This window comes from Peromyscus maniculatus, chromosome 8 (assembly GCF_049852395.1).
Source record: "Peromyscus maniculatus bairdii isolate BWxNUB_F1_BW_parent chromosome 8, HU_Pman_BW_mat_3.1, whole genome shotgun sequence".
NCBI classification, from domain to species: domain Eukaryota; kingdom Metazoa; phylum Chordata; class Mammalia; order Rodentia; family Cricetidae; genus Peromyscus; species Peromyscus maniculatus.
In genome coordinates, this window is record NC_134859.1 from 14045820 (window position 1) to 14189103 (window position 143284).

A 143284-nucleotide genomic window follows, 5' to 3' on the forward strand; every position below is an offset into this window, starting at 1 on the left:
TTTGCCATACTGCTCATGCCTTTCAGATAATGTGGGCTCGGGGCTGCTACCTCCCAAATTCATGTTCCCAGGGAGGGTACATAGCCGTGTTTAGAAGGGAGTTACGAATCCCAAGAGAATCGGTCCTTAGACACAGTGACTAGCACTTCTAATTGACAATGAGCTGACAGAGGAGAGAAACCGAAGCCCTGAGATCCAGCAAAAGTCAGGTAATTTACCCAATTGGTTTTCCTGGAAACTAAGACTTTCTGTCAGGATTTTGCAATAAAACTAACTGAGGGACTCACACCCAGCTCCATAAAAGGCTTAATCACCTTGTTCAGCAACAGCTTTCTTCTTTCTAGGGAATTCACCATCTTTTAAATCTCCTTTATTTGATTAACATTAGAATCAACAATGGCTACCAAGTTAATAAGGACAATAGATTTTTTTTTTTGGCGGGGAGGGGGAGGGGAGTGTGTCTCAACGATAAGATTCCCAAGCTGTAAGTAGCAGATCATGCTTTTATGGTTTTATTTTCTTGGGGGAAAATTCCACAAAGACAGAATACATAGCTGTGTAAGGAGGGAGCACACTACAATAGGCAGCAGCTTGCCATAGTTGACCTTTCAGAGTTCTTCATCTGTCTATCCTCTTACGATGATTATTTAAAAGAACTATGAAGTCATTTCTTTGTGAAAAACAAATGACAGTCACTCCAGTCTATCTGTAAGGGATTCAGAGCCGGTGTGTAGGTGGGCGGTTTACAGAGGTTACCAAAACTTCTGGTAGTCCGGTAAGAGGCATTTGAAGCACAGGAAGTGAGGCAATGGCAGTTACTGAAAACCCTAGACGGATTCTGAAATAGGTTCAGTGTGCTCAGAACCCCACATCCCACCCAGTTGCAGCCCTCCTCACCACTTGATTTACAGGATTTTCCAATTCCAATGCTGTCTCCGCACACCTACTTAAACAATAGTTCTTCTTAAATAACCCCCCGACACACACACCTTTTCTTCCTGCTATTATCTGGAGGGAATTTCCAAAATACCTATTCAACCACGAAGCTCTGAGGTGAAGTTTCCTCCTCAAAGTAAAAGGGGGGTGGGGACAGACGGTAAGCTCTTCTTGTAAGTCAGTTTTATTCTGAAGCTGTGTCCTTCCTGTTCTTTTGATGCTAAGTTATCCGTGCTTTTGTAACACGCTGGTGCTAGTTCTATTTACTTTGTATTTTTGATGTCCTTGATTCAGAAAACGAATGTCACTCACTCTGTGCTGGCCACCCCACATTTGTATGCCTGTGTGTCCATTATTATGTGTGTATTTAAGTTCAATGGTCAATTAAAACTAAAAGTCCAGGGAGGCAGGCTGGGCTCACTTACCATCCCTGGTGGGTTTATTGGTGTGCCAGGCAGTCCTAACAAGACACCACTGTTGAGTATCTTGAGCAGCAGAAACAGCCCTTGGAGTTCCGGAGGCTGGAAAGTCCAGGCCAAGGGATGCAAAGCTTTGGCCTCCTTCCTGCTGTGTCCTCAAATGATCTTTACTCTGTGTGTGTGAACATTCCTGGGTTCCTCTCCGTACAAGGTACTGTTAAGAGGTGATGGGGTCCAATCTTAACACCTCTGTTTTAATGCACAAACATATCTTTAAAGTCACTCCAAATAGAGTCACGTTCTGAAGTGCTGGGGGCTATCATTCCAACACAGGAATCTGAGAGGGATAAAGTCTAGCCCAGCAGGTGGTAATGTGGCCTAGGAGGCAGCCATAACGGTGTAGAGAAAATAACAGAAGGACCAAATTCATAGATACATGATGAATTCTGTGGGTCTGCCATTTCCTGGCTATGGACCTTTGAGCAGGGCAGGAATTCAGCTGTGTGAGAATAAGCTGCTTTTTCTATGTAACTGGGATAATAGCTGCTTCAGAGCTGTCAGAGTTAAGCTCCTAACACAACACATGACACACAGTGAGCTCAAAGAACATCCATTGTCAATTCTTTAGTGTCTACTTACATTCTCCTACCTCAGAGTACCAAACAGAAGCAAGGCATCAAGTGGTTATGTTAAAAATACTAAGTGAGGGGAGTCTTGGCACAGGAAACTGTGTGAAACCACAGCACTGAGGAGGGCTGATTTGGGAAGGCTGTCTCTAGGAATCTGAAAGTTTATATCTAGCACACGGAGGATTAGGAAGCCTTAGAAAGGAAAGGATTGTTAGAGAGCAGCCAACCTGGGATCCCCAAATGCAAGGACAAATCTCACTAGTGATATGAAGGATGCTTGTATGAGACACATGGGCATCAAACAACATGTGCTCATGGTGAGTGACTCCTCTTGCAATTCTTTCCATCTTTCTGATTCCAGTCAGATGGAAGTCTGTTTGTGCTACTTTCCTGACCAATGGGAACCCATTTAAACAAAAACCAGGCTCTGAAGAGGCAAGCTCACCTAATGTAAAATACTGTCCCATTTTTGTTGCCTTTCCTCATCTAATGAACTCAACCTCAGACACATTCTACATTGTTAAACTGAAGGTAAACACAATTTAAAATGACCAACAGACTGTGCTGTGGCTTGTCAGGGAGGCACTGATTCAATAAGGCTCACCTGTAGTGTGTGAGCGGCCTGGGGAGAACAGAGTGTTGTCTGGCACCGGGTGCTGGAGACCTAAGGTCTCAGCAGGTCTAGGATAATAACCCACAACACCAGGTCAAATGCCTGGGCCAGTTCCTAAACTTGTAGTGGCAGGGATTCCTCTTGGAAGCAAGCAAAGATGGCTGGAATCCCAGCTTCTCCACTTGGCAAGAAACCACCATATCTGTCAGCTCTTCTGTATCCTACTCATCAGAAAAATTTATAAGAATGACACCAGCAAGCTGGACGGTGGTGGCAAATGCCTTTAATCTCAGCAGAGGCAGGAGAATCTCTGTGAGTTCAAGGCCAGAGTGGTCTACAAAGTGAGTTCCAGGACAGCCAGGGCTACACAGAGAAACCATCTTTCAGGAGAACAAAAAAAAAAAAAAAAAAAAAAAAAAAAAAAAAAAAAAAAAAAAAAAAAAAGGAAAAAAGCAAACTGTTATGAATGGGACAGTTACCACTCACCAAACACCTCTGATGAATTATTTCAGCCCTCAAAATATTATTCCAAGATAGTTTTTATTGCTCTATAAGATGGAGGAGGGGGTTTGGTCTCAGAATGGTTACACGTTTATCTGTATCTATGCAACTGAAGGAGTGGTCAAGTCCGCTTCAAAGCCAAACCGTCAGTCTAGAGTCTGCCCCTAGCTCCAGCACTGCACTGTGGAAAGAGAACACAAAATAAGTCGGCACCTAGGAAACAGAAAATGCCAAGGAGGCCTTGTTGGTCCTCTTAGGAGGAGTCACTTGCAGCTTAGAATCCAGGATCTTCCGTTGAGTTGCTTATTTAAGACTACAATTCCCAGAATGCCATAGGTGAAAGAAACTACCCAATCGGAATGCTATAGGCAGAGACGCTAGCCAATCATGTAGGCAGAGACGCTGGCCAATCAGGAAGCCTGTCCTGGTTTTCCCCGCCATCTCTCCACACCTAGCGTTGAGTTGGCTGGCTGTTGAGGGTCTCTCCGCACTGGGTCCGTTGAAGGTGACGAGGCTTTTATTTGTGGTGACCACTTGGAAAGGTGAGAGTTATTTGAAGCCATTCAGTCACCAGGCTAACTTCCGGGCTGCGGGGTGGGCGGAGAACCCGGAGGGTGGATGAGGGCCGTGGAAACTTCCAGGCTGCCTTAGGCCTGCCCTCGGCCGCTGAGCAGGGGTTAGGCAGGGGGAACGCGGTGACCCCCGGAGAGGAGCGGTCCTCGGGGGTGTGGGTGGGGCTCAGGAGGAAGGCTTCTGAGCAGAACCAGCCCAGGGTTGAGGGCTGGGACGGGCCCTGGGGGCAAGGGCGTTAGTGACGTCACGCCCCCCATGCCCGCCGTGTTGGCCTTGACGCTGTCTAGTCCTCAGGCACGGATCCTCTGTGCCCAGTTCAGCGTCATTTGAATAACGGTAAAGCTGAGCTGCCGCCAGCCCCGTGGGATTCGGGCGCCCTAAGCCCTCTGACACTGAGCGGGGCTCAGGGCACTCCTATTAGTTTCATGTTCAGGGTTTTTCATTATTCATTAAGTTTTACACTTTTTAAAACCGTGTTTCTTTTTTCCCCCTCAAACCAGAGTCCCGGGTTTGGCATGTCCAAGTGAGATTGTTATTGGCATTCTTGTTTTAATATTCAGGGGCTTAGAGGTGGGTGCAAAGTGTGTTCTATTATGTCTGGAAAAGAGTTTTTCCAGCTGCTGTAAAGGGAGTGAGGGAAAAATAGGATAAATGACTGGAATTCAGGAAAAGTCCAAAGACAAGGTCTAACTTGGAGGTTAGTTTAATTATCCTGCACAAGCAATGCTGAGGTGTAACTACCCAACTTTTACATGGGAGGCATTGCCTGGGCTAATTGTGGTTTATTTTTCCAAGTCGTTTTGCCAGGTTTGACTAAAAGGTTAGTATCTAGTGAGCCATTTCACTGTACACAGTCCTGGTTAGACATTTACTGTACTGTATATAGCACAACATGGTGGTTTATACATTTCAGACAACCAAGCGCTTATCCTTGTCAATAAATAATAAATATTTTAGTTTTAAAGAAATTACAAGTGGGCACTGTCATTCAAGAGTAAGAGACAATGAATAAACATAAAATTAGGAAATCTACACAATTGCTAAATTGTAAGGTAGTTTAGAAATGTTGAGGATTTCTGTAGAGGGGACTTGTTTCTATTGTAAGGGCCCCATCTTGTGGATGTGGTTTGATAAAGAAGAAACTTCACCCTAAGAATTCTATATGCAATTGTTTTCAAGTGCAATTCCATTTGAAACCTGGAAAAACAAAAAGTTGATGCTTCCCTAGCTTATAACCGGCCTAACCATTTAGAAAAGACAATGATTTTGGTTCTAAAATAACTATTTTTCTTTTATAAATTGCCTACCTTATTTTTAAAAATAATTTTTATAATTTTATTTTCAACTGTGTGTGTGTGTGCCATTTGTGCATGGGTGTCTGAAGAGGCCAGAAGAGGACATTGGATCCTCTGGAGCTAGAGTTATAGGCAGTTGTGGGAGACCAATGCCCACTGTGAGTGTTGAGAACTGAATTTAGGTCGAAGGAGCTCTAAGTGCTCTTGACTGCCCAGTCATCTCACCAGCCCCCCTCCCCACACGTAAATAGCTCTGACCTGTACATTGTTTCTGTTTCAGATGTTTAAGAATAATCATCACGACCACAAGCAAAAAGTGGAAGCCATGATTAAGAACATTAATACAATTTCTTTGGAGATGAAGAAGATGAAAGGTGAGGATAGAGTCAACAACATGTTTTCATGTCACTACTATAAAAGACATGTGAGAGCCAATGTGTGTTTCAGCTAGGGTAGTGTTCCCACTGCTTATAATTGTCCTGTTAAAAAGTGTCTACAGTATAATCTGAACTGTATTTTTGAAGGTACTAGGCCTGAATTCCTATTTCTGAAACCAATAAGTTATCTAATCTTTCTAAATTTACATACCTTTCCTTAAACACCATTACATGACTATATTCCATTCTACAAAATTCAGTGTCTTTATCCATGAATCCCTACTAAGCCCTACTATGCCAGATCAAGAATTAAAAGTTAGCTCTGTAAGTGAAGTGGTTTTCATTTTAAGTATATTCTTAGTGTAATAATAGATCTTAAAGGTCATGATGTTTAGTCAGTCATAGATACGGTCTCTTATTTTCTCCTAGCCATATACAATTTCTGTGATTATTTCTAGGGTACGCTCTCCTTGAGCCAGCATGCTGGAGAATTCTCTCATCAATTAACCCATTTCATTTTAGAAAGTTCCTCAGGGACTAGCTGAAGTCTGTACCTCTACTCTCTTCATCTGATGTTTGTAGATACTGTCTGTGTCACTTCTGAGACTGCCGCTGCAAGTACATAATACCGACCTTATGTGATGCACACCACGAGGAGAGAATCCAAAGTGAGGGCAGCCCTGAAATTAATCCGTCAGGAGCCAGCTTCTTTCCATCTTCCTGCTGTGCTGTGTATACTGCTACTCATCATCATTACACCTGAGGTGGCCGCACACAGACACTATTTCTGCCTCTTATATCTTTTTATAAGCCTTTATCCAGATAGCTCCAGCAGTTCTCCATTCTTTATAAAAATATGAAGGCCATGTAGCAATGATAGATGTCTTGCTCAGCTTGCACAAGGCTCTGAGTTCAATCTCTAGTACTGCAAAATAAAGAAATACCTTGGGAGAGGAGACTTGCCATAAGGGAATAGCCAAGGTCTGAATAGGGAGAAAAGCAATTTACTAACTAACATGATTTGAGGTGTCACGTTCCTGATGAAAAATGAGAAAAATAAAGCAAGTATAGTTAGGAGCAAGCCTGCCCCCCAAAAAGTGGGATGATGTACCTACAAAATTCAGCTGTGAAGAGGACCTATAGTAGTAAAACTGAAGGTTAAATAGTTGAGTTAGTAAAAGTATCTATCTATGTATGTACACACACACACACACACACACACACACACACACACACACACACACATATATATTCTTCAAGTATATTTGGAGGGGTGGGGAGTCAGTAAAAGAATGTTGTCTTTAGGAGCAATTGGCAGAAATCGAAAGAAAAAACATGTCTTTTGAGATACAGAGAGAAATACTAACATACTCACACCCACCCTGACTTAGTCTGCTTTCTATTGTTGTGATTAAACATCACGACCAAAAGCAACTTGGAAAGAGTTGATTCCACCTTACAGCTTATAGCCTATCATGAAGGGAAGTCAGGACAGAAACTCAAGCAGAGGCCACAGAGAAATGTGGCTCACTGGCTTGATTCTCTAGGCTTGCTCGTTTGCTTTCTAGACACCTGCCCAGGGATGGCACTGCCTACATCCACATCCTATCAACCAGGAAAATGCCCCCAAAGCCCGTGTCCAGGCCAGTCTGATCTAAGCACTTCCTCAATTGAAATCCCCTCTTCCTAGATACGACTGGTTTGTGTCAAGTCAACAAAGACCAATCGGCCACCACCAAAGGAGGGCAAACCACCACACACACATAAAACCAAAGAAAATGAGATTCAAGAAAAGTTGAAACCAGATGCCTGTTTTAGTAATGTCTTATGGGTGGCTCCTATTCTTTGCACTGTGTGTATATGTGAGTTAGCTAAGTTTAAGATATGTTTACACAATGTTGCAGTGTAGGAGGACATTTGAATAGATGGGTGGAGGGCCTTTCTAGTATACCCATGGTTTTCAGTCAGAATGGGTCACACCTCAGTAGCAGCTGATCATAAATATTGGAAGAACGTCATTAGAAATTAGGACTAGCTAGCTCCTTACAGCAGCAACAGTTGTTATGACACCAGTGGCATTCTGTCTTCTCCCTTGCACAGAACTCTCCCATATCCTGCTGTGTGACCTCAATCTCCATTTTGGTCAGCCCAAGAAGACTGAGGACCCCAAGGAAGCAGAAACAAGCCACCCATTTGAAGAGCCTGAGATACCGGATGTAGCCCTTGCCTCTATCAGTTTATCTGACTGATTTTTTTTTGTATTTGTTTTAAATTTCTGGTTTTGTTGACTTAAAAAATCTGGAAGAACTAAGTTTATTAGTATAACTTAAAACAATATAAAATTATAAATGAGCATAGCATCTGCTTGAAAGCTGTTTTTTGTTGTTGTTGTTGTTGTTTTATTTTTATTTTTTAATGTCTCAAAGGGAAACTGATTCCATTAATGCTAGAAGTCTGATGTCGGAAATTGACCTATCTGTGTTTGACGTGCTCGCCTTGTTCTCTGCTGTAGACAGACTTCCTCCAAGTGCTGGGTGGAAGATGGTAGTAGCAGAGCAGCAGACAGCTTGCCTTTGGGGGCCTGAAAAGAACTGGCTTTCTGTTCAGAGGGCTCCCTGAATAGCCTAACTTTTGTTAGGATGTTAATCCGTGAGCAGAGAGCTGAGCAATGGTGATAGGTCCAGCTGGGGTCGTAAGGCCCATGGTTCAGATAGGTAAGGCTGGCAGAAGACTAGAATTGGAAGTACCCAAAGAAACACACGTTGTGCTCCTCCTGAAAACGTGAGACTCCGGTGACTGTAGTCCCAGGAGTGTAACCCTTACCCTAAGAGACTCAAATACATTTCTGTCATGTCATCAACTTACTTTTCTTGTTTCTGTGAGCAAACACCTGGTAAAGAAGCGGCTTAAGGGCGGAAGGGTTGGTTTGGACTTAAACTTTGAGAGAGATGGTTGATCCTGACAGGGAGGAGAAAGTGGGCTGGGAGGCAGCTGGTCACACTGTATCCACCATTATGAAGCAGAAAGACAGATACTGTGCTCTGGACACTCAGCCCACATTCAGGGCGGGTCTTCCCTCCTCGGTTGGACCCCTCTGGAAGCCTCCTCACTGACACACCCTTAAGTGACCCTAAAATTCAGTGAAGTTTTGGTTGTGAGCCTAGCCTTCAGCACTCTGGAGGCAGAGGCAGATGGATCTCTATGAGTTCGAGGGCAGCCTGGTCTTCAGAGTGAGATCTACAACAGGCATAGGTACCAAAACTACACAGAGAAACCCTGTCTTGAGAAAATAAAATAAAAAAATCAGTTAAGTTGACATATTTAATCATCATAGCTACCAATGCTTTGAGATCTACCATGTCCTTAAATTTCATCACCTTTAGATGGAGAAATACCTGCAGTTTCCTGCTGCTCTCTCCCCAGAACCTACTCAGTGTTTTACACAGTACGGGTGCTGTAAATTCCTGTTGGACACCTGCTGAGGAAATGTAATTAATACAGTTTTCAGCTTTAGCATTCCCAAGTTCTGGGTCCTAAATTGAGAACTCCGGGCTTGTGAGGATGAGTTTTTGTAGAGCATTACTGTCATTTGTTAAGCATTTCTGCATTCTACTTATTCCTTAGCTTAGTGTATTAACCTGGTGACTTCTAAGGTCCCTTTAACTTATGAAAATAAAGGTATAGACTATTCTTTTCCACTTGAAAATTTTGTAGATCAGAGAAATCAAAACATTTGTCAATAAATGTCACACAGTGATGCTAGAAGTCCTGAAGGAATGGGATTAGAAGAACAAGGCATGTCAGTGTTCAGTGAATACTAGGTTATGGCTTGCTAAACATGAACAGAACTGCAAATTCTCCTCAGCCTACACTGATGTCTTGATAAAGCTTACAGTGGCAAGGGGAAATACTGTGAACTGAAAATTTATTTGCTGACAGTACCTATTGAACATCAGAGCTCAGCCTAGCCTGCCTTAAACATGTTCAGATCATACACTTTAGCCTGTGGTTGGGCTAAACACAATTGGGCCTAACACAAATTCTGTTTTGTCTTAAAATACTCAAGATATTATTTAATTTATTGAATTTCCATACCCCCCCAAAAAGGAAAAACAAAACAAAACACTTGCAACCAAAAAACTTGCAACACTGTAAAGTACTGGTGGGTACCCTGGTGGTCACATGGCTGACCAAGACTTTCATACCACCTGTTGCTAGCCCAGGAAAAGCAAAATTCACGTTGGCATACAGTTTGTACTTAACAAGCATCACCCCCATACCATATAGTTGAAAATGGTAAAGCAACATAAGCCAGAAAGCCAACTGTATGCTTCATTAAGTGTGATTTATAAACTGAAGGAGAGTTGAGGTGCTGCGAATGATTTATAAGTCAATCTGAGAAGGAAGAGACAGGAGTTTCACAGCACACTTGTGTTGATGACAGAAAAGCAGAGCTGAAGTTTGGATGAGTTTTTTCCAAAGGCCCCAGTGTTAGAGGCTTGCTCCTGAGCCAGGGCAACAGTCAGCAGTGGTGGGACCTTAGGAGGGAGAGCCCAGATGGAGTTAGGTCAGTAGGTGCATGCCCTTGAAGGAGACTACCAAATCTTCCTTTGCTTTTGCTTCCCAGCCACCATTTCAGTGTCCTGTATGAACCATCACAGGCCCAAAGGAACGGGAACAAGTGACCATACTGAGCAAAAGTCAAACTTTCTAAGTGAAAGTCAACTAATACAAGTTTTATCTAGTAGGGAGGTGGGCTAGAAGTGTGTGTGTGTGTGTGTGTGTGTGTGTGTGTGTGTGCAAAGCATTGCTCCATTGTCCCAGGAGATCTTCAACACTAGAGAATGCTTTTCAAGACGGGAGTGGAGGGGTACACTGTGGATGTAGATACAGGAGGCTGTGGTAGAGAAGCAACAGCCAGCGTGTTTGGCAGCAAAGCTGCATCACTGAATCTAAAACCGTTTTCTTACAGAATTTGTAGCTTACATTTACTTTAAAACCAAAATATAACAGCATGGAGCAAATAATAAAGTTGTTTTAAGGATCTGAAAGAGTAAAGCAAAAGATAACTTTAATTCCAGGAAGTTATCCCAACATGCATTTATCTCAAATAAAAAATACATGAAAATACTCCCTGCAAAACCAAATAAGAAAGAATGGGGTTATGTTTCTGGAGCCTCTTAAGTTATTGCTGCTCAGAAAGTTAATTTTAATTGTTTTAAGTTGTATAAAAAAACAGGTTGCCTTGGACTGACAAAGTTTCATTATAAAACATGTGAGATCAAAAACAATCAGTTTCAGTACTTCTTAAACTTGCCCCACATTATTTCTGTAGTATGTAAAGTACTGTATTTTGAGATGAATTGTTCAAAAATCTCATGTCTTGAGATGAAGTACTGCAATGCACTCTTAGGCTTCATATATGGGCATGATTACTTCTGCACTTTACAGACATCGAAGAAAATAAATAAATTATGGGATATTCAGCAATCTTCAAACTCTTTTTAAAGGAAAGGGCAAAACTCTGTGCCTGCATTGAGGGTTTGCTTTAGTCCTAAGTGTTTATCCACGTCCTAAGGCCGCTTGACCTTCCTGCATTGACAAGAGTCAGGAGACCGACTTGCTTGGCTAACTTGCTATGGACACCCCGCAGCGTATGTCAGCGTGCACTGGTATCTGGAGCCTCGGTTTTTTCCATCAATGAGCAACAGTGGCATTTTCCTGAAGTAGTCAATAATATCTGATACAGACAGAAAGTCCTGGAAAAGTCAAATAGGAAGATGAGTTATAACGTTGGAATGGACAATGCACATTTCATAATTATGTGGGTTTTTTTTTTTTCAATTCGAATCAGTTTGGGAAAATTGTGGGAAAAATAAAATTTGTCAAGTACTTTAGAGATTTTCTCATAGTCAACAAATTTTAAGAGATAACAATGTTAGGTTGGGCCAGCAAGATGACTCAGTAGTTAGAGGCCTGACGACCTGTAGTCAATCCCAAGGAACCACATGGAGGGAGGAGAGAACTTAATGCCTACGAGTTGTCCTCTGATCTCCACACATGTGCCATGGTGCACACAAAAATACAAGGTTTTTTTTGTTGTTGTTTTTTTAACTAAAACCTTTTAACCTCTGTAGTGACTCACCCATGGCTTGGTATTGGTCTCTGGTTTTCATTTATGCTTGGGTTTCTATATCCCCACATCTCTACAATCCAAACTCTTAGGAGGTCTCAGGAACCAGGAGGTCAGATGGGGGTCATTTCTGGAAGTGAAGCTTTAGCATTTACCGTTCCTTCCCTCTCACCTCCACACTCACCATGTGGGCTCAGTAGCCAAATCTTTGCATCTATAACCTAGAGCACTCAGTACAGTCAGTCCCACTCACCCCTCTAGATGTGACCAGAAGTTAAATTCTACCTAAACTGGATTGTGTAGTTGTTCCAAGACAAACTGTCCAGATACCTCCCTCTAAGGAAACATGTATTTTCATGTCAGACCAAGAGAAATCTTGGGAGGTGATATTCTGCCTTTGGTGATATTCTGCTTTGTTGACAGGGAACAGATGGCCTAAATGAGCAAAATCATGTTCTTTATACTCAGCATTGTCATTGATTTAAAGTATTTGTATTAAAATTATTAGTGAATTGTTCTCATTCTGTTAATGTTTCATTCAGCTGGTTTTCTTTGTGTATGCAAAAGTAGCCTAATGGTTGTTTTCACATCAAAGAGTTGACTTGTCCAAACAGGAAAATTTCTTTGGTAATATGGCCATCTTCACAGAGACAAAGGTCTCAGTTAGCAATAAATGCCCCAAGCATCCCAATAATCACTGTAGCAATAATTCTAGGTTTCTCTGCTTTCTTATATGGGATTTCAAATTAAATTTTTTGTTTTTTATTGATGTGTATATGTGTGCCTGCTTGTCTGTATGTGTACCATGTGCATGCAGGTACCCATGGAGGCCAGAAGAGGGCATCAGAGCCCCTGGAACTGGAGTTACAGGAGATTGTGAGCCACCCAATGTGTATCCTGGGAATAGAAAGAATGCCCCACCCCAGTCCTCTGCAAAAGTAGCAAGTACTCAATTTTTAAGCTATCTCCCCAGCCCCTGTGATGGTATTTTAAATAAAGTTTTATAGGCAAACCATAGTCTTACCTTGAAATTATATCAAAAGAAATCAAAATAGATGATATTGCCTTTGACACTTTATAAATATATTTTTAATTTATTTATTTATTTATTTATTTATTTATTTATTTATTTTAAAAGTTACACTTCAGGACCAGAAACAGAGCTCTGTGTTAGCACCTGACTGATGTGTACAAGACCCCAGGTTCAGTCCCAGGCACCACAGTGGGTTATGTCTATGATATTGGATTATTTAGAATGAAAATACAAGAAGACCCCTCTAGTGGAGTAAATAACTCAGAGTATTTGTCTTCTTTCCTTCAGTAAGTGGAGAGCTTCAGTAAAGTTGTTTAACAGTATCATTGTTATACTGCATGTGATTGCACAGCATTATTGCTATACACCATGTGTTTTAACTGCATCATTGCTATACAGCATGCAGTTTAACTGCATCATTGCTATACACCATGTGATTTAACAGCATGGTTGCTAGACAGCATGCAATTTAACTACATTGTTGCTATACACCATGTGTTTTAACTGCATGGTTGCTAGACAGCATGCAATTTAACTGCATAGTTGCTATACACCATGTGTTTTAACTGCATGGTTGCTAGACAGCATGCAATTTAACTGCATAGTTGCTATATAGCATGTGATTTAACTGCGTGGTTGCTATACAGCATAAATTTGGGGAAAGAGTGAAGCATGAAGTCCTTACCTCTTTTCCTCGAAGTCCAGTCCCCAACAAGTATACTTGACTTTCCTCCTGGTAACGGATCTGAATGTTGTAAACTTTGTCTTTGTACAACACCATGAGAACATATGGATTGTTTACTGTTTTCTTAGAACTATCTCTAACCAGGAAAGTGCCATCCTAGAAGAATAGGTGCTTGTTGTTAATGGGATCAGTGAAAGTCAGTCCTTGTTGCTTGTAAGAGACAAGCCTCTAGGGGCCTACAAAGCTGTCACTTGTCAATTGACATTGAGTTCTCCCCACAGCTGGGGACCCCAGGTACCCTGGATCTTTTGATTATTAAGAAAGACAACTGAGATTGCATCTGAAGTTTTCCAAGTTAACATATTTGGAGCTTTTTTGTTGTTGTTTGTTTTTGTTTGTGTTTGTGGAGACAGTGTTCCTCTGTGTAGCCCTGGCTGGCCTTGAACTCACAGAGATCTACCTGCCTCTGACTCCCGAGTGCTAGCATTAAAGGCATGTGTCACTACCACCTGCTTTTGAAGCTTCTTAGTATAAATCTTTTTCAGTAATAAAAACAATTAGTAGGTGAGTAAAGAGCCATAAGACATAAGGTGGCTCACTTACTATATACCTGTTCATATCTGTTAATTGTCTAAACTTCCCTTTGTATATCTTTACTCAGAATACACTTTTTGCCTATGAAGTGCACCTCCTTTACCCTACACATTTGTTGTATTTAGTTTTCACCCATTTCTCACCTGAACAAAAGAGAATGTGAACTTCCTGTGTTCTTGTCACCTTTTTCCCCAATACTTTATGAAATGTGATTTGTTCTGTACTTTAAATTATCATACAAGAATTATTGCAATGTAATAAGACATGACAAAGATCTAATATTAAAATAGAGCTAATTAGTAAAACTAATGTAAATCACTCTCTCCTCTATGTACTTAATTAGAATGGGTTTTAAATAGCCATCAATATGCAAGAACGATGTTCCTTTGTTCCTTTATTCGTACTTAATTGACCCAGTCAGAACATATCTGCTAAAGAAACCTCTCTGGACCAGTGAGTCACAGGCTTGGCTTGAATTCAGAGTCACCTGGGGAGTCTGAAGATTCCTTCAGCCCACCTTGCACTGCCACTTATTAAAACAATCTCCCCAAAACTCACAAACCTGGATTAAAAAACAAACAAAAACCCCAGATGACCAAATCTGCTGCTGAGACTGAAAATGGCTGCTGTAGCCTTTACAGTGTGAAAGATGAAGGGTCGTTCTCCCATCTCTGGTCAAGGGACTCAGGGCTAGGGGTCAGTACTGGACCTCGGTTAAGACTTTATAGCATTAAGATTTCTAGACATTTCTAGAAGACTTTGAAGATATGCCTTCAACATGGGTCTTTCCCGTGAATTTGAATGGTGACAGAGTGTTAAGAGGAAGATGAACTAGTAAGATGTCTGAAATGCATGATTCCTTTGACCAAAAAGAGACACATTCATTAACGAAACTGCCTAATATTTGCCAACTGACGTATAGTGATGGCTTGGAGGTAACAGTCTATGGATGCTAGTGGGTAGGATGGTAGTACTAATGGCTCTTAAAGGAACAGCACCTAGCAGCAGGAACAGCAGCTAGCTCATACTTGAGTCCCAGTGCATATCTATACCCTTTCCCTTCTCCTCTAACATTTATAACTGCATAAAAATAAACTGTAGGATGATACCTGGTTTATCTTCCTAAGAGCAGCTTCTGCCTCTGGTCGGGTAATATATGAGGCGTACCACTCTTCATCTAGTGAAGTCTGCAAATAAATTTTAAAAAGCACTGTAAGTTCTGTAGTTACATAAGCAAAGTGAAAAAAATGAAAAGGAAAAAAACCCTAATATTTCCCATAAATCACTCCTCAATTCTCTGTGCTTTGAAACATTTGTTTTCTTGACTTGAATCACTTAGATGGGGCTACATGGAAGGCATTTTGTGCAAACTGCTTCCTTATCATTTCACTGACTGCAAAAGGAAGGAGCCTCCCTTATATAATGGAAACTTTCATCTGGAAAGACAGAGATAGACGAACTTCTTCTGCTTATTATATAGTAGTAACATACTTAATGAAAAATTTGTTTTAATGGAGCAACTAGGAGACTTGCTTGTTCAAGGCTATAAACCAGGAAATAGATGAAAAAAAAAATGGGATTATTTTTCTCATTTCCTAATGCCCCTGGAAGACTGTGAAAGAACACTAAAGAAAACATTAGTTTTCATCTACATCTTCCCCTCAGTTTTTGGTTTATTTATTTTGGTGCTGTCAATCTAGGGAAGGGCTTCACCCAATGCTAGGCAAAGGTTTGACCACTGAGCTACACAGCTGTGCTCTTAATTAAGTGCAATAAACGAAACTAACAGCAGACACAAATACAGCAGAGGGGTTGATGAGCATTTCTTATGGTCCTTTGCTAGGGAGAATCTGGTCCCTTGGCTAGGGAGAAAGGCAAGAAATTAGAAACAGCTGTATTACCTCTTCATCCCCAGGAGATGGAGGCTGCGGCCTGTTTGGAACTGGCAAGGGTAAGTTTCTACCTTCATTTCTGAGAGGTGGTCTGTTGCTGAGACCTTTCAAAGCAAAATATTTTGGAAATTAATTTATTGTAGGTCATTGTTTTCTCATCTCATAGCACATCCATCACAGATGTTCCCATGGCAGTGGGGGCATTCATCTTTTCAAGGATATGAGGTTATAGGGAGCCTGCATGGGACTGACCTAGGCCCTCTGCATATGTTACAGTTGTGTGGGTTGGCCCTCTTGTGGGACTCCTAACAGCAGGAGCAGGGGCTGGCTCTGACTCTTACTGGTTTTTGGGACTCTCTTCCTCATACTAGGTCTTCTAGCCTTAATACGTGGGGAGATGCTTAGTCTTACTACAACTTGATATGCTGTGTTTTGTTGATATCCATTGGAAACCTGTCCTTTCCTAAACAGAAGTAGAGGAAGAATGGATTGGGGTGGGGTGGGGGGGACAAAGGGACAGGGTGGGGGAGGGGCTGGGAGGAGAGGAGGGAGGGGAACCAGCCAAGATGTAAAATAAATAAATTAATTAATTTTTAAAAAAAAGAATATGAGGTTGGACAAATAATTTCTTCCTCTTTCAAACCATGAGGGCTCTTTGGGCTGTGTTCCATACCATGCCAGTGGAACTTTGAGAAAAGACCCCGACATTTCAGTAAACCCCTAAACATGCATACAACATAGTGTGGCCTCATCTATAAAAACAGCCACATTGTTTGGCTATGGGCCTCAATAAGAACATGCAAAAAGCAGACCTTTCATAGATGCCTGCCATCACAGCACATGTGGACCAACAATGTGCGAGCGCACACATGGCAGCAGTGAGGAGACATTATGCCCTCGGTGTCTTCACAGAGCAAGAGGGAAGGCCTGGAGAAGAGTGTTGTTTCAGAGCCACTGTTGGCTGTGGTTTTTCAGTTTGTTTTGATTTTGCAGTCCCCCAAGATGGAGAACTGTTGGACTAGAGGGTGCCATCAATTGCTCACTTGCTTTAAAAATCATCCCAGTGCAGTCCTGTCTCACAGACCTTTGCTAGAACTAGACCAATAGCATCAATGTCCGGTGGGAACTTGCTAGAAATGCAAAGTCTCGGGTGACACCCAGCCCTTCTGAATTAGATCCACTTTGACATGATTCCCAGGCGTCTGTTCATACACTGAACATTGAGAACACTTACAGCAGACACTCAGTGGCAGCATCATTGGAAAAGGAAAGCCTCTGGACTCTCCCACTAAATCAGAAACTTTTGTTGTTTTTCTGAGGCATGAGCTCATGTAGCCCAGGGTGGCTGCAAACTTGCTCTTTAGCTTATTAAGATGGTCTTACACTTTATTTATTTATTTAGTCTTAGACTCTTAATCCACCTCCCATGGTGGAGATTACAAGTTTGAGCCACCATATCTGGTTTGATTCAGAATCTCTGGGGCTGGGTTCTTGTAATTTGTATTTTGAATATGCTTCCCAATTCACAACCTGAGAGCAGATTCATTGCTGAGACAAGGAAGTGAAGCACTGCTCTGAGCTCTTTATCAAACCATCAGGGACATAGCACTCGGTGGGAAGATGAGGGATTAAGGCATGCCTGCTGGTGGAGAGAGAGAGAGAGAGAGAGAGAGAGAGAGAGAGAGAGAGAGAGAGAGAGAGAGAGAGAGGGATTTTATGTAGTGTCTCATTCCAACAGCCCTTGGTACCTTGTAGACATGAAGAAGTCATATACTTTTAGGGAAAAGCCTTCGCCTAAAGGCTTTGAGACACATTATACTGTAACCATATGGACATATTGGTAGGCAGAGATCGTAAACATATACAAACCTTGAGAGAAGTATGGAGGCAGGGAGGCACTCTGCTGCAAGCCAATGTTACTGTAGAAACAGAAAAAGAACAAGCTTTAAGCTGGTTTGGCATGATGGGACCTGACTGGGGAGCTGGGTTGAAGACTGTAGATGCTTCTTGCTTTGTTATTGCTGTCCACCACACCTCCCTGGCATCATGGAAGAGGGAAGGGGGAAACTTATTTGATGTACTTTACTGATGTCCCAAGATGGACAAAGTCTAACAAGTTTCACAAACCAAAGGCAAACAACAATAAAAATAAAGCTCATAAACTAAATTTAAAAGTCACTTTTAAAATGGGGCTGTGGTTTGAGGTCTTTGAGTCTATAGAATGGCTAAGAAGGAAGACACACTAATCAGTGTGCATGCAAACAGTAAAATGCCAGGAGCTACTGGTCTGCAAGAAGAGGGTGGGGAGAGGGGGGAGAAAGTTCTGGGTGCTGCTGCATTGCATCTGAGATACATTTGCAAGGCTGGGATGGGAAAGGAAATCTGTGGAGGCCCTGGGATGCTATCTGTTCCCTCTATGCTATGATGCACTACCACCAGCCATTAGCCCACATAGTAAATGTCTGCTCTGCACACTTGATCTTCTTGGCAGTTTTCAAGAACAAAAGATGTATTAGAGCCATGTGTGAGATAATGCGCCCAATTGGACATAGCAGTAGAGAAAACCGGCTGGAGGAATGAACAGAAAGAAGGCATGAAGACCTCGGGGCAAAGGGAAGGCTTAAGAATTTCCCCCAGAGAGTTGGCAGAGGTGGATGGGCTGTGTTGGTGGTTCCATTTTCCACAGTATGTAGGGTGAGAAGTTGGGCTTCTTTTGAGTACTAAAGGGTTGGTGGACCAGCAGGCTAGAAGCCCTGGCGAGCAGCTTGAGGCAGTCCATTGGCTTGCCTGTGCAGGGATGATCTAGGTCTTGTTTGGTTCTTCTGGCCATGCCTTTGTTTCTGCATGGTCTTATTATGCCTGAGAAATTCTAGTTTTAGAGAAAACAATCCTTTTGAGGACAGCTCATGAGCATGGGTGCTTGGCCCCTGTCATGTGCAGGGCACATTCTCTGTTTCGCCATCCAAGATGAACGAGAGACTCCAAGAACTTCAGTTAACTGTGTTTCTTAATGATGTTTGTTTGTTTGAAATTAGCAAGTGAAAACACCCACCGTTTTCTGTCAACATGTCCATAGCTCGGGACAATCTTGAGACAAGTCAGCCTTCACTCCCCTCAAGCTCAGAAACTCTGAGAACAACTGGGCTTTCAGGTTGTCCTCCAAGCTCATTTCCCTTGTGAGGAAAGACAGTTCTGCCCAATGGCTCATTTCTTTCTTGCTCAAGCTACCCGGCATTTACCACAATGCTAAGCTGAACTGGTTAGTTGTAACTGTTAAATGTGACCCAGCCTAAGATCTCCTGGGAAGACAGTTTCAACTGAGGAATTATCTAGATCACATTGGCCTGTGGGTGGATCTGTGGGGAATTGTCTTGATGGTTACTTGGGGTAGGAGGATCCAGCCCACCGGAAGTACACTATTTCATGGGCTAGGACCTGGACTGTATATGAATGAAGAAAGCCAGCCAGGGAAAAAGCAGGCAGATAGCATGGATGCATTCATTTCTCCATGCTCTGGCCTGTGGATATGACGTGACTAGCTTCTTGAGTTCCCGTCTCAGCTTTCCTGCAGTGTTGGACTAGAACCTTAGGATGTAAAAGAAAACAAACCCTTTCTCTGCTATGTTGCTTTTTGTCAGAGAATTTGTCAAAGCGACAGACATGAAGCTAGAACACAAGCCCCAGACATTATGCTTAGTTAGAACTGAGGGACTCAGCCACCAACCTTTCTGAGAAGGCTCCCGGCCCGTGAGACAATGGGAATGTGTGCTTGGGGCTGGGCTTGGCAGATCTTGAAGGGAATGTGTTGGAGCTCATAGAAGGTAGTGATGGCTGGGGCAGAGGTCTTTGATGCACTGTGGGGGAAGAAGAGAAAAATGAATAGTCAGAATTCAAATCTGGGGACATTCAGAGTACCTCCCCAGCTTAAACCAAACCCAAACCCAAAACCAGGTGATATAGAGAGACAAAAATCCAAAAGTTCAGGTATAATTAGCAAATGGTAGGAAGATAACCTACCTCATATTTTTTTTCTAGATAATTCACCACCTTGGAATGCACTTAAAATTGTTGTTCTCTATAGTAGATTTTTCATTTTACTTTTAAACTACTTACTTGGCAGAAAATTGTTAATGGGAAACTTGTGAATTTCAGAGATGATTTATAATTTTTATTTTGTCATTTGCAAGCCAAAATCACATGCTATTTTGTTTATCCACAGTTACTGATTCTGTACCCATGTATGTAAGAGGGTATAAATATTAAAAACTTTTCTATCAAGACATATATGCAACTTTCTGCACAGTTGGGTGTTCTGAACACATGAACCTAAGTTTCCCTTGGTAAACCAACCAAGTGATTCCATTTTACTACAGCCATGAGGTGTAGCAATTGATATATGTCTGTTTATTTTGATTTGACATGTAGGGTTCCATACTCAATAATTCTATTTAAATGGCTGATCAGAAAAAATGAGAGAATAGAAGTTTTAATAAATGATAATAGATTATAAAAAAGATCTCTAGACATACCATCATCTTCATCCTGTAAGGGAAAAATAGTAAGAGATATTAACTTATCATCAAAGTAGCATCCATCAACACTAACCCTCTCTTTTGTGAGCTGTGGAGGTTTTCAAAGGAGAAGAGGCAGGTTGGAAACTTTTGTGTGAGATTTAGACTCTGCAACATCTTCCTGACCCCTTCCTCCATTCCTGACCCCCAGTCTCCTTGCTATTACCCTTGGGAATGAGACTGCCAAGAAGCCAGCTACCCAGGACCTCTCAGGGGGACAGGAGCAAGGCTATTCAGCCTGAGGAGCTCAGCAAAGCTGCAGACACTGGTATTTAACAGACTCTTTGGAGGTCTTGCTCTCATTACCTGACTTCAGATGAGAGCAGGGCAGATGGAGTCTCTCCTCCCCAGACCCTACACTGGTAGCCTCTGTGCCAAGCATTTATTAAATGACATTTCACACTTACAGTCTCTCTTCTGTCTGGTCCCCGTCCATGCCTGAAATGAATTAGATCACAGAAGTGAGCATCAAGAGTTTCAAAGAGCCATCCCCAGAAGATAATTTCAGTAAATTGCACAAGGAGAAATAAAACCCACTGAACCGTGGCCCAAGGGGAAGTTGCAAATGCCAGCAGAAATGCTGGGGAGGAGAGAAGGGAAATTTGGCCACAGGATGCTCTGTTATCATTGCAAGCTGAGCTAGGCAAACCTTTGTTCTTCAGAGCTACTGTAGCAAATAATTACATAATTATACATATATATATATATATATATATATATATGTTTAGTCAGCTTTTAGTAGCTATTAAATTTCACTGAGTAGATGTTTTTCCAAGCAAATAAAAACATTTTCAGTAATATTCTTCTTTGCTGAGGTTTTAAACCAGACACCACAGGGTCTGCCCTTCAAGTAATAAGAAAACAGTTGGCAAAGGTCCCTGTTCTGGGCTTTTCCAATAGGCCATTGACACAGAAGAAGTCAGCCCAACAGCTTTGACAATAGCTATCTAAGGGCCGCAGAGGCGTCTGCACTTCCTGGGAGAGGGGAAAGAAGCTAGGAAAGAGAAGAACAATTTGTTGAATAGCTAATGCCAGATGTTTCTCCTATCATCCTTCAGTTCTTCCCGTTTGGTTGAAAGTTTTGATATTTTAGCAAATATGATTGTTTTTCCTATATTTTGGTTTTGTTAAATAATGCATTAAAATGTTATGGAAGTCAACGACAGAGGATTTTCCTGGCACACCCTAGCCCTAGTCCTGACTAAATCCACTCAACAGCCAAGCCAGGGCGGTGGTTATGAATCTTGATAGACAGATGAGATAATGAACCTCACTGTTCCCTCCCCAAGTAGCCTGGCTGGCCCACAACAAACCCGGGTACACTTGTGTCGTTTGGTAAATAGACCATACATGATTTTATTAGAGCAGAGGTAAAGCTGCTAGAGCCAAGCTCGGTCTCCTGTGGTTGGGAAAGTGGTTGAGCAGTAAGAAGGAGACTAATGCTGGCCTAGAAACCCCCACCCAGTCCTTCTCTGCTCCCTCATGACAAAAAGCGACAAATACAGCATCCGTGCTGTTCAGGCTGCAGTCTGACAAAGGTAGAGAAAACCCAACAAAAACGAGACCCTGCTTCAGACAAGGTCTCCCACAGCAGCCACCCTGTAATCCCCACTAAGTACTTCTACTCGCTCCTCAGCTCGATTCCATTCTCTTCGCAGACCTCTCTACTTTTCATCTAACCAGCAAGGGAAGGTGTCCTCGCCCGCCCTCCCAAGTACTGGGAGTTCAAAGGCCCTCTGCAGGCGGAGCAGGATGATTACTTTGGAACCGGTGGCTTCTTGGCTGTTAAGGGTCCACTCCTTTCATTCCTTTCGTGTCTGTCCATGGCTGGTGGTAAAGGAGGCTTTTGTATCTTGGGTAAATGCTCCCCGAGAGTCCTGCTGAGTGTACAGAGAAAGGATTTATTTGTAAGAAACCACTTTAACTGGGCAGAGAGCTGCAGGGGAACTCTGGGGCTGGATTCAGTACAATAGAGGCTTACCTTCCCACGGGGGCTGAGGGCTGTAAGACATTAGAGAAGACATGTGAGGGTCCAGCACTCTCCAAAGAATAAGGACAAGACCAAAAAAATCAAAATGAAAACTAAAACGACAAACCAACCAGAAAAACAGCTTACCTTGTCAGAAAATGTTGGTTTCTTTCCTGGAAACAAGAGAGAGTAGAACATTCAATTGGGGACAAGTGTGAGGTTGAGAAACAGATTCTGATGAACACTATGTCTGGGTCTCTGGGGAAGACTGACTTCAAGCTGGGACTTCAGATCTTGAAGGATCTGTTGCAGAGCACCTGATCTTCTTGGCTTAAAAATACTGCCTGGCTTGTCCAAGTCACAGAGCTGTGTACATGCTAACGGGATGTGGGGGTCTGTGCTCCTTTTCATCCTGTGACTTAGTGTAACTGAGCATCAAATGGATTGATGTCTTCTTGGGATTTTACTTTTCTTTCATTGCTTAAGCATCTGTTGTCCAGCTTATTTTGATTTTTGAAGTAAACCTGTGTTTCATGAAGGAGTAATTTTCCTCCAAACACTTGGTATTATGTAAAGAACTCTATTTGGTTTCTGAAAAAATTAATTAACTTGGGAACAAGGGCTTTAAGAGATTGTCCTGGTGTACCAGAAACCATTTGAATAGTGATGATGATGGTCATTGTGGTGATGGTTATGGTGGTGGTGGTTATGGTGGTGATGGTTATGTGGTGGTGGTCATGGTGGTGGTGGTCATAGTGGTGGTGGTCATGGTGGTGGTGGTTATGGTGGTGGTGGTCATGGTGGTGGTGGTGGTGGTGGCAGTGACAGTGATTTTTGTTTGCTCACTTGTTTGATTTCTTTGAGAATAGATGGCAATGAGGCCAAGTATTTATACCCAAGGGCTCTTTAATGCCAAGGTATTCAAAACAACTTAGGTTATTGTATCTGAGACCCTGTGAGTTAGGTGGATCTTTTGTTTTTCTATGTGATAAAAACATTATTGAGGTTCTAACAGATCTAGAAGCAGGCCTGATAGTACCTGAGCATGTTGGATCTCAGTTTCCATGGCTATGAAGTCAGTGTAGGTTTTCTGTGAGGGTCAGGGACAGGATAGATGGGTAGGTACTGACAAATGCTGGCTAGCTCCTCTCTCTTCCTACCCTCCCATACTTAGCACCCAAAGGTGCATGCTTATGCCATCCACTTGGAATCACATATTCACAGCATCACATAAGAGTTCATGGTGGACCCAGGGAGATCTAAGAAAATTATCTGCTTTGAATAACTCACTGGCCAAGGGAAGAGCATTCTCATGACACACAAGAAGTTTAGGAAATATTTAGAGTTTGAGATTGAATACCTTCTTTAAAGTGATACCCCAAAAGTAAATTAACATTCTTTGGTCAGAATAGATTTTCCTTGTTCAGAAAGTATTTGAGTCATAAGAAACAAACAAACAAACCAAATAGCAATCTTTTAATATGCATATTCTCTGGGCATGTTAGGAGTTTTATGGTCAGAGTCTAAGCATTAGCAGAAGTTAGTTCCTCTGCAACATCTGGACAAGGATGCAATTCCAAAGTTAAACCTGTATCATCAGGAAATGCTATTTCTAAAATGTCTGCAAAAGTTGAAAAGTACTTAAAGGAGTAATTTGTGTGTCTGAAGATGAAATGTGAAGTATTCCAATTTCCTGATGCCCTCGCTTGTGGTAGTGAGAAGGCTTAGAGTTCAGGTCAAGTCTATCTATTTTGTTGTTGTTGTTTTCTGAGACAGGGTTTCTCTTTGGAACAGCCCTGGCTGTCTTGGAACTCACTCTGTAGACCAGGCTGGCCTCGAACTCACAGAGATCCACCTGCCTCTGCCTCCTGAGTGCTGGGATTAAAGGTGTGCACCACCACTGCCTGGCTCCTTTTTATATAATGTGTACAATTCTCTACAATGAACTCTAAACTCAGTGGATAGCACAGCTTCTCATGACTCAGCAGAGCTAACATGTGCATCAGGGAAATAACAGCAAGCTGAAGCTTCCAATCCAAGATCTCAAAGTCGTTTGGCCAACCGAGGAGAACACTATGGCCAAGAAAAGGCCAAGGCTTTGTTCAGAGTCCCACTGGGGAAGAGAAAGGATGGAGCTGAGACCTGGATTCTATTTCTACTCAGTTTAGATTCTTCCTGCCAAGATCTACTCAGTCTTTAGCAGGTCCAAAGCCCAGGTCCTCAGTATCATGTGCTAGGATGCAAAAAAGCACCCACTTCAAAGTCCGAAAGACGTGGTGTGAAAATCTTAACCCATCTATGCAAATTGAGCACATCATTCAACCTCTTTGAACTTGTTTCCTCATCTAAGAGGTGGGGCTGATAACAACCCCTCTTCGTTGGCTTGACCTAAGGATATAAAGTGCTTGACCCATACTAGATGTTCAATAAATGGTAGCTAAATTTCTGAGTTGAATTTAAAAAATGACTGTGTAAGGGTAGCTAGAATCAAGGTAGCTGGAATCATAATTATGAGAAAAGTCCATAGTGTTTCATCAACTGCACACATCCATGGCAAAGGGCAATTTTGACATCAGATGGTACTTAGAATTTTAGAAAACACTTTCTCCTAAGAGAACATCCTCCTGACCGTGAGACTGTGCCCTAAGCAAAAAACACCCTCTGGGTCAGCAGCTAAGAAGTAGCAGCCCAAACAGCTGATACCAGCTCTCCCAGAGCTCTGCCTCTCAGCCCATTTCCTCCCTGGTACCAGGATGCTTCCTTCTGTATCTTGGCCAAAGTACACACAGCTCACAGTCGTGGTGGAGCAGGCACAGCCCAGGGACTAAGAGCAGGGGATCCAGATCAGCTGACCTGGGTTTAGGTCTCTGTCTTCATCATGTGGTAGCTGAGTGATGTTGGGAAGTTACTGCTTTGTGCCTCAGTTTCTTTCTCTGTAAAATGAGGATGCTTCTCACAACAGCACAGTAGTAAAGTGGTATGGTGTGTATAAAAAAAGTGCACTTAGCTCACTATAAAAGTAGCCATTGTTTTCATGCATAAAATATGAGTAATACCAACCTAGTGTGAAGGGCTCTCGGTCGGGAGGCGCCAGTGAGCGGTCGAGGGGAGGTTTTGTGCTTCTGTCTATTGATGGAGGAGGCACTGGAGTGGAAAAGGCTGAGGTCAGTTAAAAGAAGAAAGCTACTGGCTGGGGATGGGGTAGGAGGGCCGGTGGGCAGAAGGCAACCCTATGCTTACACTTTGCTGGTTTGTGGTTTCGATTCCTGCTGGGTTCTTCATGGGTGGGTTGGGGTGGAGACAGTGGCTGCGTGAAATTAAAAAACAAACAAATAAACGTTTGGAAGCTTTCCCACATACCTCAGCAAGACTTGGTGGCATTGTCTCCCCAAGTCTATCTGGACCTGCTCCCCTTTCTCCATCGTCAGGTCTCCCGGCAGCTCTCCCCTCTGTCGGCTGAGCTGCCGAGGTCGCCTCCTCTGTGAGCTTCCTCACTCTCTCATGCTAAGGGCTTTCTGCACAGCAAAGGAGCATGCAGAAACTCCTGCCAAGGCCCCCAGGGGCTCCAGTCACATCGGAAATGAAACCCAAGCCCCATGTGAAGTCCTACATGAGATGCTCCTGCCCGCCTCTCTAAGGAGTTGTTATGCTCTTCTCTGATGCTCACAGGATCCCCACATAAGGGCCTCCTTGCAGTTCTCACCAAACCCAGAGCCCATACACACTCTCGAACATCTCTGTGGCTGTTTCCTCTGAGCGGGATGTTCTCTCTGCTTTCTGTCAGGTTGGTACCCTTGGTCACGTTACCTGGTTTTCTGCCTTCCTAACTACATATGCAAACCATTTCTACATCTATTTACTTGTTTATCATCAAAACTTCATGAAGGTTGGGGCATTCTGGGCTGTTCATATTCTTCCCCTGGCACAGAGAACACTGTTGTGTAGTAGCTGCCCAGTCAATATCTGTTAACGTGATGGGCAAATTCTGCCTCCCAGTGGAGGAGGTGAAATTCTCCAGACTTCAAAAACAAAATGCCCGTGTAGACACATGGGCTCCATGAGGCCCCTTTGCAAAAGTGCTATGCCAGCAGGCGGGGGCCGTCTATGAGAAGGAGGTCCTCACTACAGTGAGGACTCCATGTTTGCCAGGGCCCTCCTCTCCTTCTAATCTTCCCTTCTGGTCCTGACACTTGGACACTTGGCACAGTTGTTAATGTGTCCTGGCCACTTGGGGAAAGAGCACATCGCCAGATACTGACTCCTTTAGCTTTGTGTGAGCTCCATAGGAGCTGGACTGAATGCTGAAAGGAATTTCTCTCTGGCTTCACTGCATTGGAAGTTTTGTTGCCTGAAGGCGGTCATCCCTGAAGTTTTGGGATTTGGCCAGCAGGTGGCACAATACTGCGTGCAGGAGGGAGGCCTAGATTGGGAACCTAGGCAACACCACGAGATGCCGAACCAGACTCAGTTCTCCCACAGTTAAATAGATGAATATTGGAAGGGGAGTCCCCCATTAAACACACAGTTCATATTGTTTATGGTACCAAAAAATGCCAATAAACATTATGACATAAATAGAAACTGCTTATGTATCACCACAAAATCGGACCGCTGAGTGGAGCGTGCAGGCTTGCCTTTTCCCTGGCGTAACCGTTTCTTACAAACTTAGAATCAGGTAAAGATGTCTAGTTCCTTTTCTGTCTGCTAATGAAACAATTGCTGCGGATACAAAGTGGCCTGAAAGAAGGGGAGAAGGCTTACTGAGTGATTCCGGCCCGTCGTCGGCAGGGGAGGGAGGGCAGCCATTGGTCTCTGCGGGGGCACCGGAGGCTGCTGGGAGACCTTGCTGGTGGGAGGCCGGTCTGTGGAAACACAATGTTCAAGTGAGAGAAGAAATGAAAACTTGAAAGAGAGTGTTGTCTAAGTGCAGGGTTCTCTTGGAACATGCTGTGCCGACCCATGCAGCTTGAGGTGCCAAGAACACCTGATCTGGGCCCCCAGACCTCCACCAGCACCAGCATGAGTCCCAGCTACAGTCAGACCCAGCCTGGGTCCTACAGGAGGCGGGAAGTCCTCGATCCCTGTCTGTTCCACTTCCTGTCAATTGGTTTGACTCTTCAAACAGGTGATATCTGAGACACTGCCAACCACAAGGAATCTTCTACAGAATTACCCCAGCGAGTGTCTTCAGAATCAATTCTACATGTGTGGGTGTACAAATGTATACATGCATGGACACATGAGCCTGCATGCATATATATATAATGTGTGTATGTTCACAGGCATGTGCACACATGTGCACCTAGAAACACCTGTGTATGCTGACATTTATGCATGCACAGACACATGTGTGCATGCCTGCATGCATATGCTCACACCACACATGAACTTGCTTATCAGTGTTACATTAGCTGCTACCGCTCACGGGCCCCTTGTTCTGTAGCTTCCTTCCCTTTACAGAGGTTCTGGACTCACTCTCCTACTTCCTCCTTTTGCCGGTCTCCTCCCTTAAAGGGAGGAGCTGGCCCCCAACTCTGTTACCAAGCTAAATAGCACATGGTCTCACCTGAGACACTCACATTACTCCAACTGCCACAGAACTGCTCAAGAGCAGCTTGATGAGTTTGGGGTTTCTCACCTCTTTGGCTGGGAGAGGCCAGAGTAGAACTGTGAGGCATGAGCAGCAAGTGGCTGGGGGCCCCCTGGCATCTTGTGCTTTTCACTTTATCACACCTGTAGAAACCCTAACTGACTATGTTAGTTTTAGGAGGAATGTGGAGGGAGTCTGGTACTTGGGGTTGAAAAAAAAAATCCTGAGTGCTCTCCTGATCCACCCTTGTGTTAGCCCTAGGAAGAATGTCATTTCCCTTCCAGAAGGAATGGGCTCAGAGCAAGGGCAAGCCTGGTCTTCTCCACATCACAGGCCACCTTTCAGATCCTCCGATGTGTCATATTCCCTGGGACCTCAGGGCCTTTGCACGGCCATTTCAACTGCTTCAAATGTTCCTCCCTTAGCCCACTCAGCCTCATTTAACCAACTCTAACTCTTTCTCAATAGTTTATTTAATAACAGCCGAAGACTGTCACTCAAATGTCACATCCTGAGGGAGCAAACCCATTTATCATGGTGGCTAATGAAATAACACATGCAATTGTTTGGTGTGGCCTCACCCACTAGACTAAGAGTGCTGGAGGATGAGGTCTGTCTCGATCCCTCTGTCTTTGTGACAGACACCGAGAGACACTCACCACCTGGTTTCCCTTTTCTGCCCCACTCTCCTAGGTCTGAAACAGCTCTAATGATGGTTGAAGTTCCCTGCCCATTGGCTTTAGTGTTCGGTCCTTCAATACACCAAGTGAGGTGATGGAGTGGAGTCTGAAGCAGACGACAACACAGCCCCCAGGGTTTGACACATCGCTGCCCGGGTGCAGAGGAGGCCAAGTGTGGCTTTGTTTATTTTCTGTCCCCTCCTCTACTAGAAAGTAATTCCCACAAGACAAATGTGCATCTCCCTTCCTGGTAGCTTCCAGCACATGCTTCCTGGCTCACAAGAGGAGATGAGTAACATTTGTGACTTCGTGAAATAATGAACAAGTAAACAAGGAAGGATATATGGGTAGAGAGAAACAGGCAGATGAGGAACATCCTCAAAACAGTCTCATTGTAAAGGCAGGACCAACCCCTCCAAATACCTTCACATTTATTGTGACAGTCTGCAAATGTCACACAGCTGCCCTCTTTCTGGCAAGCCTTTGTCCTCTTCTGTCATTAGCCTGAGGAAGTGGCTAGAGGGGTAGATTCTTTGGTCTCAAGCCACCCAGTTTTTCAGAAGCTGAGCAAAAATCAGCACCCAGAGTAGCTCAATGGGCAGCTTGTTCCAGGGCTGCCAGGGCCAGCAGGCTGCAAAGAGGCTCTTACCGATGTACATGGAGTTGGTGTTGGGGAAAGGCTTGGCGGGAAGGATGGAGTTCTGCAGAGCCTCCTCATCATTGGAGGGTGGAGGCTCATAATCATCAATATCATTCACCAACACCTCTTCTTCCTCATTGGGGGACTCGTAGTCACCATCGTCCTCCCCTTCTGGATCATCCTCGTTGGGACTTTCATAGTCATCTTCTTCCTGTGAACACAGGGGATGAACAGCGCCGTTTGTACAGATGTCACAGGATGACGCTTTTACAGTGTGGATTCTGTGAGATCTCTGCCTAGGATCCCAGCATCCTCCAGGCAGATCTATCAAGAAGCAAACTATATAGTGGCCTCGGGACAGGATTGAAGACTAAGCTCCGCCTGAGCACAGGAGGGCTTAAGACAAACCTCCTCTGCAGGGATCCAGCTGCTGTGCTGAAGCACAGACTCGTCTGAGGAAACCTATTCTCTTGTTTATTTCTACAAAATAAATCTGTTGCATTCCTTTGTTTTTCCATAAAAAAATACTTTACTAAAACCCATTTTCTTTCAAATGAAATGCTTTCAGTTACTCAAATCCCAATAAGACAAGGGATATTCTCTCCATGAATATTTTTAAAGACCTAAAGAGACCAGAAAGACCTCTTAGACTTGGGCTGGGCAGCCTGGCCCCCAGATCTGCCTCTCCCCAGCAAAGGGGTTTGCACAAGTGCACCCTCCAGCAGGCTTCCTTGCTTTCTTTTCCATCACAGAGTTCTTAGCCCCCACCCGGCTTCATGCATGGTGACAATGTGTAGTTTGAGGTGAGGGGATGCACAATCCATCAGACTCTGAAAGGTAGTGTCAATGTGACCCTAACACTTCATTCTGGAACTCTTCCCTCTGTGTCACCAATGGTGACTTAAGTCCATGAGAAGAAAAGTTAGAGTAGCATAGATTTCTAGGAAAGATAGAAGAGAGGGTGGGATTGCTATGAGGCTTGGTCGTGGTGAGCAATGGTGTGGCCAGCAAGTTACAGCTCCACCTCCATATTCTTACAGGAAGCTTGGCTGTCACAATCGAGCTCACTCATTTGCTCACTGCCCGTGGTGGCTTCTATTCCACAGGAGCAGAGCTGAGGAGTAGAGGAGAAACCTCTGGGCTTCCAAAGCTGGAAATATTTACTGCCGGGCCTTTTCTGAGCCCTGAAATGGGATGTTTCAATGCCTTGTTGGAGGAGGGAGCTTGCTCCTTTTTCAGCATTATGACGATCAATGTAAAGCCACTCTGGCCATCACTATAAAGGTGATTTGCCCCAAACCATACTCACAAAGGATGACCAGCCACCATTGTCTTCTTCATGGCTTTCTGTGAAAGAGATAACACCACCATCAGCACCCGACAGAGTCAGAGCAGATCTCCCTCCCAGTATCCGTCACAGGCCTTTTTTCTTTCTTCTACATGCTTCAGGGCCAGCAACTGTTGTATTGAGTACAGTTTACCCTATCAGAACTCATTTAAATCGTGATGCAATGGCATTGAGAAGCCGAGGGATCCTTAAGAGATAATTAGGGACCTCATGAATGGATCAGTATCTTTCTCCAGAGACTGACTTGGGTCTCTCCAGACTAGAATAGGTGTCACAGAAGTCATCTGGGCCTGGAGACTAGATTACTTGTTACAGGCACACTCCTGGCATGTCACTTCTACACATGGCCCTTGCTAGTCTCATGCTTTCCCACATGATGCTATTCGTAATGAAGTTGAATTTAGCCAGAAGTTGAACTGAAGGCAGCACCATGCTCTCGGACCTCTAGAACTTTGAAATTAATAAATCTCTTTCCTTCATAAGTAACCAGCTTTAGGAGCAGTATTAAAACATACTAAGAGAGCAACTTACTATTGGCCATATTGTTTCTATCTGAAGAGTTCATTATACCAGAGAGCAGCAATGGTACCTAATCTTTCTTGTATGCATATAAAGTTACCCAGGTTGCTTTCATAGAGGAAGACCTGGAACCTTATTCATGGGGTTTCTTAGTCAACAGGACTGGGTAGGGTCCAGGAACCCAACTCGAGATGTTTTGTGCAATTGTACAATGGAAAACTGCTTGAAAGACTCAGAAATGAGACATGGCTCAGCTCAGGTGCTCAGAGCTTAGTCTAGGCTCTCCCACAGAGCAAGTAGAGGTCTGCACCGTACCTCTAGACTGGCATCCTTCCTCCTCTCAGTGGGAACCCAAACTCTTTTATGATGAAGACCTGGCTAGTAAGTTAATGAGTTGAGTCCCATGAAAGGTACTCAAGAAGGCCAGAACTGAAGCACGGTTCACCTCCTAGAGCAGCTGCCTCTTAGCCCCGGTACCTTTACCTGTCTCCTCCGGAAATCGCTGAACCTGGGTTCTGCAAAGGCAAACAACAGCATCAATAGCCTGTCCATCTAATGGCATCTCCTTTCCTCGGTCCAGTCCTCTGCACCAATGGCGATTATATCTCCCTGCCCAAGACTTGCCCCCTCATTGCTTGGCAACCAGAGTTGAGCTGTCCCTCAGTTTCTGGAGTCCACTAAAGCCACACTGGTGTCACAGTCTGTGACTCTTTAACAATCTAGGGAATGTTCTCCTGATGTTCTGGACCCAGGGGCAAAATGTTCATCGGGGAGAGGGAACTCCCTCCCCTCCTTCCGCACTCTCTTCCTGACCCCCGGGACAGAGGGGACCACCACAGGGGAAGCAGTAGGGGCAACACCCATGCTACAGATTCTTTTAAAGGCACATCTTGGGATTTTAATTCTTGAGTTCCATTGTAGCGGTGCCTAGGCTGGAGCTGCCTACTCACTTGCGTGTGAAAATGCTTCTTCTCTCTTCATTCTTGTTGATATCTTGACTTAACTTACTGAGAATCCTGCAAGAGAAAGACAGACATGAAGAGACAAAACAATCCCCTGCTAGCCTCCACCTCCCTGCTGCTCTCTGACCCACATGACTTCCAAGCACTAGGCCAAACTTGGCCAATCTTCTTCTTGTGTCCATTCTTTCCCCAAGCCAGCCTCACACCTTCAACTCCATTTCTTGCTCCCACCTGGCTGGACCTTGTCCCCTCTTTCCTCAGGACCTGACCCAGTACCAATCACTTCTTCTGTTCCCGTGAAGCCTTCCATCACCAGCTGACCTACACCTACTGAGCCTTCAAAATCTGGCTCTGAGCTCTCCTTAAAAACCGGTCAGTTTACACCTGCCTCCTCCCTGCTCTGAAGGTCTGGCGCCCTAGGATCTGCACACTGGAGCTGTATCACTTACTGATCTGTCATTCACACAGTGTGGTCCCTTGGTTGATCACTCACTGTGCAGACTTCTTGCTCACACATGTGATCAAACCATATGCTAGACCCAGAGGCCCATGTGTATTTCTTATCACAACCTCCAATGGGCTGTTATTCACCCTGTTATCTCCCGGAATTGTCCCTCTTTGCATCTGCTTAGTGACGTAGTATGATGGTCAATCTTGCTTATGTGATATGGTATGGAATAATCCATCTTCCTTAGCAGTTTAATTGGATTGAGAGACATCTAAGAGATTAGAACATCTCGGTGTGTCTGTGAACATGTTTCCAGAGATGATCAGATCAGGAGTGCTCTGACTTAAGTGGCAGTTTGATTCATTTGAGGCAGGACAGAAAAATGGGTAAATGATGGAGACATAGGAGAGGAGCCCCTCACCCAGGATCTACTCAGAGACTCTCTCCACCTTAAAGTCAAGAACTCCAGCACAGTTAACAACATTTGCTGCAAAAGCTGTGCATTTTATAGAGAGACATTTTATAGAGAGATATTTTAATAAGAATATAAAATAGCAACAGATCATGCTTAAGATCTATGTGTATATGACCTTTCTCCTATCCCAGCTAAAACCCTACAGTTTTCTAGGAATCTTACTAGACTCCACTGGCAGTGAAGGACATGTCTTTACCCCTTTGCACAATCTTGTGGCTCATAATTTATTTTTATAATATTGTAATCCCATGGAGCCATCCTATAAGCTCCCTTATCAAAAGAGACAGACTGGGTGGTGTCTGCTCTCTGCTGAAACTTGTGAGAAACCAAGTGAACTATATGGGGGCTGCTAAGACACTTGAGGCTGCTGTCCTTGAAGAAGCCCATGCCCACCTCCTCTGTGTGGCTTCTTCTCCCTCTGGGGGTGTCTCCTTCTAGGAACCCCTGTGTTTAAATCTATGTCAAACATTCTTTTCATTTTTTAATAAACTCCAACTCTGCTTCACACTGGCTCATCCTGAAATTCTTCTCTCCAGTGAAGTCAAAGATGGGTTTCACCTGAATGGAGGTCCCTGAAGGATAAGGGACTCTTCAGGACACTGGAGGCTGTCGTGGTTTGTGTCTCGAGCTGCGTAGGCACGGACACATTTATGTATTTGGATTTTGAGTAGACTGTTGGTAGGAAGTGGAACTACAGAAGTGAGGCGTGCAGGGTTGGAAGATGCTGGTTTCTAGAGGCTGGTACCCCAAGAGCATCTTAGACCTAGTGTTTTCTCCTGACTCTTTCTGTATTCTGGCTACCATGAAGTGAATGGATGGCTCTGCTCTTCCACACCCTTCCACGCTGACTCTGCCTCACCAGCAGGCCCAGAAGCCACAGAGCCAAAGAGCATGCTCTAAACCCCTAAAGCTATGAGCCAAAATAAACCTTCCTTTCAGTTGTCTTACTTGGGTTTTCTGTCACAGTGATGAACAACTAAATCACCCACGTGGATTTTTCTTTTTTTTTTTCTTTGTAAAGATCTATTTATTTATTTATTTGATGCATGAGTGCTCTATCTGCATGTACAACTTTATACCAGAAGAGGGTGTGGTGGTATTGTGTTCTCCCAAATATTATGTACCCTAATAAACTTAAATGGGGTCAGAGACAGAAGAGCCACAATATTAAACATAGAGGATAGGCAGTGGTAGCACATGCCTTTAATCTTAGCATCCCAGAGGCAGAGATCCATCTGTTCAAGGATACAGCCAAGCATGGTGACTCATGCCTTTAATCCCAGGGAGTGATGGTAGAAAGCAGAAAGGTATATAAAGCATGAGGACCAGAAACTAGAAGCATTTGGCTGGTTAAGCTTTCAGGCTTTGGAGCAGCACAGTTCAGCTGATATTCATTCTGGATGAGGACTCAGAGGTTTCCAGTCTGAGGGAACAGGACCAGCTGAGGAATTGGCAAGGTGAGATAGCTGTGGCTTGTTCTGCATCTGATCTACCAGCATTCACCCCAATAACTGGCCTCAGGTTTGATTTTATTAATAAGACTCTTTAAGATTCATGTTACAAGAGGGCATCAGATCCCACTATAGATGATTGTGAGCCACCATGTGGTTGCTGGGAATTGAACTTGGGACCTCTGGAAGAGCAGCCAGTGCTCTTAACTGCTGAGCCATCTCTCCAGCCCTGTCACTTGGATTTTTATAGAAACTTAGAAAAGCATCCCCAATAAAGGTACAGCTTGCAGAGGGAGAGACTCTTGAATCAGCCAACCCCCGAGGCCAAATTCTGGTCAAAATAACTGGCTATACCATATGCTCAGGTACATTCATACAGAACCAGCAAGTCCCTGAAACCCAGCACAGGGAGAGCCTTGGCTCCCAGGGCTGTATCTCAAGCAGGCCCTAGCAATCCTCAAAATTCCCCAACACGAGACTCCACATTGCAGATTCCAGCAGGGTCCTCCCTGGCAAGCAGACTCGGTGCTCTTTGGAGATTCTGTGACTGAAGGAACTTCAGAGATCATCCCAATTATATTTTGCAGGAGGTGGCAGAGGTTCAGACAAAAGAAGGGATAGTGTAGATTAATGATGAGGGCCACCTGTCTCCACAACACACACACACACACACACACACACACACACACACACACACACACACACACCAGCACAACAAAGTCACCCTCTCTAGTTTCCAACTCAGCACCCTTTCAGAGTCCCACAACCTTGTGCAATTCTCCCTGTGCTGTCTTCTTCCTGGGCACTCCTGAGCCTCTGCCTAGCTGTGAAAGTGATGTTCAGTCTGTGTCTCTTTTGCTGATTGGCAGCTCATGGGGACAGGTTGGTCTAGTGCTAACTTGTTAGACTAGCAAAGGCAGTCCTTAACAACCCTAACATTTTTCTCCTTCTTTACTCCCGGGGGCTCTCAGTACCCTCCTATCTCATCCAAGCGACAGGGGAGATGAATTTGAGGAGCCTAGAAACTCAGGAGTACAGACAAATAAGGCAATGGTAAGCCCTACATAATAATGTCATTGTTGGAACTTTAGACTTTAATCACCATCTAGAGCAGAGGTTCTCAACCTGTAGGTCAGGACCCCTTTGGGAGGTCAAATGATCTTTTCACTGGGCATATCAGAGATGTCCTGCATATCAGACATTTACGTTGCAATTCTTAACAGTAGCAACATTGCAGTTATGATGTAGCAACAAAAATAATTTTATGATTGGGGGCCACCACAACACAAGGAACTATATTAAAGGGTCAAAGCAGTAGGAAGACTGAGAACCACTGTTCTAGAGGGAGAGGTGCTTTAAAATGCAGGGGTGGGGGGGGGAGAGCACTTCCTAATTCTCTTTAAGTGCAGCATCAGGACGTTTGTGACATGACTATTGTCACATGTGACCCGGCAGTGGTTGTTTAAAACAGATAGCAGGCATGCTAAGGGTCTCTTACAGGACGGTCAGAGGAGAGTGCGTCCTGCCTCCTGCCAGGGTAGGTGGCAACAGCTACGGCAGCCACTCCTCTTCTGTCGCCTGCTTACTTAAGAACATGCGTCAATGGGCCTTCTAAGGGCCAGCAACTCTGCTGGGCACTCAATAGCAAACGCACCTGTGTTCTTGAACTTGGTGGGTTGTGGAGAGAAGCAGACAACGGGGCTGGGGAGATGGTTCAAGCAGTGTTTGCTGCACAAAGTGTGGGGACATGAGGTATAAGTTCAGTTGATCCCCACCCCCCACATCAAAGCCAGGGACGCTGCTGTGCATTTGTGATCCCAACACTGGAGGCAAAGGCAGGCAGATCCCTGGGCTTCACTGGGTAGCCAGCCGAGGCCCCAAATCACAAAGAAAGACCCTGTTCTAACAAGACAAGGGGGATTGCTCTTGAGGAATGAAAACTGAAGTTAACCTCTTGTCTGCACACACACACACACACACACACACACACACACACACACACACACACACACCTACATGCATATGCATACACACAAAAACAAGAAAAAATAATAACGTGTGTGTGTGTGTGTGTGTATGTGTGTGTGTGTGTGTGTGTGAGAGAGAGAGAGAGAGAGAGAGAGAGAGAGAGAGAGAGAGAGAGAGAGAGAGAGAGAGAACAATGAATGTTTATTTGAGACAGGGTCCCATTGTGTAGTCCAGGCTGGCCTGAAATTTGAAATCTTCCTGTTTCAGTCTCCCGAGGGGTGGGATTAAAGATGGATGCTATCACCTAGATAACGATGAATACTTAAGGGAGTAATATTCAAAGTAAGAAGGTACTATGTATGTTCATGTGATGGTGGTGAGAGCTTGGACAGGAGGACAATGAGGTTACAATTTAAAACTACCAGTGCTCAGCAGTTAGGTACCATTTCAGCAAGGGCGGAGCTGAGCCAGCACTCAATGCTCCCATCCCACAGAGCTTAGCTGGACTTTAACGGGCTCCCACATCCTTTGGCTCTTAAAAATGTCTCCCACTCTGTGCTGTGACATTTCTCACCAGTATCTGTAACAGCCAGGCTGGGGCTGCTGGGGCCCTAGCTGGAAAGGAAGGAAATGCTAAACCGCAGGCCCCACACAGAGCAGCGAAGAGCTGAGAGAGGGCTGGATGGCTCAGGCCGTCTGCAGGCAGCAAAGCTGGGCCTCCCAGAGTCCTGCTGCTGAGGAGAGGGCTTCTGAGAACACTTCCAAGTTGCTGGGACCCCTAGCGGGGGCGGGAGGGGGGCAGGCTGTTGAGTTGCTTTGCTAGCGGGAGGGCAGGGAAGCAAGCGGCTGCTACCACGGCACAGACCTACAAAGTTGCACCCCACCCCCAGTGGATCAAGTGACAGTGAATGGCAGAGATGACTCACTCTCACTCTCCCCACAAACCCCCAACCCTCTCTCCCCAACCAGGGAAGGAGGAAGAGAAGGCTAGGCATCCACACAGGAGTCTATTCTGCTTCCCCTCATCTGAGGGTGGTGCTGGCCCTGGGAAGGGACTGAGCCTCTAAAGGGAAGTCAAGCCATTGCAGGAGGGTGGCATCACATAATGGCCTAGCTCCCAGCCCCCAAAGCATCTCCTACTTGCTGTGTGACAGAGCCGGTCATCATCATCACGTGCTCAGATCTTTCCCAAGGATGCACAAGGAACAGAAACTGCAAGCGTGACATTGTGACCATAATGTCCCTCCCCAAGGCCAGCACCCTGTTTGTCTTCAGCAAAGCCTTTGCCATCTAAAGGTCGCAGATTTTTCTTTGTTTGTTTTAATTTTTGTAATAAAAGGTTGCACCTGACTACTTGACTGCCTACTCATCAGGATGAGCTAGGTGCCTCTGTCACATGGACTCCCAGGTCTAGTCTGGGATCCACAGAATCCACAGTGGGCAGGGAGTAACTCCCAATAGCCCCAAGGTAGCTCTAATGATCAGAAAATCTTGCAAAGTAGCTCTGTCACTCTGGATTTCAATGGAGATTGTCATTTATTTTTATTTTTTAAAAGGAAGAGAAAAAGGAGAGAAGAGAAGGAACTTTGTAATTACAAGGGGAGTAAAGATGGAGTGGAGCTAAAACGTTGGCAGGGCCCCATCTATCTGGGATCCTGGGCTCCGCCTCCACACTTTCTGCTCAACAGACCATTCTATGTCTCCCCTGTGCGCCTCGGATCAAATGTGCGGATCGCTCACAAAGAAAGAGATGGACAGGGAAGAAGGAGAGAGCACGAATGTGGGAGAGTGGGGCACAGAGAGGAAGAAAGAGGAGCTTCATGAGTAGGCACACAGAAAGGCATTGGCTCACGCAAATTCAAGTTTTGTTGCCCTTGTCCCATGTGTAGCTGTTCAGTAGCCAATGAGGTGAGGGCAAGGCTGTTTCCTGTCATAGCTTGGCCAGTGGAAGTGCTTCCTACCCCATTTTGGCTGGGATGCTCCCTTGAAAGGCTGCTCTCTTGCCTGGGGGTCCCTCTAGAACAGCATCCTCCAGGCCTTGGGTGGGGTAGACATCTGCACCTGCCTTGAGTGGCACTGTCAGGGTGTGTCCTCCAGCCCTGCCCTCAGCCCTCCTCCAGAACACCTTTGCACCATCATGGCCTCTGCTCTGAATTTCATGTTCTTTAAGGAAACTATCGTCCTATTTGAACCAAGAGGCAGGCTTTCCATAATCCTTCCTTAGCCAGAGAAGAGTCGCAATGTCTGTCTGAAGACTCAGGAAGGGCTTTTCAAGTCCTTTTAGATCTCAGTGGAACCCTGCATGTAGGTCGGAAAGCCTGGGGGAGCAACATGACCTCCCTGCTTCCCTCTTAACCACCTTCATGCCTGCATTTGACGTGGACCTTACAGCCGTTTGAGTGGTAAGCAGATATAGTCAGCTCTGTTTTTCCAGTGTGGAACTTGCAGCAACTGAGGATCTGTGTCCACGTGCAGTGGAGGGAGCCTTAAGTAGTTTCCTGAACTTGCACTGGAGGAGGAGAGGTGGCAGCTGAGATGAAGCACCCCTCGTTGAGAAGGACTGTGGAGGGCTGGGTGCCTGGACCGGGATTAGCCAGTTGGTGGTAGAGGGAAGGTCGGAGGTAGGTTTCAAAGGCATAAATGCTTCTGTTTTGCTGGGGGCTGATTATTTACTTGTAGATAGAGAGTGTTCTTTTCTCCTCTGAGGCTCCCCCTCTGCTCTTTCCCCATTCCCTTCTCTTCCCCAGTATAGAGATAAGCACTATGTAGATGAGACAGAAGATGGTCTCTGCTGTTAGGAACCTCGTGGCTTTGTCCAGAGAGACACGTGAACTCTGCACAGCTCCTCTGATGGATCTAATCACTGTATGTGATGGATACAGTGCAAGTCAACTGTGAAGGGCATCAGCTCATGCCAGTCTGTCTGCTGCCTGCACCACCCACACCAATGCTGCCCCTGCCAGCCTCAGCTACAATATGAGGCTCAGTCTAGGCTCTGTAAAAGGAACTTCCATTGTTTTCTCTAAGATCGCCTTATTAAAATGTTCAGGGTGTCTTGATTAGCAACCATGTCCTGAGAGAGTGACTGTATTTGCAGAAAGAGAATTTCATTACAGAATCAACCTTTTAATAAAATCTAACTTAACTTTGGTGTTTTTTTCCCCTTACAAAATATTGTTGAGCTCATTTTGTGTTGGCCAGCTACTCCTGGGCACGGGGACTGCCCTGAAGTGTGCTTAGTATATCCTGTGAGACTCCATTGAAGAAAACTGATTTCTCCTTGGCTATCAACTGCAGTAGCTTTAGGGTTACTGGCAGGAGCCTGTGTCTACTTCCCCTGCTCGGAGGTAGGACCTGTTTGCCTTGACCTTGCGCAGGCTTTGCATTCGCTGCCACGCTCTCTATGAGTTCATATGTACATCAGTCCTGTTGCATCTGGAAGACACTGTTTCCTTGGAATCACATCACCTCTGGCTCTTACAGTCTTTCTGCCTCCTCTTCTGCACAGCTCCCTGAACCCCGAGGAGAAGGGTTTGGTAAAGACATCCCATTTAGAACTGAGTGCTCCAAAGTCTCTCACTCTCTGTACACTGTCTGGTTATGGCTCTCTGTTTAACTAACATTTTAAGCAGTGGGGAAGGATACAGAAATATCCAGACATGTGATCTTATTTTGCTTCTGTACTTGACTACAATCTCTTTCCATCGGCCTTCAAGATGATGGTCAAGACAAACCAATCTTTGTATAAGATGGTAGAATACTAATTATTAAGTATCTGTATTGTAAAGGATAGAGCCAGGGAATTTATGTTCCTTTAATATTGCCCCCTCCTTGAGAACTATTACTTTGCCCTTCTCCAGAAGGGGAAACTGAGGCTCAGACTGTCTGAGCAGTTTCCCCAGGGCCTCAGGGGAGGCAGGAGGCACATTCAGCTTTAGAAGCAGTCCCTTCTACTCTGTAGCCTTGTGCCCTTGCTATTCTCTAATCCTCTCTTTCCAGCAATATCGAATTCATAAAGATGGGAAACCATGCTGGTGACTGTTACATAAAAGACAAGCTTATACTCATTCAATGGTTTTTTTGTTTGTTTGGTTTTTATTTGTATTTCCCCAGTGTTTCTTCTAATTTCCCCCACTGACCCTTTGAGGTCAGTCCCATTACTATCTCCACTTTACAGACGAGAAACAGAGGCTCAGAGAGCTGAGACAGCATGCCCAGAGTCCTTGCAATATCTTGCGAGCATGAGGGCATCCACATCTAACTCACTCTCATGTCCCAGCTGATTCCCCTCTAAGTCATCTCTTACACTTCCCTGGACAGATCCAAGATGTATGGCTTCTTTGATATTCTTCCTGGTACACTCCCTTCGCTAACTCTTCCTTACAGAAGCTCACAGGACCTTTGTCAACTGTGAGCTGCACACACCAACTAGCCGCGTTAGCCTCTTTGTTTTCCTCTGCCCTGCTGCACACGTCCCGACTCTCAGACACAGTCGTACCAATGAATATGCTTGCCTCTGTGATTTTACAATATGCTTCCTTCTCCCAGAATGCTCCACAGTTCTTCCCCTTTCTATTACTTCTCCTTACCTTCCTCCCTCTCCTTCTTTTTTTTTTTCCTTTTTGGCAACAGGGTTGGTTTCATAGAGCCCAGGCTAACCTCTAACTCATTTTGTGTTGCTGAAGCTGGCCTTGAACTCCTTCTGCTTCTGCCTCCCAAGTGCTGGAATTACAGGCATGCGCCACTATGTCTGACTGTGAATGGGCTCTTACCTGCTCTTCCAGTTAGAATGTGAGCGTGCTGCGTGTGAAGGATCTGTCCTTTATCTTTGTAGGCCCACACTGACAAGTCTTAAAACAGTATAGGCATTTAGCAGCATTTCACCAAAAGAATGAAGTAGTCACAAAGTAGTAATTTGTGTAGGAACCGAGAGATAGAAGTTAGATGTCCTCAAAGGGTTGAATATGTATCTACAAGCACATGGCCACCATTTCCGACTTTGCATCCTCCCATGAAGATCCACACTAGCAGCAGGTGCCATTTCCTTCCTCCCGACAGATTTTCTCTAACAGTTGTTGTAGTGTGGCTGAGCATTTGTAATGAGTTCTTTCAGCCTTTGTATGTCTGAAAATGTCCTAGTGTACCTGCACTTGTCAGCGGTTGGACAACACACATTTATTGAATGCCTACTGTATGCCGGGCACAGTTCCAGACGATGAGAAACTCCAGCGAACACCACATCAGAGCACAATACAACAATGGGTTTTGCTCACATGACCACCCCCCCACTCCCAGCATGCCTGTCTTCTGGCCAAAGAGAAATGTCTTTGGAGGCTTCTAACTTTCTCATGAATTTCACAGTTAATTATTAAGGCATCATTTTGATTATCATTTGGGCAGTAGCAGTAAATATAATGAAGACTAGATCAAGGCAATCTGGTTAAGGTTTTTGCTTTCATTTCTGAAATAATGCATCACTAGGGGCTGGTCTTGAAACTGTTCCCCCTTCCGGGACTTAAGGAGTCTTCTTGGTGACATCGTTTCTGACAGAACTTGCCCCCCCCCATCTTCAGTCACTCCTCAGGGTGTGATGTGATTTCTCTTCTCTGACTACACAGGTGGTTTTTTCTCTTCACATGTTATTTCTAGTCAGTTGTTTTTTTGGGAAATTTGATGATAACGCATCACAGAGCAGCAGTCCGCCTATTTCCTGGGCTTAGGGTTTGTGATGCCTCTTGAATCTGTGAACTTAACACTTTTTATCCAGCTTGGGAATGTCTCAGCTGCTGTTTCCTCACGTCATTTATTTCTGTATCTCCTCCTCTCGGCGGGCACATCTTTTGGGAACCATAATTCTGCACATTCAGCTGGTTGTAGTGGCCCCACAGTTGCGGGATGCTCTGCCCACTTCCAGCACTGGAGAGCAAACCCAGAGCCGCAGGAATGCTAGGTAAGCATGCTCTCCCTGAGCCATCCCCTGGCTCCCTGCTGATCTTCGACTCTGCAATACTTTCTCCTCCATTTGATTTTGGGCAGTTTCTCTGGTTCTGTGTTCATGTTCAATGACTCGGTTGATTAGTTGTCTACTTGACACAAACTAGAGATACCAGAGAAGAGGGAACCTCACCTGAGGAACTGACTCCAGGAAATTGCCTGTAGGCAAGAATATGGGGCATTTTTTTATTGCTAATTGGTGGAGAAGGGTCCAGCGCACCATGGATAGTGGTACCCCTGGGAAAAGATGAATCTGGGAAGTATGCAATGGTAGCTGAATGGAAGCCTGGGAGCAAGCTGGTAAGCAGGGTTTTTTTTTTGTTTTGTTTTGCTTTTTTTGTCTCTCAGAGGTCTCTGTTTCAGTTCCTGCCTCCACTTACCTGCTTTGAGCTCCTTCCTTGACTTCCTCGGATAATGGACTGTGCACACCTGCCCGTCAAATAAGCCCTTCCTTCCCTCCCCAGCTGCTGTTGGTTACAATGTTGGTGACAGCAGCAGAGAAGTAACCAGCACGCTGACGTGCAAAGCCTAGTTTCTGGTGAGACTACAGCAGTCTACCCTTCATCCCAGACACCTCCATCTCAAGAAGGTCTGTGCAGATCCATTTGTGTTTCCGGTGCCTCAGCTTGACTTTGGATAGGATGGAGCTCTTTTTTGATAGATCCAGTTATCTGGGTCAGTCTTAATACGTTTGTTTTTTCCACTCTGGGTCGTATTTTCTTGTTTATGTCCTTGCCTGTTACTGATTAGATACTGCACACTGTGTTTTTGTTTGATCATGGATGCTTTTGCACATTCAAGTTTCGTTGGAGGATGTAGTAGAGTTACTTGGAAACAGTCTGCATCATCTCTGCCTTGTTTGTAAGGCTCACCAGGCTGAGCCAGAATAGGTTGCCGATTAGGACTGATCATTCCTCTTTTCGGAGGCAAAGACTTCCTGCGCACTCTCCTTGGTGACTGAGTCTAGGCACCCTGACCCTGACTGCTAGAAACAGGTGCCACGTTCAACCCTGTAGCTTCTGTTACTTCTCTGATTAGATAGGTCCTTGGTCAGACACAGGCTTCCTCCAATGCGTAGGCTGACCAGCACCCTACTAGAGAGGGACCCTGGAAAGTTTCCAGGACATTTTCTATCCAGCTTTCTCCTCTAATGGACTCTATCTCCTAGAGTCTTTACTCTGGCTCCTCAATTCGAGGATCCATCAGACTCAGGGTTTCTCTGCTATCCTTGCCCTGGGCTGGAGACTGGAAGCTGAGGGTTAGCATAAGAGTCGCCACTGTGTTTCTATTGGTGAGATCTAAGGTAAACTGATAAAGAATGAATCCTTCTTAAAGGGGAAATGGACATCAGATTTGCCTGACTGCTGTCACAATAGAATGTAGACCTAGAATTATACTTTCCTTTTTTTTTTTTTTAAGAGAAAGTAGATTCTGTGAAACTTTTGATGGTTTTTAAAACACACAATGACCAAAGCCTAAAGTAGCTGAGGCTGAGTTTGTGGCTGACAATTCTGCCTCCTGTGTGTCTGACTTTTAACAGAACTCATTCATGCACTCGTAGCACTGTCCTATGCCCATACTCTTATATAAAGTCACCACCACCCTTTGTCCACAGGAGGTCCCCCAGCAGACATGCCTGAAGCTATAGGTGGTCCTGGTCCTGATAGAATATATCTAATGATTCTGCCTATGAAGGCACACCTATGAGAAAGGCCAACTTATAAACTGGGTGCAGTAGGAGACTAACACAATAACTGATAAGAAAATAGAGCAACCGTTACAATACTGTAAAATAGAAGCTGTGTGGATGCTCTCTCTCTCTCTTTCTCTCTCTCTCTCTCTCTCTCTCTCTCTCTCTCTCTCTCTCTCTCTCCTCTCCTCTCCTCTCCTCTCTTTCTCTGTATTTTATTGCACTATGTTTCAGATGCGGTTGGTCATGGGTAATGGAAACCATGGGCAGCAAAACCACAAATGAAGAAAGACTATTATAGTAGTCACCACATACCTGTAGCTACTGAAAGATGTCTGGTGGGCTGGTAGAACTGGATCTTAGATTTAACTAAAACTGAATCAGCCATATGTGCTTACAAAAAAAAATTCTAGGGAGCTCTAACAAAGATAGGCAGCCACAAGGGTGAACTCTTAATGTTTTCATTTCCTTTATTTGCTGTGGGATGGTCTTTCTGTATGCTGTGAATATGTGTTGCACCATTGATTAATAAAGAAGCTGCTTTGGTCTATGGTAAGACAGGATAAGAGCCAGGTGGGAAATCCAAGCAGAGATACAGAGAGAAGAAGGGTAGAGTCAAGAGCGCTGCCAGGAGCCACTGATGGAGGAACATGTCAGAGAACAGGTAACACCATGAAGCCATGTAACGATACATAGATTAAAAGAAATGGGTTAATTTAAGATGTAATAGCTAACTATCAATAAGCCTGAGCCATAGACCAAACAGTTTGTAATTAATATAAGCCTCTGTGTGTTTACTTGGGACCAAGCAGCTAGAGGACACATGAAAGCTTTCAGCTACATTCACTTTTCTGGACAAAGAAGAAATAGCCAGGCTAAGTGTATTTTCTTTTTTCCTACATACCCAAGAAATCTTCCAGCTTCCTACTTTCTTGGGATACTTTCTTTTTATCATTATGCAGTCTAAGGCCCTTAGAACAAGAGAAGGGATTCTAGGAAATGCTCAAAGTAGATGTTTCAAACCAGTAGTACCAAGAGCAAATCCAACTCATGTGTAGCTTTGTGCTGATTTTCACAATGTCTAAAAACATTTGAGTCAGTATTGAAAAATTGAGACATAAAACATTTGAACTCATGCTTCTAGCTATTTTTTGATCAATTTAAAGATTGGCCATCATTGGGTCCACATTGGCTGGAGATGAGTAGCTACAGGGCTCTCAGAATGGAACACGTGGTATGTGATTTGCCATAACCAACATTACCCCCTACCGTTTCACCATCAATCAACCTTTCTACTGGTTGTCTTTAAAATCATAATTTCCTATTTTTATTTTAGTGTAAAAATATTTCTTTAGAGACACTCATATTCAATGATAACAAAAAGAAAGATAAATCAATGGGAATTTGTGTTTACAACCTGTCCTACTTTGTACATTTATTCACCTGACTGGCCTCTGTATTTGAGCATGTTAGGTCTCTACTAGGACAATGAAAAATACATGTCACAATATGCATACTGCTGCTTCCCATTTCAGCACCCAGGGTAGACATTACTAATAGATTATAGCTCCTTTTCCTCAACATTCTTCTTAACATTACACCAACAGCAGCTATCCCAAGAAATCAGTATTGACAGATAAAATGATCTCCTTTGCCATCATTTATTTAGGTCCATGTTCATTTTATTAACCAAGAAACAGAGGTCTTGCAATATTAAACCAGTGAGTCAATGAAGATGCCAAGAGGAGCTAGATAGATGACTCAGCAGTTAAGGTCATGTGCTGCTCTTACAGAGAACCCAGATTCTGTTCCCAGCCCCCACATCAGGTGCCTCATAACTGCCTGTAACTCAAGCCCCAGGGGATCTGACACATTCTTCTGGCCTATACCTGCATCTTTATGCTCACACACATACCCACATGCAAACACACAGACCAAACATAATTTTAACATGAAATAATCTTTTAAAAGACATCATGATGAAACCATAGAGTCTCTTGATTTTGGTACTGTGCTCCTAGGCCCAAGCTATCCTATCAAAAAGGCGGGAAATGAAACATACAATCTAGTGTTGGGAGTTTGTGTTGGACAAGGAATCCAACTACTAGCATGACTGACTGGATCTGTTACTTCTAGCTCATCATGGGATTCCTCTTCCCCAGACTCTGCTATTGTCCTCAACCTCCCTACCTGATTTTACTATTTAAAATTACATTACTATACACCTGACCCAGTCTCCCCTCAACAGGTCTTGATTTTAACCTGTTCCCCATCCTGCTGCCCACCAGGGGGCGTACTCACGGCATCCTCAGCTTAGGGAACTTCTGGATGTCATTTTCTGTCAGGTTCTGGAAAGAAGAGACACACAGGCAGGCAGGTTAAAACTCACAGGAGGGGCCCTGATCAGGTGCTCAGGAGGAAATGACAGAGAACCATCATCATCGCAACACCCTTAGGTTTACTTTTTTCAAAGGGAATCCTGAAATTGCAATCTGATGTAAAATTTCCTGAATTATAAACAAAAATACTTTAGTAAACAAACACGGGGAAAATCTGTGAAACCAAATGGAACTTGTTTCATGGGCAAAATTTGGCAGCCTCCTCCCTATATTTTCACCCCAGGGTTTTGCATGGGAAGGGAGCAGTTCTGGGCTAATGTCATCAGAGGAGCTAAGACTGAGGGTCTTGGCAAGGTGCTTGTTGGAGCGTCAGGCCCGGCCCTTGTTAACCAGTGGTGAGTTTTCTGACCAGGCCCCTGTCAGGCCGCCTGAGTTATCATGAAAGGATGAAGGAACAGCCACATACTGGGAAGGTGGATGGGTAGCCAAGGCGTTTTTCAGAGTATGGCATGATGAGTTGAAGGCATCTCGGGGTCTTCCAGAGGGACACTCTGGAAGTGACCGAGAGGAGGACACAAGCTGAGAAAGCTGAGGAGGAGATAGAGGAGAAGGTGTACATGACCATGACTGGAGACAGAAGAGGAGGATGTTGGGAGGAAGAAGTCTTCTACACCATGGACAACAGCTGGGAAGGAAGGTGAGAAATGTTGAAACAGGCTTTGGGAGTTTTGCTGTGTGATAGAACTTCCTCCTCCCTTTCTTTCAAAACCCTCCAGAAATCCTGAGCTAAACTTCACTGGAGTTAGATTTATGGATTTTAGAAGCATGATTATTTGCCGAGTTCAGAAAAGAGGTCCACAGACAGGATAGCTACAAACCAGGTCCTGGCAGAGAAGCAAGGTGGCAGACAGGGCTGCTTGTCTCCCAATGTCCGTTCTTTCCATCTCCCTTACTGTCAGAACCTGAATTTGGTTCAGGGTGGGAGATGTGTTTGTGCAAAATAGTTAACTCCCCAGGTCACCTTGGAGATGGTGGGGTCACATGACTCACTTGTGGCCAGTAAGGTGTAATCTGCAGTCTACTGGATGAGATCTCCAGAGTAATGGTTATTTCTCACTTTTATTTTTGTTTTTGCAAGGGGGATAAGGGCACATTCACCAAGCACCATGCACCCTTTACTCTGTGCCTTTCCCCTCTGCCTCTGCCTATTACATATATATATGCATAATTTTATATATGTAATATATAATATGTATATAAAACCTGGAGGTGGAGTAGCCAGCTTGCAGTGATTCGCACAAACCCCCAGCTTTCCATAGATTGAATGGCACCTCCAGAAGTCGCTCAGCCCTTCGTGTCCACTTGTACATGTCTTACTACTTGAGGAAGACCACATACGTTCCCAGTTAACCCATCAAGCACATCCCTCCTTTTCTTACACCTTTTCAAAGTACAGCATCTCAATTTCTCACCAGAAATGACTCCAAGACTCCATTCTTCTCCATGTTAAACAAATGCGCCATTAAGACAGATGGGGGGGGGTGTCTACTAGCTCCCACACTGAAGAAGGAAGGAAGGGAGAAGAAACAGAAGAAGTGAGGAAAAGGAGAGGGGAAGAGAGGATAGCAAGTACTCTTCCCTTCAATAGTAGAGTAGTCCTGGATGTTCCAGATGAGTTACTGGAGCTCAGATCAAGACTTCCAAAGCAAATCCAGAGCACAGTGCAGTTCAGAACCCCAGCTGCTGGGGCAGGCACCGGGTTCTACTCCCTGGTCTCAGGCTGCTCCTGCCCACTTTGCACTCCCCCCTGTTCAGAGGGTGAGGAGGCCTGGCTGATTTCTCTGAAGGGCTGAGAGGTCCCAGAGATGGAACAGAGGAGATGGCTGTTCAGATACCATCTCTCAACCAAGGAAACAACGGTCCCGTCAAGTCAGTTCAAGCCTGGCACTCACATGAGAGGCACATAGCTGAGAAGTGCCATTGTTACCCCTGACTGTGACCCTGCATAGTGTGTTCCGTCAGCAGAGGATGAAGCAAAGGGGGATTGGGGACAGAGGACAGATGCTTACTCAAGATGAGCCAGGACAGCAGGGCAACCAGGACCCTCTTCAAAGATGTTGCCCTTCCTCTGTACTCAACGTGGTGTCTCTTTTCTCAGTGGGAAAGCATCAGAATGAAACATACGATTTAGTGTAGTTGCAAGAGCAGCAACAATAAAACGTAGGGAATTCTCTTCATTCAAAGCTCAGTATGAACAAAACAACAGCAAAACCCAGACAGTATAGGATAAGCTAAAGTCATGCTTCGGTTTAGTCATTAAATTTGTGACTTAAGACAAAAATCACCGCATCTCTGCATCTGTTTCGTCATTTGGAAATGAGGTGGTTGAAGGTATTCGTGAAGGTATCTTTCTCCTAAAAAACAGTTTCATAAAGACAGGAATCTCATATTTTATGATTTCTCTGTCCACAGCATGTGACATTATCTAGGATGGAAAAGGTACTCATCTCAGCACGAGACTTCAGAGGTTCCCGGAAAGGGGAAGACAATTGCAGGAGGTAGTGAGCTCACCATCACTAGAGAGGGTGAAGCAGAGTGGGGCAGGGATGCAGTGTAGGAAATGGATTGGTGTGCTGTGTAGCAAGCTGCGACATATACTATCTTGGTGCCTTTCTACTAGCTTCAAGTCTCACGGTCAAGCTTCACAAAGCTACGACATAGAGACATGCAATTGGATCGTCCTTCTCACGCTGAATCTGAGAACATCTCCCACGAGACCTTTAAATTCGTTTTCTTCCCTTGTTAAAGAGAAAAGCAAAGTGCCCGGAGGGGATGATGAGGGGTGGTGACAGTTTGTCTGAGCGCACAAGCAAAGCGTTGTTTCAGTGCATGGGACTGGACAGAGCTTACCAAGAACCGAGCGCCGTCAATGTGGTACTTCCTCACCGCCTTCTCACAGTCCTTGTAGTTCAACTGCACAGAGAAGCACACGGTGCCATCAGTGCCACAGGCTCCTGTGGTCCCCCCTTTGCCTCCTCCCGAGCTTAGCAATCTGTGGTACCTGTGGCTAGCCAGCCCCTTCCTGATCCTTTGTCTAACAGAGGGGCCAGGTCCGCACCTTAGCCATACTTTCTCTACTCCCCAGGCCCGTCTGAAATGGAGAAATTGTGCACTCTAGTCCGTGGGACCAGAACCTCTGGAAACACACTGTCTTCAAAGCTCAAGAAGAGTGGCCACATCCTAGTAAGGACAGCAGAAAGGAACTGACAGAAGAATCCAAACCCCAGCCCCCATCTTGTGTCCCCAAAGACGATCTTAGTGACCACAGCAGTCATTTATGCCTAGCCCATTTCTGAGCATGAGGGAGGAATCAACTCATGCTCAGTCTTGTTATGATGACTTTTTTTTCTCTTAAATGACCTAAAGCAACAAGATAAACATTGTCTGGAACTATGATAAACTTGTTTTAAATGTTTTGTCGAGGACCTCGTTTACTAAATAATTCCCATAATTTTTAACCACTGAATGTTCAGGTCATTTCCCTGGCTGCCAGCTCAGCAGTGAGACCAGCAGCTGCTAGTTAACACTGGATGCTCTGAAGGCTGCAGGCCCTGCGCCCACACACTGGATACTCTGCAGGCCGCAGGCCCTGGATGCTCTGCAGGCCGCAGGCCCTGCTCCAATGCACTGGATGCTCTGCAGGCTGCAGGCCCTGCTCCCATGCACTGGATGCTCTGCAGGCTGCAGGCCCTCCTCCCACGCACTGGATGCTCTGCAGGCCACAGGCTCTGCTCCCATGCACTGGATGCTCTGAAGGCTGCAGGCCCTGCTCCCATGCACTGGATGCTCTGCAGGCCGCAGGCCCTGATCCCAGGCACTGGATGCTCTGCAGGCCGCAGGCCCTGCGCCCACGCACTGGATGCTCTGCAGGTGGCAGGCCCTGCTCCCATGCACTGGATGCTCTGCAGGCCACAGGCCCTGCTCCCAGGCACTGGATGCTCTGCAGGCCACAGGCCCTGCTCCCATGCACTGGATGCTCTGCAGGCGGCAGGCCCTCCTCCCACCCCAAAGCAGCTATAAGTCACTTAATCCTCCAGTTACATGGGTGAAGGATGAGAGACATAGAGGGTTAAGAAGCTTGCCTGGGTGGAAGGTGACATAGGTGACAGCTGGGCTCCAGAACTGGGCTTTAGTGTTTCCACAAAGAACAGTCGTTAAGGAAAAACGTCCCGTACATAAGTGCACACAGTGAGTGATCAGGAGCGCACCCCAAAGCACCGTCTAGATAGCATATACTGCGCAGTGGATGTCATTCTGCCTAACTCTTTCTATGTAAGTTGAATTGTTGGAGTCAAATTCTCTGAACAGGTGACAGAATCAGCAGAGGTCAGTGCCGTAAGGTCTTGGGTATTTTCACAGCTGACCTCTGACTGTGGTGCGCCCACCTCACCTTGTCCTCAATAACACAAAACTTCACATCAGAAATGCCTCCAAGACTGAGGTCTGGTGTAGTTAAGGGAAATAAATTTTTCTCTGAGGACCTTATATTCTTCTCACAAATAGTTAGCTCAACCTTCTTTGAAGGAAATTTTAAAATCAATTTCTTATCTTACACTGTCCCCCCAAAAATGTGAAAAGTAAATATAGCTGGGAGGTGGCACACCCCTCTAATCTTAGCACCCAGGAGAGTGAGGCAGGAGGACAGGATTGATGTCAGTCCAAAAGCAGCCTGGGCTATACTTCAAGAACCCATCTCAGTAATAATAATCTTAAAATGTAATTGTTGTCACCTCCTAGTCTAGAAGGGCAGAATGGACATCCCACTTGGGAAGCTGATTTATAGGCCCATGTCGCGGGCAGACAGCGCCTGCAGCATGCTGCTGTCTCCTTGACCCACACTCAGGGTGTGTAGCGGACTCTTGGAACCGCCAGCTTCCTTTAATCCATGTCACCACCATCGCTATCAGATGAATTGCCAGTTCTGCAGAGTGCCGGCTTTGACTCCAAACCAAAGCTAGAGGTCTAGCCTTGAACCTCGATAGTTAATGCAGTCCAGTAAGGTCTGAGTCATGGGACCTAAAATCCATATTTCAACAAGCACCCTAAGTGATTTCCATTAGCACCCAAGACACCAATCTTGGCCCTGACCAAGTGGTTATCAGCTTTGAAGATGATGTTGACTGGGACCCAGAGAGAAGAAGGTCTGGCTTGAGGTCACAGAGTGAGGTAGTGAGGTAGACATGTCACACAGTGAGGTAGTGAGATAGTGATGTCACACAGTGAGGTAGTGAGATAGTGATGTCACACAGTGAGGTAGTGATGTCACACAGTGAGGTAGTGATGTCACACAGTGAGGTAGTGATGTCACACAGTGAGGTAGAGATGTCACACAGTGAGGTAGTGATGTCACACAGTGAGGTAGAAATGTCACGCAGTGAGGTAGTGATGTCACACAGTGAGGTAGTGATGTCACACAGTGAGGTAGAGATGTCACACAGTGAGGTAGTGATGTCACACAGTGAGGTAGAAATGTCACACAGTGAGGTAGTGAGGTAGACATGTCACACAGTGAGGTACAAACCCAACAGGGTTATAACACAAGGCTATGAGCCAGTGACTTTCCTGCTAGACCTAAGCCAATTGGAGGAGTTAGGGACACACACACAGACTATGGCCTTAATCCCCATGGTTTCCATCCCTAGTCCAGGGAGAGGCACACGTATCTGAGGCAATATGTCAAAAAGCCTCACTAGCCTGCCTCAACCTCCCCAGCAGGTTCTGCTTAGAAGAGCAGGATAAAGGTGAGGTAGAACATGGAACTCAATGCCTCACATGCATTTCCTTTCAACCTCACCTCTATCTCATCTGGTTAGTTACTGTTAATACCTCTGTTTTACTGTTTAGGTAAGTTGAGGCACAGAGAAGCAAGGTGACTGAAGGGAAGTAAGTCCCCAAGCTGGAAAGGGCACAACTCAAACCAAGGTGTGACTCCAGAGCTGGGCAGAAGTCTTAGTGGCCCAACCCGACTGCTGCTGGAGACATTAAACTTGCTGGTCAGTCCTTTAAATGACACACTGACATCCAAGAGCATCCTTACATGACTCTGTGTTCATTTCACAGAGTGTTTTCTCTGGGGACCAATGAGCTCAGGGTCTGAAGGGTCTCATCTGTGTCTGTGGCAGGGGCTGGTACTTCTAGGATTACCAATTCCTCCTCAGCTTCCTTGTTCCTACTCTTGATCCTTTCCCTCCGGAAGGTGAGGCCTGTCTCTGGGATGTGGCTTTGACTAAGCTCCATGGTCCCCAAGAAGAAAACTCCCCTTTCCCTTAACTCAAGCAGAGCGATGTGTACTTGGCCACCCAAAGCCCACCCTGTGCTGAAGGGAATTTGACCTGCACATTATCTGTGGCACCACGGGGTTACATAATATCCTACTTACACTAGAACACGGGGCCTTTCTGTACCTCTCGGTCTCCCCCCAGACTTCCCTGCCTTAATTCTCAATTCCTTTCTCATTGCTCTATTGAAATAATTCACTACTTCATTCCACCTTGGCAAATTTACCTTTCTGCCCTAACTTACTTCACTTTTGGTTAAGAAAAGTAGTAAAAAAAAAAATGCTTCAAAAAGTCAATTGTCTAATCATATTTCCACCAACAGTGTTAAAAGAGAAGTTTATAATGACCTTATGGGGAGAAAGCAACCAAAACAAGATTTACAAAAAGTGACAAAGGGCAGGATCTGTGGGGTAGTACTCTACCATGCCTCGTTAATACAGAATGCTTACATTTTCTTCTGTAGGTTGGGAAGGAACCACTGTATATGTTATAGGTTTGATTACACCCCAAGGATCCTCTTCTACCCTTTGGGTCCCCATTTCTTCAGAAACAATAGACGGCAAAGCAGATGATTTCTATGGTCTTAGCTTTAGGACCTCATCTTCATCACTGCCTGGAATATGAGTGGAACTGGAGGCCAGTCTGCAGGCATGCGGACAATGGAAGCCCATGTCTTTCATAAGCCCTCCTACCTCTTCTGTACGGCTGCCTTAGAGGAGTCATGTGTCCTGGGATATACCTAAGCAGACATGTGGTCTTCGTTAGCAGATAACCAAACAAGGACCCTTGACCATCTCCTCCCAGCCTGGAAGGCAGGACAGTAACACTGTGGTCATCTTGATTTCTGAGTCTGCTGAGCTCATTCTTTGTGTTACTGACTATCCTGAGGCTCATGTCTGCTTTCTGGCCTGCTTTCAAGGATTCTCATAAAGCTCCAGTGAGACTCCAACCAATAAAAAGACACTAGCCCTCTTCCAGGATCATGAACAGTGGATGCCCAAATATCGTTGTTCATCTAACCCTCCGTCCATCCCTCCTGCCCTACCTGTTCATTTTCCTACTCTGGGACTCCACATCTCCTTTTCTAGTGAGTAGACTTCAGTATAGCCATTCTCTGCATTTCAGAGCATGTGCTTTAAAGCTAAGTAGGCACAACTGCAATCCAACCCAATCACATAAGACTCAAGAGCTTGGGATCACTCAAACTCCCTGAGCTGACTCTCCAGCTGAACAAAATATTGACATTGAGATGCAACACTGTTAGTGCATATCATTAACGCGGTAACACGGAACTCACATTACTGTGGGTTGTGTCTAATAGGACACAGTCTGTAGAGCACTACATGCATGTCTGTATGTACTAGGGGCTTATGCACGTGAGGGTCCCCTCCCCTATCTTTCTCTTCTGGACACACTGCCTGGAAAGCTCAGTAGTCTGTCTGCCTCCCAGTAAGGTAGCAATTGCAGGTGGTAACGGTAACTCTGAGGCTATCTTGTACACCTTCCATATTCTGTCCTGATTCCGCCTCTGCTCTCTGCCCACCCCACTGAAGGCATACCAGCCCAACCAGAAGCACAAGAGTGAAAGACTCACCTTCCTGAAATAATCAGCGAGGCTGTCCGGGTTCCAGGCTAAGACCTCTGAGCGAAAGGGCACATTCTTTAAGGCCATGGCTGCTGTTCAGGGAGAAGCTCACAAGCTGAGGAGAGCTGCTGCAGCCATGAACAGAGAAAAAACCCAGATCCAGAACTCCGAGGTGTCCTTGGCTCTTTCGAATCCCAACTATGCTCAGAAACACCCTTGTTGGACAGGCGTCGTTTCTGCTGTAGCCAGATCCCAAGAAGCGGTGGCTTCCCCTGTGAACAAATATGGTCTCTTCTCAGAAAACGACTCAGCTAGTTTCCTTTACCACTTCCTCTGCTGACTTCTAAATAAGTAAACAAGGAAGACCAGCTCTGTGGGCTCACAATGCAGAGAGAGAGAGAGAGAGAGAGAGAGAGAGAGAGAGAGAGAGAGAGAGAGAGAGAGAGAGAGAGACTGGTAATTCCCCACTGGCCCAGACACCCCAGCCAAATGGGGACTTAAACTCAGTTCAAGTAGTTTTTTTCCACCCGAATTCTAGACACCCAAAGCTGGACACCACATTCCTGAATGACAGGGACTATGCAGATAAGAGCCTCTTTTGACAGTTCCCTAAAATTATCTATAATTTCATCCACTAGTGAACTGTGGGGGAAGGAAGATGGTCTCTTCATGTTTTCCAACCTCCCTCCACCCCAGTTTGTTTTTATCGAAAGCTGAGACGCCCTCAGCTGCTTCTTTGTGTTATGATGAGTGGATCTTTGGTGAGCTAGGCTCCAAGTGGCGAAGGGTGCTACAGTGCAGTGGACCAGCTCCGTTCCTGATATGAATGTTTCTGCACTGTATCTTGGGCATGGAGTGACTGAAGGGACCAGCTCAGGACACCCCAAGACCAAGTTCTCAGGACGAAGCATATATGCCTACCCCAAAGGGACAAAGAGCGGGAATATGAGGCAAAGACTGAGATAGAGGTGAGGGAGAAGGGAGAGAGCAGAGGGGTGCTTATTTCAGAGGGGGACAAAGGATGGCCTCTGGGTAGAGAGGAGACAGACCTGGTCTATAGGAAAATGGCGGTTTATAGAGGCAAAAGGGAAACGCTGTGTTAGGATGAGCTGTTTAATTTTAACTGGGCATGTTAATTAGGTGAGCCAAAGGGGGCTTTTGATTGCTGGACTTCAAGACTTTGATAGCTGGACCATGGTAGTCAGCCACAACAGGAGGAAATGGCCCTAGCTTTAGGAATGTAATCTAACAGTTTTTAGCAAGGCAGAGGGAATGGGGGAGAAAGGCAAGGCCTGCCAGAGCCATGTTTGCCGTGTTTGGGCCAGCGTGAGTCCCTTCAGTGACAGTCTAGGTGACTAGTTCCCATACCTACAAGGCAGGAAAACAGAGGGGTTATACACATACAGCCTGGATGCATTTGCTAGGCAAATGCACAGACACCCGAAGTTTAAAGAATTGTTACTATTGATGGCACACCACCTTCTATACACCATGCTTCTTCTCTTTATCTTCTGTCCACTATCGTTTCTCCTGTTTGCTATTGAGTTCACCATATATCTAGCCAAAGGGTATATTCCCTGGAGATAGGAGATGGGGATCTGTTGCATCCTCCTTCAGTCACCGACTCTGAACAGATCTCATAGACTGAAACGATCCTTGGCAGTGAGTGGGACCTGAGGCTAAAAGCAAATATATCTGGTGCAATATGGCAACCTGTAAATACAAGTTAGCCAGTGTGCCATATGTACATGCACATACATACATGCCTGCACATATGGGAATGCACAGACTCACACATGTGCACAGATTTCTATTCCAGTGTTTGAACAATGCTCTGATGCTGCCTGAGGTGCTCTTCCTGAAGTTTTTTCAATGGTAGCTTTAGCCATGAATGCTTTCCATTTTATGCACACTACAGGAAGCCCCACTGCCTCTAGTAGCTGTCTCATTACCGGCTCGTGAGCTTAAATGAGATTACAGATGAAGCACCAGACCTAGCCCTGGAAAGTGGTCCACGGTGGTGATCTGCAGGAGGCATCAACCCAGGATTAAGAGCTCAACATCAAGTGTTCAACAACTGATAATGCCCAATGGGCCACTGCCCTGCTGCCCCACAGCTCCCCGACTAGTGAGAGACATTACTTCATTTTTTCAAATCAGCAACATGGCAGCTATCGTGGAGAGAAATCACTTTCAAGTAGAGTAAAGAAGACATCATGGGTTGAACTGGGCTTTAGGCAGGGCCTTGGAGGGTGGAGTGGATAGGTGAGGATTCTGGACCTCAATCAAGCCATCAAAGCCTCAAAATAGTTCTGTGGAAAGGAACATTCCAGATCATTCTTAAAAGTAAAAGCAATAGTGAGTTTTTTGGGAGGTCAGCATTGTGGTTTTTAATATTGTTGCCCCAACTCAGGGTAAAAACCAACAACAGAAAAGCAGAAGATAGAATAAAAATATTGTTAAATATGACACCCCTTGGAAAAAAATTATCCAATAAAAAGTGGCCAAGATGAACAATCCATGGGGACCATTTGCTTGCTCCCTATTTCCCTCAAGGAGGTTGTACATCCTGGTCTTGTCAAGAGTGTGCTTGAGTCCAGAGCCACTGTCCCTTACCATTTGCCTCCTCAAGGTTCTGGCATGTTTTGACAATGCCCAGAACAGAGTCAGGGTTCAAACTAGGTCTGTCTGGAGAGCCGGTACAGTAGCCCCTGTGTTCACGGGTACAGCTTATGGTCTGCAGCCCACAAAAAGCTGGTGAGTTGCTGATCTGAAATGTTTTTCAAATTGGTCCCTGCCCAGTGGACCACAGACCCATACCTCAGATAAAGCATCAGGGCCAAGAGAGATCAGATTATGAAAGGGGAAGTGTTTTGCCTCAGGCCTGAAGACTGTCCTCTTCCTATCTCTGGGTGATTTCCCAATAATTTTAGGTTTCACATCTCCTGTGTTCTAGAAACTCCCAAGGCAGGGCAGCTCTGAAGAGAGCTCTCAGGAACCCAGGACAATGTGTGACAATATGTCATCTCACTTGTTCCAGACTAGGTCTCTTTACATGTCAAATGGGCAGGCCTTTGCATTTATCCCAAGACAGCAGTGGTACCAGGATGGCAAGACCTCAATTCACATCAAGGTATCATTCCGTTGGCTTTGAGCATGAAGCAGAGTAGCAGGTGGGGACCAGCCAAGGCCCAGAAGTAGAATCAAGGAAGCCTCTTTGATGGGGCAACTGGTCCCACCTCATCTCTTTGGACCTTAACCAGGTAGAGAAACCCAGGGTTTACAAAGGAACAAGTTGAAAAGTTGGCCAAAGCAAGAGATTGCTTCCGGAATCTTTCATAGGTACTGAAATCTGTCTGAGCCCAAGTTCCTTATATAAAATGGTACAGTTCTTATACATAATATGTATACACCCTCTCACATACTTTGAGCCATTTCTAGCAGACTGATAATACCTAAGAATACCAATGTTATGTCTGTAGCTGTGATACTCTGTTGTTTAGGGAATAATGGCAAGGAAAAGAAACTCTATCCACATTCAGTGTGGATCAAATTTTTAAAAATATTTCCCATCTGCTGTTGTTTGAACACATGGATATAGAGTCTGCAGACACAGAGGACCCACCATATGTCTCAAGGTCAGGTAAGAACAACACGAGGACAGCACTGAGCCAGGGACAGTGGCGGGGGCTCATAGAATGGGGATTGAGAAGCTGTGGGAAAGAAAGCGATGCTTGCAGTTTGTCTGACTGTTGGAACATCGGGACAGAGACAGTGGAGGCTGAACCCTCCCTCCCTCCCTCCCTCCCTCTCTCCCTCCCTCCCTCCCTCCCTCCCCTCCCTCCCTCCCTCCCTCCCTCCACCAAGCCTAGATTTGCAGCACCCACCCTTTTCCTCTACCCCACAGCAGAATCACATGGCAGAGGTGATAACCACATTTCTTACTGACTGGTTTTAGAGGTGAGAAAATTGGCTGGGGAGCTGCTGCTCCTGCGTGTGCTGTGGAGGAGGATCTTGGAGAATTGTCACACTAGGGCCAGAGAAGAGAGGAAAGTAGAGACTTCACGCATGAGAATATGTTGCCCTTCTTAGGGCAGAGGCTAAGGGAAGTTCCCCCCACCCCAGCCATGCTTAGAGGCAGGCAGCAGAGATGGCACCTGTTCCTGGGATCGTCCTGGATGACAAAAAGCGAGTGATCGGAGGATCCAATGGAGGAGAGTCACCGGAGGGTCCTGCACTGTACCTGACACCCCACACTGTGGTGCAGAACAAAGAATACCTTCCAAAAAGTTCAGGGAATAGGAGGCAGGAATCCAGCCACTGATGCCCGGGGAGGACCAGTACTTGCTAGCACTCCTTGGGACTGTAGACTAGGAGACGGTAAAAATGGGCTTGCACAGCCCCATCCCCGCCCGTCCTCTGGTAACATTCACTCTATCTCCACAGTCTCTGAGAGTTCCCTCCCACCCGTCCTGGACACTGGTCTCACCTCCCCCATCCATGGATAACACAGGAGGAAAATATGAGTGAGCTGCCCTAGGCAAGGCAAGGACCAGTAAGTAATATTTTCCACTTCCTTGTGGCTGACAATTTCATTCTTTAATTTTTTTCAAGTCTCCTTGCTTTGATTCTCTTGCTTTGCTGTTCAACTGAGGTACCTCAGAAGTTCAAGGTGAATGGGAGGAAGTGCTTATTTGGACTTCCTGCCAAACCTCCCCTTCTTCTCTGTCCTGTTTTTCGCTTTAGTTGCTTGAACTCAGATAAGTATGTCACAGAGAAAAAACTCCCCAAGTGACAGGAAAGGTGGGTGGATGTACGCAGGGGCAAGAGAGAGGGAGCAAGCTTCCCTGCCTAATAGATGAGAAACCTTAGCTTTCTTTCATGGACAGCTGGAACGTGACGGGATAGCGGGCAGAGGACGGAGCACAAGAATAAAAAGCAGAAGGGATGTAAGCCCCTGGCACAAAATCAAAACAGTCCAGCTGCCTCTCATTGTGAAAGGAAGGTCTGAGGTTAAGAAGAGTACCAAGATCAGGGACTGGTGAATGTTTTAGGTGAAGTCGAAGCACCGAGAATGTCTACCACCGCTTCCCGGGCACGGTTTGGAGAGAAGAAATGGTCAGTGGGCCTTTATTCATTATACCATGTAACTCTCACAGCCACTGCCCGAGAGGGGAATCTGGCATGTGCACCCACTTTGCAAATGGAAAAGAAGGGCGAAGGAAGCGTACCTGCTTATTGAAAGCCCCACAGAAAGCCAGTGGTAGAGTGTGGGTTCTGATGCCAAGAGAGACACAGTTTCCAGGACTCTTACAGCTGAGGACCAGGCGCACCCAGAGCAGGTCTTGCAAGTCACATCCACCCAGCTTCGAAACCCTTCTCCTTTGGTTCTCCTAACATGATGCGCCTATGTTTGCACATGTTCTCTAGTAATGAAGGAGCAGAGTGAGTCTGATGCTGTGTCTGTGATACAGGCTCTTCTTCAAATGCACACTGCAAGGAGAGAGACAGCACTGCAGGCAGAGACACAGCACTGCAAACAGAGACACAGCACTGCAAGCAGAGACACATCACTGCAAACAGAGACACAGCACTGCAAACAGAGACACAGCACTGCAAACAGAGACACAGCACTGCAAGCAGAGACACACAGCACAGAGACACGGCACTGTAAGCAGAGACACACAGCACTGCAAGCAGAGACACAGCACTGCAAACAGAGACACAGCACTGCAAGCAGAGACACAGCACTGCAAGCAGAGACACACAGCACAGAGACACAGCACTGCAAGCAGAGACACAGCACTTACAGAGATATAGCACTGCAAACAGAGACACATAGCACTGCATGCAGAGACAGCACTACAAGCAGAGACACAGCACTGCAAGCAGAGAGACACAGCACTGCAGAGATACACAGCACTACAAGCAGAGACACAGCACTGCAAGCAGAGAGACACAGCACTTATAAACAGAGATAGAGCACTGCAAACAGAGACACATAGCACTACAAGCAGAGACACAGCACTCACAGAGATAAGCACTGCAAGGAGAGACACACAACACTGCAAGGAGAGACACACAACACTGCAAGCAGAGACACAGCACTGCAAGCAGAGACACAGCACTGCAAACAGAGACACAGCACTGCAAGCAGAGAGACACAGCACCACAAGCAGAGACACACAGGACTGTAAGCAGAGACACACAGGACTGTAAGCAGAGACACACAGCACTGCAAGCAGAGACACAGCACTGCAGAGACACAACACTTCAGAGACACAGCACTGCAAGCAGAGACACAGCACTGCAAACAGAGAGACACAGCACTGCAAGCAGAGACACAGCACTGCAAGCAGAGACACAGCACTGCAAACAGAGAGACAGCACTGTAAGCAGAGAGACACAGCACTGCTAGCAGAGACACAGCACCACAAGCAGAGACACAGCACCACAAGCAGAGACACAGCACCACAAGCAGAGACACAGCACTGCTGCACCAGGCTGATTTGGTGGTGAGGTGCTGGAGGAGAAGGGGAAACTGAGGAAGGAAAAAGACCATCGAATTCCATCCTTTCCATTGGGGGCCCCAGTGAGGCCTAAGTCACTGCCTGGCGCTTCACATTCCAAGTTTGATTCTGAAAACTGTGTTTGCAGGTATGTGAGGGCCCTGGATCCTTCAGGAGGATACTGTGCTGGTGGGGAATTCTGATGGCTGTATCCTCGGGGCCCTAACTCTGTGAGAACAGGAGCACATGACTGTTCAATTTGTCCATACACTATCAGAGAGAATAAAGGAGCTACACCTAGAGTAGCTACATGGTGGACCATAGGCTGGTAGGAGGCGAAGCCCCACCAGTGGAGTGTCTGACTTTGAGCTCCCTTGAAAATCACCCAATCTTTGTATTTTTGTTTGGTGGAGCTAGGATTGAACCTAGGACCTTGCACATGCTACTTCCTTGGTTCTTGTCTTTAGTGGGATGCAAATAACACTTAACATCCTTCCTGGTACTTTTGTTGATAAATGAAGCTGTTAGTGTTACATGCCTGAGCTATACTAGATGTAACATAGAGACTTTTCCAGTTTATTTACTTTCCTCCGGACAATGCTAGCACTTCCTTTCTGTGCTAGCATGCCATGATGCTCTCAGTAGCTGATTCATTCTGTCCTCCTCACTTTAGAGACAGATACAAAAGAAACACAAAGAATCCTGTAGTGAGGACTTATTCTGCGAAGCTCCCGTGGAGCATCATCGGAGGGTGATCAGACATGTTACCAGGGACCAGGGATGCTGCTGAAAGCAGAAGGAGGTCTGTTTGCATGACACTGAGCAACAAGTGCGCCTTTGGGGCTGTGCCTAGAGAATAAAAATGCAAGGGTACCCTTAGTCTGTCCCCACCTCCTTGTGTTGACGAGTCAATCTTTTCCCTGCCACGTCTCATCTGCCTCAGTTGCAAAATTCCCCTGTTCCTCGCTTGCCCCCAACAAATGGTAACTCTAGTTGCTTCTAGTGAGAAATCAGGATCCTGTCTGCAGAACACAAGGCAGGCAGGGGAGTGTGTGAGAATGTGACCGTCACATACTCGGCTCACTGAGCTCCGTGGCTGCTGTTGCCCAGCTGCTGGGGTGTGAGACGCCCTCAGAGCACTGCTTCATCTCCCTTAGCAGAACCCTGTCGGTCTTTAGCCAGGGAGATGACATAGGTTCCCGGCTCTAATTAAAACTTGGGATAGGCTGATGAAAGCACGGGGTTCTCATGAGCAAGCTTTCGCTGCCCCCACCACTTAGCACCACTGTTCCTTGTTGCCACTCTGTCGCTTTAGGGCCTCTTTAAAAAACAAATGGCTACTTTTCCAATTAGCATACAAAGTAGTCCATTTCATTATGGCACTTTTTATAATACATGGTTTTAATTGATCCTCTTCCCCTGATTCTCTCCCCCAATCTCTTGCCTCCCAACTTGTACCTTTCTACCCCAGTAATCCCTTTTTTCTTTCATGCCACATGTATTCTCTCATTTTAAAAATTGTCTTTTTATGTGAAGGAGTGCTTTGCCTGCATGTATGTATGTATACCACGTGCATGCCTAGTGCCCACGGAAGCTAGAAGAGGGAGTCAGATCCCCTGGAACTGGAGTTATAGACAGTTATGAGCTACCAAGTGGGTGCTGAAATCTGAACCCACATCCTTTGAAGGAACAACAAGAGCTCTAAACCTCTGAGCCATCTCTCCAGTCCATGTCAGATGTGTTCTATCACACCCCATTTCTTTAAGAACTCTTTTCTCCTCACACAGTCCCCAGCCCATCCCATGACCAATGAATGGACAGTGTCAGGCCGTCCTGCATGTGTATTCACTCTGTGATTCAGGAAGTCTTGCCTAGACAGCTTCAAGCCCAGAATTCCCCAAATGGAAACATCCTCTGACAGAGGGGTTTTGTTTGTTTGTTTGTTTGTTTTTCTCCTGTTTTGGCAGCTTCCGGGGGGGGGGGGGGGGGACCTGGGACCACAGGATGGCCACAGCTCCCGCAGAATCAGCCTCTCAGTCTCGGCTTCTCTTCCCTCAAAAGTTTGAAAGCTCCAGCTACCACCTCTTTCCAAAGAGAGAACTGACTAAGGGGGAAGCCTCAGACCAGGCGTGGGAATAACACCATCGAATCCCTCTACAACTACACTACAGCTGAGTGAGTGGCCTTGGCGACCTAGTCAACTTTTCCGCTCTGTGCCCTAGTTTCCCACAAGGATGGGGAAGCCTGAATAGCAGTCTTGGCTTCTCCGTGTGCTCGTGGAGACCCTGTGAAATGAAGCGGTCAGCTTGGAACACTGCCTGCCTTGCTGTTCACAGCAGTCCTTGCTGGACGGTGAGGAGAATGAGCAAAGAGCTGTGTCCAACGAGAAAAGACAGAGAGAGACGACGCTGCTGATCTTGGAGATGGGGAAAGGGACCCAATCAAACGTGAGTGACTTCTGGAATCTGCTGAAGGTCAGGAAAAGGATGCTTTCTTAGGACCTGGAGAAAGAAAGAGAGCCCTTTATTTTGTTTAGTTCAGGGAGATGCATCGGGCTGGTGATCTGAGATCTGTATGGTAATGAGTTTGTATTGTTGTAAATCTCAGATGTTTTCAACCTGTAGGTCATGAACCTTTGGGGTTATACATTAGATATTTACATTATGATTCATAAGAGTATCAAAATTATAGTTATGAAGTAGCAATGAAATAATTTTATGGTTGGGGGTCACCACAACATGCGAAACTGTATTAAAGGGTCATAGCATTAGGAATATTGAGAACCATTGCTCTAAGATCATGTAACTTGTTATAGCAGCAACAGGAAACTAATTCATCCACTAACTTAAAAAAAAAAAAACTACTCCTGTCACTGAGCCATCTCCAAGGACTCATCTACCTTCTCAGTCCCCCTAGCTTCTGGATATACTGGCCCTCTCCACCAACAGCCACCTTCCACAAGCAATGTGCCTACTGGCTAGAACCTCCACTGTGATGGTATTGTGTTCCCCAAAATATTGTGTACCCTAATAAACTTATCTGGGGTCAGAGAATAGGAGAGCCACAATATTAAAGATAGAACATAGGCAGTGGTAGCACATGCCTTTAATCCTAGCATCCCAGGGGCAGAAATCCATGTGTTCAAGGATACAGCCAAGCATGGTGACTCACGCCTTTAATCCCAGAAAGCGAGCCTTTAATTGCAGGGAGTGACGGCAGAAAGAGAAAGATATATAAGGAGTGAAGACCAGAAACTAGAAGCATTTGGCTGGTTAAGCATTTGGCTGGTTAAGCTTTTAGGTTTTGAGCAGCACAGTTCAGCTGAGATCCATTCGGATATGAGGACACAGAGGCTTCCAGTCTGAAGAAACAAGATCAGCTGAGAAGTTGGCCAGGTGAGGATAACTGTGGCTTGTTCTGGTTCTCTGATCTTCTAGTGTTCACCCCAATACTTGGCTCAGGTTTTATTTTATTAATAAGAACTTTTAAGATTCCTGCTTTATTAATACGAACCTTTAAGATTCCTGCCACACTCCACACTTTGACCCCTTTGCTGATACAAGTAATGGTGATGACCTGTTTCTTCTGGCCCTGAGGATTCTATGCATCCAATAATTCAGCAGAGAAACACCAGGAAACTACTGTCCAAGGGATCGTTTGCCCGCAGTGGTGCCCTCATTGAGCATCCGGGATATTCAGCTACAAGGTGAACAGTGCAACACGTGCCACTTTCTGACAAAGACTGGGCTGGCTGAGGATGATCAGCTGGACACCCATGAGTTTTGAGGGCTTGTACCTCTCTGAAGCTTAAGTGAGCATGTCCTTGCTGTGAGGAGAATTTCCCTTCTGTCCCTTGTCACGGGTTAAAAAACCTCACAGCTTGTATAATATAACCATCAATATAACCAGGTTGGTGTACTTTTAACTGGGCTAGTGTAAGGCCTTCATGTAATCAGCTAAACAGACCCAGTAGATATAGATAGATAGATAGATAGATAGATAGATAGATAGATAGATAGATAGATAGATAGATAGATACCATGTGAGCTGAACAAACCATGTCTTTTGGTTGCAGGAGCTTCATGCCGCTCTGACTGAGGACTGCTGAAAGATGAAGTCTTTTTTTTTAGTTGGAATGATTTGAAATCATCAACAGGAACCCCATGATCTACTTGGCAGTGAGGGACTCAAGATGGCACAAGTGTGACTCATGCTGGGGCTCTAAGCCTCAGAGTGAAGCTCACATCTGCATCTCTGGGAGGTGAATGGAGGTAAACTGTGGTGAGTGAAGTGCCTGACTGTGTGGCAGTCACGTGGATGAACCTGTCAGTTATAGAAGCACACTGAACATGTGTGGAAGAGGAAGAAAGGGCAATGTAAGTGGTTACTGTTTTCCTACTCTCTATTCAAGGAATAGGAATGATACTGGCACACTCTAGGTTGACTGCAGGTGTGTCCTTCAGAACTTTTAACCTTGTCCAACAAGAGACACAGGGCATCATGCGAGGTGCTTTGCTAGTCACTGTTGTTAGTTCTGTTACCTGCTTCCCATACCAATATTGTTAGATAGTTTACACACCAACAATGTCCATCAACACAGTGTCATGCTTAGAGTTGAACCCTGGGAAATGGATCCAGAGGCTTCCATTATAGAGAGATGGGGTCCTAAAGGGTCTTGGCTCCACAGTGGTAACCTTAGGCATCTTTTAGTTATGGATGTTCTGTTTTGACCACAGTGCTCCTTCCTGCCCCATCCCAAGAAAATTCTTTTGAAACCATGTTCCTTCCATTTGTCTCAGTCTTCAGTCGACCCATGAGGCCATGAGCACTCTTCCCTCAGCTAGGCTCCTTGCTGGGCTCCCAGAAGACCCATTGCCATTATGCCTCTGTGACCTTGTCAAAGCCCCATGCTTAGTTCAGCTCACTTACTCATTCATTAAACAAACATTTGTTAATCATCTGCGTTGTGCCAAAGAATGTAATAGGCAGGAGTGAAGAAAACAATATTGTTGGTCTAAAAGGGCCTAACGGGTGGTAATAATGGATAATTAATTAGCATTTATATTACTTTGTGCCAGGCTAACCATAAGCCATGTCTGTGTGTCTATTATATATGTATTATATATAATCTTTTATAGTATATAGAACTATAGCTTATGCTTTTATACAGTATATGTAATAGTGATTATGTCACACATACATGTACATATATATGTATTCAATCTTCTTAGTATAATGGGTTGGTATCAATAGAGTCAAAAAATTGTAGATTGAAAACATTCAAAAGATAATTAAATCTGTGTTACAGACATGTAGACCTTTTCTCATTGACATTTTCTAAACCATGTAGTTAATGATTGTATTGTTAGCATTGCATTAAATGTTCAAGTCATACAGAGATGATTTGAAGCACATGAGAGGATGTGCATAGATTGCATAACATAAAGATTATGATATTTCCATGGATGGTGAAACTAGTCTCCCAATGACACTCACCGCAGCATACCACAAAGATGACGAGACTGAGCACAGGGCAGTTCCATGCCTATGTGACAGACAAGAACAGGGGAGCAAATAGGAGCTCTGAGCCTCTGCCTTGAACTAGCCACCAGCCTGACTGTCTAATCTAAAGGAAAAAAAGAGTGAACTAATTCAAGGCGTGCTTCCTTGGCAGCACACACTTCAAACGCTCAATGGTCACATATGCCATAAAAGGTAGCACATGCATAGGTGTGTCCACCGTGGCCGAGTTCTGCCTGCTGTGGGCCAGAGTGTTGTGGCTGGTCGTGGAAGTCCCAGGGTGTGGCTCCGCTCTGATACTCACCAGCTGGGAGACTTGAAGCAAATTCCCCAACCTCTCTGAGTCTCAAGATATTGATCTACAAAACGTGGTTAATATATATGAGCATCCTCATGGAGTTTGGGAGAAGATGAATTAATTCTGGGTTGTTAAGGGGTACCTAGTATACAGTAGACACTTGACTTCTTAGAGCCCCTGTCTCAAGCTCATGAACTGATGGGAGGTGAAAAGAAAACCCAGCAAGGAGATAGAAGGTGGGAGGGGCCAGCTTAGGCAGGACTTAGCTTTGTATGGGTGGCATCTAAAGGAGCTGGGAGGCCCCACAGGATGACCATGTGGAAGATATCCAGACTCAAGGCTAAGGTTTGCTGGGATAGCCCAGGGCTTGCAGTGATGCCGGTGTGACTGGGGAGGGGTACATGGGGCCAAGGACAAAAGCACAGCTTGGAGACCTGCTGAAGAACCACACTGCGGACTTGGCCATCTGTCCTGAGCGTGGGGAGCACTTGGTGGTTTTTACGCAGGAAGTGATGGCGCCTGCCTCACATGTGAAAGTCATCTTGACCAGCTATGTGTGAAGGAAAGACCACAGAGCTGAGGTGAAGCGGGGAGCCCTGTTTGAGGGGCCAACTGGAGGGTGTAAAAGATGGAGGCCCACAGGTTTCATCTCACAGCCTGCTCTTCATTTGGAAGCCCCTCTGGCTGGGGAGCTCTTGGCCGAGCGACCTCCCAGTTCTCTCACTTCTGTAGGTGCTGACTCAGAGATTTCTGTCCTAGTTTCGTTACCGAATTCTGTTGCAAAATACTCAGACAGCAGCCACTGATGGGAGAAAGGAGTTATTTTAGTTCATGAAACCAGCTTAAGGTCCACCGTTGAAGGAAAACCAAGGGACAGGAAACCCCAGCCACATTCAGTCAAGAGAGAGCATGAATGCACGCGTGTTTAGTCATCATCCAGCGTTCTCCTTTTTGTTCGGTCCAGTAACCCAAGTGCAGGGAATGGTGCCACCCATGGTGGGTGGGTCTTCCTGCCTCAACTAATGAATCAAGATCATTTCCCAGAGATAAGCCCACAGGCAAACTTGGTTTAGCCAGTCCCTTAGTAAGACTCTCTTTCCGGGTGATTAGATTGTATCAAGTTGATAATTAAATGAACTGTCACAACTACCTTATCAGAATAGGCTTCCTCTCCTCCTTTTCTGGTTTATTTATTTTTTCTCCTTATCCCAAACTAATTTATCATATATTTTACTGGTTTCATTACTGTTCATACAAGGATCAGCATGATATGATAATGTGGCTTTTGTCACTTCTGGTTCCTTGCTGAGTCCCCAAATTCTACAGCATCACAAAGTAGTTGTTCAAGAAATATTGTAGAATTAAAGAATGAACCAATGAGCGAAGAGCATAGAGGAAGCAAGAGAGCAGATGCTGAGACCTTGGAGCTCAGAGAGGGAAGTCCCTGACCTCCCACTGGCCATAAAGAGCGAAGGGCAGGGCCATGCTGGAAGCTAGGCCTCCCAGCCCCCTGTACTCCTCTATGCTTCTCAGTACCTCATGTAAGTTTCTCCTTCATTCCAGGGGTTCTCCACAACCCTCTCTGCTCAGCTGTCACTCTCCCCTTGTGCTAGCTGTTCTGCACTGCCCTCCCTGTTCTGAGCTGCCCTCCCTGTTCTGAACTGCCCTCCCCTTCTCTCTAGAATGTGCTGTCCTGTTTGACTGAGCTTTCTCTTTTTCTGCAAACCTGGCCAACTGTGAGGTCTCACGAGTTACTGCATCACGTGGAAGAAAAAGAACAAGATGCCAAGATGCCTAACCTGGTTTTTCTACTCCAGCAGTCTGTCTGGTAAGATGTGAAGACACTGACTCCAGGCAGGAGGGCGGTGGGGAATATAGAATGGGGAAACCAAGCCAGACCATCATCTTCTCTCAGCCACAGCTGCTGTTGAGCACTGGTCATGGGCTTGCAGGTTGCTCTGGGACCTGTGCAGGGCCTGGTTGCAGAAACTTCATCAACTCTGTCCTCATAGCAGAGAGACCCAGTAACATGGTGCCATAGTCCATTTTCCATTGCTGGATGGTTTAGAAAGACTAGACAGTGGCACCAGAGTCTGATGGTGGCCTCCTGGCTGCATCAAAACATGCAGAGGGCCCCATTTTGTAAAGCAGAACATGAGAGGGAGGGCTTCTACAACAGAGGAGTTTCTACAGCAACTCATGAATTCATTAATTCGCAGACACATCAGGCCATTCAAGACCCAACCTTTCCCCAAAGGCCTCATGTCTCCAATACCACTAGCATGTGCTTTGAGGATTGTCTTTTTCATATGTGAAATTTGGAAGCACTTCTAAACATAGCTTCAGGCTTTCTTCCCATCTGGTAGAGGTTCTTAAACCTGGTCACGCCACTCTTTCACCTCTTCCTGAGAAATGGAATGTGCTGTTTCAGCTTGTCTGCTTGCTGTCCATCAAAGTCTTTCCCACTCTATCCTATAGCAAAATTTTTCTCTTTTCTGAATAATAGAAGAGTAAGGCACCCTTTAGAATGTTGGTTGGACTCTAGGCATTTTGCAAACCCATAATGCTGCATAACTCTCTCCACAGCCAGAACACTGACTCAGTGGTAGCCCCTTAGGTGAAGTGAAGTTGGACTCAATCCTGGTGTCTGGATCTAACTCTGAGCTTTTCTTTTTCCTGTATAAACTTCCCATTCATTCATTCATTCATTCATTCTTTCATTCTTTCATTCTTTCATTTGTTTTTTCAGCAGATACTGTATTACAAAGCACTTTTATAAACACTAGGTTATAGCCATGGACAGGCAGACAAGGTTCCACCCTCAGAGAACTAACTTCCTACTCAGGAAATGAGAGGAAAGATGCTGAACAAGAAATAACTGTCCCATCAAGCTATACAGGAAAAGATTGACTGCTGTGCCAATGGAGGCACAGTGGTGGCTTCTTGGCTGGGTGACTGGATGACCGGGACATGTTCCCTCATGCTGACGGGTACCATATATAGGCAGGTGAAAACGCTCCCAGGAAGACTGTGTCTGGGTCAGGAAGTGCCATGGAGGAAGAGAGGGCATTGGGAAACGGAGGTGGGCGTGGCTTCTCCTGGAGAAACCCTAAGTGTTCTAAGTCTCAGGAAAGTTCACTTCCTCTTTTGACTTCTCAGCATGTAGGAATCTTCCAGATTTGGTGGTTCTTCAACTTCCTCTTTTGTTTCTTCTAAAATGCTTGACCTGGGGGTGGGGGCACCTAAGGGTTCAGCAAGGGTTAGAGAATCAGAAGTAAGGGTTTTAAGAACACCCACTGAGTACACAAAGGCAGAGAAACTAGACTTCCTCTGACATAACAGAGCACACCAGAGCATGGCATAGGGATTTCTTCATTTCCAGGAAACTCCTGAGATACTGGCCTAGAGTGTAGTGAGTCCCTGTCCTTCTTCTATAGCCCCTAACAAGGTCAGAAGGTAGAAGTATGAGAAGCAGCCAGAGGCATTTAGCAAGGAACCCTGGCTTCATACATTTCATCAGTAGAATCCCTCCTAGTTGTCTGTGACTTATTTTGTTTGAATTATGTCATATTTTTTTCTGTCTACAGAAGAAAGCATAATCATTATGCAAACATAATCAAAATACAGGTGAGGAAATAAGTGCAATAATAAAATGCTGACATTTCCTTTTATTAAAGAGAGATCGTTCTCACTGTTTATAAAAGATTTGTATGTGTGTGCCATCTATGAAGATCCCTTAGAACTGGAGTGACAGGTGACTGAACCTTGACGTGGGTGATGAGAACCAAGCTTGGGGTCTATGGAAGAACAGAAAGGGCTTTCAACTGCTGATCTATCTCTCCGGCCTCAAACGTTCTCACTTTTCAAATGAGATCACACTTTTCATGCCATTCTTTCTGGCTCTATGAAAAGAACAAGTTCCAACAGCTGTAATAACATTAACTTGGGCAAACACCAATACAAGAGTCTGCAGGACTCAGGGCCAGAGAAAACAGAGAGCCACACAGTGTGAGGAGCTGTCTTTTCTAGGCAGAGACTGATGGAGTGTGACACAGTGGCTGTCTGTGATTGGCTAAAGATCAGCTGTTCATGATTGGGTGAAACCTGGCCATTCATTACCAAAAAAAAAAAAAAACAACAAAAAAAAAAACACTCTTAGGTTTCAGTTTGTCTGGCTACCAAGCTACAGCGTAGTTTGTTTCATAGAAACTCAGAGAACAGAGGCAGCCTCTAGCTAAAGGCCTCTGCTTATTTAATTTAGCACCCCTGTGGGGCATTTTTAAATGTTGTTTCATATACCCAACATATTGTGAACAGCTTTCCTCGTGATAGAATGCCATCCCAGAGCAGCTTTTTAATGGCTGCTGAGCGTCCTGCGGAATGCAGGTACCAGAATTTATTCCCCCAATTCCCTCTGCTTGGGTATTTAAGTTGGTTCCAAGTTTCATTATTGCAACTCAGAAACAAGCTTTCTTCTACCTCCACGGCTACACACGGCTGTGATTATTTCTTCAGGGTAGGTTGCTAGATGTTGACGTGCTGGATTGAGGATATGAGCTTTTATGTTTTGTCTACGTCTTACCCCACTGCTCTCGACAAAGAAGGCTTTCATTTGGCGGCTGCCTGTTGGTCACAGAGGTGTGTCTTGTCAACTTGTGACATTTCCTCCAGTCGCACTTCCGGAGGTGCCCATTGAACCTGCCTCCATGAAGATGATAGAGGGTAGGTATTGCTAAAATTTCTTCCCTGGGAAGACGTGAACAGCTACCTCCTCCTCTTAAGGTCCCCATGGCAAACCAAGGTGTGACTGCACCAGGGTTCATCCTGGGAAGCCTACGAGTCTATTAGACTTACCTGTAGAACAACAGCTAAGGGGTTCTGGGCATAGATTACCTTCCACAGCCATCCTGGAAGAGCTGCACCTTTCCCTCTCTCTTTCTCTCTCCCTTCCTATCTTCTCTTCTCTCTCTACTATAATAAACCATTTCTGTGTGGATGTAGCGTCTGGGTTGTGACTGTCCACCCGCCACCACAGCATGGAGGATGAACCACCAGGACGGCAAAGATGAAGCCACACCCCTTTTTGCTCCCCCCACCCTCCACTGCCCATATACTTCAGCCCCTCTCCGAGGTCACATGCAGTTAGGGCAGAATTGCATCCACCTGATGGGGAGGAGTGTCCGGCTACTCTGGTGAGGATCCTATGACCCTCCCCGTCCCTCCCTCTTCTGTAAGGTCCTTCAGTAGTTAACAAACTCAGCTGTGGTGATCTTTGGATATCAGGCACGACTGATGGCAGTTTGTCCAGCAGGATAACACTGTACAACAGAAGGCCATGCATTCGTCAGGTGTATCCACTCAGGAAAAGCCCCCAGGGAAACATTAGCATGTGTGTGGTTTATACCGGGCATGTCCAGTATAGATGCTGGGGGAACAAGGCAGGATGTGATCAGGGATCTGTCATACCCACGTGAGTCCCGATGCAGGCAGCACAGAGGCTTGTACTCTCTGGGGCCACAGCAGCCTGCATTGGAATACTGACCCTGACTTGGGCAAGAGTTCCCTGAACCTCAGTTTTCCCAGTTAGGAAATGGAGTCATTATATCACATCCTGGTGGGCGTCACTGGACGGAATTAGGGGGAACAAATCCAAAGCATGGAGCAAGTACCATGTGGGCCTTCAGCACGTACTACTTAGGATTTTCATGAAATAGGCAATAATTTGAGTTAACGTAGCAAACTTTATTTGAGGCCCTTGAGAGGCCTATGAAACTGCTAAGGGTGATTTGTACTCAGCACAACAGCTAATCTCAGAGGAAGACATGCCCATGTTAGTTAACTTCCCGCAGTGTTTACTGTGTTTTGTGTTTCATAACTCAATGCCTCTTTATATTTCCTGGGAATATTTATTTGGCTCACTAAGGCTCCATTTTCATAATGCTTGCCCTAGGGAGCCTGCTGTATGGCTAGGCGTGGAGGTGGGGGGTAAATCCAGGCGTGGTCAGCAGGTCAGAGACTCTCAGCTTGTGATCCTGGGGAAATGCACATCCCACCATCTCACCAAAACCTCCCACTCAGAGCTCAGGTGAATCCCAGGTGCCTGAAGTATTAGAAGACTTGCCAGGCGATTCTTTCAGAAAGGCGGGCCTAAGACTGCAGGTGGACATTGGAAATGCTAGATTTACCATACATTGGATATTTGAAGACTTTTAGAATAAAAAGGAACATTTTTGTCAGGCCCAAAGGATTCCAAGTAGTGCACAACATCAGGATGTGGTAACTCTTCACAGTTGTGCCCCAGCTCCCCTCCCCCACCTCAGCTCTCTGTCTCACACCCACATAGCCCAGCCTAATGGAGCTGTGAGCTGTGTGTGAGTCAGAGCACATTCTCCCAGCTCCGGACTTCTGAGTGAGCTTGGGGGTTTTGTTTGTGTTTTTGGCTTGAGCATTCTGAGCCCTTCCCTAAGCCAAACACTTTGTTAAACATGATTTTCTCCTTAATTACTACTGTTAAATATTTCAAAAGCTGTAAAAGCTGATAAACAGCAATGCACACCCATTTTTGTCTTAGCTGAGGTAACATTCTGCCCCCATTTGTTTCAGATGTCTTTGTACTAAGAAATAAACTTGGTAGAATTTCTTTCCTCATTTCCTAGACACAAATTTTTGCTAAACATTAGTGGGCCTCCATCCTCTCCCATTTTTATCTGTTTTCTACAAATGTAAATATTCATGAAGCACATATCCAGAAATGTTTGCTTAAGTCTTTTCTCTATGGTGCAAAACACAGTATGAAATCTGTGTCCTTCATGCATGTGTGCACATCCATACTGTTAGCCATTGGCACTTTGCTGTCTGGTGGATCTCTAGGAGGCTTTCTCTTCGATGCTGAAATTTCATGGCCTTGGACAGTAGTTCGTCCCCCCACCTGCAGACAGCTACCACTCCAGTGTTTGCTCCGGTGAGTTTGACTGTGTTGGATAACCCACCTGTGGGAAACTATTCAGTGTCTGTCCTGAGACAGGTCTATCTTACTTATCATGCTGTCCTCAAAGCTCCTCCATGCTGCACACAGGACAGAGTCCCCACTTTCAAGGCTGAGTTATACACAATTCCATGTTCACTGCAGAATCTTTCCCAAGGGTTGGAAGAAACCAAAGTATCCCTTGATAGATGAGAGGATAAAGCTCACACACAGAGCGTACATGTAATGGGATAGCATTTTCCCTTCCTCTTTAAGTTTATTATCTGTCTATAGAAGTGTTATTACTTGCTATTCATAGACAAGGAAACAGAGACAGTTAAAATGAACAAGTTGTCTAAATTGAATAACTGCTTGGCTTAAATAAAGCCTTCTAACCCCTGTCTAACCATCACCGATCCACTTCCCCCCCAAAAGCAGAGTCCCTTCCCCATTCCTTTGGCCCACTTGATAGCCAATGTTACTGTATCAGCTCCTGTCAGCTGCTGGTGCCCTATCAGTCTCATTCTGTAGGAAAGAATTGCATCGTTGTCCAGTCTGGAGTGTCAGCACTCAGCACAGTGACTGGTACCTGCCAAGAGAGCAGTGAGATGCTTTCAGTGAATGTTGGAATAAAAGGGTGCATAGATAAAAGGGGACCCTGGTGGAGCTCTTGCAAAGCCACCTGCAGAGCCCTCTGCCTGTAGATTCACTTTCTCCTGTGTCCCTGAGTTTACAGCAGCAAGAACTTTTGATTCTCTCTTTTACACTTGTGAAAGTTCCATCTAAATAACCAGAGAAACCTTAACCTGTCTCCATCCTTACTCATTAGGCACTGGGACAAAAACGCCCATCACTTTTGCCTAGGTCTGGTTTTCTGCAATATTTGCATATAAAGAATGGATTGCCAAGAGCAAGTGGGTGCTTAAAGAGGATCCACTGACCCTAAGAAGTGGAAACAGACAGATTTGCAGTTGAGTTGACCCATTTGGGCCGTCTTCTTCAGCAGTACTTCTAACTCTGTTAGAGACATTCGCACATCACCATTGTGTTCTTGCCTTGCCTAAGAGAAACCACGATGTATCAATTTATTTCATGTACTATTTTCATTCAATTTTTTTAACTTTAAAAAATGATTTTTGGGTCCAGGAAGATGGCTTACTGAGTAAGGACACTTGTCACAACAACTTGATTTTGATCCCTATTATCTACATAGTGGAATGAGAAAACTAAAAACCTTCAAGTTGTCCTCTGACCTCTGCACTTGCATGGTGGTAAACACCCCACCCCAAGTAAATAAGCTTTGAAATACTGTTTTCCATTTTCTGAGCAACAAGTCACAGGGAATCACAAATTACGTAATCAGCAGGGAATGTGGTGAAGCAGGCACATACTCATGTCTGTATCATGATATCATCAATATCATGTATATTGCTTTGTGCACCCGCTATTGTGGCTCTATCAATACTAAGATTCCAGCTGTTCCAATCTGAACTCAGCCATGAGCAGTGCACAATCAGGAAGTAAATTGGTGTATAGGTCTCAGTGAGGAGACAAAACAGAAGGACTATCATCTTTTCTGGACCCCAGAGATCCACATCCAGCCCAGCCCAGCCTGAACTTGTATTCCTTAACATAGGAATTCTCCCTAACCCAGAGTTCAGCTTTCTTATCTTCAAATAGGTCAATAATGCTCAGAGATGGAGCTCAAACCTGAGACTTGTTTACAATCACACAAAAGGATTCCCTTTGAGAAACTAATGGAACCTGGTACCCAATGACTAATTTCACAAACAGCTCTGAAGGCTTGAGTTTCACACACTTGGGGGATGTTTGAGTAGGCTGGAATGTGGGGAATGGGAAGGATCCATGGGACTTCTGCCAGCCAGGCTGCAAGACCTCATGGCAATTCCAACCTCTACAATCCAGTGGCACGTGGACAGGTGTTCCAGCTGAGCCTGAGTCTTCCTTTTTCTTAAATATTTCTTTTTATTATCTTTAATTATGTGCATGTGTGTACTTGGGCATATATAATTTTATAAATATTTACGCACTTGCATTTTGACTGTGAGCCATCACACAAGTTCAGTATCAGATCAGTTTTCAAAAGTTTTAGATTTTGGAGCGTTTTGGATTGAAGGTTTTCAGATGAGGGATGCCCAACCTGGACAGTGTATCTGATTTGTGTGTCAGGTACCCAGCTAATTCCATGAGGTGGAAGGGTAGGAGAGTGAGAAATAGGAGCATTGATGTAAGACAACACAGCATGAAATGATCATTAAGTTTTCAGGGGGACTCGAAGAAGCTTCCCTGCACTTTGGAAGCTCCCTCTTTTCCAGACTAAGCTGCCAATTGCAAACAAAACGAGCCCAGTGCCCACTATTGGAGGCAGCGTGTTTATTGCTAAAGGACATTTAAATGGAAAACAGCCCAGCAACTGGAATCAATGTGTCCTTGGGGAAGAAAGTGGAATTCTGGGCTATTCCACACCAGTAACACCATGAACCAAAGCCTCAATTTCATGGGATCCTGAAGGGCTGCTCATGGGGGAAAGAGGAAAATGTAAAGTCACAACCCACCCACCCATCCACACATCCATCCACCCACCTACCCATCCATCCATCCACCCACCCATCCATCCACACATCCATCCACCCACCTACCCATCCATCCATCCATCCATCCATCCACCCACCCACCCACCCATCCATCCATGCATCCATCCACCCACCACCCATGCATCCATGCATCCATGCATGCTTCCATCCATGCATCCATCCATCCATCCATCCATCCATCCATCCATCCACCTAGCCAACCAGCAAGTATTTCCTAGTGTCTTCACTGTCACTTTTCTCTAGGCTCTGTGGATAGAAAAGAAAAAGAAAAATGAGTTTCCATTCTCAATAATTATACTTCCTAGTGGGCCTCACAGACAATCAAAATAAGCAAGCTAGTGAGTGAGGGCCACCAAAAAGTGACTGTGTGAGCTTTCCCCGGAGAGATGGGGACAATCATCTATTCATCACAGACAGGGCACCAGGGCAAAGGAGTCCGCCCAAGTCTTGAATAAATAAACAATGAGATCATTGGGCTTCCCGGCACAGCATGGCTAAAAGGTCACTCACAGGAGCGGCTGACCACAAAGCAGCTGTACCACCTGAAGGTTTCACTCCACAGTGAATGAGAACGTCCCCACAGCGTAGAGATGGCACCTCCCCCTTCAGTTACCATTCCAGACTCTACACTCTATCTCTGCCTAAGACCATAGGCGGCTGGGGAAATGGACATCCAGCTAGCTGGAAGGTGCTGGAGAGAGTGGCTGAGATCTCAGGTGTGGGGCTGATGACGCCCCTTGTCTGAGGGAAAATCAACAGATTGACTCTGAAGGTCCTCTGCAAATCATCAAAGTACTGTAATAGAGATGGTGATGGGTGTCATGCTTAGGGGACCGTGCTCCACAATAAAAGTAAACAGGGTAGTATCCCAGAGGGGTGCTTTAAAAGGAATACCCAGATTACCTTACAAGAGGGTGGTATTTGCCGTTTTCGTTTGTTTGCTTGTTTGTTTTGTTGGTGGTGGTAATGGTGGTTCTTTTTTCCAATAGGGAAAATTTTCATTATTTCTTTATCTTTTGAGATAATATAATCCCATAATTTCCCTGTGCCCTTTCCCCCAAACCCTCCCACAGACCCCCCTTGCTCTCTTTCAAATTCATGGCCTCTTTATTCATTAATTATTGTTATATGCATATATGTGTGCATTTGTTTGTTTATCTATTCCTAAATACAACAAGCTCAGTCTGTACAGTGTTACTTGTATGGTTGTATTTGCAAAGGATGAGCATTTGGAATTGGATAACCAAGTGGTGTCCTTAAGGTTATTTTTTTCACCTTTTATTGGTTGGTTTTGTTATTTGACAATTTTATACATGTAGACAATGTATTCTGACTCCCACTCTCCCCCTCATTCCCATCAACCCCTCCCCACTAATTCTTTTCCTGGATTCATGAGTTTGGGCTTCATTTTGTCTGCTTTCAGTTTACCCGGGGCTGTGGGCTGTTGGATTGGAGCTGCCCATTCAAGTCCAGGGAAGTCATTGGCGGTTGCACAGCTGAAGGCGATGGATTCTTCTCTCCCTGGATCTATCAGTTGCACACAGTTCATGTCTGAGTGGATGAGCCTCCCGAGGCCTTCCTCCATCCTGACTCTTAACAGGCCCGTTTTGTGCAGGCCCGGTACAGGAACTCACAGCTCCAGTGAGTTTGTGATTACAGTGGTGTGTCTTCCCAAAGAAGATGGCATTTTAGTCCTTCTCCCTGGCTTCCAGCTCTTGCATTTTTTTCTGCTCCCTCCTCCATGCATCCTCTGAACCTTACAGGAAGGAAATGATATGAGGGTCTTGTTTAGGACTGCGCACTCAACTATCAGTTCCTCTCAGCACTTGTGCGCCTTGGGTGTGGTTAGATCTTACCCAATGACTCCATGCAGACAATCACCTCATATTTATTTATTTAGTTAATGCATTTATTGACTATCCGCTTCATGTTGGATACTGTTCATGTCTATCAGTAAAGCTAAACCCAGTTTATTTTTGCAATAGTTAACATTTCTTTTTTTTTCTTCCCTTTATTGAAAACAGATTTTTAAATACAATATATGTGATTATGGTTTTCTCTCCCCTAACTCTTTCCAGGTCCTCCCCGCCTCCCCTCCCGTCTGAATCCATGGACCCTTTCTCTCTCTCTTTAGAAAACACAGGCATCTAAAGAATAATAATAAAATAAAAATCACAAAACAAGCCGGACAAAAAGGAACAAATAGGACACAAAACAAATAGGACAAAAAGCGAACAGACGAGAGGTAAATACTAAAAACACAGTTCCCAGGGAACAGAGGGGCAGGAAGGCCTCAGGTGAAGACGATCTTCGAGTGTTTGGAGGAACAGAAGAGAACAGAGCAAGGGGACCAGACTGGAGCAAAAGGGCGGGAGCTGGAAGACAGTGAAGATGTGGTAAACGCTGGAGGTTTGCTGATGATCACGTTAGATTGGGAATGTTAGTTCCTTATCTCAGATCTGAGGATAAGACACTTCCTAGCCTCAGTTTCCCTACCACGAAGTTGAGAGGCAAGTACGACTGAGTTTGAGAGAGGAAGATTAGATAAAGTGACTCAGTAAGATTCTTGTTAAGATGCTGGCGAACGTGACTCCCTTTCTTGTCTTATACTAAATTGAGAACGATGATGAAGTTAGGCTAACCCATCAGAAAGCTCTGTTGTTCTGCCAGTGTTTGAAAATGCACTTAGGAGGCACAGGCTGGTGGCTCTATGTGAGTTTGAGGCTAGCCTGGTCTACACAGTGAGTTCCAGGACAGCCGGGGCTACATAGGAGACCCTGTCTTGAGAGAAAGGGAGGGAGGGAGGGAGGGAGGGAGGGAGGGAGGGAGGGAGGGGGGAGGGGGAGGGAGAGGGGGAGGGGAAGGGGGGGAGGGGGAGGGGGAGAGGGGGAGAGAGAGAGAGAGAGAGAGAGAGAGAGAGAGAGAGAGAGAGAGGCAAAAATCTCATTGCAGGGGTTGGGGATTTAGCTCAGTGATAGAGTGCTTGCCTAGCAAGCACAAGGCCCTGGGTTTGATCTTCAGCTCAAAAAAAAAAATCTCATGGCAAGTCTCAATTCCCCATTTTGTTTATCTACACATTGACATTTCCCTCTTATAACAACAACAATATGCAAAACTAAAACTAAAACTTCACCCTTGATGCCCTCAAGAAGACACCCTGGCTATTCTGGCTACCCTGGCCACCCTCTAGCAGAGCTGCCTCCAGGCAAGTGGCAATGTGCCCACAGTGGCCCTTCTGGCCTCCCCACTGGGATTGGAATCCAAGGCTGATGAGGGAGACGGAGATTGACAGGAGCTTAGGATGAGGCTAAGCCTTGGAGTACAGGATGCCATATAGACATCTCTGTTCCCCTTCCTTGGAGTGCAGGATGCCATATAGACAGACATCTCTGTTCCCCCGCCTTGGAGTACAGGATGCCATATAGACATCTCTGTTCCCCCACCTTGGAGTGCAGGATGCCATATAGACAGACATCTCTGTTCTCCTGCCTTGGAGTGCCGGATGCTATGTAGACATCTCTCTGTTCCCCCACGTGCTTGGGGAACTTCCTCAGGAGCACATGGCTTACTTCTCTGTTTTCATGTACTTCCACTTGCTTTTCTTCTCCTTAAGAAAAAAATAAAAAGAGATGGAAGGGCCGGGCAGGTGGTTCAGCCAGTAAGAGGACTCGCTGCTCTAGCAGAGGACCCAGGTTCAGTTCCTAGAACCCACATAGCAGGTTACAACCATGGGCCACTCCAGTTCCAGGAGATCTGACACCCTTCCATGGACACCTGGCACATGCACCCAGTATACATATATACACGAGGGAAAACAGTCACACATATGAAAGGGAAAATAAATGAATAGAGGCTGGTGAGATGGCTTAGTGGATAAAGGAGCCTGCTGCCCATCCTGATGACCTGAGTTCAATCCCCAGGACTCACATGGTAGGAGGAGAGAGCTGGCAAGCTGTCCTCTGACCTTCTCATTTGCACTATGACATGTGTCTGCATGTGCGTGCGTGCGCGCGCGCACACACACACACACACACACACACACACACACTCACGTATACACATACACTCACATATACACACACATACCTGCACACTTCTGTGAATCTGCACATACATAAACATAATTACACAGCACCAAAAGTATATAAATAAGTAAACAATAAAAAGAAAGGAAAAATGTCTAAACAGGTTTGGGTGGTGCCAGAGTACCTTCTGGTATGGAGGTGAATGGTTTAGAGATAGTTTTCCCTGGCCCGGAACCCAGAATCCTGCCGAATTTCATTGGAAGGCCACCAGAGCACACCCTCTCTCTTACTCACACACATTCACGCTTGCACTCCCAGCAGACCCTAGTCTCACTCCTTGCCCAGCCTCCAACCTCAAGAAGTAGATTTTTCAAAAGCTAGGGCTGGATATGAGTCACAGGCAATTCCGTTTTGTTTGGGGCCGAAGGGGGTTACTGAGAAGCTGTGGCCCTAACCCCACGGGAAATCCCCATAACTGTATGACAGCTTGGGAAGAACACAGTCCCTGTTCCCAGAAAGGATGTTATGTCCCCAGTCAAGGACTGGAAATCTTCGGGGCTTGGGGCTCATGGTGTACAGCTGAGGTAGTAGAGTTGGGGGGATGTGAGCAGCATGCGGTCCTTTAGAAGAGTCTGCAGGGTCCCAGGTGGAAGGAGGTACTAGTAACTACATTCAAAGTTAGGCCCTGGGAAGGGAAGCAGGCCATTCGTATTTGGTGTCACAGCTGCTCTGAGGCTTCCAAACTTTCCCTGGGAGCAGCAGCCTTTGGAGAGAGAGGGCAGGAGAAAGCCTCAGCACCCTCCAGCCCTCCTGCCACCCTCTCTCCCCTCCCCTAAAACCTTTGGCCGTGAAGGAAGTGGTAAGGATGGTCACCCAATGCCCTCCTTTGCCGACATCAGGACAGTCTGAGCTGAGAAGAGAAGGGAGCAGGCATCCTCTCCTCCACCATCACCAGGCATCATGGTGGGAGAGGAAATGAAGCCCGCTGGGAGGTGACCAGCCATAGGGGTTGGGCCTCTGATTCCCTGGGAGACAAGGAGATGAACTGTCAAGAAGGCTCCCATCAGACTTCTTCTGCTCTCCTTCCTTTCTCAGGTGGAAATGCTTCCCTGTGCCTCCTGCCAGCCTGACCCTTCAACTCACCAAGTGGGGTCAAGGGGAGAGGAACGAGGGAAGATCAGGGGGTTGGGAAAGCAGCCACAGCTCTGGCCGTGCTCGCTGTCCCCAGGGGTCAGTTCTGCTGGCAGCCTCCCTCCCAGGCCACTCAGAGTACCACAGAGGCACTCCTTGGTGATGGGGAGGCTGATCTACACTCCCAGCACCTCTCTGAGGAAGCAGAGGCCCCCTCTCCACCCCTGAGTCACAGGGTGGGCCGAGAGCATTGCGCCAATCCCAGGGCCAGGGTGGTGCAAAACATCACTGTCTGGTGAAACCACAGGAAGACAGAAATTCAAACAGTCACTAGTCAACACAAGACTCCTTCCTGGACCCAGAGATCAGACAGACACCTGGGCCTAATTTGAGGGAGAAAAGAAACATTGAAACTAGATACTCCTAGCCAAAGGTTTGCTAGAAAGAACTTCTTTCAGCTGTATCCTACGGTAGACACCCAAGAGGCACCAGAGACCACACAGACTCTCGCTCAGTGACAGACAGCTTCCATTACAGCAGAGCACTGAACGCCAGAGTTCACTGGCCACTGTGTATTCAAGGAGGTTTTTAAAGGGGAAAAAAAAATGAAGGTACAGACAGAAGTTATTATAATACAACCCACTTTGGCCATGGCAATTAACCAGGAGAATGGGAGCCTGTGGGTGACAGGAAGTGGCTGAGCAGATATCTCTGGAGAAACTTTTTTATATAGGGTCATGGTGGCCTTCGTGCAAAGCTGTGATCTGACAGACTTGAGTGATAGTCACCTTAGAGCTGCCTGCTTCGTTTCCTCTCGTCTCAGGGTTAACAAAAACTACATGGCGTTGACCCCTGCAAAGCTCACGGTGAAGAACAGAAAGCAAGATGTCTTAGGAAGATAATTCTAAAGGAAGACTTGGCCATGGCAGGTTTACCCCCTCAGACAACCTGCAAACCCCGGTGGCATGAGCCCAGCTCCGTGGCTGTTACTAACCGAGACCATGTCATTTCTTCCCAGCAGAGGGCAGAGCAGCGTCTCCATTCTCCTTAACTCTTGTCCACAGCTAAAGGAAATGTTCAGCGAAGAACATTTAGCTTGCGAGCCTTCGGCTGGTCTGATAAAGACGCCAGTGTTTCTTCCTGGACTATACCATCGCATCAGGGATTGTGTCCAGAGATTATGGGAATGTGCTCTGTGCTGAAGCATCTCGAAGGGCCCCGTGGCAGTCTGTCAAAGGTCAGCCTAGGGAAGTGGCACCGGGCTTCTCTGGAGCCCTGAATCCACGGCACCCTTGCCCCAGGTTAGAGCCTATTTGGTCATTTACCATGGAGACGCTTGTATCAATGTGTGATTAAAGTGGAGTTGGGATGCTGCCCATACTGTGGATCCCAGCATGGGCTGTGGAAGCGCCTCCTTCAGCACCACAAGCTGCTGTTTGTACCACACCTGTGCAGGACCACAGGGCAGCCTCAGCCTCAGAGACTAGGTCAGTTCCTCCACAGGAAGAAGAGGAGAGGACTGTGGATTTCACTTCCGGGGTTCAGAAAGTACCCGAGCACTGTGTCTGCCTTCCCTTTCTAGAGAAAACCTGCCTTCTTCTGGGGTTGCCAACAAATCTCCCCAGTTCATCTGTCTTGGGGACGGAAAGCCTCCTACCAAACTCTTTACCCTGTGGAATGAGAGAGACACCCTCTGTGGCCATGCTTCTCCCTGGGTTATCATCGCTTTCTCCACTGCCTTCTGCTGGACCTCGCTCTTTCTCTACTCTTCTGGCTGGTTCCTATTAGTCCCAGACGGGGCGGAAAAGACCATCGACCCAAATCATCATGGCTAAATTAATTAGGAAACAATTCAGTAAAGTAAGCTTTTAAATTAGTTTACGCTGGGCGGTGGTGGTGCATGCCTTTAATCCCAGCACTCAGGCAGAGGCAGGTGGATCTCTGTGAGTTCGAGGCCAGCCTGGTCTACAAAGCGAGTTCCAGGAAAGGTGCAAAGCTACACAGAGAAACCCTGTCTCGAAAAAAAAAAACCAAAATAAATAAATAAATAAATAAATAAATAAATAAATAAATAGATAAGTTTACATGGGCAGTCTCCCCTAAGGCAAGGTTCAAGAGGTCAGCATTGGATGTGCGGAAGACAAGGTTTTTATAGCTCGGGGGTAGGGAGTTTCCAAACGGGGTATTTGGAGGTCATAATTGGTGGGGTTACAGGAGCAGAACCTAAGCATACATACAGTTAGTCATAACTACATCCTGAAACAAAGACATGATTTCAAGGTGGTCATGGCAGGTTGTCATAACAACCTTTTGAAACAAAGGTAGGGTTGCAAGATGTTAAACAACTTTTTTAAACAAAGACATGGTTGCCATTTCTTGAAACAGGCAGTTTAGAAGCCCTGTAGTTAGGACACAGGTGGTGCACAGCCCAGTCCCTGAGAAACAGAGGTTTAATCCTACACAGGAATGAACCTAGTGTGTCTTTACTATAATATGGCTTTTAAGCAGGCTGGTTCATCAGTTCCCTTCCATTCTTCACTCCTTGCTCCCTCCAGGTAGTGAGATAGTGCAGGTGTGTCTTTCAAATAGGTTGCGCTCCGCAGAAACTCAGTTGATTCTTGGTCGGTCCAACTCTTCTCGGCTGCGTCAGTGTTTATTTACATCTAGGACACCAGGAGACAGGCTTAGCTAGGCGGTTCCAAGAATGGGAGAACTGTGATAATAAACAGTGGTGTTACTTTCTCCCAGGCTCTGAGCTGGTGCCCAAGCAGCCGCTGATCTCAGAGCAGGCACTCTGCAGGAACCCTCAGGGAGTCTCCAGAGGGGTGTCACTGAGGTGTCTTTTAGCCCGCTCTATGTAGTGAGTTCCAGTTAGCCAGAAAAGCGCTCTCGCTCTCTCTCTCTCTCTCTCTCTCTCTCTCTCTCTCTCTCTCTCTCTCTCTCTCTCTCGCGCGCGCGCGCGCGCGCGCGCACGCGCATATATATGTGTGTGTGTGTTTGTTCCATATTTGAATCTGACTTACTCCATTTCACACCATCTTTAGCTCCATCTGTTTTTCTGTGAATGCTGACATAAAAGCAGAAGGAAGAACCATTTGGAAGGAGGAAGGGGACCAGCAAAAGGGATGATACGGGATGGGGGGGCAGTGGGGGTGCAAGTAAGAATGAAGTATAAAGATATCTGTATTATAACCTGTTTCAATGACAGTTCTCTATGAAAGCTAATCAAAAGTAATTCAAATATCAACAATGAAAAGTGCCACAGCTCCAGGGGGAGCTGCAGGGTCTTCTTCCCCTCCCCCATCCCTCTAGGGGCCTCACCTTGACTTGTGGAGCCTGGACTCTCAAGAGAGATGCTAAGCCCGAGGATGGCTGTGGCACCTTCTTGACATTCTCTGTAAAGGAACAAGGAATGCACACATAACTTGCAGTCTCCACAAGTCTGGAGCCATGACTCCCTTTTCCTGGGAAAGGGAGTAACATTTCAGCCTGAAACACGGATGCTTAGTCTTGGCTGCGAGGGGCCTCAGGTCCCTGCCCTGTCCCTCAGTGGCTGTGGACAAGTCACTATCTCTCTTGATTCTGAGTTTCTTCATCTGCAAAATAGGAACAAATGAGTGTCTTCCTGCAAGCCTGGATGGAAAGGGAGCCTGTGAGAAAGTGCACAACTTGGCTGTGACACACGGCCACTTCATAGCCACGTTACTGCAGATAGCCCAGGGCTGCTCTCTCTACCTCACTGGCTACACATGACTTGAGACTTTGGGTACCCTTACCCAAATCAAATGTGAGTGGCATTTTTAGGGTCTGCACTGCTTATGGATTTCCCACTTAAATGTACCGATCCCTCATAATTCCAGCAAAAACAAATCACTGTGGACCAGCGGGGGTTGTCAAGGAGCAATTGCTTGGCAATTTTTCTCCCCCCCCCAAGTGGAAGCAGAGTGAGATGAAGAAGGGAGAGGCAGGGAAGAGCTCGAATTCCCCACGCTCTCTCTTTTCTGGATGTGATGTTCTCTGCAGGGTTGTGTGGCTGCCTCAGAGCCAGCTCAGCACTGTCCTTGGAGGGCAGGCCACAGAGATGGTACCTGAGGGCTGGGGGAGGGAGAAATGGAGTCAGTCGGTCTTAGGCAGAGGATCTTGAAAGCCACAAGGGCCTGAGATCCACTGCTAGATAATTCTAAGGAAGGTGTGTGTGTGTGTGTGTGTGTGTGTGTGTGTGTGTGTGTGTGTGTAGAAAGAGAGAGAGAGAGAGAGAGAGAGAGAGAGAGAGAGAGAGAGAACTTCCAAAGTGGGGTGAGCACTTGCATTAGAATTATCCAAGTGTTTGTTAAAGATTCAGGTCTATGTCATCCACAGAAAAGAAGGCAGTCCTGTGATGAAGCTGGAGGCAGGAGACATGCTAAGTGAAATAAGCCACGCCCAGGAAGATAAATCCTGGATTAGCTTTCTTACACACGGAATCCTCAAAGTGGGTCTAGAGGTTAAGGCAGAATGGTGGGTTCTGTAGGCTGAGGTTGGAAAGGGGAAGCAGAAGTTGCTCAAATCTAGCTAAGAGGAGTGTGTCCTAGTGTTCTGTTGCCCAGCAGTACAGTGAAGATTAACAGTAATGTTGTGCATGGTTCAAAACAGCTAAGCGAGAGGCTGTTGGATGTCCTTATCACAAAGAGATGATGAATGCTGGCAACAGGCATGCTAGCCACCCTGATCTGAACATTACATAAATTGGACATGTATCAACATGGCATTTTACCCCACGAATATGTATGTTAGGATGTATGTCTCAGACCCATGGAAATCAGCATCTGAACAGGCTGTGGGCTGGGGTGATGTTGGCACCTGCACTTGACTAGAGGTCCAGGTGCCTATGCTAGCAGGCATCAGCAGTTAGTGCCAGATGCAGAAATGGTTGACAGGAAATCTGCACAAGACCACCAGAAACCATGCATTGTCATTTATGGAATATGATATCCAGAAGGGCTCTATGCAGGCTAATTCTAAGCATAGGAACAAAACCATATAGTCCCCCTGCCTGGCCTTAAATCCTGACCCATCACCACTTGTCGGCAAGATAAAGTTGAGCACATCACTCAAGCTCTCTGGCCTCGGTTTCCTCAACTGTGAAGTAAGATAACGATAGGCTTGTGTCCCTAGAAGGATCGCTTTAGAGCATCTGCTTAGATCCAGTGGCCACCACTGGAGCCTACCTGGCCGTTGACTTGGAGCAGGGACTTCAGCTGTGTTTTCCTTTGCCCTGCACTATTCTGTCCCCTAGTATCCTTTGTCCCATTTCAAATAAAACAGAGCAAGACACAAAGTAACTAGTCCAAGGTTAAACACACACACACACACTGGAGAATGGTGTTCTTGGTTTTTTCATAAAATATTTAATGTCCTGCAGCGCCAGGCTCTATTCTAGGCATTGGGGGTTTTGTGGCACAGAGGGTAGACACGGTTCCTGGACCCGTGGCAGTTCTGTGTAGTTTGGGGAGGGTTGGAAGCAAAATTGTCTGCATCCAGAACCCATAGATCTAATCGCTCTGCATTCTGCCTCCTTGGAGAGTGGTGGGCTTATTGTCATTGTTGGGTACATAGCTGGAGCGAAGAAATCCATCAGAGGATCAGGCCAGGAAAACCTGAGAGGTCCAATAAATCCTGCTTTTCCATAGCTTTCCCTCCCCTTTCCAGAGAGGCAGATCTTTCCAATAGGGACTTGGCCCAATGGAGTGATTTCTTCTGCTTCTTCTATCTCTGTCCCCTGGCTCTGGGGTCCCTAGACCCTGCATCTGGTGGTGAGAAGAGTCTGAATCCAGGGATGGAGTGGTGAGTTCATCATGGGATTATTGCTTAGGCTGGGTATTGCAGGGTCCCACAACATACGTTAGAAACAGCAATCATTTTATAGATGCATCTATTACAGCATCTGCCCCTTAATTCCCTAAATTCTGTTGAGAGGTTATAAAGAAAGTCATCTTCTCTCTCCTAAGCCCACATCTCAGGCGCAGAAAGGAGTGGGAACATGGGCTCCCTCTAGTGACGAAGCGGGGCATTTCAGAAAACCCCCACAGGCCACCCCTGCAGTCAGGGAGGTTATCGCAGGGTCCTGGTACAAATTGGCTACTCTGTGGTCCCCAAGGGCAGAAAGCCAACCTGTCTTAGAATGCTCACTCTTCTGAAGATTATGACTCTGAACTCCATCTGTATGCATGCAGGTCCCTGGGGGTCTGGCTGTATGTGGTTCCTCTCGGACCTCCTCAGGAGACTGAGCCTCCTCACCAACGTTCCTCTGGCAGCTCAAACACACATCATTCCATTTGCCGGCCTAATGGGCTGGCCTCTTTTTTACTCACCCTTCACCCTGTCCACAGCCAAGACAGAGTTGGGTCTTCAACCCCATTTCCTGGCTCAGCTTCACCTTCTAGAAGGTATCTTATTGTATTTTTGGAACTGCTTAATACCCTAATGATTAGGAAACTCTTGCAAACAGATGCCTCTCTGCTGAGTCAACAGATCTCCAAGAGTCGTGGGCACAGACCCTGGAAGGTGTCACTTTGAGGCAGTCTTGTGACCTCTTAAGTCTGCACTCTCCTTGTCTGAAAGTTGAGACTCAGAATTCTGCGGTTAAACAGACAAATATAGGGAAGTACTTTTGGAAAGGACAGAATACAAGCTGACGTTAGTGTTTTTGTTATTTTCATAGCTCAGAAATCAGCTAAGATGCTGTGTTGCTTGGAACCCAATTAATTTTGTGAGAATGTGACTCCATCATGTATGGGATTTTTCTCTCCCAATCATTCTGCTTCTCTCTCTCTCTCTCTCTCTCTCTCTCTCTCTCTCTCTCTCTCTCTCTCTCTGCATTTGTGTGTATTGGGGGGTGTGTGTAGTGGGGACAGGGTGCATGGGTAGGTAGAGTTAAGGGCTGTCCAGGCACCTAGAGCTATGGACATTTGCTTCCACTGACTTGGCAGGTTCCCAGCTTTCTGTATGTACTAGTCTATTCTGCATCAATTACTTTCCTTAATTTCCACTTTTAAAATGGAAAACCTGACAAGTGCTTTGTGTGTGGCCTACTTCCTAGGAGGTTTAGGGAATGGGAGCCATGCAGACAATTTAAAGTCTAGTATTAGATGTACTGTTCTTCAAAGCCCTCCAGCTGTTCGCAGTAGGTGGAGGGCAGCCTCTATCTCCTCTCTTTAGCTCTTACACATGAATATTTTTTCTGAGATTCTAGAATAGAGGAAGTCTTCTGCTGTGTCTTCTGACTCTTTTACTTACGAACAGGGTGTTCAGGACCCACACCTCACCCAAGCCAACCTGTTCCCAAAGAGCAGCTCGGGGCAACCTTCTCTCTCCCCTCTGCCTTCGAGAGAAGTATATTTCTATGGGCAGGAGAGATGGCTCAGCAGTTAAGAGCACTTGCTACTCTTGCAGAAGACCCAGGCTTGGTTCCCAGCACCCACATGGTGGCTCACAATCATCTGTTAACTCCAGTTCCAGGTGATCCAGCACCCTCTCTCTGGCCTCTGCAGGACTGTAGGCATGTGGTGTGTTTACACACACGAAGGCAAAGCACTCATACATAGCATAAACACATCTTTAAAAAGTCTATGCCTGGTCCTCCCGTTCATACATGTAACAGACATAAAGGGGTGAAAACTGACAGTCGACAAAGCCGGGTAGCCCTGCAGCAGCCTGTGTCTTACACATCCCCGGAGAGGGCCGCCAGGCCTCTCCTATTTCTGAATCATAGTGATCTCTAAAAGGCATTAGTTCCCTAGATGAAGACTACAGAGTCAAACTCAAGAAACTCAATGAAGATGTGTCATGTGGAGTCCTATAGTGACACTCTGAGGTAGCTCATATCTCTCTCCATCCATGCTGAAGCCAAAAGGCAAGAGAAACCTGGAAAATCCTCCAGATACAACTGTTCCAGTCCCTCAGCCTACTCTAGAGCTCCAAGTCCAAGGACACCCAGCTCTGGGGCTCGTGTTCAGAGATAGCTTATATGTAAGGAAGGTAGAGTCACAGGTATTTGATACTCATAAGTTCTTGGGGGATTAGGACACCCTGGAGGGGTTAGCTGTGGACCTAAAGGTCTTCATTGTCTAGCTTATGAGAGTTGTCTGAACTCACAGGGATAGAAAGTCTAGAAAGTGAGCTACCTGCCATCCTCAGGAACCATCCTTTAATGCTTTATATAACAATTTGCCTTTAGAAATCAAATCCCTGTCTGCTGGATTTATTTCTCACCTGGTAGACAAGCCTATTGATGATGAGGGACACAAGGCTCGCCCAGATGACAAGCTCTGCCTTGGTTAATACAGAAGTAGTAGCTATCTGTATTGTGCTGCATGGAAGAACGTGTGTCTGTAATCACTCTGTGATCAATGGGGCTACAGGCTGGGTGGAGAAAACTGACACAAAGTCACTATGAGCAGGAAACCTTCACGCCTCTCCTCCAAATCTGGCCCTTCCTGGAACACACCAGCTTGGCACCGGGCTTGAATTGCATTAATCGTTTAGTTGGTTTCACCATCTGAGGCACTGGGCACCATAACAAGGGGCGGGTTTCTCAAATCTGTAGTGGGCAATGGACCAGAGTCTGGGAAGCAGTGCCTGTGTCCTACTCCATGGGACCCATGTAAGCTCCCAGTGTCTCCAGATGTCCATCCATTGCACAGGACTCTGAGGTCCTCCAAGCACTGATGTAATTGTCAAAATGAGATGGCTATCTAAAGGACTCTTAGTCACCTGACAAAATAGCAAACACATCTCCAAGTTCCCTTTATTGGGGGGGGGTGTCTCTGAGTGGGTTTCTAGAGCAACGTTCTGATGAAGACCTGGAGCTGCCTTGCCTGGATCTTGTTCACGTAACCACCGTCCCGGCCCCGCCTCAGCCTTTTTTTATCAAGTGGCCTTGGGGTGGAGAAGAACAGGCAGTCTGAGCTGGCGGTGAGCAAGTCAGTCTGCACAAATGGTCCTCTGAGTACCTATAAAAGCAAAAAGGTCTGGGTGCCTACTGTCATTGTTCCTTAACCATCTATGGCACCACAGAAGATGTAGGGCCATTTGTGACAGGGTGTGCAGCAAAACATAAAACTCAAATGACCAAGAATCCGCATGCAGACAGAAACGAGGCAGTTGCTTGCAGTTCAGGGTGCTGACTACTCTGCTTCCCCACTGTGACTCGGGACTGTTCTCATTTCAGCACTGAAAGTCCCCCAGCCAGTAGGACACCAGAAGAGCTGCTCATGCCCACTCTTATCACTTGTTTTGTTAGCATATAAAGTAATGGGGTTTCATTGTAATAGCATCTATGTGTCTATCACCATACTTTGTTATTTACCACTGTCCTTCTCTGTTCCCCACTCCCTGCTCTTGATGGTTCACCCCCTCTCTCAAATAGTGCCTCCTCTGTTTTCATGTTTAAAATAAGAAATTAAATGTTTAAAGAACTGGAGTAACTGAGCTATGTGAATGTAGATAATGGTCTTCAGCTGTTTTCTGTTTCTGTATCAAAATGTTTGAGTCCTTCTCATCTTTAAAGAGCAGAAGTTTATTTAGATCGTGGTTCTGGAGCTTAGGAATCCAGGAACAGAGCTCCAGCATCTCTCTGGCATGTGATGAGGGCCTCATGTTATATCCTGCCATGGGAGAGGGCACTCCATGGTGAGAGCTATGCCAACTCAGGTCCCCCCTTTTTTTCTTATAATTATCAGCAGTGAATTCGGGGCTTGAGTTTCCCCAATGTGAACTTTGGGGAGACGCACACAAACCACAGCACAGGAGTAAGTCAATTCAGTTTGCAGGGGCTCCAAGACCTTTATGATTGTGCTTAGATCTAACTGAGCAAGCCCCCTGCCCCCCAAAAAGATCAACATGTCAAGCATATTCCTGTGAACTTGTTTAGGGCTAGGCTGTGGAGACATCTGGAACTCAGGCTGAGGGCACTGGGGGCATGCATCTATGAACACAGGGTGGATTATGGCAGTTTTCCCAAATCCACTCGCCCTTCCTCTCAACAAATTCCAAATGATGTCCTACATCCAAAGGTTCAAATAACCACACAATAACAGCAAATTAGGATTTGTGAGGTGGCTCAGTGGGTAAAGGCACTTGCCACCAAGCCTGGGGACCTGAGTTTGACCCCCAGAACCCACATAGTCGAAGGAGAGAATCTTTACCTGAGCATTATTCTCTCTCTGGCCTGGACATGTGTCCACCACTCAATAAATAAATGGGGGGGCACTAATAAAAATTTAGACACATCTCTACTGAAAGTAGATGGACATTTTTCTTAACATTGTTCTCTAACCAATACATTTGTAGTGGCTATCAGAGGGGATCCAAGATGACTTAGAGTAGACACTTATGTGGACACCCTGATCTTTTACAGAAGGACTTGAGCATCCATGGACTGTGGTCCCCACCAGCTCGAAACAGCACTGAGGTATGAGTGTACCACATTGGGACACTCATCTCCAGCTGAAAACCTCATCAGTGTCACCCCCAGAGAGATCTTCCTGCTGGCTGGACCCCTGGGGGGAAGGTCCTCCTCAGCCATGGCAGACCTATTAGGAGGACTACTGATCCTTTGGTGAGCATTGCCTAGGAGCTGGAGGCTGTGAAGTGACTTGCAGAAAGACAGGTAGAGGAAGGTGAAGATAGACCTGAGAATACCTGAGAGGAGAGAAAAGTCCTGTGGTGTGAGGGAGCACTTTCCCCTGTGGCTGGAGTGCTCAGATTTCAAAGCCGAGCCCCCACACTTCCCGTACGTGGAGTCCCTGCTGCAGGTTGTAACAAGGTCACCTTCTTCCCTTCACTTTTATGGATCTTTTTCCCGCCCCAAGGTAGGATGTAGCCTCATCCCTGGTCATAATCGAGGAAACTGGGGGTCAGGGTGTGATACTTGGGGGCGGGGATCAGATGCAGCATCTTGGGAGTGTCTGTATTTTGGGATGGAAAGGTCAGAAATTAAAAGAACAACTATGTAGAGATGGAATTTCGCCCCATTTGGTAGGGGAAAGGCATTGTGTGCCAGAGGATGGAGAGGTCTTCCTGGCAGACCGCGATAGGCTGTTTTACTGATGAGGACTTTCCAGGGTCTGCTGTCTAGCACCCACGCTGCGGAGCTCCGCCAGAGGTTTGCAGCCTTTGCTGCCCGTCCTGTCCTGAGCTGACGGGCAGAGACTTTGCTCTGTCTATGTTCCCCTGGCTTATTCTTTGTTCTCCGTGGAGTCTCCACTCTCCTCACTAGTTTCTCTAAACCCTACATCCATCCTTCATTGTGTGTAGCTCCAAATGGGTGGGGTCTATTAAAGAAAAGGATGAAAAGGAGAAATTCAGAGATTGTGTTCCTCAGGGGGAGAAGACGGCTTCCTTTGGTCATTACTACACCAAAGCCAAAGGCACCATCTGAAAAACATGATACTTGAATCAGACCTTTAACTGGTGAATGGGTGTGAGCATCCCTCTACAGAAGGAGGCAGGAAGGCTGGTGGCTGTGGTCCAGCCATGTGGCATTGTGTGTCATGTCAGCTGTTGGAACTCAATTTCCTCATCTGTAAAATGGGACCAGTGAGGCTTGGGTGAGGCTTTACAGAGAATATGAAGTCACAGTAGCGTAATAGCACAGACTGGGCAAGCTATGACAAGCACAGAGACTTATTTTGGCTCGTGGTTCTGGAGACTCAGCATCTGTGAAGGGGCCACATGTGATGATGGCCGTTTTGCTGGTGACGTCTCTAGGTGGTGCAGAGTATCATATGGTGAGAGACGGGAGGGTGGGTGTGCATGCGTCCTGTACTGCTTCTCTCTTCCTTTACAAAGCCACCAAGATTCAATAGTGGGGCCTCCACTCTGGTTTCCTTCTCAAAATGCACCTTTAAACACCAGATTCAGAATATGATTCCTCATTTCAACTCACAGAGGGGACTCTGTTCCAATGTGTGCTGTTAAGGAACAAGCCACACCAGATCACAGCACCGAACACCAATGGGGTGCCATACACCACTCCATTATTCCATGGTTCCATGATTGACTGATCCTGCTGGTCAGGGGACCACGGAAGGCATCATTTAGGGAAGGGAGCAGGGAGCGTGAGTGTGGCTGCTATACATGAGTTGTGTGATTGCAAGTGCCCTTCATCCAGATGCCAACTCGGCATCTCTTCTGCCCTCAGCCTGTGCCAGGCACAGGGGATTCAGCCCGCAGAGGCTATAAGCCCACACCTTAGAATGGCTGGAGGAGTTATTCAAGTTCAGATTTCAGAGCCCATGCCCCTCTGAGCATACCTAGGAGACAATATTTTACCCAGCTCATCCCAAGTGACTGGGATGGCTGGTAGAGCAGGTCACCATGCATGTGGCTCCCAGAATTCACACTTTTCTTAATTCCTGCAGTAATTTTTGCTTTAGATGGGCTGCATTAGTTTCTTGTGGCTGCTGTAATGAATCTTTTCAGACCGAGTGACTGCAAATGACAAGGTTTGTTTTTTTCTCTTTCTCTCAGAATACTGAAGGACAGATTCCAAAAATCAAGTGTTCTTATCTCCATAGGGTACAGGAGAATCTCTCCTGCTGGTCCTGGAGTTCATGGCCTCAAGCTGCATCACTTCCTTCTCTGCCCGGTGCTCCATCCCTTCTCTTTCCACCTTCTCCTGTCAATCATGAGAACACTTGTCACTAGATTTAGGAATTACCTGAATAGTCAAAGATGATCTCTTTCCAAACTGCTTCATTTATATTCACTTGCAAAGACCCTCTTCCCAGTAAGCCTCCACTTTCACAGGTTCCACGATAGCACACTATCTTTGGGGGGTGGGCACCATTCAATCCGGTGAGTGGAATGTGGGTTTCCCTTTGAGATGTTTGTGCATGTGCATGTAGCTAGTAAGGAATGGGCAGGTCTGGGGATCATAAGGAAGTAGGTGTGTCAGGAACTGGTGTGGGCTAGCTAACTTAGACAGGAAAAGGAGGAGGGGAGAGGCTACCGATATTGAGTCCTAGAAACACTGGCAGGCTGCTGTGGATGGTGATCAAGATACAGAGTATGGGAGAAAAACAACAGGGTCATTCAGAAAGAGCAAGTTCCCAAGTGCCTGGGGCACAGGACACATTGGTTTTTATGGGAAAAGGTGAAGTAGCATCCAGAATCAAACTTTATTTAGGAATTTGGGCTCTGTATTTGTGGGGCTTGCTGTGCTTCCAGTGGCTACAGAAAGCAGGAGGAAAATTAGTCTGCCCTATAAGGCTGGGTATGGGTTACTGCCAGGGTTAGCCAGCACCCGAATTGGTAGCCTTTGGTATCCCATTTAAACCAGGGTTTCCCCATCCATGGTTGCACAGTAAACTGCCACCATGAGTCTGTTCTTAGAACAGGATACAAACGTGGATGGGGGAATGTGGAATTGGACAGGACATGCTGTCACGTCAGTGTGGGGCTTAGAGATGCTCAGTATCTAGGGGCAATAGGAAGAGAAAGGGAAGCTCAGGGTCCACTGGTCTCTTTTCATCTCTGCCCCACAGCTCCTGAAGCAGCATCCATCATTCCAGGGGTCTAGCGGGGCACGAACTTGCTGTCAGCCAAGAGCAGAGTGCATGCAGATCCCAAGATGAGGTGCCTTGCTCTCAATGCAATGAGCCCTAAAATCTCTGCAAACAGTGCTGACGAATTGCCCTTGGCTTCTCAGGCATCATTTGTTCACAATTATAACAGGGAGAAAGCTGCAAACTCCCACAGAGAACGTGGAGCTGGTCCACCCTGGAGCAAGCGGACTCCGTCTCTGGGGCCCACACTCAAGCAGAACTGATTTTTCTGAAGCTTGGAGGAAAAAATAAAATCAGATTTAAATCTCAGGAAATTGTTTTTTTTTTTTAATCCACCTATGTAAGCCTGCATTTAAATGATAATATTTGGAGCCTACTAGGATGCTACATTTATTTTCTTCCTTGCAGCCATGAGAATAATTTATTTATGAGAATTCTAGCCCTCACCTACTCTCCTGAGTACTTACTCCAATTCCCCCCCCCACCCCATGGATGGTGTCATCCCCTAAGATATTCAGAACCTACAGCTCACTCTCTCCCTACACCCCATCCTCCAAAACCTTCTACCATTTTTGCCTCTAGAATCCTGGAGGTTTTCTCCACCCCCCAGCCTCCCTTCTCAGTCACTGGCTGCATTGACTCCACCTCTTTGTTTGCCCTCCATGAAGTAACCACTGAGCCCTACCTAAGCCTTCATGTTCTTATCTATCTATAAACGGGTAAAGAATTGTATCCAGATGCTTCGTGAGTTTACAATATGACTAGGGTGAGATCCCCCAAATCCAACACCTAGAACCATATTGGGCCGGGGGCGGAGGGGAATCCTGTTGATGTCTGAATGATGGTTGTGACTACACAGAATTCACCTTTTCTTCTTAATGGCTGTTCTCTTAGGAACTAGCTAGCAAGTTCTGGGAGGTTCCTGTCCTGCTGACTGTAAAGCACAGAGTATTTTCACTCCAGAGTTACCCACCTTTTCATTTGTTTGCAATCCTAAACCCCCACCCGCCCCTTCAAACTCTACAAGTTCCATATAGGAAGGGGTTTTGTAGGACTCCCTTGAGGATCCTTACTTGCTGGCTTATAGAAGGTGAACAAATGCAGGTAAAAGGCTCGTGGGGTATGAGAAAAGACAATATCTAGACCGTGCTGGTTATTTAGAGTTTCATCAAGTCCGGGCTTCCTCCTTCCCTTCTGGACTTGGGATGTGCAAGCTGCAACTGAGAACCACATGTCTGCTTTGCCGGCGGCCCCATGCCAGCCTCCAACAGAGCATAAGAAGGGCTGGCTGGAGGGAGGAACATGTTTCTTGCAGGCTGTCCTCTCCTGCCAGCGTCCCCTCAGCAGGAGCAGTGACTCTTGCCTCTAGGAGTTGAATCATCATTGTGATTTTGAACTCCAAAAAACAAAACAAAACAAAACAAAAACAACCCCCCCAAAAAAAACCCAGAAACATCCTCATCATTCCTGACCAGAGACTTCAAACTCGCCCAGCAACACCCCCCCAGAAGGACTGTGTCTCTGCCTTCTAGGGTCCTTCTGCCAAGCTTCAGGATTCAGGGGATCTCGTTCCCTTTCCTTTGTGCCCTGTCTCCTGGTCCATCTCTAAAGGTAGAAGCTGGTTCCTATAATGTCACCTCTGTGGCTCCTCCAAGTTCCCAGAGTCCCACAGCACCAGCTTCCCGAGTCCCTACATGAAACGCTCTGATAGGCCCAGCCTGTGTTTAGCTTCCTGGCTGGACCACCCCGTCTCCTCTCCCCACCCTGCAACTATGACCGTGGAGAGAATGTTATTTCAGGGACCATGCTTTCTCCCTGAGTTTACAACTATGACGGGCAAATGCTCACTTTTTCAGGTAGCAAGGCAAATATAACCTTCCAAAGGTGCTATTTACTTAAATTTGGAACCTAATAAGACATAAAGTAAATACACATGCCTTTAATCTCAGCACTCAGGAGGCTGGAAGACAAAGCAGGTAGATCTCTATTAGTTCAAGGCCAGCTTGGTCTAAACGAGAATTTTAGGCCAGCCACGAATACCCAGTGAGAGTCAGTCTCACTCACTCTCTCTCCCTTCCTCCATCCCTCCCTCCCTGACCCTCATCACATCACTTTCCATATCTAGGCTATAGAATGAGTGCTATAATAATGGCTGCCTCACCAGTTCTAATAAGGATTTGTGTTATGGAAAATAAACGCTTAGGGCATTTGCTCAGAGAAGGACCTCAGTGCATGGTGGTACCATCACTGTCCTCTGGACACAGCCTTCCTGTTCTTTTCATGTGGAAGTCCTATCTACCCTCTTATCCTTGTGCTCAGATGAGTCAGTGCACCCACCCTGGTGCAACCAGTCAGTGCAACCATCCAGAGGCTGCCTGGAGTCCCACTTGCTCCTGGAGCCAGTGTGTAAAGATTCCCACCAGTGGAGTCAGGTGGAGAGTAAGTCTGGCTTCTTGTGTTCCCCTGGTAATGCACATCTGTGGTGCAGAGGCAAATGACAAGCCTGCTGGTGAGCTGGTTTCCCTGTGCTACCTGAGTGCTTGGCTCCTGTTTCTGCCTGCCTCCCTCCCTTCCTTCCTTCCTTGCTTGGCTCCTGTTTCTGTCTTCCTTCCTTCCCTCCTTCCTCCTTCCTTCCCCCTTCCTTCCTTCCTTCCTTCCTTCCTTCCTTCCTTGGCTCCTGTTTCTTTCTTCCTTCCTTCCCTCCTTCCTCCTTCCTTCCCCCTTCCTTCCTTCCTTCCTTCCTTCCTTCCTTCCTTCCTTCCTTGGCTCCTGTTTCTTCCTTCCTTCCTTCCTTCCTTCCTTCCTTCCTTCCTTCCTTCCTTCCTTCCTTCCTTCCTTCTTTCCTTTCCTCCCTCCTTCCTTCCTTCCTTCCTTCCTCCTTCCCTTTCTTCCTCCTTTCTCCCTTTCTTTCTTTCTCCCTTTCTTTCTTTCTTTCTTTCTTTCTTTCTTTCTTTCTTTCTTTCTTTCTTTCCTCTTTTCCTTTCTTTTTTCCTTCCTTTCTGTGGTGGTGGGGATATGTGGCTGTGCTCACATGCAGAGGACATCCATTGGAGGAGGTTACGTGTTCTGTTTCATTCCTCTCCACCTTATTCCCCTAAGTTAGGATCTCTCGATGGGTCTGGATCTAGGTGGCAGCTATTGAGCCCCAGTGGTCCTCCTGTCTCTCTCTGTCCACCAGTGCTGGGGTCACAGGTGCACATGTGACCATGCCCAGCGTTTTACTTGCGTCCTGGAATCCATGCTCAGGTCCTCTAATTTGCCCAGCAAGTGTTCTTTCCCTCTTTGTCTCCTGTTTCTTGTAGAACAGTATGTTCCTTAAGCATGATTTTGTCCTGTATTCTCCTACCGTGAACCCGATGCTTCCTTCTCTACTAATGTTCTTGGTGCAGTGAACACACAGCTTATGTTCATGGGACATTGCTGTGTGGGACTTTGGACATTGCTGACCTTTTCTGGGCCTGACTCATTTATCTATGACAGAGTTCAAACACATGATGCCTTGTAGAGAACAGAGAAGAATCCAAATGCTGGAGTTTGAGTTGCTGCTGGGAAAGATAAAAACCTGAGCCTTGCAATTCCCAGAATTATGAGGCTCCGCCTGTATACCCTCTATCTATTTTCTTCCTCCTTTCCCCTTGATGGCTTTGTTTCTCTGTCTATTAACTCTTCCCACACACCAGACCTTCACTGTTTTTAAGTTTCTTTCCTTCTTCTGTAATTCTCTTAGCCTTACTTGATGTAAACAGTGATTCTTGTAATGAGTTTGTATTCGGACAGAGATTTCATCTTATACCTGCTTTGTAGCTTCCCACAGCATTCCACAGCTCTGGGCAAGCAGCATATGTTTAAGAATATTGATTGTGAGCAACGTCCTTGTCCAGTGGTGTAGACGTTCTGGAGATGTTCTGGAGACAAGGGTAGGAACAGTAGCAGTACTGGAAACAGGTTGAACAATGAAAGCAACAGCAACAGCCTTGCAATTGACACAAGAGCCTTCACCATGTACTGTGCCAGATGCTCCAATGAGCTTGTTTGTTTTATTTAAACCTCAGAGCCCAAGCACTAAGGACTAAGTGTGGTGGGGAATCTCAGTTGTTGGCCTGTCTGTATTGAGAGACACAGAGAACTGGCAAAGCACACATCAGATGTGTATGTAGAGTGCTTCCGGAAATGATTGGAATGGGATTGGCCAAATGAAGGAAAAGGCTGACTTGTGCTTATGGGTGACACTGTCCCACAGACTGGGTGTCCCAGACAGAATTAAAGGCGGAAGGAAAAGGATGCTCAAGTTGTTTGCTGCTAACATCAGACACTGGCTTTAGCTTCTGAATGCAGACTCCCACCAGATCTCTTCTGCGTGCTGGGAGCTCAGTAAATATTGGACAAGTGAATAAGTGAACAAAAGATTAAGTACCATTTACATTCCCAGACATAACTATGTGTGTTGTAACGGGGGCTTTTAATGCCTAAAGGTAAAGGCTAGATAAGGTAACTGTCTCGGAGGCTGAGACATCACACAACAGGGTATTCTCTGCCAGCACCGATGTGTAAATGGTGGCCTGGCACTCTAGCAAAGCTGGAGAGACTGGGGGCTGAGAGAAAGGCGTGCAGACTGTCTCCCAGAGCTCTCGTTGGGGCTGGGCCTCTTTGGTGACCACCCGAAGGGCTGAGGTCTGTTTCTTTAAGATTTACTTCCCTGTCCCTTCCAGGATCGAGAAACAAGAGCAGATGACACAGCACGAGTTCTGGGTTCTGGTTTATCTGACATCCTGTCAATTCGGGGGTCCATTCAAAAGCTCTTCTCCAACACATTGCTCTGGATCACCCAGCAGGGAAGGTCACAGAGAGAGGAGCCAGTGTAGAAGAAGAGATTTTCCCAGGGGATGGCTAGGTTCGGAGGAGGTGGATTCCATAACTGCTGTACATACGTAGGTGCAAAGCATCTGTGGATGATGTTCATGGCCCAGGTCCACCACAGTGACCTTCTGAGTCACCAAGAAAATGAAGTGGAACTACTGTGGAGCAATGAGATGTCCCTTGAGGTCCCTTCTAACTCACACAGTCTTCTTACACAAAATACCAGCCAAGTGTTTATTAAGCAATGGTGGAACTTTACATAAGGTTTACATAACTTTACATGAAGTTTCTGTTCGTAGTACTGCGTTGTGATGAACTTAGTGAAACCTCTGTCACCCCTTTATGCCTTTCTGGGGTTAATGGCAGCAGGTACTTATGCATGCTCTGCAGGGGCAGAGGTTAGGATCTAACAATTCCTTTTGAGATGGGGCCCCTGAAGCCAGGAGATGAAGCCACTGGCCACCCTGAGTCAGAGAGGCACATAGCACCTGCTGTTGATGGTCTTCCCACCCAAGATGGAGTGATCAGCTGCTTGGGGGTTGTGCTCTGGCTCTCCACTTAGCCTGGCCTCTCGGTGATACAAATCAGGCTGGTCCCAGGCTGCCTGCAAACTTTCCCCTGAGTGCCTGGGGCAGCTGCAGCTTCCTGCTCTGTGGGGCATGCTCCTGGATCCGGATCAAGGCTCCGAGAATTGATCTATTAGCTTAACTGGGAAGGACAGGGTGGAAGAGTGAGTGAGCTATGAAGCGAGCCTGCGGAGCGCAGGAGCTGTGGGGCTGTGTTTTCTGTGTAGCAGGCCCTCCCTTCTGACTGGAGTATTAATTGCTACATTACCGCTGCCATGTAGGCAAGACTGTCAGCAAAGCCTGGGAGGGTTCCAGCTCCTCCCTCCCTGCTCTGCTCAATTTCACTCGCATCTCAGTCTTCTCCGAGCCCTAGGTACCCTGGCAGTGCCGTCCCAGCCCTGGCATCCCGAGGTGCTCCTGTGGTGAGGACTTGAGTGGACAGAAGGAGGGGGTGGAGAGGGAGGGAGGGCTTGCCCTGCAGGCTCTCTGGATGCAGAGCTGGACTCGCTGCAGAGGCAGCTGTGCTCTTCCCGGAGACTGGTTTCTGGGGTGCATCCATCTCACAGGGTTCACCTAGGCAGGCTCCAAGGTCCAGAGGCACACGAGGTGGGTGCCATCCCTTCTGGGTGCTGACCGAAGAATCTGCCTCACCTTTGCCATTATGAGTGGCTGCTCCAAAAGATGCAGACTCGGGTTCGTGAAATTTGCCCAGACCGTCTTTAAACTCATCACCGGGACCCTCAGCAAAGGTAGGGAGACTGACTTCCATCATTGTGTCCTGCCCTGATGTGGCCTGACCGGTCACTTGGTGTGTGCTGAGTGTGTCGCTCCTGGCACACGGGAGTCTTGAGTCTCTGAGGAGGCTGAGGAACAAGCACCTGGGACTAGAGGCTGCTGACAACCTGATCTGGCCCTGGGCAGGTAGGCGCCCCGCCAGAGAGCTCAGGAGGCTGTAATTGCCTGGAACTTTGGAAATGGAGTTGGCGATGTGTGGCTGATTGGTTATAGATGGGCAGAGAAACGGAACCCTTCCCGGAGCCTGGGAAGCGGCTTGGCGTGACTGGAGTTTTAAAAACTTATCCAGGGAGTGTTGTGTTTTGTTGATAAGAGAGAGATTTGATGCAGTGGACTGTGAGTAATTCTGCACGGCAGAGATGCTGAAGGGGGGCAGCAGGAGGTGGCCCTGGGGCTGGAGTAGTTCTGCAGTGGTAAACTCGGAATCCTGATCAGGTCCGCAGTCTATGCTGAGGTTGCCCTGTTGGGATTTGGGGGTCCTGTGCTTCTGGACTCTGTCCACAGACCTGCTGTCTCTGGGATTGTTCCTCCCCATGTCTGATTTTCTTGCTTCTCCAAGTACTGAAGTGTCAAGAGGTTTGCGGATTAATTCTCTGTGTGGCCGTGGAGAAGAATCAGGACTACACATACATCTTCAGCCAGCAGCCCTGGTAACCCTCCTGACAAAGGGGAGGCTAACTTCTCAGGGACTCCATTTGATACTCTGTGCCAGGGAGGGTGGGACATGGAGGGGAACTCGGACAAACTTTCTGGGCATAAATTTAAAGGGAGAGCAGCATTGTGGTGTGGTTCCAGTGGCTGGGAAAATGTCTTTAAATATTCATGCCCTTTCACTGGAAAAATAAGTCTTCGGGGAGCGGGGGGGGGGGGGGGGGGGGGAGAGACACTGGAAGCTGCAGACTTCAGGGAGGAAGCCCTCAACCCTAGAATCTGAGGAGGCAAAAGCCGGGGATATCCATCAATCATGACGTTGCCCAGGTACCCAGCTGCACAGGGTTAGCTGGTGTCAATTGTGTGGCTGTTATGGCAAGGATTATGAGAGCCTCTTATTATCTCTCCTGGGTCTTTAATGACTCCCATCCTTTCCACGGCCTCTTCCTGAACTAGGACATTGTCCTTCCAGGATATCCTGGGGGACTAAGCATCCAGTGTTGGGGGTTAGGAGGCCTGGGGCAGAGATCGGGACATGAGCAGGGCACAGTTGCAGCAATGCTCAGTGGCTTCATTTCCAGGAGGAGAAAGCAGGGGATGAGACTTAACCAAGTTCTCCGTTTGTCCTAGGACAAGTGAGGGTGTTCTAGAACCTCTGAGACTGAGGGACTGACAGGTGAGGTAGCATCCTACCCCACCTCTACTCCTTGATGTCCCCCAGAAACAGCTCCAGCCCAGATAGTAGACGCCTAGGCCTCGGCTCCAATGTTGCCACCTGGGAAAGCCACATCCTCTCTGTGGCTGGTTGATTTTTTTTTTCATCTGTAAAATGAATTCATTACCTCCTGCTGAGTGCTGTTGCAAGGGCCCAGGAAATCCACATGTGGAATCCCTTTGTGGAATGCGTGGCTGTATCTAGATATAAAGAAGTAGGTCAGAGGCTGAGATGGGTATGCATGTATGATGGAGGACCCAGCCTCAGCCCTCTCCAGGACCAAGGTCAGAAACTCTTTAGCTAACTGAAAGTGGGTCTCTATACCCCGGAGTGACACTATGCCACAGAAGAGATAAGCATGAGAAAGTGAGTCAGCAAAGGAAAGAGTGTGTCAAAAGGACGTGTGTGTGTGTGTGTGTGTGTGTGTGTGTGTGTGTGTGTGTGTGTGTAAGAGAGACACAGACTTCCGGAGAGAGGAAGGATTAATATTTGAATAAGTGAGTATGATGATATTTTCTCATTATGTATGTATTGGACACCTATCTCCGATATGCCACACTCACATACTACACATTATTTCATGGATGCAAATTCCTTTGCAAGAAAAGCAGAATCTAGCGGGATGCAGATCCCAAAATGGGTCCCACCTAGATACCACACTGAGTACTGAGATGTACAGAAACAGGGGTGTGGGTGTGGGCAGTAAGCTCCTCTGAACTGTAGCTTCTAAACTGAGGTGGAGAAGAGGCAGGCTGGGCAGGAGGGGGAAGATGATGTCAGCAGAGAGTTGGTGGGTCTAGAATGATGATCTCTGCAGAGAGGCCAGCTGTGCAGAGGCAGGACACACAACCCACATGTATGCACACGCATACACACACACACACACACACACACACACACACACACACACACACACACACACACAGAGGCATGCACACACCTGGTCAGAATCCCAGAAACTAAAATCCACCTGACGTAGAAGGGACTTGATTGGGACTTAACACTGGGGACCAAGTGGCTGCCTGGCCTTCCTCTGAGCTGCTTCAATAGCAGGTTTCTAATAACTAGGTCTCAGGGAGGCAGCACACAGAGGGAGGGGGAGGATTGTGTTTGAACTTTACTATACCCTTGGCCTCAGCGCTGCAGAAAGGACCAAATGTTTGCACAGCCATGGCTCTGGGCCAGACGTGTGCAGGGAGAGTAGTACTGCCGAACCCAGGTGTTGGTTAAATATTTGCCAAATTAGTGATGGCAATGGGAGCTGGGCCAGACCTGGAGCCGGAGAGCTGAGAAAGGTCTTCACTGAGTCCGGAATAAAAGCTTTCCAATTCGTAGACAATGTGTATGATTCAGACTTCATCCTGTGTGGACACGTTACGATTGTATAATGGTTTCTGCTTTCCATTCTGCTTTCAGCTGTCTGTGGTTCATTGCACTGAGTTCTAGATGTGCAACAATCCAACCCTCCAAAGCAGAATTAATCTCTGCCCTACTCTGAATTGGGAAATGAATGCTCTTCTAGTCTAGGGAATCTCCCCCTTCTCTATGTCACTGAGAATTCCTGGGGAATGGGGAAAGATCATGCCAGCCCCTCTGCCAGCTCCTGGTCCTTGGTCACCTTCCCTTCATGCCAACACCCACTTTTGTGACTGGTCAAAGGTACCAAGAGGCCCAGATTTCCTACCTGCTGTAGAGACAACTGCTCGGGTCTCCCTGAACGTGTATCTCACTGGTTATGACGTTTGCCTTCCTAGCCCTGGTCACAATTTGTGATCTGTGTTCCTCTTGTTAGTATTTGAAAGGCTGCCCTCCCCACTAGCTTTCCACTGTGGGAGATCAAAGCTCACATTCTCCATTCCCATTGTAGCCAGGGCGATGACCACAGAGCCTGGCTCATCAGCAGAATTAAGTGAACGAAATGTACCATCCATCAGAGCCAGCAGCAGCCTGTGGTCTGGGGAATGCCTCACACAGGTACTTTCTCGGTATCACTGTGGATCGCCTGTCCCACACCTGAAGGGTAACACTAGCTGAACTCTGTGCAGGGGCAGAAGCCGTGGCCACACGAAGCCTTCAGAGCTCTGCCTGGACTTTCACATGGTCTCAAATGTCCTCAGAGAGGAGCTGGGCAAGCAGACATCTGGCACTCCCCTGCTTCAGCTCGGTTTGGATTTGTTTTAGATCTTTCTTCCATGGTTTGTTTTTGCTTTAACAAAAAGTTCCCAAGATGGACATGGTGGTGCCTAATGAGCAGGTGCCTAATGAACCTGGCTCTTTGGGAGGTATGGGGATAACTTGACCATAGGGATTGGAGATCAACCTGGGCAACATAAGAAAACCCTGTCTCAAAAGTAAGTAATCACACACACACACACACACACACACACACACACGAATCACAAATGCAATGGGAGGCATCAGACTGGGCTATTGCAGGACCCTCCACCCAGGCAGGGAAGCTTTAGGCTAGATCCCTCTGGCCTCAGTTTCTTAATCAATAAAATGGAATCAGTACCCTCTGTTACTGCACTCAGTTGATGTGGGTGAATGTGGCTTTTACTAACTGCCTGTACCCTCAGGGCTGTGAGTACTCAGGGCAGAGACGCGCACGCGCGCGCGTGCGCGCATCACTACATTTATGTGGACATCAGAGGAAAACTTGCAGAAGTCAGTTCTCTCTTTTCACCACATGGGACTGGGGGATCAAGCTGAGGTCATCAGGAGTCTCAGCAAATGTCTTTCCCTGCAGCGCCGTCTCACTAGCCCGTCAAAGGATATTTGAACACCTCTGTTATCTCACCCCTTTCTAGGAGTTAAGAACATAACTCTTGGGCTGAAGAGATGGTTCAGTGCATAAAGTTCTTGACACCCAAGCATGAGGATCCCTGAGAATGTTGGGCATGGTGGCTTATGTCTATAATCACAACATCACGGAGGTGGAGACAGGAAGACACTTGGGGCTTGCTGACCAGCCAGTCTAGTTGAATGGGTGAGATCCAGATTCTTTGAGAGAATTTGGCCCTAAAAATAAAGTGGAAAAAAATTGAGAAAGACATTGGCAGTCAGTCAGCATCATACACACACACACACACACACACACACACACACACACGAGGGGAGGGAGCTGTGTGACTCCCACAGCCTGGCCAACACCTACTGCATAAGGCCAGCCTCTGGCTGCATGCCTGGAAAGACTCAGGGTCTGGGCACCTGCCTCTCTTTCCTCATTCCCAGCCCTTGACAAAGAACTAGAGACCAGAAGTGGTACAGGCTGCACTCTGACTGGGGAGGCTCAAAGCCTCTCCTTTTGTGCCTTGGAACTAATTTGCCACCCGAGGCACAGGCAACAAAGCCACAGTAAGCAGGAAGGAGGAACCTAATCCAGGAGAGCATGTAGCAAGGTCCAGGCCACCCATGAGGCAATGGGACAAGAGGAGTCTGGGAACTGAGCTCTGTGTCAAGGACAAAGCCTTGGTTTCAACTCTTTTTCCCACTTAGTCCAGGATGTTCCTGTCTCAGCAAGGAAAGACTCAACTATAGACCTGAAGACGCACTGTTCCCCCATGCCTCCTCCCTACTGCTGTTCCAGGTTCTCACAAGCTTGACCTTGGACCTGGTATGGCTTCTGCCTTAGGCCAGCTGGGCTTGCATCCCAACTTTGTTGTCTACCAGCTGTGTGGGTGAATGGTACAAGGTTCCCGAGTGCTGGAAGATCTTTGCTTTTGATCCGAGAATAGCAAGGCCAACTGAGCATGGATTTTTTTTTTTTAATTTACTGAGGATCATGAAGGAAGGGCAGGCCGTTAGTAGGGCAGATGTCCTTCTTGCAGCTGCAGAGAACTAAGGATGTGTGCTCTTTTTGCTTGTTGTGCATCCCCCTTGCCTGGCTCGAGTCCCAACCCTGGAAGTAGGAATTGCCATCCCTGTTTTACGAGGGAAGGAAGCTGATTAGCTGGGCCACGTGGCCCAGTTGGGAAGCGGCAGGGCTGACATTAGACACCAGGTCCTGTGGAGCCAGGAACAGGCACATTGTCCTTCACTTATGGAGCTGTGGAAGATGTCCCCACCTGTGCCACTTCCACCTCGTCCAGCAGAGAGTCCTCACCCCAGCTCCCTGTTCATTGTGTTGGTGGCTTTGTTGAGAACTAATGTAGCAGCTGGATCTCCTCAGCAGCCACCTACCATTCAGGAATTGTGACAAATTCCAGAAGGAGACCTGACCTGCATTAAAATACATGCTTTATAAGAAAAGGGACCACTTGCAGGCCAAGGACAGAAGACAGCCACACCCATGCTCTTCAGCATCCCTGTTACCTCTTGGAGAAGTGGGCAGGGCTAAGGCATGTGCCAGATGTTAGATGGGCTTTATACCCATGAGAAATCTTCCACACAACTTCCTTTTTTTTATAGAGAAACTATGAAAAGTGCTCTTATCTGTTGAGGAGCAGGCATGGTTTGGGGTTGTCGGTCATCTGGCATTGAGCTGACAGCTACAACTTGTCTGGGAAATGAATGGTCTTCACACTTGGGATCTGTGAGATATGGTAACGGCCTCTATTAAGAAAAGACACTAGCCCTTCCTTAGGAAGCTCAGCCCCTTGCTAGGGGAAGAGGGTTCCTACCACCACATGCCTGTTAGCTCATTGTCCCAGAAGCAGGATAAGCAGCACTAGAGCCATGTCAGACAGTCCCAGTCCCTGTGTCCAGGCTCCCTTCAGGGTTGGTGCCCTGTTGTCTGCAGAAAGCTCGACCACTGGGTTCCTGGATCTTAGCTGCCTGCCAGGCCCCAGGTGAGGACGACCACACTGAGATCTGCCTTGCTTTGGCTCTGTCCACATGCAGTAGCTTTCATTCTACCTGCCAGGTCTCCTATCCTTGTTCCTCTATAACAGGCCTGCCACTCCACTGACCTATTTCAGCTGCCCAGGTGCTCTCTTGGGTCTCCACAGTCAGATGAAAGTCACACGCCACCACTTGCCAAAGCTGTGTCTCCTAAATTTCCTGGCCTCCCTTCTAGAGAACCCTAATGCAGGCAAGAATAATTTATCCAAGGATGCTTAGCCTGGCAATGCCGCACAGACATCCTATTAACTTCAGGACCACGGGGGAGCGGCTAGTTTGTTCCAAATTAAAAGTAGCTGCAAATGGCCCTTATATAGCAGGAGGGCGCTGTGGGCTGCAGTGCCGTGACACAATGGAGAATGGAGCAAAGCAGGTCTCGTTTGGCCCTCTGCAGCCCTGAGGTCCCAAAGCCCCCTTCCCTTCACTCGCCTTCTCCAATCTCCTTAGGGTTACAGGATCTTCCCTGAATGCTTCGTCAATCCAGATCCCAAGTTCCCTAAAACAGACTGTGTTCAAACCTGCCAGGTCTGGCAGGCTTCCCCTGGGCAAGCTACTCCCATATTGAACTCCTTCCTTTATACAGTGAGGCCAGGGATGTTCATGTCCTGGAGCTACTGAGACCGAATGAGATAGGATATCACACACACAGTGCCTGGCGTATAGCAGTGGTCTGGTAAAGCTCAAGATGGCCACTTTTCTTTCCTCACGCACTTTAGCTGTGGCTGAGAGCAAGGAGATGTGAGGCCAAGCTGGAAGAAACGACAGTACCTGGTCCAGACTCTCCTTCTGGCTCCTGGATCAGTTCTACCACAGTCACTTCAGCTGCCCCCAGTCACCTCAATGGCAAGTTCTGTAACTGGGAATCTGTCAATAGCTAAACAGATTCCTTTTACCTGGATGTCTGTGTGTTTACTGGCCACCCACTGTGGAGAATATGATACCCACACAACCACTCAACTTGTGGTAATAGGCGCCTCGAGTACCTGCACCCCATGAGAGCCCATAACAGCTGGATAGCAGCAGTATTAGGACCTGTCCTGGACGTCCCTTTTTGAGGTCTAGTCTTTGTCTATTTCTTGGCACCCCAACTCCACAGGCTTCCTAACTCCTGTGTTGGTTTGACAGAAAGGATGAGCTCACGTGTCTGTGGTGAGCTAGGGTGTCAAAATCATGGACCCTGCCTTGAACCCACCTGAGTTTTCTTGTGCATGGCCCCACTCTCAGCCTCCTGGAAGCGGCCTGCAGTGGCTGTCCATGTGGCTGTCTGTTGTCGTGCCTGCAGAGATGTCCATCACAGCTCAGGTGAGGTCAGATTCTCCCCAGTGTCTACATCACAACCCGAGGGGCCGAGTACCTGAGGACCACACAGAAGATCAGAACACTAAGGAGATCTTAGCAGGGGAGGACGCAGCAACGGGGAAATATTACAGGCTCCTGGGCCAGATGAGGGTGGGGGGAGAAGCCAAGACCCCAGGAAAAAGCTCAGAGGGAGCCAGTTAGCACCAAGCGTGACAACCCTCTGGAGTGCCCAGATCTGCAGTCTGCAGCCTGAAGTAAGCCTTTCTCCTCTGCTGGAAGGGGGCAGAAGACTGTGAGCATAGGCCAGTCCTGGTCCTTCTGCCTGGAGGAACCAAGGTTGCATCCTGTGTGCTTTGGAGTACAAGGATCAACAACTTTGTAGGCCTGGTCTTGAATCTAAATTGTCCCATTTTCTTAGTTCATAGGTGCTGCTGTATGGAACGCCACCAACTCAGGGGCTGTAAGTCATTTAGTTCTTCATTCTGGAGCTAGTGTCTGAGAATCGGGGTGACAGGATGACCCACAGTTATATTGGGAACTCTCTTCAATCATCTGTGCTCTGACACCAGCAAGCGGGAGCTGGCTGCCTGGCTTCTTTTATAAAGGCCCCACTGTCACAATACGTCCCAAAGACCCACCTAAAGTTCCATCTGCCTCTCTGCAAATGATGTGATTTCAACTAAAAAAAAACCCTCATGTGTGTATGTTGGGGGGAACGTGTTGATATATATATATATATATATATATATATATATATATATATATATATATATATATATATATATATATATATATATGACATTAAGTAGATAGGGGTCTATCTGATCAAAAGAAAGGGACCAGCAAGGGAGAGGAGAGAGAGAGTTGATCATATAGGAGGGGTGGATATGATCAGTGTACATGATATAATTAAATGTCTGCATAAAACCCACTACTATGTACAACACACATATGCCAATAAAAATAAATCAATAATTTTTTTAGAGAAATCACCACTAAATGCCATCACAATGGGTGGGTAGAGCTACAATGTATGGTTTTTTATGAGGAGATGGACCTTCAATTCATGTCACTAAGCAGTGGCTTCCCTTCTCTGGGCCTCCACATGTTCATCTCCCAAATGAAGGAACCTCTGGTTTCAAAGGTCTCTTCCAGCTTTGGAGTCAGCTAGTATTTAATTTGGAGTCAGGTAGTATTTAATACCTACACTTGAAGCAAAGATTGAACATGCGCTATCTGCCCAACATGCCTTGTGTGCTCTGCACCCATCCTTCCACCTACCATCTTACCGTGCACAAAAACCTGAGGGTGGGAGGCTCACCTGAGCCCCATTTACAGAAATGGAGACCTAAGCTGCAGAGAAAAGAAGGGGGTTATAAGTTGGATATAAAATGCCCCCTCAAAGATTCCAGATTTGAAGGTTTGGTCCACAGCTAGTGCATCCAGCCACTAGGAAATGGTCATGGATTGTTAGCTGCACTGATGCATTAAACCACTGATAGATTCATAATTTAATAGAATTAGTAAGGGGGTAATGGAAATGAAGTTTAGTTGATTCAAGGAATGAGGTCAATGGGGACACGATCTGAAAGGTTTATCTGGTTCCAGCCCTTTTTGTCTCTCTGCTTCCTGACTGCCCTGACATGAGCAGCTTCCGCTTCCACACCCTTCTGCCATGTTTTCTGCCTTATCACAGACTTACAGTGATGAAGCCAACTGGCCACGGATGAAACCTCTGCCACCATGAGTCCGAATGAATCTCTGCTGTAGATTGTCTGCTCGGGTGTTCTGTCACGGCAATAGAAAGCTGTAACACAAAAGAGCTGCCTGTCGGCAAGGGGCAGAGCCAGAGCCGGGATTCTGGGCTGTCTGTTTCCTAGTTCCCGTATGTATCCCCCAGTCTCTATCACACACACACACACACACACACACACACACACACACACACACACACACACTACTCTCTATCTCACACACATACACACATACTACTACTCTCTCTCTCTCTCATTCACACACACATCTTAAAGAAGAAAGCAAGAAAGAGTACATATTCTTACTTTAGAAATAAAGTTGTCAAGAGCTTCATTCGGACTAAAGAAGCACATTCCTAGGAAAGGCTGCACCCTCAAGACCTGAGCTCTCCAAACCAACACCTACCGGTTAGCTTCCATAGTCAAATAACAGAAAGTGGGAAAGAATTGGCCGAGCAGCCAAGACTTCAGGGAGAGGGCAGTAAACACCACTCGTCAAGTATTTCCAGCTCTGAGTCCAGTCTGACCAATTTTCATTTCTTGCTTAGATGAAGTTGTTTGGAGGGAGAGAATTGAACGGAGTCAGTAGGGAGACAACCCTGGGGCTTTTCTCAGGGAGGCTGGGGTTGTAGCCTACCTCAATTTTCTTTATGTAATCTTTTGATGAAACTGGGTCAGTTTGAGTGACAGTTTTCAAACCACCTGTGCTTAGCAGGTCAAGCCAAGCTCAGGCTTGTTGCTCAGGATCTGCACACTTCAGTTTGGGACTAAAGGTCACTCAGAGCTCGGAATATCTCTAAGCCGTGAGGCATATTGGATTTGCAGAGACTCACAAACCAGTGCTGGTGAATTCTGCCCACAACTCATAAGAACAGAACTAGTGGCCTGCCACCCCAAATATGATAAAAATAAGAGGGATAATCTTTGCCATCATCCACCGAGTGCTGTGGCTTTAGAAGGAGCTCCACACCCAACCCAGCTCCCCTTTGAAGTTTTCTGTTCATACCCCCAATGCTTGAAGCATTTGCCAATGCCACATGGAAGATCAAAGCTGTGACTTGTTTTAGAGGAACAGTCCCCCAAATCAAGCTCCTCAGCCAGCATCACCTTCCATTGTGGACTAGACTGAGACCCCGTTAAAATTCACACGCTGAAGTTCTGACCCCCAATGCAGTTATATTTGGAGACAGGACCTTGAACGAGGTAGTTTAATGAGGGCACTTGGGCGGGGCCCTGGTCCCTTGGGACTGCTGTCCTTATCAAAAGAGGAAGACACGGTAGGGATGTGAGGAAGTGGCCACCTACAAGCTGGGGAGAGAGGCCTCACCCCACACCAACTCCTTCAGCTTGACTTTGACCTTTGACCTCTACACCTGGAAGCATATCAATTTGTTTTTGAAGGCATTCCTGATTGGTGATATTCTGTAAAGGTGGCTCAAGCAGATTAAATGCCTTTTCTTACATTCTTTATTGTGATAAATATCCACTTTTAAGTGCACAGTTCAGTGGTCTGGGGTACATTCATGTCACCACCATTCATTTCCAGAACGTTTTTCATTTTTGTCACACAAACCCTTGTGTTTGTGTGACAAAAATCACCATTCCACTGTCTATCTTACGATTTTTGTCCATGCTAAGTACCTTGTGCAAGTACGCTAGTATTCTTTGTGTCTGACTTCATACACTTAGCATGTTTTCAAGATCTGTTCATGTTGTAGCCTGGGTTAGCATTTAAATTCCTTTTTTAAATAATGGAGTATTATTTCATTGTGTGGCTGTGTCATGATGAGCTTAGCCATTCATCTATCCATGCAGCATTCTGATATACAGAATAAAAATACAAAGCAGAAACTGCCTCCAATCGATCCTTGACAAACCTTTTAAAGGTTTATTTATTTTATTTTTCATGTGCATATGAATGCCTGAATGTGTGTGTATATATATACCCGATGTGTGTAGGTGCCCAAGTAAGACTGAGAGGGCATTGGGCCCCTGGAACTAGAGCTACAGGTGACTGCAAGCCTCCTGATACGGGTGCTTGGAACTCAAGCCCAGTCCTCTGTTAGAGCAGCAAGTGCCCTTAACTTCTGAGCAGTCTTGACATCTGTTGAGTTGAAGGCGGACTTCTTGCAATGGCCATTTCCTGATTTGCTCTGTAGACTTCTACTCGCTTCCTTTGTCGCCACCCTAACGACGCACCCTATAAACGGGGCCTTGCTGGAGTACCAACCAGCTTCTTCAGCCTCAGGTGTGCAAGTAGACGACTGTTCTCCTGACTGGGTCCTGGCCTTTCCAGAAACCCTCCCCTGGGCTTCGTTCAGTCCTCTGCTGCCTTTTGAAGCCAGCCATACATGCTTTGACATATCCTGTCACCGAATGCTGCCTCGTTTCCCTGCACAGCACATAATATTCCTACACAACACGTACACATTTTTAAAAATACTATTAAAATTATGGCAGATGGTGGTGGTGCATGCCTTTAATCCCAGCACTCGGGAGGCAGAGCCAGGCGGATCTCTGTGAGTTCGAGGCCAGCCTGGTCTATAGAGCAAGATCCAGGACAGGCACCAAAACTACGCAGAGAAACTCTGTCTCAAACAAACAAACAAAAGTATTAAAATTATATGCACTTATGGTGTAGAGCAATATTTGATGTTTTATTGTGTGTGCATAGTGAAGTAGCTACTACAGTCGAGCTAATTATCATATTTGTCTCATCATGCCATTACCTTTGTGAGTGTATTCAGGATATCAAGTCTCTTCCACAGGAATCAAGACAATGTGCCTCACATAGCCATACCACTCAGTAGATCTCTAGAACTTTCTCGTCCCCACAGCCCACAGTGTTCCCTTGACTTACATCTCCCTGCTATCCATGCTTATCCACTAGAGTCCAGTCTATAGGTAGGAACTGTGTGCTGGCCATCACTGCTTCCCCTGCTCTTGGCCAACAGCCTAGAACATAGACCCTGAGGGGAAGCCGGGGTTGTCCAGACAGTTTAGAAGCCTAGGGTCTAGAGGCTGCTCCCCAGCCAGCTGGATTTCTGCTGTCAGCAAAGCTGACCCTGGAATCTATACCCCCAAGTCTACTTCCCTGCAGGTTCTGCCCAGCATACTGCCTAAGGGTCCCAGTGTTATTTCCTTGCCTTCCCATGTCCATCTTCCCATCCACACCTACCCTTGGCAAAACTGCCTGCCATCTGGCCTTTGAGCCCATCATCTTGAGAGACATCACCTCCTTAGTTACTGTAGCTGGGGGCAGTTTTATTTACTTCAGTATGGAAAGAGGAGGGCTCTGAAGCTGGGAGTGGAATGGAATGACATCCACTCTGCTCTCTGCCCCGTTTGAGTGAGCAGATCGTCTCTGGAGATATGATGTCATCTGCAAATGTTTATGAAAGGTATAGGCACAGAATATCTTCTGCCCAGGTTCCCCTTCATCTGCTGAATATCCAGGCCCTCCTGAAAGCATGCTTTTGGAATTCACTAGACTCCAGATCATACACCACCACTTTCAACTTGTATTACATGGGGACATCTTAGGAACTCACTCCTCTGTTCTGTCATTTATACAATGTGGACAGTGAGGTCCATCCTGAAGGTCGGCTGAAGGGGTGCACACAAGTGTTGAGTGCAAGGTTTGTGCCTTACTAGAGTTCATGAACGACAGTGTGTTTGCTTTCATATTGTGCTGCTATTTGTAAGAACTAGTCTAAGTCTCCCCTTGTTGTATTACTGTCAAATCAGGGGCTCCCACATCCTGGAAAGTTACTGATTCACCAAAATGACCTATGTGGTTCAGAAATTGGTCAGAGATTTGTCCACCATTCTCTTTGCCTTCTCTTTCCCTACATGGAATCAGAGTTTCACTCTTGGTAGACAGAGCAGCAGAGCTAATGGTCCACTCAGAGTGACTTTAGTGTCCAGAGCCTTTCCTGTCTCTTGCACACCCTTCAGCCAGCCTTCTTCCATTCCTTCAGCAGACAGAAAGAATAGCACAGTAAAGCCCCCACTTTGCATCATCCTGGGGCCCAGAGAAGTAGATGTAGGAGTTCCGAGATGTAATGCTAGGTCAGTCACCTGTGGCTGGGGCAATGTTCCCCTGAGAACTCTTTCAGCAGGAAATGGGGAAATCAGCCTCAAATCTTGAAGTCTCCTGGGCAGGCACACTCTGACAGGACAATCCCACTTTGCAAACTGAAGACTGGACCCAGAAGAGCTTCTGCCTCCCAGGGCACCATGATGTAGGCAAAAAGCAGGTGCAAGACATTGTCCCCATGATGATTATATCTTAGACTTGGAAGCATAACCCTCACATGGCACTGAGAGCCTGAACTGGCTATGAGAGGGTGAAGTCAAGGCTGTACCAACACAGTCAGGGATAGCTCCACTATCAGTCTCCTGGGTATAGATGAAGAAACCGAGGGCACACTAAGCAAGGTCCCTGAGCTATGTACCCCAAAGGAGAGCCTTCTCTGAAAGGTGGCTGGGGTATGTGGATAGGGTGACCTGGCTCTTCCCACAGCTGGTAGCTCTCCAAAAGATGGCTCAGCAAGATCCCTCCGGCTTCGGCTTCACCTGGTGAACTTACTTGAGAAGGGACTCCCACATTCCCTTTTCCTGGGCTCTTTTCTTATGCTCCAGACCCATAGGTGACTCGTTGGTTGGACTGAAAGCTTGTGGTAGGGCAGAGGCCATGCCTTAGTTGTTTAGGAATGCTCAGCATTCAGCACAAGGTCTGGCACAGGGGTGCTCAAAGGATAGGTGGACAGAGGGAGAAAGAGGAGGAGGGAGAAGAAAGAGGAAGGAGGAGAAGGCCATCAGGCCCTTCTACTCCAATGACTGCCTGTCACCTCTGCTGAACCCTTATAAAGCCATAGCCAGTCTTTCTCTCTCCCAACCTCACTGTTTCTCTTAGCGGTTCGCGACTGGAACTGCGAATCATCTTCCGTCTGCTACTTCAATGTTATTCCCAGAGCTTCCCCCGAAGTCCAGCCCTTAACGCGTCTCCCTGCTTTGCTGCAGTAGCCTCTACTTCTTCCCCATTTCTCCCCTCCCACACTGCGACCAGACAAAACATGGGCCAGGCAGGAGATTGTCCATCCAACCCTAATGGAGAAATCTCTTCTAGGCTTACATAAGGCAAGTGTACTGCACATAGACTCTCATTTGGAGGTGTCTGCCATGATATTATCACATTATTTACTAAAGTGGAAGTTGGAGATGATCTAAACTTCAGGGAAATAAACAGAAGCAAAATACATACATTTTGTTTTACCTACTGAAAGGACCTCTGAACACTCACTTTGACTGCATGATACTTGAAAATGCTGAATTGAAAAGTTGCGGTTATGTGCCACGTGTTTCCAATCAGTGAACAGATGTGCAGGTGAAAAATGTAAATTAGAAAAGAAACAAACTAAAACAATTAAATTAGAAAAGAAACAAACTAAAACAATTAACCTAAGTTTTAGTTGGGAGCAGGAGCTTGAGTTCATTCCTATTTGTGCTCCTATTATTTACACCTCTTTTCTTATTACTCTAGCTAAGACTTTAAGTACTATATTGAATAAAAGAGAAGAAAACAGATGATCCTGTCTTATTATTGAATTTGGTGGAAATGCTTTGAGTTTTTTCATAGTTAATATGATGTTGGATATAGGTTCATCCTATTATAGGGTCATCATATATAACCTTTATTGTATTGAGATATGCTCCTTATAGTCTCAGTTCTTCAGGGTTTTTTATCGTGAAAGGATATTGGAGTTTGTCCAAGGCCTTTTTTCCCTATCAATATGATCATATAATTTCTATCCTTTACCCTATGTGTGTGATGTAGTATATATATTGATCTGAATACACTGAAACAATCTTTGATCCCTGGAATAAATGGAACTTGAACATGGCAAATGATCTTTTTTTTTTTTTTTAGAGTTTTTTTTTTCGTAAATTTATTTTACAACATCCTTCAGTTCAACATAATAGCCACAGATTCCCCTGTTCTCCCACTCTCGCCCCCCTCCCCCTCCCCCCACCCCACTCCCCATTCCCACCTCCTCCAGATCAAGGTCTCCCCCGAGGACCGGGATCCACCTGGTAGACTCAGTCCCGCCAGGTCCAGTCCCCCCCTCCCAGACCGAGCCAAGCATCCCTGCATAGGTCCCAGGATTCAAACAGCCAACTCATGCAACGAGCCCAGGACCCAGCACCAACACACAGCTGCCTCCCAAACAGATCAAGTCAAATGACTGTCTCACCCGTTCAGGGGGCCTGATCCAGTTGGGGGGCCCTCAGCCTTTGGTTCATAGATCCTGTGCTTCCATTCATTTGGTTATTTGTCCCTGTGCTTTATCCAACCTTGGCTTCAACAATTCTCGCTCATATAAACCCTCTTCTTTCTCACTAATTAGACTCCCAGTGCTCCACCAGGGGCCCAGCCGTGGATGTCTGCATCCAGATTCCTCAGACCTTCCTTGGATGGGGTTTATGGCACAACTAACAGGGTGTCTGGCCATCCCATCACCAGAGTAGGTCAGTTCCTGCCGTCTCTCGACCATTGCCAGCAGTCTTTTGTGGGGGTATCTTTGTGGATCTCCGTGGGCCTCCCCAGCTCTCTGCTTCCTCCCCTTCTCATGTGGTCTTCATTTACCATGGTCTCCTATTCCTTGTTCTCCCTCTCTTTTCTTGATCCAGCTAGGATCTCCCACTCTCTTTCCCTCAACCGTCGCCCTTCATTGTTCCCACTCATGACCAGGCTGTTCATGTAGATCTCATCCATTTCTCCGTGTCTTTTTTGGGGTCCCGTTTTTCAGGTAGCCTCACTGGTGATGTGAGTAGCAGTCCAGTCATCCTTGTTCCACATCTAGCATCTTCCTATGAGTGAGTACATACCATATTTGTCTTTCTGAGTCTGGGTCACCTCACTCAGGATGATTTTTTCTAGATCGATCCATTTGTCTGCAAACCGTATGATGTCATTGTTTTTCTCTGCTGAGTAGTATTCCATTGTGTATATGTGCCACAATTTATTTATCCATTCTTCAGTTGAAGGGCATCTAGGTTGTTTCCAGGTTTTGGCTATTACAAACAATGCTGATATGAACATAACTGATGTAAGAATTTTATTAATAATTTTTACCTCCTTGTTCATCAGGTAGATCCACTAATAATTTTCCTTTTTGTTATGTCTATATTCATTTTGGTTATTAGAGCAATCATGATTTTGCAAAATGAACTTGGTGGCATTCCCTATCATTCTGTTTTATGGAATAGTTTGAAAAGCATTGGTGTTAATTTTTCTTTAAAGATTTTGTAGAATTCAGCTTTGAGATGCCCCACCACCCGGCTTGTTCTGTTTTGCTTTTTGTTTTTTTGTTTTTTTTTTCAGTTAGGAGACTATTTTATCACTGATTCAAACTTACAACTTGCTATAAATCCATTGAAGTACTTTCAGTCTTCTTGGCTGATTTTGATAGGTTAATCTAGAAATGTGTTTGTTTCTTTTAGGTTTTCCAATTTATCGGAAGATAGATTTTCAGAGTTGCCCTAATGGGCTGCAGAGTTTCATTGGTATTTGTTATAATGTTTCCCTTTTCATCTCCTTTTAATTAATCCGGGTCTTCACTTGTGGTGGTATTGTGTTCCCCAAAATATTGTGTACCTTAATAAATTTATCTGAGGTCAAAGAACAGACAGCCACTAGATACAAAGGCTAGAAAATGGTGGCACTCACACCTTTAATCCTAGCATTCCAGAGATAGAAATCCCTCTGGATCTCTGTGAGTTCAAGGCCACATTGGAAATAGCCAAGCATGGTGACACGCCTTTAATCCCAGAAAGCCAGCCTTTAATCCCAGGGAGTGGTGGTAGAAAACAGAAAGATATATAAGGCGTGAGGACCAGAAACTAGAGGCATTTGGCTGGTTAAGATTTTGGCCTGGTTAAGCATTCAGGCTTTTAAGCAGCAGTTCAGGTGAGAGCCATTGGGATGAGGACGCAGAAGCTTCCAGTCTGGGGAAACAGGACCAGCTGAGGAAATGGCAAGGTGAGATAGCTGTGGCTCGTTCTGTCTCTCTGATCTACCAGCATTGACCCCAATAACTGGCCTCGGGTTTGATTTTATTAATAAGAACTTTTAAGATTCATGCTACATTCACTCTCTTTAGTTTGGTGAGTTTAAGGGTTTGTGAGTCTTGTTTATTTTTTCAAGAACAAACTCTTTGTTTCATGGGTTTTGTACTATTATTTTTATTTCCAGTTCATTAATTTCTGGACTGGTGTTTCTGATGTCTTTCCATACACTGATTGGAAGTTTAGCTTCTTGATTTTTTCAGACACTGGGGTGCATCATCAAGTTACTTATCTGAGATCTTTCTGAGTTTTAAAAAATATAGCTATACAATTCACTCATGGAACTGTTTTCATTGTATCTCACAGGTTTCTTTATATTGTGTTTACATCTTATTTGATTCTAAGAGTTTTATATTTTCCTCTCTTATTTCTTAATGATGCATTAATTAATTTTAAATAGTATCTTTTTAAGTCTCCATAGATATGAATATTTTCTGTAGCTTCTCTTCCATTTGATTTCTTATCTTGTTTCATTGTGGTCAGATAAAATCCACAAAATTATTTTAACTTTCTTTTATCTGTTAAAAAATTGTGTCCTAAAATATGGTCCATTTTTGAAAAAATTCCATAGGCTGCAGGAAATAATGTATATTCTGTAATATTTGGGTGTAATATTTGGTATATGCCTGTTAAATTCATTTAATCTGTGATGTCATTGAACTCTGATAGGTTTTTGTTTGTTTGCTTTTCTGGCTGACCTGTCTATTGGTAAAAGTGATTGGTCACCCATAAATATTTTGTTGAGATCAATCTGGGCCTTTACAACCAGTAGTCTTTGTTTTATAAAACTGAGGATGCTTGGTTTGGTGTGTGGATAGTTCAAAATTTTAGGGCATTTCCCCCTTAAATTATCTTTTTTTTTTTCAACATAATATTTTTATTGATTCTTTGGGAATTTCACACAATGCACCTTAATCACACTCACTTCCCAGTCCTCTAAGGTCCATCCCCAGCCTTGTGATTTCCTCTCAGAAAAAAAAAAAAAGAAGAAAAGAAAAAGGAAAAAAATACCTAGTCCATTTTGAATTGCCCATATACTCACCGGAGCATGGTCAAACTCCCCGTGGCCAGCCCCTTAAAGAAAATTGAGTCTTTCTCCAATCCCACCTCTGGCAGAAGCCTTCTACTGTGAAGAGCTATACTTCAGCATCCCTATCAGAATTTCTTTATCTGTTTGTTTTTTGCTTTTTTTGAGACAGAGTCTCTCTCTATAGGCCTGCCTGTCCCAGAACTCACACTGTAGACTAGGCTGGAAAGATTCACCTGCCTCTGCCTCCTGAGTGCTGAGAGTAAAGGCATGAGCCACCATGCCTGGCTCTCTATCACAAGTTTTAAGAGTTCTCCTCAATGGCTTCTTATCTAGAGTGTTTTTAAGGGAGGGGTTGTTTCAGAATCCTTCTGTCTCTCTTTCTCAACTGCGAGTCTGCAGATATCAATATCACTGCAAAAGAAGCTTCCTTATACTTTATAGTCAGAGGCAGCATGAACCATGGACTTCCACATGGTTTCTGGTTACAGCAGGGATCATGGACATCCACAGGGACCTGTCCTCCAGCATCAGCACAGACCATAGACCTCAGCATGGTCTCTAGTGGCACTACAGACCATGGACATCAATACACCCTCATTGGAGCACAGACCATGGGCACCATCATGGCCCTAGACAGCAGCACAGGCCACAGATATCAACATGGCATCCAGAGGCATCCCAGCCCATGGACATTCACATGGCCTATGGTGATAACATGGATTATGGGGATCAATATGGGTTCCTTTGAGAGTATAGACCATGGACATCCACATAGCCTCCAGCCACAGCATAGACCATAGACATCAACAAGGCCCTCGGCAGCACCATGACCACATACATCAACATGACCATCAGCGGCCACATGGACCTTGGATATCAACATGGCCTCAGGAGGTAACACAGAGCACATGCATCCACCTGGCCTCTGGCAGTAGCACAAGCCACAGACATTGACATGGTCTCTAAAGGCAGCATAGACCATGGGCATTCACAAGGACCTCAGGCCTTAACATGGTCTGGGGCAGCAGCATGGACCATGGACATTCAACAGGATCATAACATGTCCCTGAGCTGTAGCACAGACCACGGATACCAAAATGGCTTCCAGGGACAGGATGGACCATGAGGGTCTTTTGAGGAGGCCTATTCCAGAGAATGAGCCATTCTCCATCTAGGACATCTTGTAGTTGCTCAGAGTCAGGGCATTCATGTGGCTGGGCAGCATGTTCAGGGGTAGAGCCTGTGAGAGATCCAGGCTGCCTCACACCATCCTAAAAGCCCTACTTGGCAGTGACCTGCTCCCCTGTCCACAACAGCCTTCTATCACATCTGTCACTGCTCTTGTATCTCTAGTTCGGCCTCTCTTTACCGCCCACATGCCACTACAGTCCTCTCTCTCTTGCCCACCTCTTCACTGAATATTTGTTCATCAAGGTGGCACTGCATATACAAACTTGCAGTGTATAACACAGCATTTTTTTTTCCCAAACAGCTTTATACGTAAATAGTCATCACAATGAGTCATTAGTCTGGTTCAGGGTTTCTGGTTTCTGAAGCACCATAAATATGGAACCATTGCCGAAACTTGGATATTCTGCTGTTGCCCAGGATCAGGGTGATGTTGCAGCTAGACGGCATCTGGAGGCAGGATCTGAGCAAGCTCCAGACCACCACATACCTCCCCACTCTCCAGGTGGACCACCACAAGAGACACCAGGCATGACCATTGTGCTTGAAGCACGAAGGCAGTGCCACATCCCTGAGCTCTACTTCTCCCAGACGGTGAGCAGCAGCAGTAGCTCCATGCTGCTAGCTGGCCCTCTGGCCAAGGACAAGCTTTATGCAGTAACACCATGTTCTTCATCCACTGTGGTGTGCTCCCACATTGCTCCCCTATCATCCATTGCCACCTCTGTAGTTTCATCATTCTCTTCAGAGGGCTCGAAGCTCTGTCCCACCATCTTTCCTTCCAATTCTGTGAGTCTGCTTTTTAGAAGCATCTTCCCATAAGGCCTCATTCTTTCAGTTCCAGGGATACTGTAGGCTCTGTAGACTCCTCCTCTGCTGCCACCACTACACCCCTCTCAGAGCCTCCATTGGTCTCTCAGGCTCCTCAGAGCTGCTCTGAGGTCCGTGGTGGTTGCTGGTGGCTGTCACCAATCCAATTACAGCCATGCTCCAGGTTTTCATCTTCAGTGGTGATGAAGTGCTCTTGGATCTGCTTCTGCAGCACCAGCTCCTCCACACAGTTCAGCAGCTCATAAATGGAGTGAGTGTTGGGGTGGACTGCCTCAAAGCACTGGATCTGGGCCCGGACGGCAGCTGACTTGGTCAGCCTGCACCTTAACGTCCCTTTTTCATCTCTTCTAATTTTGACTTGATGTCTATTTTGTGAAATACTAGTATGACTATACTTACTTTTTTGTTTCATTTGATGGTTGCAATACCTTTTCCCATCCTTTCACCCCAAGGCTTTCTTGTCTTTGCCAATAAGGTACATGTCTTGAAGACAATGAACAGTTGGACCCTATTTTCTGTCCCATCTACTCTTCTGCATCTTTTGATCAGAAAACTGATGTCATTAGAGTTGTTATTGAAAGGTATGTACTAAGTCTGTCGTTTTGTTGCCTTTATATTGGGTGGTACTTTCCTATCCCTCAGTTGCTTATCTATTTTGGTATAATTTAATCTTCCCTGTGGCCTCATGGATGTGTTTATCTTTCTCTCCAGTCTGCAGGGATAGCTTGGTAGTCATTGATTCCTTTAGTTTGTGTTTATCAGAGAATGTCTTTCCTCTTTCTTCTATTATTAAGGGTAGCTTTGCTGGATATAGTCATCAAGACTGGTAGTTACTGCCTTTCAGATGAAACACATCAGTTCATGCCCTCCTGGCTTTGAGAGCTGCTCCTGAGCAGTCTCTGTTCTTCTGATGAACTTGTCTTTGTGTGTGACCTGGAGTTTCTCTCCTGTCACTTTCCGTCTTCTTTCTTCCTTCTGCATCCTTGGTAATTTAATGATAACATAATGAGTTGATGTTCTTTTCATGTTGTCTGTTTGGAGTTCTAAGACTCTTAGGTCTGGATAACCATCTCTCCCTAGGTCTGAGAAATCCTCTGTTATGATCCTGTTGAAGGTATGCTGTCCACTCTGTATGAGAGTTGGCCTGGTCCTCCCAGCTGAACCCTATGAAGTCAGTCACCATCTGTCCCTCCCACATTCATATTCTGGTCCAGCCAAATTGATCTCTGTGTCCTGTGTTTAGTGTTTCTGAATCTAATTCTCAGGTGGTATGCATACACATAAACACACATGAGGATGGGGAGATGCATGGAGGGAAAGAGAGACACAGAAAGACAGGGAATGCAATTCTAGTGAAGTAATGATAATCCTCAGTGAGGCGGGGTGAGCACTACACGTACTAATAGCTGCAGCTATAGTTAGACAATTTCACATCTAAAAGTTGACGGAAATAAGAGAACACTAGATTGTAGAGTTCAAAGGCAAAGGCTCTGTAGAAGTTACCCGAGTTTCAGTTCCAGTTCTGTGATTATTAGATGCAAAGTAGTGACCTCAGGCAAGTGACTCACCTTCTAAGCCGTGCACTCTTCTTCATCAGTAAATATACTACAGATGATGAAAACCCTAGCATATCTGTTTCCTGTCCAGAGGATGGGATGAATAGCTCAGAGGTTTGTGAAGAAGCTGGCTAGCACAGCTCCCAGTCACTGCAAACTGTCTGCATCCATGCTCAAGACAAAAATCAAATCCTTTACCGGAGTCCATCCACTGTACGCTCTATCTCCCTGTGCTACCCAGTCCCAGATGACTAAATGCTGTGGCTTTGGAATCTTTTGCCTATGTGACTCTTTTGCCACTGACCCATGAACACTAGAATATGGAGACAGGTTCCACTGATATCTGTATTTCTAGGGCCTGGCAGAGAAATAGTTAATGGGCACATAAAGCTCCAAATGAGAAACTTGAGGAGTTCAAGCTAAATGGTGAAGAAAGTTCTTTCATCAGTTAGGAGCTTGCAGTTTTGCTGAGGCAGCCACTCCGTTCCCATGGGCTTCCTCCAGATAAGGCATCACCTTGATAAATTAGCTGTGGATATAGGCATCCTGCAGGTGGCATGGAAATGCAATTTAATTTCCAATTAAGCCTGATTTCTGGGCCAAGGGATTTGGCTGCCTCACACTGGGAAGATTATTTTGTCCAGACCTATCATTATTATGGGTAATGATTCTGCCACGAAGTGGACTCTCAAATCAAAAGTCCTTTGATTCTTGAGATGGTGTGACAAGACAGTGGCGTGGGTCCCAAGGGCAAGATGGCTTTCCTTCAAGATCTCAGTTTATCTGGGGATAGTCAAGGACTTCCAAGCAAAGACACAGTGCCCTGGTAAGTGACATTTTTAAGATGAATGGGGAAAATGAGCATGGCAGTTCTTGGTCACACTCTCCAGAAGGAGGATGCAAAGTTGCTAGTGAGAGTTCCTTGGAACTCGCAACAGAAAAGCATCTGCATGGTTAGAGTTGGAGGGGCGGCTGGACAGAAAGGGACAAACATTCCAGAGCATCTTCAATGCACCCGGCACTCTACTGACTGCACTCGGCCATGCCAAGCACCCTATAAAACAAATGAAGTTTCTCTCTTTTCCCAGTTGAGGAAATTGAGCCTCGGGGAAGTTAAATGAACTGCCCAAGGTCATAGACAAATCGATTTGAACTCCTGATTTTCTAAATCTTCTTTCCTACAAGCTTTATCACTAAAGACAAACATAAAAATACAGTGGGGCCCTACAAGTAATGCCACAGCAAACTGGCACTTAGCTCTGGAATTGTAGAATGAGAATGAGCCCTTGAAGAGTGCCCTGAGAGAGTGAAAATAAATGCTGTCTGCACCTTCTTGGTGCAATGGCCTGTGAGTAGGGCCTGCAAGGCACAATTCTGTTTGGACGTGTTACCAGTTTCCACACAGGAAGTGAGATCCGAGAGCTGACTGCAGTGCTCTTTGGACGTGTTACCAGTTTCCACACAGGAAGTGAGATCTGAGAGCCAACTGCAGTGCTCCAGCATGGCTGCAAGTCTTGGGTGGGGCCAGGAGCTCCATCAAGGACCCCGACTGCCCCCACTAGTGTTTTCCCTGGTGACACGGAAAATCCACTTTCAAGGATTGGAAAAAAATGCAAGGGCCTGAAGGACCATGGCCAGCATATTCACAGGAAATGTAGTTGGATGCCAAGAAGATGTCTCATGGCCAAATTTTTATTAATGATAAAGATAAACATAAGTGATTATGCTGTCGACTACTGGGAAAACTCTAGAGATGATTATTAAGTCTGTGGTTTGTGAACACTGGCTAAGGAAAGAAAGGGCCATAAGAGAAGGGTGGGATCACTGAGAAGGTCCCATCAAACCTGCCGTCCTATTCTGCTTTGGAATAGTGGTCAGCAATGCAAGGATTCAGGAGATTGCAGAATGCTTGGGTTCCAAGTGGCCAGATGGGTTATGGGCCAGAAACTGGCTTCTGGCCCACTGTAGACAGCCCCAGTTGTTCTTGGCAGCACCCACATTTCAAGTGTTCATATTTAGGAAATATTCTCAGTTACTGGCTCTCTAGAAGAATAGCACAGAGGAGCTGTGAGAGCCTAGGCCCCGGGGTTGGTGGGGTGGGATGGAGGCAGCTAACATGCTCTCAACATTCGGCCTTTGCACACTTAATAAAGGGGCAGAGACGGGAGAACAAGGTACTCAGTGGTTAGAGCCATAGTAAAGAAAGCTGTACTGTCTAGTTTTTATCTCAACTCCTCTACTTGCTAACTTCTAGGGCAAGTTAAACCCCTTCCTCATGTCTCAGTTATCTCATCTATGAAATGGAGAGGCCAATATTAACCTCAAAGGATGCCGTTACTGGTAAATGAACCACACATGGAAAGGCTTGGCCCACATCCCGGCACACAGGTGCTCCACAAATGTTAGTTCTTATTACTATTAGGGATGACAGATTGTCGCTTGGGGGAATGGTTAGCTAAATATATCCCGGAATGGAAGGGCTACAGCTTGGTCCAGTGAGTTCTTCATCAAAAGTGTTGATGTAGACTGTCACTAAAGAGAAATGTGGAAATATGAGGGTGTTCTCCCTGGCGGTGCTTCTGACGGAAGACGGGAAAGTTGTTCCTCCTCTGACACCAACCAGTTCTGACACCTTGTGAGCGTCCTCCAGTGTGCTGCAGTTTTGATGCTACACAGAGTTAGCAAGAGACTCCACAGGTGGCCGGGGCTCTCACACAAGATTGCCCTTCACAGTGCATAGGAGGAGAAGACCTGTTTTGAGGATACATGTTTAGTGAGCCTCTAATTTTATTCCATGTGTGTCACATCAGGAGTGCGGGTCGAGTGGAATGATGGGGATCACGAGGAACCAAAGTCCCTGTAACCCCCTATGACTGCAGCTTGGGAGAAGGAACAAGCCTGGGGATATATCGCACACTTGATTCACATCCAGTCTGGAGTTTGCTGCTTCCACATACCTCCCCTCCCATCTCCCAAGCCCCCTTTAGGGAAGCTGGCTGACGACAGTGTATTGTACATCAGCAGGGAGGAGCTGGGTCACCCAGGAAGACCCTGAATTTTGCATTGATCTGACATCCAAGTGTTTGTAGGTCGGGAGATAACCCATCCACTGACCTTTCTGTAACATCATGAACTGAGACACAGAGGCAATCCAGAGACCTAAAAGCTCCTGTCTGTGTCTCAGTGGCAATCTGAAGTACTCTGTAGAGGACAGCTTTATATTTCCATGGGCATGGAGGGAAGAGACATCATCCTTATCTCTAGATGCACTAACCCAACCCCTAAAGCTGTCTGTGCTCAGGACTTACTATACTTTTGAAAAATATTGAAGCTCCAAGGAGTGTTGGTGTGTATTGGTCATAGTTATTAGTAGTTGCCATTTTACAAATTAAAACAAAGAACTATAAAATATTTCATTTCAATTTCTTTATTTTAAAGTAATAGTAAATCTATGCATGTTACAAAAACATTTTATGAAAAATAATTTCATCCTACAAAATTTTATCCAGAGAAATCCCATTGTTTTACATTTTAAAAGATTTATTTTTATTTTTAATTGTGTGTGTGTGTCTAAGTGTGGACATGTGCACATGGATGCAGGTGCCCCTGGAACCTAGAGGTGTTAGATCCCCCCAGAGCTGGAGTTGTGTGTTACCTGACGTGGGCACTGGGAACCAAATCCTGGTCCTCTACAAGGGCAACACACACCCTTAACCACTGAGTCATCTCTCACGCCTCTGTTGTATATTTTTTGAAGATATCTTTAATGTCTAGTTAACCAAGCAGCTGGGCTCCAATCAATGTTATATATTTGATTGACTATGGTGGGTATATCTCACTTTCTTGATCTGGAACTTCTGACCACATGTTTTTAGGAGAACAAGTAAGAAAAGATGTAATTTCTGTCTCAGTGTCCTTACCGAAGGGTAGTGGCCTCCTGTGTCTCCAGTTTAAGGGCAGCTACCCTTCATTCTAGGGAGGATCCGTGCCTCTGACCTGCATTTGCCACTTCTCCTTCATCTGCTTGTGAAGGGACCTCAGCTGGTAAGGAACTGGACGACCTCACTTGTTCAAACAGCATCTCCCCAAATATTTCATGGAATTCAAATTCCTCCAAAAACAAGAGGAAATAAAAGGGTACTAGACAGTTTAACCAACCACCTGTTATATCAGTGGTAACTTTGCAACCGGATGACCTAAGGGGGTTAACAGCAGGAGAACTTGGGCTGAAACTTGTTGGTTTAGAGGGAAACAGAGATTATTTCAGCAGATCACAAAAATGAAGGTTTCTAGGTTACAGGATTTGAAATGTACACCCTTCAGGTTCCTTCTCACCCTTAATAATGGTGGTGATAGAATGGGGGACAGAGCAAGAAGACAGACAGCCCCCTGAAGGCAAGCATGTATCAAATTCATCTCTTTCCCCTCCCTGCCTTCCAACTTTACAGAGAGCAGAGGAAGCTTTTCCCTTGGGAACCTTCAAAAACGCAAGAGACCCACTTTCTTTGAGTCACGGCCTTGGCTAGATAGCCGAAGCCATCTGAGGCCTGGCACTACTAGGGTGTCTCCCAAGGATTCTTTCCACTTCAAATCAGCAGCTCAGGGCCCTATTGTCTCTGGTCTCTATGAGGTGTCTGATTGAGGGGAAAGGCCAGCTGAGGAATAGACCGGCACACCTCTGCAGGTGTGAGTCGCGGCCTGTGAGGATCAAGGCAAAGGTACAGAAAGCACCTGATGCTCATCAGCAGTGACTGATCCGGGATGGGTGAGGGAGGGCTCTCTGTCTATAGGCAGCCATTGTTGACAAGATCATCTTTGCTGTGCATCTGACTCCGCCACACTCAAATGCCCATTGTTTCATACGCAGGCTGGCCACGCAGTTCCGCAAACATGGATGGGTGTGAATTTGATGGGAGCAGGCCATCTGGCTGACAGGAGGGCAGCAGTTTTTCAAGAGAAAATGAAGGTCATCATGACTAATGCATCAGTCAGGGGAGGCTAGGCATCCCTACATACTGATTCTTCTGGAAGGATGTGTCAGTTTTCTCCTGCTGGAAACCTGCAGAAAGTAACCCCTTAAAGTCAGACTCCTTGCTGGGACATTTGCTTTCTCTTTTTAAATTGAATTTGAAGTGGGGGGCAATGGTTATAGATTCACATGTAGTTGTAAAAAACAACACAGAGAGATACCTGCTACCGTTCATGACTTTCCCTCAGTGGTAGCATCTTGTAAACTATACCACAGTTGAGCAGAATGTGGGCTTTCCTGAAGACTCCTGAGACTGTGCTGACCCCCAGACAGAGATGCTCTGGGGAACAATGAGCGGCTTGTCCTCAAAAGGAAGGACCACAGGTAAGAAACTGGAGGGTAACAGCAGATGTCAGGGCAACCTGGGCAGAATTATCAGATCGGTGGCAAGGATATAATGGTGCTGTTCACCTGCCCACCAAGCACCATGTGGGGAGAGCATTGAGAAGAGCAGCAGAGGAACATGCTACCTCAGGTCTCACTTCCTGCTCTTGTAAAGCTGATGGTACCAATCGGGGGCCCCCTTCTAGCCCTAATCACCTCGTATTAGTATCGTTAACATTTAATGTGTTAAATGTCCAACATCTATGTTTATAGGGGACATGTTGAAATCACCTGCAATATGAACTGCAAATTCTCATCCTAGTAAATGCCATTCTTCCATCCGGGGAGGCTAACACTGTCTTCCCAGCCTGTCTCTAACAGGAGAAACAGCCCCTCATAGCCCGCCCTCATCTCCCTGAGGGTGGCCCCCTTTCAGCATTCTCCAAAATAACAGCTCTGTATTGCTTTTCAGATTAAAATCAACAAAACAGTATATGATCTTCCTATTATTAAAAAAGGAAATAACAAAAATGAACAGGGATAAGGAAGAAAATTAAAATTAACCACCATGTCACAGTTAATATTTTGATGTGTTTATTTCCTCAAAGACTTTTGTTATTGTGTGAATATTCTTGGACTCTGTATCAGGAGGTTCTGCCCCATTGCATTCAATCAACTGCAGATTGAAAGTATTTGGGAAAAATTGCATCTGTAGTAAGCATAGATGGACCCTTCCTCATCATTATTCCCTAAACAATAGAAAATGAAAACCATTTACAGCATTGACATTGTAGTGGGTGTTATTAGTCACCTGGAGATGTTGTGAGGCACATAGGAAGGTGTGCAGAGCTCTCTCTCTCTCTCTCTCTCTCTCTCTCTCTCTCTCTCTCTCTCTCTCTCTCTCACACACACACACACACACACACACACACACACTGCATCACTTTATATTAAGGGATTTTTGGCATCTGAGGGAGTCTCGAAACTAGTTCCTGTGGATATTGAAGGACAATAGCAATTTTAAATTTTCAGAATAATGTGTGACTTAATGTCCTTAACAAAAAGCAATACACTAAGTTGCCCTATAAATGAGAGCTCTTGTTTTTGTGACAATTGAAAGAAGCTGAATTTGGCCAAGGAGAATATCTTGGGAGCGATAGGCAGGCATTTGAGCTAAGAGAGAGAACATAGGAACAGAGGTGACAATATTCATCATCTGGGGCGTATAAACTGACGTAGTAGTTAACAGACATGAACCAATTGAGGACAGGAGCAAGGAGCTGTAACTGGCTAGCTCTTTGTCATCCAAAGGCACTGGAAAGCTATTAAACATTCTTGAGTAGGAAATGACTTCCCAAAGATGTTGAACAAACAAAAGAAGAGGAAGAGTGATGAGCAACCCTGCCTGTGACCCCTGCTGTCCGCGGTGACTCCCGAGCTATGGTGCAGAGTAGACTGGTCTACCTCTGAGCTGCCAAGATGGATAGGGACCTGTTGAGCTTCACCATGGCAATAATGAGGAGGCCACCAGTCAGCAGGAAGGTGGGCCAGAAGAAGGAGAAGAGGAGGACTTGAGGCCCATAGAGGCGCCGATACACAACGGTGGTCTCATTGACTTGGGGTGCAGAGAAGCAGTAGAAAGTCTGGTGCTCATGGAAATTGCCTCTGACCTTCTCCACGTCAGCCAGGGCCATCTGGTAGTTGTCCAGGTTGCCAGGGATATAGGAGCACTGTGGAGGAGAAGCAAGTGTGCTTAGGCTTTCAAATGCTCACTTCAAAGAGGCTCAGAGGTATGAAAAAACACGCAAACAAACAAAACGGTGGCTTGGGAGTCAGCCTCTGGAGAGCATGGTTGGTATCTGTGTATGGACGGTGGGCTAGGAGCCACTCAACTGATGCTGTACACCTGGATGCAGGGCTCAACTGGAATCTATTTGCTGTGAAATCTTAGGCAAATTGCTCACCCTCTCTGACCCTTTATGGCTTCATTACTGAGATGGGTTAATAGTGTCACAGTGATGGGCCAGAGAATCATGGCTCACACAAGTCCATGGACAAGGGGTTTCTATATGCAAACTCATGCAGGTAACACGGAGGGGTGAAGCTAGGCAGGCAGTGTCAAGTCAGAAGAGAGTCAGCTACATCCCGAAGGGGGGTCGTCACTCCCATGGACAGGAGACACCACATCATCCACCAACACCTCCAGAGAAGCCAGAAAACCCGATTTTACTGCAAACTCCCAGGACTTCAAAATCCTGGCTAAAATCCAAATAGAAGACTCTTTGAAGTCTAATCCTGTGTGAACCAAAGAAAATACATTGGCAAGTGGGTCTGTGACAGAATCCAAAGGAAAAAGAGAAAGTGCAGAGAAGAGCTCCGGGCAGGCAGAGCGCGGCATACATTTAAACTCTGGCACTGATAGTTGCTATTAGGAACCTTCTGGCCTGTTGAGATGATGAGACCCAGCTGCAAAGCTCTGCAGAAACACCCCAGAGTGGAGACCTGGCTTTTATCTTCCTGTGCCAGAAGGACTGGGTGCCGCCCGTATGAACCTCAAGAGATACTTTGCAAGGATGGGCCTCTCTATAGACCTGCAGGAGAATACCTCTGGGGTGCCCTTCAGCATAAGCTCCTATCCTGTGGGGCACAGGCACAGGGGAAGTAGAGACAGACAGACACTCAAGGACCGTATTCTAGTGAAGTAGTCATGTCCAAGATCAAATATGTAAGCCTGAGGCCCAAGGGGCAAGTGGTGAACTAGTGTCTTCTCCAGGACTCAGTTACCTCCCAAGCTGCATACTCCATGGGCACCCAGTCCAGGAGCACAGAGATGCTTCATCGTGGTGCTAATATCAGGGAAACAGGGGAGCTGCAGGCAGGTGCAAGCTCACCCCAGTGAGCCAGGGAGAGCTGAAGCTCCCGGGGGATCTGGTCCTCAGAAGTGTTGGGCACTGCAGGGTGTTTAGTAACAGGACTGTCCCTGGGAAACCTTGACCATTGAGCACAGGTTTCTCTGTAGAGCCAGACAGGCCCTGTGTGACCTTGGCATCTGGCACAACCTCTTAAACCTTGTAAAGTCATTTGTGGTGGTGCCTGCCCAGAACCTCCTTGGAGATTAAACTAGGAAACTTATGTAAAGCACTTAGCGAGAGCCCAGATCTTGTAAGTTCAAAAAGTGGAAGAATTATTAATAATAATATTGTTGCTTTACCTATGAAATTGGAGTAACTGCTGCTTTCCCACTTGAAGCATGAGCTCTGATGTAGGGGTCTACACCCATTCCAGGGCACTGCTGTGTCTTTTGCCTGCTTGCAGTTCCTCTAGATTCTACATTCTTGATCTGTTTGTCAAGACCCTTGCCAGGAGTTTCCTCTCCAGGCTGAGGCAAGGCGTGGGACCTTTTACCTGCCCTGGTACAACCACCTCTGAGTTACTTGCATGAGCTGAAATGAAGCAGCCCCTGCCTCTAATCTGAGGCTTCAATCTTGTTAGGATAGGCTGCCAAGAGCTCCTTCCCCTTAGACTGAGGTCCATGGGGGGAGACAGAGAAGGCTGTGGAGGAGGAATGAGAGCCTGGCGTGTCTAGAGGCATGCTACCAACCCGGAACATCAGCCAGGCACACATCAGCCAGAGAATGAAATGTCTTTGGCTGTCCCAGAATGCCAGACTGCCCTTCACTCTCTGTTCGTGGTTTGTGGGTGCTGTGGTTTAACAGCCCCCTTTCCCCCTCACTGGAAAAGAAGTAATATACACTGTTCACAACCCAAGCAAGGTTTAAAGTAGCTTCTGGCTTCTCTGGGCTGGCAGCCTCAGGATTAAAAGACAGCCTTAACCCAGTGTGCCAGGAGAATGGCACCATTTCTCATCTTTGAAAATGTTTTTCTCACTTCTGGGATAAATTACAGTTGCTGGATGCCAAAGAAGAAGCATGAACCATTGGTAGGAACTAACCCTGATAGGCCTCAATGTTCTTGTTCCACACAGTCTTGCTAACAATGGCCACAAGTCTGACTTCTGTGCACTGCCACACCTCACTTCCACACTACCACCACCCCAAACATCACCCCAGGCACCTTGCCCCTCCCATCCCATCAGCCTCAAGTCTAACTGTCAGTATCATGCTTGAGACAGGGCCACACACCCGTCCTGGGGACTGCTGTGGCCCAGCTTCCATCTGGTAGCTAACCCTGCACAGCTGCTGGCTATGTCTTCTCAACATCACTTGAATGGTGACCCTGAGCCTCCAGTAGCTCATAGCAATAATATCCAAACTTAGACTCATCTGGGGATCTCCACCAACTGGTCTGTACTCAGGGACTCTGCCTCAGTTGGTCTGGTGTAGTACTCTGATTTTGTTAAGTCTAGGCAGTTCTCATACGTAGCCAGAGTTGAGATGCCCCAATTTGTATGCCAATATTAATTCCATAGTTATATAGGAGAGGTTCTCAGGAAACAGACCCTGATACCCTTCAGCCGCTTCTGACCCCACTCTATCAGGTGGCATTTCTGGAATCCGTCTTCCTATATACGCTCTCTCCTCTTGAGACCCATGAGCCTGACTTGGGAAGGCGCAGTGATTGTTGAGTGGGTGGGGGAAGTGAAGGAAGGGAAGGGAGGGCAGGAAACCAGCTCGTTCAGTAGGGAGGGCTTTGATGGTGATTGGCAGGAGGGGGTGTGAACACTCTTACATGTTTGGTATGGAGGTTGCTGTAGCTCCAGCTTCCAGGTGGCCCACGGATTCACCCATCTCCATTCTTGGACTCGGTTGTGGAATAAGTAACTACTAATGACAGCTTCTCTTCTCTGAGGGCCCACCATTTGCCAACATGGGACTTTGCACATTTGGACACGGCACTGGACTTGAGTATAGCACTTCTGGGTATGGCACTAGCACCCATTTACAAGAGTGAAAACTGAGACTCCCAGGGCCTGAGTGGCCTTCCCCCAGTTGCACAGCCAATGAGGGGTAACTTTAAACCACTCACGTCTGTCTGATTCCAACACTGAAGGTCTGAGGCTGACTCCACCTCATTCCAGCCATAAGATCCCATTCAGGTTGTTTAATGTATCTTGGCTTTAGTGACATGGGCAGCCTGGGACAAGCTCACAGCCCCCATTCATTACCTGCTGGTTTTGGTCCCGAGTGTCCTCTGTGTGATACAGCATGGCCCATCTGCCCACAGCTGATACATTGACCCAAAGGCATGGGTACTGGGGCACCTTCTTGCCTTCCAACTCATCATGGTCCTTGATGTTGGTTTCAATCAGATGACAGGTAGATTCCTGGGTCCACACACTGGGGAGACAACACACACACAAACATGCACACCTCAGAACAAGGGTGACACACACCAACTTAGAATCTCTGTTCACTGAGAGTCTTTGGAGAGGCCCAGGGCTGGCACCTCCATCCGGCTGTGAGCATGGAACAATCTCAGACTGGCTGGCTCTTGGATATTTTCTAAATAATGGTTCTCTGATCTTGCTATCCACCTCACACCTGAAAACTTTTTAAAAGGCTGAGTCCCACTCTAAGAGAAAGTGGGACAGAATTTCTCAGGAGCTTGGGCCCAGTCTCTGATTTTCTTTAAAATGCTCATCACAGGATTGTGACGAGCAGCCAAGCCTGAGACCTTCTTATCCATACCATCCCCAAGTCACAGGTGTAGATGAAAACCTCAGATGGGACAGGTTAATTTTTGGGGGAGAGGGACACATATCACCTGAGACAAGGGATAAATCGCTTCAGAATCTCTGCTGTTTCCCCTGATAAATGAGGAACTCTACGAGGGTCTTGGTGTGGTCAAGGTTGGGGGTGGCAGCATAGAGTGGAGAGGCACACGACTGCTCAGCAGCACCTCATGTGGGTGACACTCTGGCCCGGCATGACTGTGGCATTGTAAAGCATGGATGCGGAGCAGGCCCATGAGAGGCCAACTTCTAAGCAAATGGACTGTGACTTCGCTCCCTGTATCCTGTGGGAGAACCTTTGTCAGACAGAGGAGGGTTGTCAGGAGCCAGAATCTGCCCAGAGGCCTCCCTCAGCAAAGGGTGGGCCGAGAGAGCACTGTGAGTCTGTTCCCAAGACAACAGCCATCAGGAACCCCATGACTCTTCTTTAAAAGCTGGAAGGATGACATGCTGGGGAGACAGGGATGAGGGTGTGGAGCACTCTGCAAGATTTCTGCCTAGAGTCTGGGGGAACAGATGTCAGCTCAGTACAGAGATTCCCCACTTATTGGAAAAACCCAGACAGAGAGAGGCGTGCTCCCCAAAGAGAGAACTCCCGTCTCAGAGTCATTAATGCAGACTGCTGCCAGTCTGTCATTCCAGTTCTCCCCCGAAGATCACACTCTCACTGAAGAGCTGTTTTTTTTTTAAGACAAAGGGGATCTGCACCTGTCATCACCAGGTCCCAGACCAGCAGGACTCTCAACAGTCTTCTTCTCTAGCACTGGAACCCCTAAGCTTAAGGATGAGGGATGCCGGGTCTGTCCAGCCTGCTGTGAGGGGTCAAGGGCAGGGCAGGTAGAAGCCTGGGGTTCCTAGGCCAGTGGGGATCCAGGCAGTGGGGAGGTCCATACCTTTTCTGGTAGAGGGGCAGCACAGTGGTACCCAGGATGTAGTAGGTGATGGCCGCACACACTACCATTGTCACTCCCAGGCAGAGGGCTCGTGTCTCTCCACGTTTCTGGGCCATCACCAGCTTCTTCCCCATGGCCACCGGGGACAGCAGTCATTTCTAGTACCATGGAGGCAAAGAGAAATGAGACCCACCCCGTTGATAATCCATAGAAAAGAGGTGTGGTGAGAGAGGATGTGATCAGATACTAATATCGCTCTTATTATGCATGCAGCTTTGCAACTTCCACAGGGCTGTGACCTCACAGGGGCCCCACCCTGGCCCCAGGCCTTCTGGTAACAGCCTATGATTAGTTTTTCAATACCCAGAATCCATTATCAGCAATTATCTCTCTGAGAAGCTGGCACACTTGCCAGGAATTCCCCTGTGGCGTGCCAGCTTCCTCCAGGGAGCCTTCCTAGACTGCTGGGCATTCCCAAGACTAGTGACAGTAGGAGCCTGGTGAAGGCTAGAGCATGGAAGCTCAGAAGGGCAGGAAAGGGAAACATCTGCTCCAGAGCGGTCCAGCTCCTGCGACATGTCCCAGGCCCACCTGCCTGCAGTGTCCTGATGGCTCACCAGCCCCATGGAGTAAGTTCTAAAAGAAACAGCAACTCCTGTGCTCAGTCATGGACTCTGTTTAAATGGAAGACAGAGGTGGGAATCTGGGATGGAGGAGGCTTAAGGAGGCTCTCCCGCAGGAAGAAGGATGTGAACCTTTGCTATCCCCTGTGGCCTAGACAGGAAGAAATGGGTTATTGTGATAAAAGAAGAGATTTCGGTTAGACCGTAGGGGGACTATCCTGGTTGTGAGAGGTTAAGTGTCTCAAGACTCCTTCGATGGAACTTTCTGTGTAGAAAAGTCGCCCTAGGTCTGGGCTGGATTTAGGAAAGTTGGAAAAGGGTTAAGAGTCTTGTGTGGTTTGACCAATGGGGTGACAACCTCTTCCTTAGAAGGACTGGGAATAGAAGGTGCAGGGATTTGGGGAGTGTAGAGAAGAGAGGGACTGAGGTCATCAGACAGGAGATCAAGTCCTGGCTTTACTGCTTAGCAACCATGTGACTAAAAAAAAGCCAAGAAAAATAGTACCCACCTCAGGGAGCTACATATACCGTCAAGCATCACAAATTTGCTACAATGGAAGCCCTTCATAAACAGTAGCTATCATTAACTGGAGAGTCGAAAAAGCGTGGAGCACTCTGCCAGGCCTATCTATTGTTGTCCCTCTACTGACGACAAGTGACAAGACTGGTCCCGATCTCCAGGCTGGCCACTGAAGTGACTCCCAGACCTGGGTCAACATGCCAGGCTCTCTGGTGCCATAACTCTGATGGGCAGCAGGGGAGGCAGAGTTCCTGCCACCCTGTCTGTGCCACTGTAGGCTGCTGTCTCCTGCTGTCTCCCACTGTCACCCTGCAGCCTCGGCCTCCCAGAAGCCCTTCCCAAGCTCTCTGGGATGCAGTACTCACAGTTCCCCAGGTCTCCGCCGGCAGATGGTTTCTCTCTATCCGGCCCCCACCCCCATGCCATGTCGTCAGGCTTTAGCAGGAAGTTTGGTCTCCCAGTTGGTCTCCAGGGAAGCAGTCTTCAGTCCCATCTGGGTCGAGTCTCCATGCCCAAACATGGTCAAGTCTGAGCACACAGCTTGCCTCGGGACAAAAACTCCACAAGCAGGTACCTAGCCCTGAAGCCCTGTTGGGGATTCTGCTCCTGCATTTCCCAGAGTCTCCTGGGAAACAGATGTCAAACAGCAAAACCCATTGCCCCCCTCACAAGACCATCCTTATATATACGGGAATGTTTCTTCTACACTCCATCTCTCGGGCTGGCAGAGAAGCTAGGAATAGGAAATGATTTTCCTTGTGTGGTACAGGGGAGGGGGGTATAGGGGTTGGGCTTGTCACTAACCCTGGTCCATCCAACCCAGGGTAGCCAAAGCCTCCCGCCTTTGTCACTGACGTCCTGTGTGACTCTGAACAAGTCATGGCACCTCTCAGGCCTCTGTTTTCTCACTTCTATCATTAGCATTCTGAAAACTTAACTTCGTTCAGTATTGTGGTGAAGTTAGAGATGGTGGAGTCCAGAGAAGGAAGGATACATTTTAAAGACCGCTGGTACTGAGGTTGGAAGTAGTGGGTCCCCCAGTTGCTTCCAGCAGATCATCCAGGCCCAGGGACAGTGCCCTGTTGGGGACCTCCCACAGACTGACTTTGTCTCAGGCAGATCGTTGTTGCAACCAATAAGACAACTGAATATTGGTACTGGGGGCAAACCTGCCTCTGCACTCCAGGTTCTCATGAATTAAAGAGAAGAGTTTAGAGTTTAAAGTTGAGGGTGGCGCACACCTTTAATCCCAGCACTCAGGAGGCAGAGGCAGGTGGATCTCTGTGAGTTCAAGGCCAGCCTGGTCTACAGAGCGAGTTCCAGAATAGCCAAGACTACACAAAGAAACCCTGCCTCAAAATTTTTTTTAAAAAAAAGGAGAGCTGAAAAAGGAAGAAAAAAAGACACACACACACACACACACACACACACACACACACACACACACACACCATGGTACCCTGATAGGCATCCGCATGAGACTGAGGCCTACAGATTTGATGCCCAGACCAGAGTTTCTCTACTTGATGGGCAGAGCCAATTAGAAGCTAGCCCCTCACAGTGACAAATCCCAGCCATCCCTGCCCAACAAGCGGATGCTCCAACACCTCATGTCATACCCCTGAAATGTTCCCAGACACCTGAAGTTATAGAGGTCACCTCTAGTGTCCCCTAATCCCAGAGCACTATTTGCAGTTTAGATATTCCTGCCCAGTGAGTGCTCCCGAACCTCTCACAGAAGCCTGCCACCTGATGATGAGATGGCTTGAGACCCAAAAGGAAAGCTGTCACTCGGGGTTCCTTGATATTCTAGTGGTGAGCACTATGCCTTTTCTATTTCCTCAATGACTCTAACAAGAGAGCCAATTGTCTATTTCATGGGCCTCAGAGAAATGGAGATTTGTGTGTGTGTGTGTGTGTGTGTGTGTGTGTGTGTGTGTGTGTGTGTGTGTGTGTGTGTGCACATGTATGTGGTATATGTGTGTGTGTATATGTGTGGTGTATGTATTATGTATGTATGTGTGTGTGGTATATTTATACATGTGTGCATGCATGGAGACTGGAGGGGGACATTGGGTGTTCTGCTCCATCATGCCCCACCTTATAAAGGACCTTTCACTGAACCTAGAGCTAGGAGGATAGGCAGCCATTTTCCAGCAACCCTGTGCCCCTGCTGCTTACAGTGCTACGTTTGCAGGCATGCACCCAGCTATGCCCAGCTTTTTATGTGGGTACTGGGGATTTGAACTTAGTTCTCATGCAGGTGAGGATTCTTACCCACCTAGCCCCACAGACAGGGATCTCTTAAAGCATAGGGGACAGGAAAATTGACAATGAAGAGGAAATGTGAATCTGAGATAAGTCCTTAGGAGAAGATTTTCCAGTGATGGGCCATGGTCCCTTCAAGGACCAGAAGCTTTCTCCTGGAACATACAAAATAATTTAGAAACTCCTCCCTGGGGAGAGAGATATGAGCAATAGATGGTTCTTTATGAATGTGAACAAAGGGTCTGTTAATAATCCACTTAATAGCAAAGAAAGTTTACACAACTGGAATTTATAAACACTGATGAGATTCCCAGTGACTTTTTTTCCCCTTTTGGAAGATGGAATGAATCAGAGACAGCACCTGCTGCAGTCAACTGAGCAACAACCAGAATGCACAGGCAAGCCTTGCTCTCCCTCCAGGATAAGCTCGGGAATCTTGGATCATGGCTGGATATGGGAGGGTTAGGGTTAATATGTGTGACAGGTGGCCACACGTGAAGGAGATAAGGGTGCCATGCCTGGAAAATCTGATGATTCTTGGAATGTCAGTTTGGTGTTTTGATAGAAAATGGCTCCCATAGGAGTGGCGCTATTAGGAGGCGTGGCCTTGTTGGAGGAACTGCGTCACTGTGGGGGTGGGCTTTGAGGTCTCCTATGCTCAAGCTACACCCAGCGTCATAGTTCACTTCCTGTTGCCTGTGGATCAAGATGTAGAACCCTCAGCTCCTTCTCCAGCACCAGGTCTACCTGCATGCTGCCATGCTTCTCACCATGACAGTAATTGACTAAACCTCTGAAACTCTAAGCCGGCCTCAATTAAATGTTTTCCTTTATAAGAGTTTCCACAGTCATGATGTCTGTTCACAGCAATAAAACCCTAAGACAGTCAGAAATCATGAAAAACCTCCAACTTTATCCTTTCCAACAACTTCTGTAATAGTAAATATAAGGCTCACAGTGGTACTCTGAGGTAGAGGCTTTCTACCCATTTTACAGGGGTGTAGCTGAGGTTCATTGGTTTACTTTGCCCAAGGCAAACCACCTGGAGCTTTGTTCTATCCATCTCCAGGAGTGAGGTCATTGCACCATTCACCCTGTGTAACTTTTGAGGAATGGGAGCTCATATAAGAACCTGGAACATAGTGTTGAAATTGTATGTTTCAGAGACAGCCACTCCATATCCCGTCCATGCTCCCCACAGAGCAGCGCTCATGGCTCTCCTTTAGCCTGGGTGGATCTCTGTAACTGCCCACCCAGACAACAGAATATGCTGGTGGGGACACTGATCACCAAGGCTAAGTTTTGCTTAGGGCTCCAGCATCCACTGGGCACCTTCTCTTGGGACACTCCTCTTGGAAACAGCCTCCATACCACAGGAAGCTGAATACAGGTTGCAGGCGGTTAGCTTTTCTTTCCAGACATGAGGGCGATCACACCCACAGGGGGTTCCAGTCCTGAGATGGAGGGGATTCAAGCCTCCTAGCTGGGAGCCTTGGACCACAGAACAGGAACAAACTAACCCTCCTGCTCTCTGAACTCCAAATCATCTACAAATCCAAGAAGGGTAAATGAAAGGTTCATGTCCTGGGGTGTGCTTTGAGGTGATTCGTTGCACAGCTGTCGTAACAACCATACGATAAGTGATTTTAAACGGGGTGGTCCCTGTTGCTGCTGCTGGTGGAAGGATCCAGCCAGTAGGAATCAAAACCCGAGATTGATTGTATTGAGTGGCAATTCGGAGCTTAGAAACATCGGATCTACCCTCCCATCCACTCACATTGCTGTACAATTGGAACCAAAGGGCAGCCAAGAGAGAGTGTTTATATTTACTGAGCATCTACAATGTGCCATGGCACAGGCTCTTATTAGTCAGCTTTCTATGCCTGATAGCCATGACTCGTGTGTTCAGAGGTTTCGGCTCTGGCAGACTGGCTATCTGGCCTCAGGACTGTAGGAAGGAAGAACACTGTGAAGAGAGGAGTATGTGGTGGAGGGGGCTGCTCACTTTGTGAGGGACAGGATACAAACAGAGAAAGAGTTCAGGAGCACGTGGAAGATACACCCTTCAAAATCACACTCCCAGTGACCTACTTTCTCCCACAAGGCTTCCTAACATTTCTACCACCTTCTAGTAGCGCCATCTGCTGGTGGCCAAGCCTTCTAACCATGACAGACATTGAATAATCCAATCAGAACACAAACCTGTATGGACCACGGTCCTCCCTTACCTGAGGGTCTGATTTCTGTTGCTTCAGTTTTCCATGTTTAACTATGGTCAGAAAATATTTAATAGAATGTCCATAAGTTTTAAAAACTTTAATTATGGTAGGCTGTTTTAATGACTAGCAGTTATAATCTCTTACTGTGCTTAATTTATAAATTTAACTTTGTCATAGGTGTGCCTGTAGAGAGAAGCCCATTCTACATGGGGTTTGGCGGTCTCTGTGGTTTCAGGTGTCTGAGAAAAGTCTTGTAAAGTACACAAATATACACTCATTCCTCTCAGCAATCTCCACGAAGGCCTGCGTTTTCTGTCAGCACAGAAAACCAGGGATTTTCCCAGGGCCATGCCCCAGCATGGGCTGTAATGGGCCCTGGATCTGAATCTGTGCCCACTGATTCCACAGCCCCTCTTTCACCCATGACTTCCATGGGAGCAGTCACCAAGAGGATCAGTGTGTCTCTCTGGCTGTGGTTCCTTCCTAATGCTGTGACCCTTTAATACAGTTCCTCATGTTGTGGGGATCCCCAATCATATAATTATTTTTATTGCTACTTCATAACTGTAATTTTGATACTGGTGTGAATCACAATGTAAATGTCTGATATGCAGGGTATATGATATTTGAACCCCATGAAAGGGCCATTTGACCTCACCAGGGGTGTCATAATCCACAGATTGAGAATCACTGCTCTATGGTGTCCACTGCAGCTGAGGTACAGCCCCTCTCAGTCCCCCACGGCCCTTTTTCCAACTTGGTATCTGCTTATTTATGTAAGTGTCTTTGAATCAGCATCTAGTTTCCACCAACCTTGGCAAATGAGTCCCATTAACCAGCCAGGTCTGGAGCCTCTGCCCAGTGTGTATTATTTTCTGAATGTGACAGGGAGAATGAATCAGTGGCCCCAGGACAGACAGCTCAGTGCCCACTGTGCCTAGACAAATATGACCAGCCTTATCCTTTGTAGGAGGTCATATTGTTAAAACTACAAAATAACGAAAGAAAGAAAAAAGAAAAGGGAAAGGGAAATGATGTACTCAAAAGAGAGCCCGGTGATCTCCCTTAACCATGGTTTTGGTCTTGGCAACTTTGCTTCCCCATGGTCAACAGCAGTCTGAAAATATAACATGGAAAATTCCAGAGGTAAATAATTCATAAGTTTTAAATTACTTTCATTGCCTTACATCATCATATTGTTCTATGTTATTGTTAGTTATGGTTAATTTTTTCTGCACCTAATTTACAAATTAAACTTTGTCATAGGTATGTGTATATAGAAAACATTACAGTATGTGTAGAATTTGGTACTGTTTGCCATTGCAGACATCCACTGGGGTCTTGCAATTCATTCTCCATAAATAAGGGCAACTACTGCAAAAAACAAACAGACGAAATAACTAGGGGAGAATGTTTGTAGCATTGAAAAGACAAAATACTGCAACAGCAAAATTAAATGTCAGTATGAGAATTAAACATCATGAAAAGGCGTGGCAAATAGCCTGATGTGGTCGCTCCCAAGGAGGAGGAACCTCTTTTTTCTGCCTCGTTTAACCACGTATCCCTCGGCCCATTTGCCTTCCTGCATGACCAGGTGCTTTAGCCTGCAGTGCTGTTAACACAATATTGTTCAACACCTGGAATGCCCTCTTGGAGAAGGCAGAGCACGGCCAAAGCTCAGGCTGACTGTGTAGCAACGGCTGCCCCTTGTTACAAAATCACCTGTCTTTGTGGAAAAGCTGGACAACAAGGAGTGCAGGAAAAAGCCCAGACGTAATAGCAATCTCTAGATGGCATATGTCCATCCATACTCATATGAAGGACTCACGTACCCTCTCCTCCAATGGCGAGCGCTTTGCCTAACTTCTTTCTTCGGGTAGTGTCACAATGACCTATACGCATCCTCCATCATCATGTCTCCACCAGAGCACAAACTTGCTAAGACCAGGGACTGTCACTTTTCTTATTCTGTATCGGATCTTGAGCTCCTAGAAAAATATACCAGATCCCTGGAGCTTTGAGTGGTGGTGGTCATTTGATTGGAGAACATTCTCTTGTTTCATGTCACAGAATATTGTCATCATTTTTGTGTGTGTGCCAAAAACATCCTCCTGAAGAGGTTGCACAGTTTCCATTATGTGACTAGTCCAGGACGGGCATCATCCACGCTGGGTTGGTGGATGTTTAAGGGCTGTAGGAAATTGACAGCAGCAACTTAAGGAAGGTTCTGTTTCGGCTCACAGTTCAAGAGATTACAGTCCATTGCAGTGGGGCAGGTGTGGCATCAGGAGCACCGGGCAGCTGGTCACATAGTGTCCCCAGTCAAGAATTGGGGAGAGATGCATGCTGGTGCTCAGTTTACCTGTTTTATTCAGTCTGAGACCCTAGGCTACAGGATACATTAAGGGTGGGTCTTCACTGCTCAATTTCTCGTAGTATGTTACTATGGTGATTCTAAATACAGTCAAATTAACCACCAAGATTAATCATCCTGGGAACAATGGTGTTTTCTTTCTCGTTAGTGTCTATTGTACGAAGCAGGCTTGTTTCACCCTATACACCCAGGCCATGCTCATCAGTTGATGAGTACAAGTACAATGGATTTATGAGATTTCATTTCAGGGTCCAACTCAGTGATAGAAAATA

The 143284-nt window shown here is 46.3% G+C and overlaps 4 protein-coding genes across 6 annotated transcripts in view; 2 read left to right on the plus strand and 2 right to left on the minus strand.

The window, feature by feature from the left end:
• The first annotated feature begins 3489 nt into the window (after positions 1–3489).
• Positions 3490–7700, plus strand: C8H5orf58 (chromosome 8 C5orf58 homolog). 2 transcript variants are annotated; one of them, XM_015997612.3, is made up of 3 exons: positions 3490–3640; positions 5247–5340; positions 7444–7700. In XM_015997612.3, exons 2-3 carry the CDS (start codon positions 5247–5249, stop codon positions 7590–7592), a joined length of 243 nt encoding a protein of 80 aa, XP_015853098.1. In that variant the 5' UTR covers positions 3490–3640; the 3' UTR covers positions 7593–7700. The 2 variants fall into 2 exon arrangements, with proteins under 2 accessions (XP_015853098.1, XP_042139647.1); XM_042283713.2 differs by lacking the exon at positions 3490–3640 and adding an exon at positions 3895–4007.
• A 2697-nt stretch (positions 7701–10397) lies between these two features.
• Positions 10398–54666, minus strand: Lcp2 (lymphocyte cytosolic protein 2). Its single transcript, XM_006978894.4, has 21 exons — positions 54257–54666; positions 49235–49297; positions 46287–46333; positions 31948–32013; positions 31481–31512; positions 30440–30477; positions 29140–29341; positions 26982–27082; positions 25461–25527; positions 25281–25364; positions 22368–22393; positions 22233–22252; positions 22012–22128; positions 20659–20689; positions 20210–20222; positions 19405–19534; positions 17550–17599; positions 15690–15784; positions 14898–14975; positions 13195–13350; positions 10398–11102 (listed from the first exon to the last, which is right to left on the minus strand). Exons 1-21 carry the CDS (start codon positions 54332–54334, stop codon positions 10980–10982), a joined length of 1617 nt encoding a protein of 538 aa, XP_006978956.2. The 5' UTR covers positions 54335–54666; the 3' UTR covers positions 10398–10979.
• A 46059-nt stretch (positions 54667–100725) lies between these two features.
• Positions 100726–143284, plus strand: part of Kcnip1 (potassium voltage-gated channel interacting protein 1) — a 387948-nt gene continuing 345389 nt past the window's right edge. Inside the window, exon 1 of the mRNA XM_006978890.4 lies at positions 100726–101028. Within this exon, the coding sequence (XP_006978952.1) occupies positions 100941–101028 (88 nt within the window). The 5' untranslated portion in view covers positions 100726–100940. The remainder of the gene's footprint in view (positions 101029–143284) is intronic.
• Kcnmb1 (potassium calcium-activated channel subfamily M regulatory beta subunit 1) lies at positions 129001–136711 on the minus strand. 2 transcript variants are annotated; one of them, XM_006978886.4, is made up of 4 exons: positions 136517–136711; positions 135009–135166; positions 133549–133720; positions 129001–130153 (listed from the first exon to the last, which is right to left on the minus strand). In XM_006978886.4, the coding sequence occupies exons 2-4, from the start codon at positions 135140–135142 to the stop codon at positions 129884–129886; spliced, it is 576 nt and encodes a 191-aa protein (XP_006978948.2). In that variant the 5' UTR covers positions 135143–135166; positions 136517–136711; the 3' UTR covers positions 129001–129883. The 2 variants fall into 2 exon arrangements, with proteins under 2 accessions (XP_006978948.2, XP_076434158.1); XM_076578043.1 differs by lacking the exon at positions 136517–136711 and adding an exon at positions 136141–136432.

What these genes read in the sequence shown, in the direction of transcription:
- Kcnmb1 (XM_006978886.4), bottom strand. Translation starts at nt 135,142, where the DNA reads ATGGGGAAGAAGCTGGTGATGGCCCAGAAACGTGGAGAGACACGAGCC. An exon ending in CTGCCCCTCTACCAGAAAAG is followed by an intron (nt 133,721 to 135,008) that starts GTATGGACCTCC and finishes TTGTCTCCCCAG; the next exon opens with TGTGTGGACCCAGGAATCTA. An exon ending in CTCGGGACCAAAACCAGCAG is followed by an intron (nt 130,154 to 133,548) that starts GTAATGAATGGG and finishes TCTCCTCCACAG; the next exon opens with TGCTCCTATATCCCTGGCAA.
- Lcp2 (XM_006978894.4), bottom strand. Translation starts at nt 54,334, where the DNA reads ATGGCCTTAAAGAATGTGCCCTTTCGCTCAGAGGTCTTAGCCTGGAAC. An exon ending in GCGATTTCCGGAGGAGACAG is followed by an intron (nt 30,478 to 31,480) that starts GTAAAGGTACCG and finishes TCTCTTTCACAG; the next exon opens with AAAGCCATGAAGAAGACAAT. An exon ending in CTCTTAGGAAGATAAACCAG is followed by an intron (nt 13,351 to 14,897) that starts GTATCATCCTAC and finishes CTATTCTTCTAG; the next exon opens with GATGGCACTTTCCTGGTTAG.
- C8H5orf58 (XM_015997612.3), top strand. Translation starts at nt 5,247, where the DNA reads ATGTTTAAGAATAATCATCACGACCACAAGCAAAAAGTGGAAGCCATG. An exon ending in GGAGATGAAGAAGATGAAAG is followed by an intron (nt 5,341 to 7,443) that starts GTGAGGATAGAG and finishes TCCCTTGCACAG; the next exon opens with AACTCTCCCATATCCTGCTG.